The sequence below is a fragment of the Ylistrum balloti genome, unplaced genomic scaffold, assembly GCF_031769215.1.
Source record: "Ylistrum balloti isolate Yb309-2 unplaced genomic scaffold, AGI_CSIRO_Ybal_v1 Utg370822, whole genome shotgun sequence".
Classification (NCBI taxonomy): domain Eukaryota; kingdom Metazoa; phylum Mollusca; class Bivalvia; order Pectinida; family Pectinidae; genus Ylistrum; species Ylistrum balloti.
In genome coordinates this window covers 96,025-213,020 of record NW_026782475.1, presented here as the reverse complement: position 1 = coordinate 213,020, position 116,996 = coordinate 96,025, and the positions used below count along the sequence as shown (strand labels likewise).

The 116,996-nt window shown below is 34.6% G+C and overlaps 2 protein-coding genes across 2 annotated transcripts; one reads left to right on the top strand and one right to left on the bottom strand.

The window, feature by feature from the left end:
• Nucleotides 1-3,406: 3,406 nt before the first annotated feature.
• On the top strand, nucleotides 3,407-18,790 carry LOC132558754 (uncharacterized). Its single transcript, XM_060223352.1, has 4 exons — nucleotides 3,407-3,674; nucleotides 17,503-18,186; nucleotides 18,383-18,499; nucleotides 18,783-18,790. Exons 1-4 carry the CDS (start codon nucleotides 3,407-3,409, stop codon nucleotides 18,788-18,790), a joined length of 1,077 nt encoding a protein of 358 aa, XP_060079335.1.
• A 9,710-nt stretch (nucleotides 18,791-28,500) lies between these two features.
• On the bottom strand, nucleotides 28,501-70,652 carry LOC132558764 (trichohyalin-like). Its single transcript, XM_060223363.1, has 22 exons — nucleotides 70,588-70,652; nucleotides 59,824-59,910; nucleotides 56,822-56,899; nucleotides 54,696-54,768; nucleotides 53,500-53,547; nucleotides 51,125-51,316; nucleotides 50,361-50,666; nucleotides 49,884-49,976; nucleotides 49,434-49,514; nucleotides 48,723-48,800; nucleotides 48,058-48,489; nucleotides 47,508-47,576; nucleotides 46,131-46,181; nucleotides 43,608-43,739; nucleotides 37,884-38,004; nucleotides 36,547-36,647; nucleotides 36,249-36,292; nucleotides 35,668-35,709; nucleotides 35,143-35,233; nucleotides 33,152-34,706; nucleotides 30,903-30,947; nucleotides 28,501-30,282 (listed from the first exon to the last, which is right to left on the bottom strand). The coding sequence occupies exons 1-20, from the start codon at nucleotides 70,650-70,652 to the stop codon at nucleotides 34,662-34,664; spliced, it is 2,229 nt and encodes a 742-aa protein (XP_060079346.1). The 3' UTR covers nucleotides 28,501-30,282; nucleotides 30,903-30,947; nucleotides 33,152-34,661.
• Nucleotides 70,653-116,996: the final 46,344 nt, after the last annotated feature.

The following is a 116,996-nucleotide window of genomic DNA, read 5'->3' as shown; positions in this document are numbered from 1 at the left end:
GTGTCTTAAGTAATGTTATGACCAGCATTTTCTCAAACATGTTTTAGGGAATAAAATAACGTTCATGTCCGTAGTCATTTCGTTATTGTTTCCGTAATGGCAAATATGCCAATTACACAATTCATTTGGGAGGTACTCCAGATCTCCGTTCTCTTTTTACCGAACCAGTATATTTTACATACTCTGATCTTTTTCCTCGGCTCTTATTAGCTTAACTCTTTTGTTAATTGGCAGCATTACATACAGTAATGCCATGAAAATGGTCGGGCTGTTAGTGTTAACTTACTCGCTTTTTACATAGGTATGACATGACCTTCTAGACAACCTGGCATTCCCCGAGTAATCCCGTTTCCCTTACAGTAAAAACACATCGAACACTTCCATCCAGACCAACGAAAGTATATATATTTTGAAAGCTTAATTCGCGGATTTGAAATCAATAACGATTAAAATTAAGATCATGAACGAAGAGATGCATCATCATTTGGACCACTTTTCGTATCAATGTAATTTTATTTCATTGTCTTTTTTTTTTTTTTTTTCACGAAGAGTCGTGTACAATATTCCTTCTTACGTGTTACTGTACCGAACTATCGAGCACGATTGCTGTTCATATATAAAATAAATGCCATGCCATGGCCATTATTGAAAATTCGTGATATGTCACTATCTCAAAACCCTTTTTCCTGTAGCAGGATATCAAAGGACAATAGTACTTATCAAGTACGGTTCATAGGAGAAAACGTTTGTGTTGGTTTATTCTTACATGCTGTGACATCCATGAGCTCTATCTGAAAGTTGATATTTTCTCCTCAAATCCTCCCGTCCTTCTCCCTTTAATGTTCACATCATTGAATGACACAGAACAGATCACATTATATGTGGTGAAACAAATCTAATTTGATTTTGTGTTGTTCCAGACAAATATACAAAATTCTACTGGAAAATACAATTTAAAATAAAACCTAGTCTGTAAGGTAATAGTCATTACTGTCTGGTGGCGTTAGGATTTCACCTGACTGTAAATATTTTTCACTTTTGAATGTTATTAAGTTAGAAATACTACCTCTGTCCTTTAACGTCATATATTACGATTCTGCGACAATATGAGTTGGAAAAATATCACTTTTCAGTTACGATCCGATTGGCTGTTTTGTAATGTTGCGATGTGATACTCTAATGTGATACTGATATGTAGATATATTTATATATATAGACTATTTCAGACGGTGAATGAAGCTGAGAGTCACTTTGTGTTTACGGACTGCCGATTCGCCAACAGGTATGTACAGTGTGTTCTGACAATCTCTTACTACAATATTCCAAAGCAAAGCTTATTTTCATTTCTATCTTCACTTTATATTATGTATGTCTTTTAATCTTTTCTACATTTTGTATGTTTTGTTTTGTAGTTATAAATACTGCTATATTTGAGCCCATCATTTCGTGTCATTTACGTTTACTTTGCACGCTTTCTTTAAAAATAAGTAGTCTATTAGAAATTTGCTGCAAATTTTCAATCGAGTTTATATCGAATTGCCAAGCATTTCCATTCAGCAAAAAATCTCAAGATAATGGTTATTATAAGGCCTTGTTATTTTCAATATATCCTGTATGTTATAAAATGTTATAATGTTTGAGGAATATCATTGTATATTAGTCTTTACGTTATATTTCGTTATGGATGTTGAACAATAGATTTCATTGATATTTTAAGATATTACTCTAACGAGATCCTAATGCATTGCAAGAAGATCAATATTATCGCAATTACCGAAGATAACTCCGACTGGACCGTTTATTCTTATTTTATTTATTTATTTAGTTTATTATCATCATTTCATTTTGGTTTTTGTTTATATTTCAAATGAAAATTTATCAGAATATGACATGTTAGTCTTCCGGTATTTCAAGTTGACATAAGTCATTGTTTTTTATTTCTTGGTGCACTGATATTTATTTATTGTCAGAAGCAGCATATACGAACTTCTAGTATAGCACAGCACTCGAAAAGCATTGGAATGAATTACGATCGATTATGATACAAATTTCTTTAAATCCAAAATATCAACATTCAATGACCGATACATATTTCATTTACGAAAGCATCCTTTTACAAACTGAAACACAAAATATAAAACACTAAAACGGAGACCAATATCCAAAGATAGCCCTAGTATAATATAGCAATAGTAGCGTAGGTCAAACTCAACGAATTAAGTTTTTTTTTTTAAATAACGTTTTATCGTAAAGATGAACAATAAAAGGGAGAATTTGCCATCTAATTTATTAGTGTTTCTGATCAGAAATATTGGTACTGGTTGTGCTATGGTACCAGCAGTACAGAGCAGGTTTTGTTGTAACAGCCATTATAAAACAGCTTTGCGCTCGTCTAGGACTTTCCCGTACATAAAATCAACACTTTGCTGCCTGATTACCTTTTCACCAGGGACAGAAAATATTTTCTCCTTTTGTTAAAATACTACATTTTGCCATTTTCCCAACTATCTTTTTTATTTCTGTATTTTGAGTTATTATTTCACAACTTAAACATCAATAAAAATGAGTATACCTATATGTATATATTGCTTACAATTTGCCAGAAAACTGGTCGTGCATTTATATATTAACATCTAGAACATCTGTTTGATGAACCTTATTTCATATACATTTGTATCAGCCTTTTAAAGTCCAAGCTGTCTTTAACCTTTATGAAGAATGTCTCTTCTTTCATTAGAAATATTCCGAAGTGATTAGTATACATGGTAAACAATAGCAACGACAACAAGGAAAATGCCAGGTGATGGTTCCGTTAGTATGCTAATGTCCTCATTACAGATCTTAACATCACATACCTGGATTCACCGATATTTATGTCTCTTTATTTTGCCCCATGTTCATCGAATTTGAGATTAATTATGACAATATCGGTAATTTCATTGTCGTCACTATCATTGTTTTTATCAGGGAGTCGGTGATATGAAATATTTTGTCAATGGGCTGTAAGAAAATATCAACAAACTCAAACTCAATAAAACTAACACAAAATAGAACAAAAGAAAGGTTTACATTGAGACTCCTGAAAATATAAGGATTTTATATCCAGGTGTTCCAATTTGATACGGCGAAAAGAAAATATGGATACTAAGTAAATCATAAAATGAATTCTTAAAATGATCAAGGACTTTTTGTAGAAGTGATATTGGTACACAATAATCATTTCTGTTGTATTCTGAAATATTCCTATGCTACAATTCAACAACCCTGAATAACTTACATACTTAACAATAATTTGGACGATGCAGTGCATGTAGTTCAATCATCCTTCTAGTTTGTTATGCTTGTTACTAAATTCTCGGACGAGAACTATGATCATTTTTGTTTCTATTTATAGGATTTCATCGCCATGACGATCGTCAATATCCTTATCACCCTGACGGTTTTACATTTGACAAGTGCGTTTTTCTACACTAACAGTAAGGAAAATGATTTACCACGTATAGGAAAACGCCACCATATATACTGGTTTGATGCTTTGGGACGGTTTCGCAAACCCTTAAGAAGTGGAAAAGAAGCAAACAGTCCACTAGAGAATAAGGAGCTGCCACAAAGTCGGAAGCGGATCAACGAACGAGATATCTTATTATTTTTGTCGGGATATCACAATTTAACAGGTAAGAACACACTCTATCTATTTAAATTAGCCGATATAACACTAATCTGAAATACCTAGTATCTCGCTGTTCAGATTTTCTGCAAATCACTTTTTTTTTCACTTGCTGTTACATCTTGTGGTTCATATTTATTGTCATCGGTGTTTCTGTGTAAATAAAGATGAAATTTTAGGATAATCAATGTTAAACTGAAATAAGATATTTCAAATCAGCGCCGTACTTGTTTGTGCATATCAAATTACGCACAATTTCTGCCAAATATACCCAACTTGTCATTTTTACCTATGTCTGCTGGGAAATCAAAAATGGTGGACCTTGCATGTATGTCAATGTAAGATGGAATTCATCTTTGGAATTTATTCGATATGTCATTAGTATTTAGGCGACTGACGTTTAAAATCATTTATTCGGCACGAATGTAATATTCTGTTTATCATATAACTCATATTTATAAAGGATAAATGATAAATTGATTTTCTAAGAAGACAGATTTTTTCGACTTAGAGTACACATTTTTGCACTACCAAATTATGTGATCTCATGAAGAGGTGGTTAAATCTTTATGTCACCAGAGTACACATTTTTGCACTACCAAATTATGTGATCTCATGAAGAGGAGGTTAAATCTTTATGTCACCATAATTTCTGACATGGCTGTAAGACATGGCCCAACAGGCTATTGATGTGATAAACTTTATTTTTGCATTGCAGAGAACCGAGCGCGTTGAGGATGGTGATGGCAACCCTTGTTAACAGCAATGTCCCTTATAAACTGAAGACCATATGTACTTCGTAAATACCTCAAAGAAAAATCTTGTAAAACAATACTGAAATCAGAATAAAAAAGAATCATGATTTTTTATTTTTTAATTTATTGTCAAAAGGTATACAAAGGATTAGGCATAAGTTATCGTAACTTATCAACGCCTTCTCCCAATATGCATTTTAAATGACATTACAATACTGACAATACACATATATAGTTAGTGTTACTATTTTTACATCAAAGTCAGAACGAAACATGAAGGAAGTAACACTTTCATGGTTTGGATCGTGTAGTGACTCTAACTATAATTGACAGAAACAATGAAAATTTATCAAAGAAAATACATTAACATGTATGCAGGTATCAATAGATCATTTATAATTCATACTTGAAATAAGATCACTGGTAAGATTGGTTAAAATTAACATTGAATGTCGATATAAGTAGACAGTATGGCCAATGTCTGGACAAAACGCAAAACCCACGAAAAGCATTGGTTTTGCGTCTTATCCTGGTGACGCGTGTCGACAAATAATATTTCATGAATACACATAATTCGTGTTAGTTGTGAATAATGGGGTGGGGGAGATAAAAGTGAGATGGGGAAGTAGGACAAGCCAATAATAAAACAAGAGTATCGAGATGGCCAAACCTGGAAAAGCAAAGTTTACAACGGACGGACGGATGGACGGACGGACGGAACGACGATAATACCATACCATAATACGGCCGGTAAACAACGGGTGTATAAAAAGAAGAAATGATTTTGTTTTAAAACAATAGTGCCAGACTTTAACTAAGGTAGTATCCCCCACCCATAGTGCACAGGTAGCAATACTATACAGGCACTCATATTCCTTCAATGTTACATTAGAGACAGACATATGTATCATAATACACCTGCGATATGGTATTAAGAAATCAAATCTAATTGTTGACAATAAATCATAAAAAAATACACACGTGAAAAACTAATGAACAGTACGTGCTGATTTAATACTAACGATTTGGTTCACTGAAGGTCATTACAATATCTTGGAGGCCCGTTACTTGTTTTCAGAAATGACCTGTTCATAAGTAAAGTATATATATATATATTCCTTTCATGAATTGCACTATGGCATGCCCTCCTTCAAAAGGTGATATTTTAAAAATCAACATGTAAACATCACGATATCCTTCTACTCAGAACAAACTGACAAAGCGTGTCGATACTTTATTGGTAATTCGCGCTACGTAACATAAAATACACACAGAAACGTGTATTCACACATCAATTAACATGAATCAGTTTCGAATATCATCTCACATTACATGTGATTAGTGCTGGATAGTCCAGTGAACGCATAACTAAAGGCTGATATCGAGAGATTAAAACAAACCAAACAGAACAGTCATCCTCACTGATAGTCTTTCGGCACTTCAGTCTATAGACACCGGAAATAACTCGTGATCAGTAACGCTAAATTCGATTCTATGTTCTCTATAAGAGTATCGCGGTAGAACTAGTATATATCCTGTCCTACATTGATATTCTCGTCAACGAAAGAGCTGACAAACAAACTAAGAAAGCAATAAATTATAACTAAATTAACATCGATGTCAAAATTACAAAAAAAAAACTTTTATCACTAAAAAGATAATGCAAAAATCGAAAAGAATTTGAAGTGACCAGAGAAATTCATACAACTTGAGACAAATTATAGAAAAATCTATTGTAAAGACAAATATACGGTTATAGTAAATCGGATGACAAAACCATCACACGATAAAGTTTAGGCACAACAAAATTTAATTCGAATGAAACACATATAATAAAATTGTGAGTGCTGTGATAATGTGAAAAAACATCGATCATAATCAATAATTTACCATTAAAACACAGAGTCAACAGAATCGAAAACTATCCGTAATATAGAAATGCTGGACTTAGTTACGTTTGCATATATGTCTTATCGCCCCTTATCAAACACAATAAAATCTGCTATTTATGGATTGAATTGGCAAAACAAAGTAAAAAATATCTAATAAAGAAATGTTCTCGTTAAAACTGAACATTATAGTGAGTGAAAGAAAAGTAAAGTAAAAAAAAATCCATAAAAATCTCAAAAAAAAAAAAATACCGAGATGTCAACACAACCACAATCCAAATTCAAATTCAATAAAACTTGGGCAAAATAAAGCAAAAGAAAGATTTACACCGCGACAACTGAAAAAGAACAAGGATTATAAGACCAGATGTTCTGGAAGAATGATTGTCTTTTGCTTCAGCGACGATACCCACCATGTAAACTTCGGTGAATCCAAGTAAGTAATTTCATGATCTCTAATGAGAACAAGGTTTACAACAACAGAACTAACAGGCAAACTAAGGAGCATCAAACACGTCCAGCTTCATATCGCAAAAAGAAATATATTTTTATCAATGGGATCGCTATAACGGCCATTTAGGACGAACCTGCTTTTGAGATTACCTGTGTTAAGTATTACGGTTTTCATTGTGTGTGCGTGCTTCTCAGTAGTGTTCTTCCTGTCACGTCCTAACAGCCGGGTATCGGCACGCGATATTTGCCATCACGTGACGTCACAATTAAAATATCAAATTAATTTCTCCTTCTAACCACAGAGGAACGTATTGAAATCGAATCGGACGATTTGGAGAAAAATTTATAATATTTTGGCAATGTGCCAGTAAAACAATAAAAAAATAAAAGAAGTTTCGACAACTGCTAACTAAGCAAACACTTACATAGGGTTGTTCTATCCCTGTCCACAGAACCGGCCCATATTTGATTACTTTTCTCGAGGGCCTAAAAATCAATAATAAAATGTAATTTTGTTCTGAAACTTATTCATCAACATCACATTGAATGTGCGTCGGAGTTGATGACGTTATCAATATTTGACATTGTTGAGCTACATAAAATGATGACGTTACACTATCGTGCGTAGCGTCATAGCGCGTGCGTGCTACCTTAACCCACCTTTTGCGAGATAAGTTTTCTAATCACATTAGCCATAAATACTGGATTTCGTTGTACCTCTGACTCGGGCTGACATTAGGGCAACATTTTATTTTCCCCTCGAACGATATTCTGTTACAGATTACCAGTTCTCGACAAATATATATCGATTTTGTACACGTACATGTAAGAGATTCCAGTATCATCAGTTTTTCAAGCCCTCCTTACTTTCGTTTTATATTGTAAAATTATAATTATTTTTGTGATTTTTTCCAGTTATGCGAAACAACAAATAAAACAAACCACTGCGAAATAAGAAAAGACTATCGACGGTTTTGATGTTAACCCTAATAGTGATTGGTATCAGTGCTTGTAGATTTTAGACCTTGTAAATTATTTTATCGAAACATGTCAAATGTTACACACTGACGATAAGCAATATGTAACCTGTCTACTTGATCGAGTTTGTTAGGAAACAGACAAGATATACATGTAATTCACCAAAACTATGTACTCACAAATTTCTACTAACTCCTAAAAATAAACAAAAAATTGTTTTTAACTTTTTTTATCGCAAACAATGTTTTTTTTTCTATGATAACGATAGCTGTAAATTCTACATGTTTTTACCTCATGTTTAGATGTTTTGATATACCACGTGAATGAGTGTTTTGATAACGTATTACTTAGGGGAATCTCTCTATGTTATCATTCCCAAGCGGGAACCGGGAACCGAAAACCGGAGAAGTTTTGCGTTCATCTGTCTGTCCTTCTGTCTTTTCTTTAGTCCTTCTGCCCCTCTCTATCTATTCCGGGCTCTACCTTCAACATTACAAAATGTAATAATGGAAACCTAATACTTGGGATATGAATTAACCCTGGTGAAACGGTGTATCACATATCAACAGTAGGTCACTCTGACCTACATTTTGACCTTCAACTTACATACGAAAAGAAGTTTGTCCAGTCCCTATTTTTTACACTGATAACGACGAGAACTTTATACTTGGGATAAGGGTACAGTAAGAAAATAGGTCACATATCTACAGTAGGTCACTATGACCTATATTTTGGCATTTGACCTATATCAAGAAAACGTTTGGCCCTATCATCATGGGAACTTGTTACTCAGAATATGGGTTCATCTTGGTGAGACAGGTGTGTAACGTATGAAACATGAGTCACTTTCACATAAATTTTGACTTTAAACCAACATCAAATAAACAGTTTGTTCTACATTAGTAATCACGTGACTTTGGTACTCAGTAAACAGGTTTCCTTTGTTAAGCCGCTGTGGTAGTTTGTTTACTATCTAACACTGTGGTAGTTTGTTTACTATCTAACACTGTGGTAGTTTGTTTACTGTCTAACACTGTGGTAGTTTGTGGTAGTTTGTTTACTGTCTAACACTGTGGTAGTTTGTTTACTATCTAACACTGTGGTAGTTTGTTTACTATCTAACACTGTGGTAGTTTGTTTACTATCTAACACTGTGGTAGTTTGTTTACTATCTAACACTGTGGTAGTTTGTTTACTGTCTAACACTGTGGTAGTTTGTTTACTATCTAACACTGTGGTAGTTTGTTTACTATCTAACACTGTGGTAGTTTGTTTACTATCTAACACTGTGGTAGTTTGTTTACTATGTAACAATGTGGTAGTTTGTTTACTGCCTAACACTGTGGTAGATTGGTTACTATGTAACAATGTGGTAGTTTGTTTACTGTCTAACACTGTGGTAGTTTGTTTACTATCTAACACTGTGGTAGTTTGTTTACTATCTAACACTGTGGTAGTTTGTTTACTAACACTGTGGTAGTTTGTTTACTATCTAACACTGTGGTAGTTTGTTTACTATCTAACACTGTGGTAGTTTGTTTACTGTCTAACACTGTGGTAGTTTGTTTACTGTCTAACACTGTGGCAACACTGTGGTAGTTTGTTTACTATCTAACACTGTGGTAGTTTGTTTACTATGTAACACTGTGGTAGTTTGTTTACTATCTAACACTGTGGTAGTTTGTTTAACACTGTGGTAGTTTGTTTACTATCTAACACTGTGGTAGTTTGTTTACTAACACTGTGGTAGTTTTTACTGTCTAACTGTACTTTGTTTACTCTAACACTGTGGTAGTTTGTTTACTATCTAACACTGTGGTAGTTTGTTTACTGTGGTAGTTTGTTTACTAACACTGTGGTAGTTTGTTTACTATCTAACACTGTGGTAGTTTGTTTACTATCTAACACTGTGGTAGTTTGTTTACTATCTAACACTGTGGTAGTTTGTTTACTATCTAACACTGTGGTAGTTTGTTTACTATCTAACACTGTGGTAGTTTGTTTACTATCTAACACTGTGGTAGTTTGTTTACTATCTAACACTGTGGTAGTTTGTTTACTATGTAACACTGTGGTAGTTTGTTTACTAACACTGTGGTAGTTTGTTTACTAACACTGTGGTAGTTTGTTTACTATCTAACACTGTGGTAGTTTGTTTACTATCTAACACTGTGGTAGTTTGTTTACTGTCTAACACTGTGGTAGTTTGTTTACTGTCTAACACTGTGGTAGTTTGTTTACTATCTAACACTGTGGTAGTTTGTTTACTGTCTAACACTGTGGTAGTTTGTTTACTATCTAACACTGTGGTAGTTTGTTTACTATCTAACACTGTGGTAGTTTGTTTACTATCTAACACTGTGGTAGTTTGTTTACTATCTAACACTGTGGTAGTTTGTTTACTATCTAACACTGTGGTAGTTTGTTTACTATCTAACACTGTGGTAGTTTGTTTACTATCTAACACTGTGGTAGTTTGTTTACTATCTAACACTGTGGTAGTTTGTTTACTATCTAACACTGTGGTAGTTTGTTTACTATCTAACACTGTGGTAGTTTGTTTACTATCTAACACTGTGGTAGTTTGTTTACTATGTAACACTGTGGTAGTTTGTTTACTATCTAACACTGTGGTAGTTTGTTTACTATCTAACACTGTGGTAGTTTGTTTACTATCTAACACTGTGGTAGTTTGTTTACTATCTAACACTGTGGTAGTTTGTTTACTATCTAACACTGTGGTAGTTTGTTTACTATCTAACACTGTGGTAGTTTGTTTAACTGTGGTAGTTTGTTTACTATCTAACACTGTGGTAGTTTGTTTACTAACACTGTGGTAGTTTGTTTACTATCTAACACTGTGGTAGTTTGTTTACTATCTAACACTGTGGTAGTTTGTTTACTATCTAACACTGTGGTAGTTTGTTTACTATCTAACACTGTGGTAGTTTGTTTACTATCTAACACTGTGGTAGTTTGTTTACTATCTAACACTGTGGTAGTTTGTTTACTATCTAACACTGTGGTAGTTTGTTTACTATCTAACACTGTGGTAGTTTGTTTATTATCTAACACTGTGGTAGTTTATTTACTGTCTAACAATGTGGTAGTTTACTGCCTAACACTGTGGTAGTTTGTTTACTATCTAACACTGTGGTAGTTTGTTTACTATCTAACACTGTGGTAGTTTGTTTACTGTCTAACACTGTGGTAGTTTGTTTACTATCTAACACTGTGGTAGTTTGTTTACTATGTAACACTGTGGTAGTTTGTTTACTGTCTAACACTGTGGTAGTTTGTTTACTATCTAACACTGAGGTAGTTTGTTCACTATCTTTTACAAAAGGTACGGTTTTCGAGAATCTTGATTTGAATTGAGCCATTTACAGAGGTGTTATCGGAGTACCGCAAGGCATTCTGGGATTGAAAAATATTGTCGACAAGATCAGTGACACATGACGTGGACAAATTAACACCTTAACTACAGTGATGTAATATGTACAACAAAATATCATTATCTAACACTTTCACACGCATTATATATTTAAGTTTATGCAATAAATCCTTTCCCACACAAAGGTTGACAAGAGGCCACATAACATGATACATGGCGTGTGATAATAAGTACAACATTAGGTATTTTCTGTAAAACATGATAATTCACTTTTGCATAATCATACGTAGAAAGAACACAACCGGGTAGAGATATTATCTCAATAATTTATCAAGCTTTTCTAAAAATCTTCAATATGTTGTGAAGATGTTTACAATGAATATATAAAAAAACCACTGCATCTTAATTTGACTTGCATATGTGAAATAATATTTTGGTATATATTTCTCTCCTATAAATTGTACTGATTAATTTGGCAATTAGATAAAAAGTGAAATTCGTCTCCAATGTCAGAGCTCTCTTGACGAGGAATATCTAACCATCATCCTGTTTCTACAGTTAAATGCATATTTGAAGAACGAAACTCATACTAAATTTTCCTATATCTAGTATACTGTTTTCCTTGTTCAAATTTTGTCGTAAATATTGAATATTTCTACCCTCTAGAGGAGTTAAGAATATCATCGAACCATTTCTGTAAATATTGATCCTTTAGTCTTATTTTCACCAATATCTTAATTTCATCTATATTTAGAAAAGGAACATGTAGATCGATAGTACCAGACACTTAATTCAGATCGGTTTGGAATAGAATTTCTTTTAACATTTGTGAGCCATTTAAATGGCATGGTTCCATTTTATTATAGATAGCACTTGATAACTCATTAGTGGTAATCAGCTGAGGCCAGAATACTATTAGTCTACATTTACTTTCAATGTCTAGTGGGTATCTTCCCAGTTAATCATAAACAAAGATATCAGCTGTACAGTGCACAACACGAAACAGTGGGGAACCTACATATGAAATTTAATACCGAATCCTTCAAAATTTCTTAAGAAAAAAAAAATTAAACTATGAGAATCAAAATTAATGACAGCTGTTTGTCCGTCATTTTTCATTTTCTGAATTACCCACGTATGAAATTTTAAAATGATTCATCATGTTCTTCCCAAGAAATTACTTTATTAACAAATGTAAATGTTAACGGACGGACGGAAGGACGGAAGGAAGGAATGGCCACGGACGAGGAAGAGCGTTTTAAACAGCCTATCATCTGCATGGCACGGGATGTAAAAGACAGTAGATAAGTTAGAATGTCAATAATAATTATTAGTTTTAAGAATGATGATTGCCACTTGAGTCGGCCCGGTTAAACTACATATTTCATTTCATATTTACTTCCAAGTATTGATATGCAAAACGTTTTAATCAATTATCAGTAAGACAGAAATAATATATAAATGATTTCAAGTGTATTGTTTACGTAGATTAAACAGACTCTCTCTCTCTCTCTCTCTCTCTCTCTCTCTCTCTCTCTCTCTCTCTCTCTCTCTCTCTCTCTCTCTCTCTCTGTGTGTGTGTGTGTGTGTGTGTGTGTGTGTTGCTCTCTCTCTCTCTCTCTCTCTCTCTCTCTCTCTCTCATTGTTATATATTGTTCGGAAAAATACAAGTTTAATAACATGTGTCAAATCGCATTGTATATTCTGGATGAAAATAAATAAACTAATACATTTTAAACTCAAAGATTCCGTGTGGAATACTTTCAATTATTTCTTGGGCGCTCTTAATTCACGAATGTCCATGAGCTTTAAAATAATTACAACTTCACTTCTTGAGCTACGTTTTGCCACGAAATTTAGTAACCACGAAGATGCACGAAAATTCAGTTCCACGAAAATATGCACATTTACAGAAGTACGTATTTTCCTATTGATAGATGTACAAAACTTAAGACTAACAAACGACCGCAACACAGGACCTCAATGGCACAAGTCGTGAAAATGTCGGAAAGTGTTATAACATACAAGGCGTAAAATATAAATCCACTAATTACCTAAAACTAACTTAAAGAATACTCATATGTGTTACCCTGGTAAATACTAGCCGCAATGCAGGTAGGGTAGACAACTCTAGCTCAGTGGAGAAACCTCTAGATAATGGCGTCCCTCAGGGTAGTGTTATCTCCCCTACTTTGTTTAACATCTTCATAACTAAACTTAATCAACATCTTGCCGTAGTTTAACCAAATTATTGGAACGCTGGTGTAGGGGAGACAACTCTTATTTTGTATTTGTATACGATGCAAGAGTAGCGAACCGTCAAAATTTTATCTCATTACTGTGGCGTTTTGTTATTACTTTTATGTTTTTTCTATTTTATTTTTTTAAGTTGTTGAGAAATAGAAAAAATAGATTTAAGTGGAATTTTGATAGCCCCGTGAACTTTATTCTGTATACATGTAGTATACCATTTGCTTGATCACGTGTTTTACCCAGAGTTATGTACGTGTTGCATCAGTAGATAGAGACGAGACTATCCGTGCATGGACCAGAATAGTAAGATTTACAATGTGTATGATGAGATACAGCTGTCGTTTGTGATGACAAACAATAATACTGTTTATAACACAAGAAGATGACATAATAATATGCTTTCAGATAATAGTAGGGCATTGCTAGAACTGTGACCAAAATAATAATGTCCTTTTCCAATTAGATCAGCAGCGCTTTTACAATGAGTCTGACTAACACACGTGCTGATGTTAATATATGTAGTATATTTATTATGTATATCAAACGATCTTGGGTTCAAATCACCTCTCATCACTTTTTCGTTAGCCGTTCTCCGCACCCATTACATAAAAAGTGATTAAATCCTACACATATTACACCAGGAATTTTTAACAGACCTTTAATAACTTTACATAGATATGGCTTCTTAAATCGATTTTATCCTCATTTTTACCTCGGATTCGCTTAGCTGTGTTTTAGCGACATGTCTTAGTATGGGTACTAAAATACGCCTACAGAACTAAAACACAGCGTGTGTCCAGATTTTCCCGAGCAAAAAGTGGCGGGAACTTACATTAATCACTTTTTTCTAATAAACATCCATAAACATCCATCAGAAATCACACTGTCATTTATTTTCACAACACAAATGCATTTCATTGTAATAAGTATCTCAACATATAGGAAAATGAGCATTTAATCAATTTGAGGATGAGTGAGAAAAGAATCTCTACTCTCAGAAGTGATCCTTGACTACCCTATCATCGTGAAAACATATGAAGAAAGGAGTGTTTCTTTTACAGATGTACCAAACACGGACAATGTCCTACTCTTGTTCGTAATCTGTACTGTAAGGGTCAATATTTGTAAGGATTATTTATCAGTGGTGATAAGATAGCGTCACTCATTTTCTCCGAACGGAAGGCTCATGGTAGACAACATGGTAAGTTTGACAACAAAATTGTTTTCATTTACCACAAGTCGTGTTTCAGAAGCACAATGAATGCCCCTTGTTGCTGTTCATGTCTTTTTTTTTTGTATTTGTAATCAAGGTACACAAGTTGACATGATTTTATATATCTGTAACATCACCCTTATTCCCCTTAAGTGATAGTATTAATGTACTTGAAATAATTTTTGATATAAATTCTTTGTGATTTATTGATGGCACAGAATATTCATTGATAGACTGGACAATTTTCCAGCCACCTAACTGGGCGATTTCAGTTCAGCTTCGACCAGACTAGTAGCAAATGTTTCTTTGTGTTGAATTATTCTCTTTGCAACCTTTAAGTGGATCCTTTTCAGTCCTAACGTTCATATCTTACCAAGTGTGTCTTTTCCCACGGGTTGATGGGAGTACCAAACATCTGAATCACTACTAAGATTTGATAGCGGCCTATATGTTAAATCTAGCATCTGATTAATTAAGATATTTTGGCGGATGGTCTTTGTAAATTTTGTACAGCAGTACTGGGCAGGTGTTCCTTTCCTTGTTTTGTATCGATTCGTTTATTTAGTACTTCAGTATATGTACCGGTCGTGAGAAATTTGTCCAGAAACTGTCACCAACATCTGTCGTAATATTGAACAAGAAGCCGTAAAATCCATACAAATACAATATGGAGGAGGTTAATAAATAATAGTACGAAATATCACTCGTATATATATATATGGCTGGTGTGTGTGTCACGTGGTTGTTGTATGTATCGATATGTCCATAATCAGAACACCTCGCCTCTTTCGGTAATTGCTTGATACAGACTCCATATAACTCGCCTTTTTTTCTAACAATGTCAGCTCTCATCTTTCTGTTGCCAATCTTAAACGACTAGTAACATATAACATAGAAGACAATGTCAAACTCCTGGCAACCCGCAGAATCAGACTACTGCTCAATGACTATTAGGTAACAAAACAAAATGGACAACTTTGATTTATTTTATGGAGAAATTCGTATACGATCTAGGATCTCTGTATGTGGAAAGAAGAGAGAAAAATGTTTTCATTTTTGGCACGAGTCTGTAAGTCTGATATGTTTTCATTAAAGATCTCCCTAAGCCATGAGAGAGAAAGTGAGAGTTTAACATTTATGATGTCGCGTGAGGGGGAATAATTATATCGGAAATAAGATGTTTTTGCTTAATATTTCAGTCCGGAGGTATTTATATTGTGCTGATATCATTCTCCTGCTTGTTAGTGGGAGTGCAGGGTCTCTTCCGTAAGTATTGTATAATATATATGATTTCCACATAAGATATATGAGCAAACAGTTTATGAATAATTTATCTACACAGAGTGTGCAATGTCATAAGTACCTAGATTTATCTACCACACTGCAGTCCAAAATTCCGTAAATGAAACGATAAGCTTAATTTTTAAGCAGACACAATTTGCTGTATTTTGCACATTTCAAAACACACCTGAATGGATCAATAGAGAACGGAGTTTTGAACAGATTTTAAAGGCAATTGTATAATAAATAATTTATAAGCAAATTCTATGTTTGGTCTTGATTAAGTTACAATAACTGAATGGCGGGAAATGCAATAAATCGGTTACCTACAAGGAGCTTGGGTGGCAATCACTAACAGACAGGTGTAAAAATAGAAAATTATCCATGTTCTGTGATATTTATCGCAATACTTTTCCGTCAAATTTTAAATCTCTACTACCTCCTGTTTTCTCAAACCTCTCTGACTTTCAAAACCCACATTATGGCCTACAAGTCACAAAGTCATCCTTCATACCGAAGACTTCGCACAGTTGTAACAATCAAAAACTGACGCAAAGACACCAGCATTTTCTCAAACGATTTTATATCCTTCATCATTCACACGACATTATCCATTTGTTGACTGGGTTTGAGATCAATATGAGAGAATGTTATCAATGTCTTTAGCGGTATATTCAGCATATCTGTCCATGATGACAGACCGGGTCATGCAAATATCGGGCCGGAAGTCAGCAATGCTTGCTTATTACGGAAATTGTCGAGTAACGACCGGAAAGTACCGAACAGTAACGAGTTGTTACGTGTTCTGGGACAAACTTGGAATTTTAGATTTAATTCAATAGAAAAGTATAGAGAATAAACAGTAAAGGTATATAACAATATCTATTGTCAATTACGAAACTCGGGAGCTTTTTAATGTATAAACTCTACTTGTGACTGCGAATATCACTCTAACACTCTGAAGTTTTTAGGAATATTTACCCGGGTATTGTGCAAAAATCTCACAATTTTATGCTTCGATCTCTCGACTGGTAACGAAATCAACGTTTCTCCTCTCACCAACAGTCACTGCTTATGCACGTCATTATCAACGTTCATCTTTCTAACGTACACTTCTTTATTCATGTCCCGTTATAAATATCAAATACAAAACACGTGTCTGGTTTTCCTGATTAAGCCTACGAAGTATGTAAGACCAGTATTTTACGATGTACTATGTGTCAAGAAGAATGTGATGTCTATAAGAAGTTACATATATGTGTGTGTATAGGATAGTTGTATACACCCACGTGTAATCTCCAATAAATCAATCGCACACAGATTTAACAGAGGTCATTTATATCAATGCCTCCGTCTGGATTCGAACCCATGACTCCCTGATTACCATCCGATCTAAAGAGAAGTTCTGCAGCCGTCTGTAGCCGAGTGGTGTATTGCGAATAGTATTTACCAGAGTTATACATATTTCATATTTCAACAAAAAATTATTGATTCTGCATGTGTGTAATTGTTATGGAAATGTCGTAAAAAGTTTGTACAAACTTTTGTCTAGTCAATTTGTCTTTTGTTTGCAGTATGTTTGATTTAGTTTACAATGTAAAGTAGCTTTTTTCCTTCAGGTTCGTGTAAGGAAATTTATGCCGACAACCCAAACAGCGTGAACGGTACCTATCAGATAATGAACCGGAAACAGGAACCGTTCACTGTTTATTGTGTTTTTTACCTGGATTACGGATACACCTACATAGCGAGTACAGCTTCAGTACACATAGATATCGCCGATCTGTATACATCTACTGCACATGCGCTAGTACGCCATCTTAATACAGCAGGACAGCAGAAAGAGACGAAATTGGAACAAATTTCGAAATACAGCTCCCAATACCCCCTGTCTTTCCAATATAACGCAAATGTCGGATATGCCACTCCATACAATCACCAGCAAATGGCGCCATACCTTTATTTGGGTTTCTTGCCGGTTACGGTGGCTCAGAATCGTAACCAGCAGGGTTACAGAGCCAACGGCGTGGATTACCTGTTCACAAATTGTGACAGCAATCCAAACAGCTATATGGCTTTTTACTTTAATCCGAATCACAGTGTCCCTCTTAATTATGCTAGTTGTTGTGACACCAAACTAATGCATGATTGGGTTACGCATGCGCGCGATGTCCCGAAAGCTAGTTACTTGCCGGCCGAATTTTACTTTTTCTTTGAGCTTCACATGGGCGGATGTGGAGGATACGCCATTCCACCTACCATCATACATGACGTACGAGGAGCTGCCCTGGGCCTCCGATTCGGTAGGTAGTATCTTAAGTAATGTATGTTTAGAAAGGTATATTTTTTTCTTGTCATTAACTAATGTTTATGGATCAAACAAAACAACGAGATCGAGGGCTAAGTGACCTTATTCTGGTGTAGTCCAAATGTTTCGAAAGATTTTTTTTTAATCTGAGAACGATTTTCCTTTTTGTGTTTTTTATGATCTATCTGCAGATTATGACAGCCCGTGTGCACCTTCACCTTGTCAGAATGGAGGCTCATGCTATCCTGATGGGTCTCGATTTGTCTGTGAATGTTCGGAAGGATACAATGGGGCACAATGTCAAAATAGTAAGTCATCAAGGGGAGGTAATCAGACATATGATATATGTTATGGCATATTCTGCCTAAAAAGGTGATATTCTCGAATTCAAATATTCTATGTAAATGTGATTCGGCTAACATCGGCTGACTCCGGTACCGTTAATTGACGTACAGATGTAGTTACGGAATCAGCCGAGATGTTACGATGGTTATTTAATTATTAATAGCATTTGATATCATTCAGATCTTTGATTTTTTATTTTTCTAATTTATATAACGTTTTAAATTTCTCTTTATTTTTTTCTTGTAGTTGCGTGATTCCAGTGCCCTGGCAGTCAGGCTGAAGTTTTTCTGAATATTCGTCTTTTCCAGTTTTCTCCACTAATCGAATATGCATTGTATTTGATGTCGAGTAAAAATTCGAATGTGAATTTTTTTCGATATTTAGAGAGTTGTTTGTTGTGGAAATGTGATCGTGGTATTTTTGTACGATATTACGCTGTACTTTTAATCTTTTGTCACGTGAACAGTTTTATCATCGAGATCAAAGGTAACAAAATAATCCCAGAGCATACTTATATGTGGATCAGCATTTTATAATTTTATAGAAAAAGGAGATAATACGTTCGGTAGTTGTAAGACTATACGATTCCAAAAAGGGGTTTAATGGTTGTAACAAGTTAGTCCGGGCATGCCAGTCAAAAAGGTGACCAAACCAGCAGGTCCTGTTGTATACCAGCTGTATCTGGAGGACGTGTCTATCACCAGGTTTTGGTGTATGGTAATAACCATAATGCATGTTCTGTAGCAGCGCGTCTGCGACATCGCGCTAACCGCGCGGACAGTTTTCTATGACATCGCCCCAGAATGCATGGGATGTTTTTGTGGCATCGCTCCAGTGTTCACGACATTTTTCTGTGACATCACTCCAGTGTTCACGACATTTTTCTGTGACATCGCTCCAGTGTTCACGATATTTTTCTGTGACATCGTTCCATTGTTCACGATATTTTTCTGTGACATCGTTCCATTGTTCACGACATTATTCTGTGACATCGCTCCAGTGTTCACGACAGTTTTCTGTGACATCGCTTGAGTGTTCAGGACAGTTTTCTGTGACATCGTTCCAGTGTTCACGGCAATTTTCTGTGACATCTCTCCAGTGTTCACGACATTTTTCTTTGACATCGATCCAGTGTTCACAGCATTTTTCTGTGACATCGCTCCAGTGTTCACGACATTTTTCTGTGACATCACTCCAGTGTTCACGACATTTTTCTGTGACATCACTCCAGTGTTCACGACATTTTTCTTTGACATCGATCCAGTGTTCACAGCATTTTTCTGTGACATCGCTCCAGTGTTCACGACATTTTTCTGTGACATCACTCCAGTGTTCACGACATTTTTTCTGTGACATCGCTCCAGTGTTCACGGCAGGTTATGCATAGTTCACGACAGATTTTCGATAACATCGTCACATGCAGTGTGCAGAAGTTTTTCTGACATCACTTGGAGGTGACGTCGTACCGGTCTTTTCCTACAATTGCTTTATGAGTATAGACAATGTGTTGGATATACACATTACGATGATAATAAACAGCCTGAAACTGTTATTTTCTCTACCCACGATATATTATCAGAATACAGTCGCTATTCTCTTTGTATATAGAAGTGTTATAGTATTTATCGCCTTTACTTTGAGAAAAAAAAGACATATCTGGGATGGATTGATATACCTAATGGGTTAAACTACATATTCAACATATTTACAAGACATTAAATTATATGATCTGACCACACGGGGACATTGCAGAAGATTTATCACCCAAAATATACTCCAATCAAATCCCAATCAAATGTAAATAGAGTTATCTCCACTTAACAAACGTGAAATAGACATTATTTTATACAAATTACAATTAGATTATTAATTATGAATTGAATTTGATCAAAATCGATATCAAAAGTACATACTATCTATTATTTTAGATATATATTGACATCATTTCTGTATGTGTGTTGCAAGATGTTTCTATTGTTTTTTCTTCCTCTTCGTCTTATTATTATCATCATCATCATCATCATCATCATCATCATCATCATCATCATCATCATCATCATCACCACCATCATCATCATCATCATCATCGTCGTCGTCTTCATCATCATCATCATCATCATCATCATCATCATCATCATCATCATCATCATCATCATCATCATCATCATCATCATCATCATCATCATCATCATAACGTTTATATCTCAAATAAAGAACCAGACTTGTGACAATTAAACCACCACGTGTGCTAATACACATAAAAGAAAATAGAACATTTCCTTATCCGATGATAATGGCGACCATAGTCTCTTACTACATTTTCTGTTTTAAATTCATCTGTAGGAAACTTTTGGAAATAATATTTTTCAGAAAATCACTATCAACGGAGGTATGTTAGCTCCATAGTTTTTGAGTTTCACTATCAAAAAATGGGAAATGAACATTTTGAGAAAAAAAAATAAGCACGCTTTTAATACAGCGTAGTTAAAAGCTGACTTTTTGGTTGCGTTGTAGGTAAAGACATAGGAAAGGGTAAAATGTTTAGGTATGTAAGCTGGACATAACTTATAGCAAGATCATAAATCTTCCATAAAAGTGAAATTGAAGGACTTGAAAAGCTTATCGATCTATTCCGCCGCGTACGATAACAAAGAAACTCCTCTTCACCCATGGATGCTCCAGGCCCAATTGAGACAGAATTCTGTCTTGTCTAAGAAATGAAGATGGTTTTAAAAGATTCTGCTCTCAATCCCTTATTGTGCCTCGCCCCGCCCACCCCAGGATGTCAAGACCCACCATTTATACTGACCAAATTGGGACGGAATCCATAGAAGAAGGATTGTAAACAATTTACTCTATTTCCTCTACGGAAACTCTCCTCCCATGATATAGAGGATAAAGACGCGCCATTGCTTTAAAATTGAGTGCCTTTCACCTAAAATTTATCTAGACCAAATTTGGACAAAATTATTCCTACAGGAGCAGTAGGATTTTAATAAATATGCTCTATTTCCAATATTGGGCATCGTCCTCTCATCCCATGACCTAGAACCACCATTTATACAAAATTGATTCCTATTCATGCAGTTATGCTTCAGACAAAATTAAGGCAAAGTCGAATCACAGGAGAAGCAGAATTTAAAAAATTCCTCACTGCGCTCCGCCTCTTAAATCCCTTAGGGCGAACACCCAACATTTAATCAACACCGCTTAATCGTTTATGGCTAGGCAGTATAGTAAAAATTGACCTTTGAAAAAAGTACGCGAAAACAGTAAGCCCAAAGGGTATTAGAGTTAGTTCATATAAACAAAACAGATGTATTTCATCAATCAGAAAGTCAATATTTATCTCGAATATTTCATTCTTATATTTCTGGTTTATTACCTAGACATATTATTTCTGAACTCACAGATATATACTTGTTCCATAATTCCCATAACCACCGTACACTAGATTAAACAGCATCACCACAAGTCTTTAACCCACGCAAGAAAGTGAAAACACAAAATCACCAACAACATATTCAGTGACTCATTGGTAGACATCAGAGTAAGTTAAATCCTTGCTGCTGGGTTTGTATCGCTGTTTGTACGAGTGTCTAGGCTTAACCAGAGAATATTTCTATAAGTTTCGGTATTTAAATAACCATCCAACTCCGTTTTTTGTTCTGTAAACATTCATAAAAACGGACAGAAACTTCATGAAAATGTAATTAAAAACGGTACGTAGCCGTATTGTTCACTGTAACCTGATTGAGTGTAGCACTGAATCACGACAAGAAAACATGCATTCATTGTCTGATTGGTTTGATGATGCGAAAGTATAGGTTCCGAGATATCCTCACGATCCTTGGTGATTTCCGTCTGCAGGAAACATAAAAAACGTTTAGCAAGCAAGGATGAAAATATTAGATGCCTTATCTGTAGATATAAATGTAATTTGGTTTTATTTTTAGACTTGCTAAAGCTCGAGTATTTAATGTTCCGTCAGACTTTTACGTATTAAAGATACTTTTTTTCTAAATTTTATTTGTGTGTAAGGGTGTATCGGTGTGTGAGGGTGTATCGGTGTGTGGTGGTGTGTAAGGGTGTATCGGTGTGTGACGGTGTATCGGTGTGTGGTATTGTGTGAGGGTGTATCGGTGTGTGACGGTGTATCGGTGTGTGGTATTGTGTGAGGGTGTATCGGTGTGTGACGGTGTATCGGTGTGTGGTATTGTGTGAGGGTGTATCGGTGAGTGGTATTGTGTGATTGTGTATCGGTGTGTGCGGTGGTGTGTGAGGGTGTATCGGTGTGTGGTATTGTGTAAGGGTGTATCGGTGTGTGCGTTGGTGTGTGAGGGTGTATCGGTGTGTGGTATTGTGTAAGGGTGTATCGGTGAGTGGTATTGTGTGATTGTGTATCGGTGTGTGGTATTGTGTGAGGGTGTATCGGTGTGTGCGTTGGTGTGTGAGGGTGTATCGGTGTGTGGTATTGTGTAAGGGTGTATCGGTGAGTGGTATTGTGTGATTGTGTATCGGTGTGTGTGGTGGTGTGTGAGGGTGTATCGGTGAGTGGTATTGTGTGATTGTGTATCGGTGTGTGTGGTGGTGTGTAAGGGTGTATCGGTGTGTGGTATTGTGTGAGGGTGTATCGGTGTGTGTGGTGGTGTGTAAGGGTGTATCGGTGTGTGGTATTGTGTGAGGGTGTATCGGTGTGTGACGGTGTATCGGTGTGTGGTATTGTGTGAGGGTGTATCGGTGAGTGGTATTGTGTGATTGTGTATCGGTGTGTGCGGTGGTGTGTGAGGGTGTATCGGTGTGTGGTATTGTGTGAGGGTGTATCGGTGTGTGGTATTGTGTGATTGTGTATCGGTGTGTGTGGTGGTGTGTAAGGGTGTATCGGTGTGTGGTATTGTGTGAGGGTGTATCGGTGTGTGACGGTGTATCGGTGTGTGGTATTGTGTGATTGTGTATCGGTGTGTGTGGTGGTGTGTAAGGGTGTATCGGTGTGTGGTATTGTGTGAGGGTGTATCGGTGTGTGTGGTGGTGTGTAAGGGTGTATCGGTGTGTGGTATTGTGTGAGGGTGTATCGGTGTGTGACGGTGTATCGGTGTGTGGTATTGTGTGAGGGTGTATCGGTGAGTGGTATTGTGTGATTGTGTATCGGTGTGTGCGGTGGTGTGTGAGGGTGTATCGGTGTGTGGTATTGTGTGAGGGTGTATCGGTGTGTGGTATTGTGTGATTGTGTATCGGTGTGTGCGGTGGTGTGTGAGGGTGTATCGGTGTGTGGTATTGTGTGAGGGTGTATCGGTGAGTGGTATTGTGTATCGGTGTGTGCGTTGGTGTGTGAGGGTGTATCGGTGTGTGGTATTGTGTGAGGGTGTATCGGTGAGTGGTATTGTGTGATTGTGTATCGGTGTGTGCGGTGGTGTGTGAGGGTGTATCGGTGTGTGGTATTGTGTGAGGGTGTATCGGTGTGTGGTATTGTGTGATTGTGTATCGGTGTGTGCGGTGGTGTGTAAGGGTGTATCGGTGTGTGGTATTGTGTGAGGGTGTATCGGTGTGTGGTATTGTGTGAGGGTGTATCGGTGTGTGTGGTGGTGTGTAAGGGTGTATCGGTGTGTGGTATTGTGTGAGGGTGTATCGGTGTGTGACGGTGTATCGGTGTGTGGTATTGTGTGAGGGTATATCGGTGAGTGGTATTGTGTGATTGTGTATCGGTGTGTGCGGTGGTGTGTGAGGGTGTATCGGTGTGTGGTATTGTGTGAGGGTGTATCGGTGTGTGGTATTGTGTGATTGTGTATCGGTGTGTGCGGTGGTGTGTGAGGGTGTATCGGTGTGTGGTATTGTGTGAGGGTGTATCGGTGAGTGGTATTGTGTATCGGTGTGTGCGTTGGTGTGTGAGGGTGTATCGGTGTGTGGTATTGTGTGAGGGTGTATCGGTGAGTGGTATTGTGTGATTGTGTATCGGTGTGTGCGGTGGTGTGTGAGGGTGTATCGGTGTGTGGTATTGTGTGAGGGTGTATCGGTGTGTGGTATTGTGTGATTGTGTATCGGTGTGTGCGGTGGTGTGTGAGGGTGTATCGGTGTGTGGTATTGTGTGAGGGTGTATCGGTGAGTGGTATTGTGTGATTGTGTATCGGTGTGTGCGGTGGTGTGTGAGGGTGTATCGGTGTGTGGTATTGTGTGAGGGTGTATCGGTGTGTGGTGGTGTGTGTGTGTATCGGTGAGTGTGTGGTGGTGTGTAACGGTGTATCGGTGTGTGTGGTTGTGTGTGACGGTGTATCGGTGTGTGTGGTTGTGTGTGACGACATAAGGGTGTGTGTGGTGGTGTGTGACGGTGTATCGGTGTGTGTGTGGTGTGTGACTGTGTATCGGTGTGTGGTGGTGCGTGAGGGTTTATCGGTGTGTGTGGTGGGGTACGTGTGACGGTGTATCGGTGTGTGTAGTGGAGTGTGACGGTGTATCGGTGTGTGTGGAGGTGTGTGACGGTGGATCAGTGTGTGACGGTGTATCGGTCTGTGTGTGTGGTGTGTGACGGTATATCGGTGTGTGTGATGGTGGGTGACGGTGTATCCGTATATGTGTTTGTGTGTGACGGTGTATGTTGTGGTGTGTGACGGTGTAAGAGTGTGTGGTGGTGGTGGTGTGTGACGGTGTATCGGTGTATATATTTATATCATTGGCCAGCTGATCATCATTTCTATTCACACATTTCACATTTAATTAATCTTAATTCTGTATGCACTTCATGTCTACTTAACATGTTAACAACACCGGAAGTTTGGTAAGGTTATCTATAAATAATTAATTAATTAAGAAGTACGAGCTTTTATAAGATAAAGAAAAAATATTTTGGATTTTATGAGTTGTTTCTAAGTTTTAGTCACAGGAGGCCACATGAAACTCATTGAACATACCTATTATTCAAATATTTCCACTTTAGAAGTACATGTCTCCAACAATGTTAAGGGATTAAATTTAGCAGTTCAAGAACACTTTTGACGATAGTTTTGAAGATTCACTTATGCAATCAAGCGGACTACGACCTAGCTGAACTGCATGGCCCACTGCCATATTCGTACACAAGATTTTGTTTCAGAAAAATTAGTCTTTGAAACTGTTTAGGGGTCAGGACTCAAACACTTTGTTAACGTTTATTTTCTTCAAAAAGAGCCCTAATTAATAACTGTCACATGGTACGCATGAGATATTTACATACCACTTATCCAACTGGAACTTGACAGGTTTTCGCTTTCCTCTAAAGATGTTAAATGTTTATTATGTTTACGTGCTTCAGTAGTCAATATTCTGAGGAAGTCTTACTAAAAAGAATGGAGACATCATCAAAAGGTTGAGAGCGACAAGCGGTAGATTGAAGTTTTATTTTAGACAAAAATTTGGAAAAAGAGGCCCTAAAGACCTTTATAAGAAAGATGCCAAATAGGCCGAAAATGTTCAATTCTCTACCGCGTTTTAAAGAAGACGTGATCGATTAATAAAAAAAACCATGTTCTGCTAATTTGAAATCCAATTCCTTATACATGCTACACACAAAAACCATGACTCCGAATCTATTGCTTGCTGAAAAAGAAATTCTAAGATTTCAACCCATTTGACGCAAGAGACCTTGAAAGTAGGTCAAGATCAATAATTTAAATAAGTTGAGTAGACCTTCATCGCATTTTGTTAAAGAAACAATTCCAACAGACTGGACCTTTTTGTTATTGAGAAGCTGTTTGAAGATTTTAACACATTTGACCCATGTGACCTTGAAAGAGACACAAGGTCAGTCACAGAAACCAAATTGATATTTTTTCCACCTAGCTTGCCACAGGCCCAATATCAGCATCATAGGCACCCTGGTTATTGAGAAGAAGTTATTGAAAGACCTTTATATACTTGACCCCTGTGACCTTGAACAAGAGGGCTATATATCATGCTCATCCGACAATTGACAAATGGACGTACAAACTACAGATGTCGCTAATGGTGGCCTGACAAATCAGATGAATTCAAATTTTCCTCATTCCTTGAAAATATCAGAAACATTTGTGCAATTATGTTCCAAAATGACTTATGTGATTACCAGGTTGAGATTTTGATCAGGCTGAAAAATAACAATATATCTTTGACAACTGTTTTTTCCCCTTAACAAATCAAACTGTAATATTTTTCGCAATGGTGTGAAAGAAAACTTGGGAAGTAGTTCAGACTAATTTTCAAGATGAGTTATGTTGGGTTTTGGTACAGAGCGGAAAAATAAGTTTTCGTCAGGACAAACTTAGAATCACTTCACGTACGTTTGATATCGTTCTGACTCTTTAACTGCCAATCCTTACTAATGTTTCAATCCAAAATTTGGTTAAAATCTACAGAGGCATTAAGAGGAAGAAGCGTTTTGAAGCCAAATATTGTCTAACTGCCCATTTCAGGGCCCCGCCCCAAAGTCCCTAGGGGTCGAATCAAGTTTCTGAATACATGTACAGGAGATGATTCCCCACCCACAATGATGTCTCGGACCAAAGGATCTCTTTCAGGAACAATTGAATTTGCCCACGCACAAAATTAAATAAAAGTGGGTGGTATTTAAAGCACCTTTAGTGACAGCCCATTTTTTTCTTACTAAAATTTTGTCCCAATCGGAAGGCCGATGATAATTAGTCTCTGCCGACCCTTGTGGTTTTTTAAAGACTTTTTAATTAATTGGTGTAAACTGCATCCTGTCGATTAGATCAGTTTTATATTTCTTTTTTTTTTGTTTTTTTGTTAAAAGACTATTTTACCCGAACAAGTTCTTCCTGGATGTATACCGATAATATGTTGAAATGAACACGTAAGATCATAAATGTAAGATGGCGATGTTAGAAATTGAACATGAATAAGTGATGTAACCACTTCTGGGAAAAATATCACTAATTTGAAACGATAGTATCTCACATTCCTAGTTTATATTAATTATTATTTTTATTATTTAATATTAATTGCTTTTGATACATGACACACTCCCTTAAACTGCCTTACCTAGATAACTTATGCCCTCAAGTATAAAGTTCAAGAGACATGTAGTCTAATGGAGTATGGACAAGGTTTAACTTTGATGTAGGTCAATGATCAAAATGTAGGTCATAATGACTTGATTTAAGTACAGGACACGCTGCCTTATCAAGGTCGATCTATGTCCAGCGTGTTAAATTCAGTGTAGATGTTGCATGGACAAACTTTCAATTTGATGTAGGTCAAAGGTCAAAATGGAGGTCCTAGTAAGTTCCATTTAGTACAAGATTTATCGCCCCTCCTAGATGAACACATTCTTCGAGAATAAAGTCATAGTGTCTAAAGATGGACGGACACAACGCAAACTGATCTACCGCAAACCGATCATGAATCTACCAACCGCACCCCATCCTCCAATAATCACCCATATCATAATGTCTCTGGATCAGTCACTAGAAACGTACAAGTCTCCGATTAAAACTGGGTTTTTTTTGTAACAACTTGATTGAAAGTTTCTTCGTTACCTTGAAGCCTGTTGTTATCTTCCCTTTCTCGTACCATGAAAGCCTGTAAATGGTCCATGTAGTTCTGGTTACTGTCCCAACCAATTTCATTAATCTTTGCTTTCGATGTTACATCTATAGCTAGTTTTCATCATTAAATGACCCACTCTCGATTTCCAGTCTGTCGCGATTTTTTCCTGTTTAACCGCCATGAAATGCCCCTCTGCCTCCCTCCGTTTCCAGTCTGTTGCGATTATTTTTCCCTGTTTAACCGCTTGCGTTGTGCGAAATGCGTCCAATATGATATCCTGAAGCAAGATATTTCCCTCCACAATAAATGCGTTCATAGTCGTGCTTTAGATGATCGTTCATCTGTAGTGCTTTCTCATTGTTCACTTGTCCGGTGCATTGATTTCTAGCCCGACACCAGTAACGGTATGGCATGAATGTATTTAATATGAAAAGGATAAGAAAACACACGATGGCAAGGAATGAGTTTTATTGCTTATGACTGTCTGTGGTATGATATTACTACTACAAGCAGAAACTTGCTACCATGTGTCGGCATTATCAGGTTAGACTTACAACGGGAAAACTCAGGTACAGTGACCTATATTTATACTACAGTATATATTATACTTAAATACCATGTTATCTCCCCTTGTTTTTTTTATTAAAAAAAAAGATCTTTCGTGAACTCTGGTGAGCACACCTAACACAAATGTCTACACACGTTCTTTCATCTGACGGTAATACTGCTGTGTAGAGTAGGGTCACATTGGAATTTGAATAAAATAATACACAACAATGATAAAAGGTGGCAATCAAAACAAGTTTTACTTTTTTTTGTAGAATAACTTTCCATTAGAATGCCTTCATAAATAAATTTAATGTCGCCAAGAGGGATATCAATCATAGTTCCAATATAAGATCTGTTTAATATCTATACATAACAAAGGATAATAATAATTATTATATTTAACCAGTATAATAATAAATACCAAAATTAATTCAGACAAAATATACTCAAAAGTAAAGTTGATCTTTGATCGGTTGTGGTACGCTCTCGATCAAACTCCAACAATTCACACTAGCCAGCATAACATGTTCACACTCAAATATATACATGTACTCTCAAATATGACATTTACTATAAACTCTACGGAGAGAAAGTGGATCAGTGCTAAAGAGGGCTAGAACCCCTAGTTCCATACTCTAATTAGTAATAATAACGAGAGGCCAAGACATCAGTAGTATACAGGCTGTATACGGGGTTTGACTAGTGAGAATATCAAGTGATAATATGTTATATATCAAGTACCCCATTACTGGATAAAATATAGACTATATGTAATAATCATACAATGGTTTCCACGGTTACTTCTGTCATGCTGCATTCAATGTATAAGGACGTTTTGATTGGTCAACTTCTGTGATTGCCATTAAGGTTCAGAGGAGGATAATGCAGAACACTGAATAAATTTACTTTTTCAAAGTCTGCAACTAGCTATTGCACTTTGTAACACCCATCTCCAGTGTTATTGTCCAGTCTACACATACAAAAAGTCGAAAGGCACATCGTTATTTAACTGTACAACACACATGCAAACCAGGAATTTAGGGCCATATATACCTGAGCATATGATGGATGTAATAAAGTTATCTCCCTTTTCTTCCATGACAACCGTAACCAAGGAACCAGAGTAGCATTAGTGACTAGCAGGTTTATATTGCTTATGTTGGTAACAAGACTGATATAATGTACATACACATATGCTACTTTGTCAGTTGCTATTGGTTGCTGATATATCAATCCTTATCTATATACAAAAGCACTATACAGTGTCATCACGGATGGCAGTATCAATTTGGTCAAAAAATCCAAACTCATTCTGTTTTATACTCAAATCATATAGAACTACCCCTACTAAAATAAACGATACACAAATGTCTGTTCTGAAGGCCTTTGAAAGTGAATCAGGATTTCGGGGTTTTAAACACAAACGATTCAGAAGTCTTTTGGGGAAAAACCTGTGCCATAATATTTTATTACATGCATTTACATATATCATTAGATAATTTAAAAAAATCTTCTGTAAACCCCATATAAAATGAACTCTTCCATGAAATCACACCGGAAGTTGTAAGGTGGATAGGAGAAGTCAGAGATGAATGGTTCAACTCTCGGCCTCTGCGACAGCAGCGTCAGGATTTTCCTCCATTTCATCATCGTCAGATTTTTTCACATTCTCGTGCTTTTCATCCTGTAAAATAAAAGGCACTTTTTATATCTGGATAATTTTCACTTTTTTAATTTCCTTTGGCCATGTTTTACAACTATCCTCGTCACATTGTGTGTCAGAGCCATATCTTGTTGTTTTTTTACGACATTATAAACGAGTTCGATCAAGTTTTGTCACAAAGAAGCGTCATGAGAAAAAGTCATGCTACTGCATTGTACGCAGTAATCTATTCTTTGAAATAAAGATGATTGAAATAAAACGAGCAGCATTTAACCAATATCTAATCTAATATTTTGACATAAAGGCAAAGATCAAACGCATATATACACACTTCTATAATCTACCTAACAATGCAAAAATCAATTGCACCATCTACATCTTGATCAAAACCATGTAAAATCACACTAATATAATCTATAAACTTTCTTGGTCGTTGAGAATGGAGTAAGGATAACTATGTCGCAAAAAGGCGAGGCAGTATGCGAAACGAAATTATGAACAGATTGAATGAATAATTTAGATATGCGCGACTACGACAACAATAATTCAGTATACACATAAACTGCTGCTTCAGAAACTCTTTAAAATCTGTGCAAATTTTGGAACAGTCATTAAAGTAAACCAGAAAAGTAGAAACATACCTTTAAGGTATAGCTCAACAGAGTCAGCCTCAATAACTATTCGTTCTGAAAAGAAATCTCAAAATCAGCATTCAACAAACTCTAGCACACAACAAGGGCTACGATTACAAAGCTGCTGAACTGAATCTGAAGGAGGGAAAAAGATTTGTGAAAATGAAACAGTCTTTTCCAAGACAAATACCTTTTAAAGATAAAAAAAATATTTAATAGCTCCAAATCTTCATGTGTCACCATATTTATCGATATAAATTCTCGTTCAAAGCTTTTGATTAAAATTGTCCTTTAAAATGTGAAAAATCTAAGAACTTTGTAAAGAAACATAAATTGATCTTTTGGAAAAATATTACACAATTTACTTCTTAAATCTCTTTGGCTAGAAACCGCTATACAACTAGTAGGCACCGATAAAGTGATTTTGTATGTATGATATTGACAGCGGAAACATATTTTGTTATTATTTAATAACCTAATCTAATATGTCTTGATTGCTGTGTTGGGAATTCAAACAAGGTACATTATACATTTCAAGCATCGCACAAACTTTTCACAATTTCCTGACATGAATCTAGTTGGTCTACGGTCAAGAGCTGGTTTACCACCAGGTACTCTGTAAAGCAAACACCAGGTATATCTGGTATGTTGAGGGATCCAACTGAGATATTCTTTTGACATATATGTTTAATGATATTAGTAATTAAAAATACAATTCATTATCATAAAAACATAAGATACTGACTTTGGCAATGTGCCTTAATAATTTCTATCAAACATAATATTGTGCATTTGCGATAACTTTTCTTTAATTCTCAATTTTCTTCATGTTATTTTGTTACATTGATGTTTCCAACGTTTATTTCAAACATAACATGGTATAACTTCTGTAACGTGTCTTAAAGTCTGAAATGTGTCTTACTCGTTAAATTTGTATCATTTTTACATAATAGATATTTTATCTTATTGTTTCTACTCTGACCATGCTCTATCATTCTCAATTCACTTCTTTTCTGTCAACTGATGCTTGTCTACAGTAAAATAAAATAATGTTTGTAGATATATGCAACAAACAACACTCTTTTACTCTAAGTCATTGGGATTGATAATCGGCACAAATCGATAGAAAATAATTCCAAACCATTATTGACTAGATCCTGCATGCAGCTGCTACGAATAAATGAACACAAAAGTTTCCTGATAACGTCTAACAAACCTAAATATACCACAAAAAAATCTCAATTGACAAAAAAGTCACATGACTAAGTTGTTCGTCTCGTTTCATCAACAGAAATATCAATTTTGAGTGGGTACTGGTTTCAAATGGTAGACTTTTCATCCATTTAAGATATACATAAAAATACAGTTATTTTTTTCAAAATCTATAGTAGATCAGAAATCACAATTTCAAATTCCTTTCTTATAAAAGAAAATCAAGACATCTTTGTTTTGACGCAGTAGGAACAGTGTTATAATGGTTCATTTGATAATTGTAAGACAGAGGAATGGGTTGGGATAGGGTCATTTCATCACATAACCACCATACTGAAGGTCACTGGTGATATTCAGGGATGGGGATCAAATCATAAAATCAAAAGAGCTCACCAGTGACATGTCCAGGGATATTTAATGGTTATGTGATGAACAGAACTCTACACAGCATTGACTGGAGTCTTATATGTTAAAATAAGAGAATTTGTCATTTGTCATCGACTTAACGACAAGATTTTTTTATTTTCACATGGACACTTGTGTAGAATCCTTAATATCCTCCAATGGAGGAAATGAAATCATAAACAAGAAATACCGAGGAAAACAAAATCAGAAACAAAATTCATAATAAAAAAAACAAGAAAAGAATCATTCAACAAAAGGATGAAAGCAACGGCGTGAGGACTTTTTCTACGAAAGCAAAGATATCATTTTAAAACCATCTCTGAGAGACAAGAATAAAATAAATCAATATCTTGATTCTATTTATCTAAATCTATAAATTTTCAATGTTATTTCACATAGGAAATAAAATGGATTTGCACTCTTAATAAATGAAACCAAACAAAATGTAATTGAAGACAAAGTTTTATAAACTGCTCAATATTACTAAAACTAGCAAAGCTTATCACTTTGGCCATTCCGTTAATTCTCCTGAATATAAGTCATACGAGTTCTAATGATCATTGTGACAAAACTCCCTGTCCTGATATCATTAAGCACGCATTGTTCTGGTAGCAGGATCATATTCCAACTGTATACCTTACCTTTAACCTAGTATATTTTTTATTCTGCGCTCACTTCCGCTGTTTCCTAAATAGATGGAGGATGTCAATGTACAGTGTATTTAAATAAACTGATGAATCTGTAGCTCTAGGAATATGAGATGTGGTGTAACGATGTTTAGGTTAACTTTTAGTTGATCCCAGAAACCTACCAGCTAAATATCATGCTTCTAGGTCTGTTGGTTAATGAGACCTAACTTACAGTGCTTCAGATGAATTTATTTCAATACAAAATTTACAAAAATTCTTATAAATGTTATGTAAAGGTACGTGTGTATGAATTTTACACACATATCTGATGTCAAAAAGTTTAGCATATTTGTTATATATATAAAGGCAAGGTTGGTCTTCGTATAAATGATCTTGATGATTTCTAGATATATTTCATATGTTGGGCTTAGTATTTACAAAATAAATATGCAGGATAAACTACTGTTTCCGATTATAAGTAAATTTCAATCAAATACTTACTTCAACGTCCTCCTAAAGAGATTATTACTTTTTCTGCACTGTCTATCATTTAAGTCATTCTCTTATCAAAAGTACTAAATGCATGCGTATTTATGTTTCATTCCTTCGGAAAATAGTGGCTGACATTAAAATCATTTTTAGATGAACAACTTGTTTAAAGGCTTACCTATGCCTTTAGTGTTGTGAAACACTTGATATTTGAAAGCTCACTATTGCAACATGTATTTTTTGTTTTAATTCGACAAAGGATTACATTTAGCTGTTTTCAACATTTTTTTCTCTCATGGATAACAATCAATAGTTGGACGAATATTAAACATAGATGATACTCACTTCAGCTTCAGCCTAAATAGAGGAGTGTACCATGTATTTTAGAAGTTCAAATATAATAATAATACTGATATAAACCTATATATGAATGTGCATTTGAGTACGTTTCCATGGTCTCTAATGCCACTTTTAAAACAGGAATTCGAAGTCATCATTTTCATATTGAAACAAGTCGTACATAAACATCCGTGAAGTTAGTCCAACCTATTTGATGTCATCGTGTAAACACATTCTCAGGAGACTTTTATGAACCTTGTTGAGCAAATTGGTGAAATACTAATTAATTTGAACATCTATGAAAACTTTACAAATTACAGGACAACTTCTATAGTGCTGCTAACATTAACAACAAGTTACAACATTTGCAGAACCGACCACATAACAACCATTGAACCAACTAAATATACAAATAAATGTAGATAGATACATTGGTGACACTAGTATATGTTAGCAGACATTCGCACCCATGGAATCTATAAATGTTTGTATAATCGATATGAAGTTTTAATGTTTAAAATGGTCTTGGATGACATTTCAGTAAAAAATAATTAATAATAACAAAAGCAGATACAGATATTTAATCTTAATATAAATAAAAAGAAGTAATATAATGGATTTTGAAGGTTTTGGGTAGTTAATTATTTGAATTCACTTTAAATTGATTGGTAGTAAACTGAAAACTGAACCAGACTTAAAACAATTGAAGTGGATAATGTATACTTACTTCACCTTCTCCCTGTTAATAAAGAGAGAGAAAATAATTAATGTTCATGTTTTCAAAATCTTTCACAAAAAATAGTCCTTTTTTATTATCAATATCGATATCAGAATGCAGTTTTTTTAATGATATTTTTCACATTGAGGCAATAGAATAGAGTAGCATTGCCTAACAAATACATTAAAATAGCAATAAACCTTTGGCTGGTTACTCGTACAATTTACACAGCTCATGCTAACATTGTCATACAGAAATGCAGAATCTGTACAGTGTATTTCAAAATGTGACCACTTTAGTAATGCTTCAGTAACCAAATTTGTTGAAGTTGTCTGAAGAAGATTTCATGAAACACCTCATAGGAAAGTTTTTAAAAATTCCAAAAGCATGCTCAGCGATCAATTCTAACATGTCCTGAACATATCCTGACCGGGGTCATGTGATATGTCAAACTCACCCCTTCTTCGTCTACTGCATGTTTGCTTGAAGACTTCAGGTTATCACGGAAATCTGATTTTTTGGCTTCTTTTCTTTGAATTTTATCCAGTCTATGAATCAAAAGATAATCATATAATCAAAACACAATGTTGATGATTACTTTGCCTTGTTTAGAATTTTGTGACATTTCTATGATTGCTGGCTTACATAGAAGTGTATTGGATACTTATCTGGTAGATTTGCATAACATTTGGTAATATAAAGACAAATATTATTCTTTTAACTTTATTGTTAATTAATGTAAAATCATACATTTTCGGGGATCTCGTTTTTCAAAAATGTATTGTTTCATGGATGATTGATTTCGTGGCTAAATATAGCTCTTTAAATGTACTTACACGGATTCTAATTGCTTGCGGATATATGAATTCATTGATTAAAAGTATCAACAAAAATAAGAGTACCAACGAAATCAACGACGATAAATTTCCCACAAAAATTAAGGTTTTTGCAGTATAAGGATGGCTTGAAACAAATTACTTACTTGCTTTCTGTTTTGTTAACTTTTCGCAATACAGGTTTAACGCTGCAAACAAAATACATATCATTTAACAGCGTTTCGTTCCTCTCAATGAATACTAAAAAGATGTGGTTTTGGTGATTTAGATCATAGTTCCTTTAGAAATACAAAAAAAAATATTAAGGATTTAAATTATGACCTCAAAGCACACGTTTCTCAGTGAGACAATGCCTTGTGACAGGAAGAGTAGCAGAGATTGAAAATGTAACAACTTATTACTTCATTAGAAATCAACAAATAACCGATATTTAATAAAGACATCAATTTATTCAAGCAAAGATAATCACAATTAACTCAAAGATTCATAGCAACACGACTCAAAAATTGACTCAAAGATTAAGAGCAACAAGCCTCACAAATGATAATTCAAAAGATCCATAGCTACCAGACTCGCAGAAAAAGAAAATTTACTCTAGTAGAGAGCTATCACTGAAGAAGGATAATGTATACACCCGGAAGTAAGGATATGAGGAAATAAGCCATTCATTATTCTGTTTCATGTTTCCCCTAATATATGAAATCTGAATAGATAGTAATATACTTACAATTTACCCTTTGTATCATTCACTTTAAGTGTCAACTCATTAATCTGTAAACAAAGAAGACAACAATAAACTTAATTTTTAACAAATAACAAGTCATTCTACTCTCTGCTTCCATCAAATCCATAGCAACATCTGTTACATTGTTCAGCGACTGAATATTTAAGAAATATAATAGCCTGGTGATTTTTGGACATCTGCCAAATATATGCACTTCCATTTCCTCTTCATGGAAAGAAATACCTTAGAAAGCAATGACAAATATTTTCAATATCAATTTTGGGTACCGAGCATCTCTTACCTCGAAATCTTGTTTGCGAATCTTAGCCTCCCAGTCGTAAACATCTTCTTCGAGTTGTGAAAGCCTCTTGTGAAAATCTTTACAAAGAGCTTGGAGAGCAGCTACAATATAGAGGTGAGTAAAAAGTGTATATTACTATTTTCAAATCACCATGATGTAAATATATTAAAAAAGGTAAAAAGATGATATTGCAATGCATAAATTGATTAAAAATCCTTTCTATAAAATGCTGCATGTAACATACCAACCAGAATATTGTATTCAGTTCACAGCTATGTATTGACCTTGCAGATAACATGATGTATCCCAGTACTTATTTTATATTGCAGTGATAATCAGCAATCAACCAGGAGCACAGATAGTAATACCTTATTTTGACAAATAGATTAATCATTGAAAAACTGAAACATTTGTGCTTCTGCATGCTTAATTGATTAAATCAAATGAAAATTAAGAAACAAAGAACAAAAATTAAGGAAAGTATGTATGAAGCATGCAAGGGATTTATCAATGTGTTTCAGTTAATATCAACAATCTTCCTAATTGTTTCAAGTCATCTAATATCAGAGGCTTAGAAAACTTCTATAAAGTTAAGATGGATTGGACTACAATATCAAAACAAAGGTCCAATGGGCCTGCATTGCTCACAATTTTTTTTTCTTGAAATTTTGTTGGGCTTTGACCAATAAAAACCTTTCCACCAAATATCATGCTTCTCGGACTTTTGGTTTACCAGAACAAATCTTTTACAGGTTTCAAAAAAATTGATTCATTTGACCTTCAATATGGGTCAAGGTTGCAACCTTGAACATGCATTAAGGTCATTTCTTTTTGCAAACACTGTCAAGCTTCATCATAGGGACATACCCGCTCGCAGTTTCCAGTATATCATACGTATGAACACTGACAGCTTCTGGGATACATATTTTTTTTTTTTCAAAAAAGGAACATGTAATGGTATGCACCTGTTGCATATTATAGGTTAAGTAGTAAGTATGATTGTAACATTTCAATATTATGATTATACATCCATGGAAATAAGGATTAAGGAAACTTGGAACCAGCAAAAGCTAAAAGAGAGACAACCATGTGACATTATATTCTGTTATGGAATTATACATATTGTGTATATGTAAATACTTACCATGTAATATATACTCATACATGCATAGTATATGGGTGTACCATATATGGGCAGAATGGTAAAGTGTGAAAATACATGGAGTCATTCAAAAGAAACATGGATCAAAATAAAACTTAAAAGGACAAACAACCAAATGTAACTCTAGTTTAAATAATTGTCTGTTGCTGTGGCAACCAAGATCATGCTGCCCTACCTACATCCTTTCCATCAGTGCTAAATTTGGGTACGAGGTCATTGATATATTTCTCCTTAGCCTCTGCCTTGGCTTTGGCCTCGTTTTTCAAGTCCTCCGCTGCTTTTTGCATGATGAGTTTCTAAAAACAAATCCTTTACAATGATTTCTGGCATTCCCAGAAACAAAAACACAGAAAATCAATGTCAACAAAGGTGGGGAGAAAAACACTTCTCTTTCAAGAATTTTTGTTAAAACAGAAATTATGTTTCCTTGGTAACTGCCAATGTATATCTACATCAAGAAAACCATGCGTTGGTTCACCAATCACATGCTACCACTCCTAAGTCTTCGTCATTTGTATTTTTGTGGGTTTTTTTTCCACATGCTTCAGTCTCTACCAATCACATGCGCAGATTGCTGATACTATAGTAGGTTTTCTTTTGTATAATTGGAAACTAAGAAAGTCATGCCAATTTGCAGGACAAGCAGGAATGTATATTAGACAGCACTTGTAATGGAATAGGCCCAAATATAAAAACACAACAGAGTAACCAACCATCACTGTACACAATATACAGGGTGTGACAAAGATAAAATCCATTGATTCCAAATTGATATGAATCTCCTGTTTCAATGTAAGCCAACAAGTTCAGCAGTATGTAACGTTAAAAGGGATGGGGTCAGAAATACCAAACCACTTGTTTCGGGGAAAGGACTGAAATCCTGAATACCTGTGCTGGCAATGATATTTTTTCTCAATATGAACCTCCATTTTCAACCCATTGTTACCATGTTGGGCATCAGCTATTGACAAGCATTAGTATACACACTTAGTGCTGTACAGATATACATGGTAAAATCATAAATTTTTGTGGAATGGAATTTTAGTGGTTTTTCAAATATATAGTCTAATTTCATGGGCACTCTATTTTGTTAATGAAAGGCTGTCTCCATTCTACTGACACTAAATATTCACAACAAAACTTTTCACAAATTTCTGTTTTGTTGATTTTGTTAGATTCAGAGTACCCATGAAATCAAGGAAAATGAAAAACCTACCAACATTAATGATTACACAGTATGTAGTTATATTTTCAAGTTAAAGGCACATATGGTAATGTGTATATCACATAAATATTTTCATCAACAATGCAATTTAACCTCTTTTAATCTTAATTTCAATAAGTGTTTCATATTTAACCAATGTCAAAATGGTTGGTCTCTACTTTCTTAACTCTTTTTAATTTCTTTTTTTATCTCTATCAATTTTTGTGAATACCCATTTTCTGCCAATATACATGTATATGCCTTTAACGTTAAGGAGTTTATGAGGTGAGCTAATAAATGATAATTTTGTTTATGATGTTATTTTTCACACAACAAACCTTTACTCATGCAGGTGAGATCAGGAAGAGGTTGTATTCGTTCACTTAAAACTCTCTTCTTCTCTGCTTCATAGTCTACGTCGTCAATGTCGTCATCATCAGAGGTGTCGTACTATTTCACACACATGCAACAAAAGTAGGACGCATGCAATAATTGGCTCAAATCATAGACTGTATTCAATATACTACACCAAGGTCAGAAACATTGTCTGAGACTGGAAATTTCAGCGAAAACCAGATAAATGTCAACCAGAACATGTCTTTTTACTTCTAAAGAAGAAATCCACATTCCTAAGCAAACAAGAATCTGATGATAATCTAGAGTTAATATGAACCAAATTTTTTGGGAGGTTATTTGGCTCGAATCAGTATATCTTTCAGGTATACATATAAAGGATGATCATGCAATGTCATAGCTATCCTCTTATACAGTCAGAACACCACAGGATGAACCTTCGTGTCCATTGAAAGCTACTACAAGCATATCTGATGAAACAATAGAAAAACTAACTTCCTCACGATTTTTTTTAATTGGTCGCTATTTACATCCCAAAACAAATATTATATGACACCAGTCTTTAATTCAGTATCCATATCTTATCAAAAACATACAAAAGTGTTGATAATTATCTTCTATTAAAACAAAAAATCAAAGCCTTTACATGGCATGTTTATATCCCGAGCAACAGGGTTACAATTTCCACGTCAATGCTGTAAAACTAAAAAACGAAGGATACAGTAAAGAGTTTGCATGCGGGATAAAGCGAGTCTTATCTTAATGTTTCCATGTTTAATATATTGACATTCAAATATTCCATTTACAAACCCCTATTAAAAGTATGAGATGTTAACTGCTATTTGTATACTGTAAACAGAGACATTTTAGCGATTGTCTCATTTTGGCACTTTTCACACTTGATTTAGAGCTAAAATATCGATTGTGAATGTGTAAAGTCAGCATTGCTCTTTATTTTTCAAAATTTATATTGCATTTCCATCGAATTGCACCAAAAATGTATGGTTTACAGTACCATATCACAGGGTATTCTAGGTATACACAAAAAAATTGTTAAATTTATAATATATATGTCATCTCCATAATTCTGTAAAAATAAAGGGTAAAAATCATGCTATATTCTGAAAATCAACATAGAAAACAAAACAGGGCTTTAAACACTGTCAACATACAAAGGCAGATTACCTTGAAATCACATTTAGATTTAAATACAAACTGACTGATATGCTCGTCAGTTTGATGCTTGAACTGTTTGCAGATCATACCATTCAACAGGAAATGAGTGTTTTATTTCATTCTACAGTAAGAATTTTATTTTCAATCTTCTTTGCCGTATGTGGTGGAATCGGATGAAAAATCAATTTAATGTAAATGAAACGAAAAAGTATTCAACTATGAAAACATAAACATGAACAAATAATATACAGTAAATCAGAATTATGGTATAAAGGTATGATATGATATAATTATTGCTTAAAATATGATAACTTTTACCATGTCTACTTTCAAACTTTAAGTTAATACATTACCTTCACTGAGAAACAGCTGAGAGCAGCATAAATAGATAATAAATGATAATAAATCGAAATGAACTGAAATACACAATTATTGTATGACATTGTTATTAGTATAGTATACTATTATATTAGCTACAACATACATGTTCTATTACAATACATTTATGCTACTAGTTTTAGTACTAGTATACATCTAGTTACTGACATACAGAAGCAAGAAAAAAGATCTACAGCGACCTACTTTCAACATCTTCTTCTTCTCTGGGGATAGACCACCCAGACCCTTCTTTTTTTTCTTCTTTTGTTCCTCCGCCATTCTTCTGGCTTCCTAGTAGCAAACAAAATTTGTTGCCTAGAAACCACTTTTTTATTATAGAAACAATAGGAAGACAAAAACTTTCCGTTTCTTGCCTTACAGCACGTATCACATTATCCTGTATTCATTCGTAATTTGCAATGAGTCAATCAATTATTCAAGAATCTAAGGAGTTACCAACTGTTTGGAAAGTGTTAGGATAAAAACATAACATCAACTAAGCTCCCATAAACACACAACAAATATCACATTTGAAAGCAAATTTTCTTATTGTGAACACCTACCCTTATTTCCAGTAAAATCAATATCTACCTTTCCATGTAATATTTGTTACCAAGCATACCACAAGGACCAACAATAAATCACAGATGACCTTGAACTTTGACCTATGTTAGAAAGATATCCAGGACAAACTATCAGCACAAGGAACTAGGAAAACAGAGTAACAACTAACACCAAATGAACAGCGACTAAAACCTTGGGTGAATTTTGTCTGATATGCTGTTAGTTAAGGGTTCTTTCAAGCTTTTTCTTGTTTTTTTTTTTTTTTTTTGTCAATTCGAATGTTAGAACATATACATATACTGATAATTATTAATCCTAAGAAGCCACATTTATCTCAAACATAAAAGGCAAAAATACTGACCTTTATATGTAGAATTACGCTCCTTGTTTGCATGTCCAAACTGCTTTCTTTATTGAAAACTAAATGTACACCTTACACTTTCCAAACATTATAGCATTCCTAATTTGTAGAACTGTTACTCAGTGTCACAAACATTAAAACAACATATCTATTTACAGGATAATGCTGCAGTGCTACAAAAAAAACAAATCTGAAAAATTAGACAAAAAAAATTTGGAATGATTATTTCACATTTTTGTGCCAGCTGCCAGGATTTGAAAAGAATGGTGATTGGTTGTTGTTTTTAAAAGTGGCAATGCTTATATTCTACTGGTTGTTGTGTTACCCAGTCTAGCCAATCAAAATCATGCACATTCATGTGCTCACACATTATTGGATAGTTATGATGTTCTGCATTCATGCAATGCACTAGGCTATAGATTTTATGATAGTTTGCTTCCATTCTGAGATCAGTCATATCAGTTTCATATATAAATTCTTCTGTTGGAAAAAATACTTATGAAACATATTCATATTGTAACAAAATTTAAAAATATTAAGGATCCCTCTTTTTACTATCTCAAGAAATATTTGAAGATGACATTCTAATTTTCAATTAACATTGTGCTTACTAATGGTGATATTAAATTTCTTTTTCAACAAAGAAAGTACTGTTGTAAATAGTATTCTCTTATCAACTTAACATGGACAAATTTTTCACCTGACTGAGTTTTATCATTCCAATAAAAATGTATTTATATATTCATACTTTAGATGAATATTTATTTCAAAAATGATATAGAAAAGACTATTTGATATTAAATGACATGCAATCACACAACTACATGTATCTGAGCTCAGTCTGGCAGCAACCCAGTGGGATGACTGTTCTACGGAACTCTAAGGAAGGTGAAGAAGCAAGTACAAGCACAAAATAGATTTTCCATCAAAAGTAAATTTCCGTTCTAATATCTAAAGCTATAATTTCCTAATTTCTACAGTTTTGATGCTACAGTTATATAACAAATAGAACCTAATTTGAAAAGCATTGCCACTTTTGAGAGAAAGAGAGAGAGAGAGAGCTTTTAGAGTTATACCCTTGGAGTGAAATTTCCTTTCACTAAGGTACAGAAAGTGCTCTCTTTGGGAGGATGGGTCTGGTTGGAATGCTCGTCTTTACACAAGAAGTTTCAGCATGCAAACAAGATACAAACATGGAGTGATGGTTCTCAATATGGTCACGTCAGAGATGTGATATTGTAGTGGACACAAAAACAAAGTCTACACACATGTAGAGATCATGATGGATGTTAGGTTGATAGCGTGAGACTGTTGGGGAAGAGCTCAGAGGATACCTTTTTGTATGTCTGTGAAGACAGTGGGAGATCAACAACATTGAATGCATTCACCAGGGTTTGTTTTTCAAAATTTACTTTCCATAATTTTACGGATAGCATGATTGTGTATTTTGTCTGATCAATAAAGCTTGTACCTTTTAAATGATATGCTTACACATACATGTAAAATAGTCATTCCAAAAACAAATACAGGCAAAAAAAAATGATGTCAAGAGTTAAGAAATGAAAAAAAAAAAAAAAAAAAAATTGAATAAATAGAAAAACCGTAAAATGACCTAAGGTTTGGGTCTGAATTTCATTGCACACTCAGGACAAAATTTGCACAATGTATTTTACACAGTGCATCTGGTCCCTGGTCTGTTCCTAAGGTAATAAGGAGCCTATTGGTTGGTGAGATGAAAGTTACAATGACGATGAAGATGATTAACTACAGCAATAATACCAGACATACGTGTACGAACATGACTCTAATGCTACAATATGGCAATCAATCTCTACGGTGTTGCCATGGAAGCCGATACAAACCGTCTCTATGAGCTTTTGGCGCTCTTCCTCCTCACGATCTCTCTCAGCTTGCTCAAGCTTCTCCCTTTTAATCCGTTCTGCATCAAGCTTTTCTTGCTCGATTCTGGCTTCTTCATCAATCATTCTTTGGGCCTTAGACACAGAAATAACTTATGAAGGACCTCTACCATGGTCTGATGAAGGGCCTCTACCAAGTTACCCTTGATGTACTGATGGAGGGCCTCTACCAAGTTATCTTTGATGTACTGATGGAGGGCCTCTACCAAGTTACCCTTGATGTACTGATGGAGGGCCTCTACCAAGTTACCCTTGATGTACTGATGGAGGGCCTCTACCAAGTTACCCTTGATGTACTGATGGAGGGCCTCTACCAAGTTACCCTTGATGTACTGATGAAAAAATTACCAAGCTACCCTTGAAGAATTGATGTAGGGCCTCTACCAATCTACCCTTAATGGACTGATGAAGGGCCTCTAATATGTTACCCTTGATGTACTGATGAAGGGCCTCTACCAATCTACCCTTAATGTACTGATGGAGGGCCTCTAATATGTTACCCTTGATGTACTGATGAAGGGCCTCTACCAATCTACCCTTGATGAACTGATGAAGGGCCTCTACCAATCTACCCTTGATTAACTGATGAAGGGCCTCTAGTAGGTTAACCTTGATTAACTGATAAAGGGCCTCTAATATGTTACCCTTGATGAACTGATGAAGGGCCTCTGATATGTTACCCTTGATAAACTGATGAATGGCCTCTAATATGTTACCCTTGATGTACTGATGAAGGGCCTCTAATAAGTTACCCTTGATGAACTGATGAAGGGCCTCCACCAATCTACCCTTGATGTACTGATGAAGGGCCTCTTAGGTTAATCTTGATTAACTGATGAAGGGCCTCTAATATGTTACCCTTGATGAACTGATGAAGGGCCTCTGATATGTTACCCTTGATAAACTGATGAATGGCCTCTAATATGTTACCCTTGATGTACTGATGAAGGGCCTCTAATAAGTTACCCTTGATGAACTGATGAAGGGCCTCTACCAATCTACCCTTGATGTACTGATGAAGGGCCTCTAGTATGTTAACATTGATGTACTGATGAAGGGCCTCTACCAATCTACCCTTAATGTACTGATGGAGGGCCTCTAATATGTTACCCTTGATGTACTGATGAAGGGCCTCTACCAATCTACCCTTGATGAACTGATGAAGGGCCTCTAATTTGTTACACTTGATTAACTGATGAAGGGCCTCTAATATGTAACCCTTGATGTACTGATGAAGGGCCTCTAATATGTTACCCTTGATTAACTGATGAAGGGCCTCTAATAAGTTACCCTTGATGAACTGATGAAGGGCCTCCACCAATCTACCCTTGATGTACTGATGAAGGGCCTCTAGTAGGTTAACCTTGATTAACTGATGAAGGGCCTCTAATATGTTACCCTTGATGAACTGATGAAGGGCCTCTGATATGTTACCCTTGATAAACTGATGAATGGCCTCTAATATGTTACCCTTGATGTACTGATGAAGGGCCTCTAATAAGTTACCCTTGATGAACTGATGAAGGGCCTCTACCAATCTACCCTTGATGTACTGATGAAGGGCCTCTAGTATGTTAACATTGATGAACTGATGAAGGGCCTCTACCAAGTACTAATGAATAATATCTACTTACTACTAAGAAATGATCTCTACCTTATATTGATGAGGGATCTCTACTATCTACTGATGAAGGGTCTTGATAATTTAATGTTGTACACTTGACCTTTGTGGGCTGTAGTAATCATACACTTTAGAATTCCTTTGATTTGACAAAGGATTCAAAATAGTAAGGTGAAATCAAAGGTTCTCCTCCTCAGTCTATTAATTTGAATCTACCAATTTAAATTAAAAAAAAAAAATCAAACGAAAGAGTAATGCTCAATTTTCTTCTAAAAATTTTCATATATATTATCAATATGCTTACTGAGAAATCAGATCAAATCAGACGATAGATAATTATTTCACATACATCTTATGGTTCCATAAATGAGTTTTTATTCTTAACATTAAACAATTAAAACACATTCAAATTAAATCTATATAAAGGGCATTATTTGTTTTTCAAAAGCATTGCATTTTCTTGGAAAACTTGTATATAAATGTTTCTTCAGAGAAATTAAAATCAAAACAAGTATCTTACTTCTCATTTAAAGATGAATTAATTGATCATATGAACATGTTTACACTGATAAGGCGCTGGATGCTTCGCTTTGCTTGAGGAACGCACGTGCACGCTGCTGCGAACGCTGAGCTTCCAAATGTCACACTGACATAATTTCGCTCAACTTTACACAACACACAATACACAATATCCAAGGCATTCAGTATATTGTAGCACACATTATATCAGTCGTACAATATCATACAAGTATCCAAGAATGACCTGCGTTTGAAAAGAACAGTAGCCTGAGGATAGAGAACCAATGATAACACGAAATGATTGTATACACAGACAGATAACTAACCTCTTCTCTCTCTTGTTCTTCGCGTTCAAGTCTCAATCGCTCTTCTTCTTCCTGTTAAAGAAAATAAGAAAAAGGAAATATTAGAGAAAAACATAAACACAAGTCAAAATACCAGTATTTATAAACCAGTGATTATCATTGTTATGTAAAAAGTATATTTTAAAACTACGTTACATAATATACAAGAAGGACTTTATTAACTTTTGGTCGTTTTTCACCTTTCAGAATATTGTATTTTTGAGCTGTTGTTCCTAGTAATTCATACAAAGTGCTTTATGATTTTTGGACTGTATCATCAAATAAAAATTGCATTTGGTATATAATATCCAAGAATAATTTTTAAAATGTTTTTGATAAATTCTCAAATAAGAACTTAATATGTTCAAAATGTTGAGGAATCAGAGATTCTGTAGAAACTTGGTATCCACAAGCTGAAATACTAATTGCTATTATGATGTTGAATGCCTTAAAATCAAAAACATTTCCCTGAAACTGAATCCTTTTACAATTTGTTATCTAAGAATTGACATTTAACCTGCAGTCAAAAAACAATGTTTCGTGAAGTTGTACAAAAAAGATGTTGTAAAGACTCTTACCTTCTACCCTTAGTTGACAGAACACCAAAGAACTAAAACTCTTCACCATCAAGACACACAATATAAAGTTTGTAGATTTCACCACTGACCTTGACCTTGCAACAAGCAATGCATGGTGCTAATTCTTTTTCTAATGCTGAAGTTTGACAGCACAATATTGATCAAGATATCAATGTAAACTTGTGACCTTGTGATGAATCCAAGTAAGTTTTCTTACGTAAAGATCACTCCCGTAGAGGTACGGAAGTTGCAATCTTGGCCTTGAACATTTAGCATAAGCAAAAGTGATAACACACCAATAAATAACTATAAACCAATTTAACAAAACAAGAAATTAATAAGCAAGACTAATATAGTCAGATAATATATCATCATATTACATCTACTCCAGTGTCACTTTCCTTTCCTAACTGAGTATATAACATCTACTCCAGTGCCATTTTCATTTGCAAACCGAGTATGTTACCATCTACTCCAGTGCCACTTTCCTTTGCCAGTCTAAACAGCTGAACACATAAGAAACTAACCTTTTCTTTGCAAATAGCTGTAAAATCAGATACCTAATAATGCCAAGAATTCAAACCACTGACCTCAGCTAATACTTAGAACTCCTTATTGACCTGTAGGGAGTGAGCCAGAGAGACTTGCCAAAGCTATGGAGTTTGTACAATATCTCCGTGAGTGAAGCTTATTGACCTGTAGGGAGTGAGCCAGAGAGACTCGCCATAGCTTTTGAGTTTGTATACTATCTCTGTGAGTGAAGCTTAATGACCCGACTTACCAGCCGACCTGTATAACTTCTGTCCAAGTTAAAACTGTTTGACCTTCGGATAGTAGGTAGTCTATTTTCCTGGAACGGGCAAAGCATGCTCATGCTCAACAAAGTCACACAATTAAGAAAACATTTTCATCCCAAAATAAAAAGGAGGGTTTAATTTCAATTGCAGTCTTAACATTTGAACACTCTGAAAACTTGTTATTTTTCAATGCAATAATACAACACTAACATGCTGATTAACTTATTGTAACACATGCCACTCATTCTTATGTGTCCAGTGCTGAATATAAAATCACTTTCATCGGCAGAATTCTAAAGTAAGGTCTTCTAATTACAGACCCATGTGTAGATAATCTTAATATCAATTGTACCTATGTAACTTTCAATGAATTTAATAGATGCGTTTCATCAATCAACTTGTCAGATTTTAACATCAATGAATTCGAATAAAAAAAAGTTTGAGAAAACTTTTGTTTTTATCTATCCCCAACATTTTCTACATGTTTAAATCATAAACTTCTTGTACATCATCATACAGTTTGCAGTAGCTTACTTTGTTCAGTTCGGGAGATAGAGAAGACAAAGGTCGTGACCTTGAGAAGCTAGAGTTGAGAGAGTCAGTTTGATCATGCTGCCATCTATCTGTAACTTTAGAAAGAGAATTCCTGGCCCGCCATCTAGCGACAACATTATCTGTTGTATCAGAAGAGGTGTCTGAGGACAGAGACCATTTACGTCGCAGTGATGACCCCTCTCTTGGTGACAAAGGAGAAGTTATCTCCCCTTTAGAACTATCAACACTGTTAAATCGAGCAGTCAACAGTGAAATTTTCTCACTTTTTCTTCTCTTTTGTTCACTGGAATCATTATCCGTATTTAATGAAATAGTTGAAGTGGAACGGTAAGTTCTTTTTGTCAGGTCAATTGGTTCATGGTTCCAACGACCCACCACTGACGGACTATCTCGCCAGGAATCCGTTTTTTCCTGTTGGAATCATAGAGGTATACTTGTCTGAATCTGTGTATTGCTTATATACTGTATATTTTTTCAAGTAAATATTCTAAAAGAATGCAGCCTCTTTGAAATCTCAGAAGAGCAGATCTAGTTTAGAAAAAGAAAAGATTCAATATGTCTGCACAGCATATCTAAAGTGATTTTAATCTTATAATTTCTGTTATGACAGGAAGGAATCATCTGTGTTATGTATTCTTGCTTACATTGATGTGTTGTTCACTGGAACTGAATTTTCCCAGTCTTGGTGAGTTGCCATTTACCATTGTTTTCTGGCCTTGAAACTGTGGGAATGCAACACATAAAGAATTGGACGAATGTGTTCTTTTGTACTAATTGCCTCCAGTTAAAAAAGTAAAAACATACCTTGATACATAATACTTGACTTTTACTTCAGACACATCTTCATAACCTTTAGCTAGTTGTTCAGGATTTTACCATACACAAATACATGGCTCATATATTTTCTTCCAAATAATCAGTGTAAATTTAAAAGGTGTCATTGAAACTTATGTATCGAAGAAAAGTAAAATCAATTCTTGTGTACCTCAGAAAGGCATCATCAATTCTTGTGTACCTTTGAGAGGTGTTGTGAACTTTAGGATGTTGTCATTGAATCTTGTGCATCCAAGAAAGGTAAATCAATTATTGTTTACCTTAGAAAGGTATAATTGATTCTTGTGTGCCTTCCAAAGGTGATATAATTTCTTGAAAGATATTTGAAAAGAGCCATACAGTTTTAAAATACCATTAATTCTTGCTTAATTGTCAAAATTTATCAAGTTCCAGTAATCATTTGCAAGACATTTCTACAAGGTTTGAACCACTTCATGGTCGTCACACTAAGATAATTTTAGGTTTAACAGGATCAAAATGAAACAATAAGAGCCTACACTGCATTTTAAGTATGTTCTTACTTTTTTCTGTATATCCTTCAATCTGTCTGTTCCTTGTGCTATTATTTTTATTTCAATTTCTCTGTGTTTCTTTGGGTCACTCTGTAAATGATTTCATAACATTAAGATAAATCGTACAACTACGTGAGACAACAGATCTATATGGTGACCCTTGCCGATGTTTTTACATGGCAAAGCTCTGATACTGCAATTTTAACCCAACTTACAACCATCAAAAATTTCATTATGATTTGTATGGTTAAAAATTGTTTGAAAAATTGTTCATCAATACATATACATTAAATATTGTTAGACACAACCAAAGAATATATACATCAGTTATAGAGTACACTGAATTGTTCCCCCTAAATTTATTTTCTTAAATTAAGAAAATATCTAGTCTAATATGTGAAAAAATATTGGTATATCTTTAAATTCTTGTAAAAAATAATATCTGCCAATATTGCATACCCTTGGTGTCTGATGAAGGTGCATACTAGTTTCAAACTTGACCAATTGTTCCTGTACGAGGTTCAACGGATTATCCTCCATATTATCTATAGGCTGTAATTCAGACATCAATATTTCACCAGTATTGTAGAGTCCTTACATTTTAGCAAGGATTTTATCTAATTATAAGACTGCAGCAATTTTATCAAGAGGAAATTAAAATCTTTAAGACTTTAGTAAAGATGTTGTACAAAGTCTAACCTCAGAGGATAATTTAGAAATTACATGATGACCAGGTAAAATTACGAAGTTTTCAATTAAATTATTCAAACTATAACTTTTATTAAAGCATTGCTGTGTGAAGACTATATCCTATTATAGTATCAAATAATTCAATTAAATTTTGAATTTTTAATGTTATCATCCACTTATCATCAATACATCTGAGATAAAGTAATAAGAAAAATTTAAGTACAGTGATGTTAATATTAATCTTACTGGGCTTTTTATTGAATTTTGACGTTTAACTGGCTGTAATGCATGGCCATTTGTTTTAGGTGATTTGTCTTCTTTAGGTTCAAAGAAGGATTTGAGTTTGCCTGCCTTGCCCTCCTCTGATATTCGTCGTACTTCAAAACTAGTGCTAAATGACTTCTTTGACCATTTCTCGTTTTCCTCCGCTTTCTGACCTTTGTCCTTTGTATCACCATTTGTAACAGATGTGGGACGCGTTTCATGCTTTTTTCGTTCTTGTAGTGCCTTTTGATAACGTTGAGGTTCCTGGTCTTCGATTCTTTCTTTATTCTGATGTTGTCAACATGCATTATAAGAAAACCACACACACATGCATGAAATACAGGTAATCAAAATCTTCTTTTTTATCAAAAACTGTACTGATCCTCACAGGAATACACAAATCCGCAAAAGAAAAGAAATTATACTACTTTTAAAATTCTTGCAAAACAATCTTAAAAAAAGAAAGACAAGCAAACTATGAAACACCTAGTGATCCTAACTAAACCAAAAAAAATCTCTTCATGCAAATTTAAGTTGAGAATTAATCTGTTGTATTTCTAGGTTTGATTAATTTAATGAACAAACAAACAATCATACAACATGACTCCATCATGTTCAAGTTCATGAGAATTTTTCATCTATACTTTTCACACCTTAAACATGCTCCTTAAGAACATTCATGCGATGAAAACACGATCATATTCCAGTGTATTATAATGACCTAGACCCTCAGAAGTCGTACTTACCCGTTGTCTCCTTTCCTCTTCTTCTCGCCTCTGTCTTTCTTCCTCTTGGCGCTGACGACGTAATTCTTCCTGCTGTCTTTCGTATTCCTCTTGAGCAGCTCTGGCAGCTGCCTCCTCCTCTTCCTGTTGTTGACGACGGCGATTTTCTGCCTCTTCGTCGTAGGCTGGCTCAGCTGGAGCACTGTAGCTGTCCTGTAGAAAGAACATATCTAATGTGTCAACACTTGACCTTTTCAATACTTCACAGAAAATCTCTCTATAAATAACATTTGAAAATTTCATTTTTAAAAAAATGTATGCAATATGTTCTTATCAACCTAGATTTACAATAATCACTGATACTATGAAAGTACTTCATAATTAATTTTCTTAATGGCTGAAAGGAAAATGCACCTGTGACAATATTGGTCACAATTTCTAATTTTAAATTGTTGATCTGAAAATAATCCAAACGATGCATATTGCAACACAGTAAAGCTTTAATTTTCAACATGTCTAAATTATCAAATGGATAATTGATGCGGCAAAAATTGCTGTTGTGATTTTTAATGGTGCTCAAACTTCAATACAATGTGTATCTTTCCACTGTTCCTATAAACTACTATATACACATGATAGAAATTTGATCCCAGTGTCCAATCCTGAGGTTAGAATACAGAACAGCTGTTTAGGACATTTATACTGAAAACATGCATCTAAATCTACATTTGATTATATTTCTAAGATCTACACCATACATAAAGCTAATTAATACACATTATCATCATTTAAACCTAAAATGATATTTTCTGCAAGCAAAAATATTTCACAAAATATTCTTTTATTGTACTTGTAAGACATAAAGGAAAGGATACTAGAAAACTGAGAGCTCATGTTAAACAGGTCTTACTGTAGACTGAAGAATCAGCATTATTCTTAACCGCTGATTAAAATATATTATCATTTCTAGATAAGATTTTGGTAATTTAACAGATACGAAGCCCAGTCGGGGAGATTAACAATTATTCTGAAGAACAATGAAAGAGCCACCAGTAATGGCTTAGAATATTTGATAGGCAATGGTTTTGATAAAATGACCATACATTCTCTGGTCACATCCATGTCTTTAGGAATTTCTGGTTACATATTACAGAAAATTATAACATAAAGTATGCAGATAAATATGTAAATATGCAAATGTACAATACAAATATATAATTACAATGTGTACAATATGAAGCAGAATACATAAAGCACTAGATTACAGTATCTGTGACAAATGGACTCTCAGATCCTGTAAAGAAAGATCTACTTCATATAACTATCACTAATAAGGCACTGATCCAGCAGGATTACAATACACATATACTTCCTGTAAACAAATAGATATAAGCATATATATTGTAATGGTGCTACAACTTAACATGAAATGTTGATAAAAGTAGTAAGTTATGATGCAAGTATGATTATTTATTATGCAAAGAAATAAGAACGAATACTTCAACTAAATAGAAGATGGGTTCTAAATTTATGTTGGAGAATTGAAGATATATTATTTTACTCTTGTCTTAATTTCCTCCCTGATTGCTCTAGCCTCCCCATCCTTAAAACAAAATTAGTTAAAATCTTAGAATGTTATAAAAAAAGTAATCTGATCTGATATTTCGTCCTAACTTCCATTGTACATGTAGCTCGCCATCTAAAGAGAAATTCAAAATACAAATATTCACATTTATTCAAGAACACCCAGGAATGATAGAATTAATTTAGAGGTAAAAGGTACTGATGTAAGAAATACTGATTTGAGGAGAAAGGAAATTCTATGATGGAAGGGAGACAACTCATCACCCGGGAAGAAAAAACTCACTATCACCCAAGAAGGAATCTAAAGTGAAATACAAACTTGGTCACCTCAAAGTTTCTGATGACATGGTTTAATATATCCCACAGTCACATCGACTTTGACACGAACAAATTCACTGGCTATGAAATTCTCTTTCAAGTCAAGATGGGAAAGGGAATGACAAATTACTGGTGTTGTAATCTGTCTAGTATTGAAAAAGGAAATGTTGACGGTATTCAGGAAAAGAATAGAAAAAGTTGCTGGTGTCCTCTAATTTCATCTAATTATTTTAATCTGACCAAAAGGTTTTTACATTTATAATGCAATGAGATTTTACAGAGGATAAAACGCATTATCAGCACAAGAATTTCACAAAACAGTTGCTGTACAATGTATCAAATTAGAGGGAATTTTAGAGGACATAGCTATATGATAATATGGTAACTACAAGATATAGAAATGTATATGAATGAGAAGGTTAGTTTGGTACAGTTTATATGTGCAATAGTCTCCAAGGTTGCGGTGCAGTTTCCAAGGACAACACTGACGTTACCTCATCATCTCCACCCCTTCGCCTCCGTGAGCGATAGCTGGATGTGTCCTGAAAGCAATTATGTACCCAAACGTGTGAGGGTTAATACAGAGGAATAATTCCCCTGTACAACATGGTGAGAGATATAGTATTATACTCAGTAACTTCCCTTATACAAAATAGCCCAGAAGTGAACTCATTTACATCCCTTTCACCACACTGCCACTGTTTTTACTAAGTTACTTCCCTTGTCACCACATAGCCAGAGCTTTACTCAGTTACTTCCCTTGTCTAAGATAAGGGTTAAGTTTTAGAAAAACAGAAAAATATACAATTCATGCATGAAGCTTGATGCAGAGTCCTTCTTTTCTTAAACCTGATTCAGCACACTGCTAGAGTGTAAATTGTTGAGGAGCAACTATGTAAAAATTAAGAATATTGAGACAGTGACATCACACAGTATCTAAGAATTACCTAAACCAGACATCACACAGTATCTAAGAATTACCTAGTCCAGACATCACACAGTATCTATGAAATACCTAGTCCAGACATCACACAGTATCTATGAAATACCTAGTCCAGTCATCACACAGTATCTAAGAATTACCCATTCCAGACATTACACAGTATCTATGACTACAAAATGAGGTGATATTAAAATACGAAAGTCATTTGTAAGTTATACATATGCTGGGTCTCCATCCACCACCATCTTTGTAAAAATATTGATTAGAGAAACAGAAAATCACAAATACCACACCATAACTAATGTTTGAAGGTACAGATGACAATATGGATCAAAACACAGTTGTTCAAACTAATGATGAAGTCACTTTTAGAGACATATAAAGGTAAGGACACACAGATCGACAATAAACAATAAACAGATAAACAATAAACAAAAAACACTTAAATTACTGACAGTATAGACAAACGAAAGGATCAAAATATGATATGAGCATATGTTCCTTCCATAACGTTATGAAAGAGTAAAATTATGCTTAATTTTCCCATGTTAATATTAATTTTTTTATTTATAAACAAGTAATTAGGTCAATCTTAAGATGTGTTTATCTTTTTTAATAAGCATTTAATAGGAGTGAGAATGTAGAATAGTTAAAGTCTGAAGATCAAACTGTTAATGTGATATTACTAGAGGTATAAAATTTGAAAAGCAAAATCTGTTTCAATGTAGCAGTGTAAGTTCAACTGACCTCTTCCTCCTCTGCTTGTTGCCGACGACGACTGCGACGAGATGTGGTTTCCTCCTGTTCTTCCCCAGCACCTCTGCAAATTAATTAAAGTGAAAATTTAACAAAAATCAGGAACTGGTGTTGCTTCCTTGACATTTCCTCTACCATCCATAGGTTTAGTCTGAACTAATGATTTTTTCAATGTTTTATTGGTATTAAGTAAGATGATGTTAACTGTTCAAATTAGTCACAATCTAGAATGATGATGAATAAGAATAATGATCCTCAATTAGTAAATGAACATAGCTCCAAAATAAAAAATTGAGACAACTTTCCTTCTATATCTAAAGTCAATTATCTAAAAATTACTACAATATCAACTTTTTAAAAAAAAATCCAAATTTCTAACTGCTAATGTCTGTGTTTCAATATCAAATAAAACAGCTATTTTCTATTTAAATTCTTTACAAACAACAAGGGGAGAAATATATTACAGGAACAAACTTGGATCACACTCATGCAAAATTATCCATAATTACAAGGTGTTACCTCCCCTAGACCAGTCCCAACATTCTGTCACATGTTGGACACACATGTACAAAGTTCTTTGAAAGTCAAAAAATAATCTATATGAACTTATCTATTTGCAATATTTTTTTTTATAAATTATATCTTTTAATGGAAGGATCCATAAAATTACATGCATGGGGAGATTTTTATAAACTAGCCTCTCTCTATGCCAAAATTCTCTTGCATTCTCCACCTAGAACAAAATTCTGCAATCCAGAATTTGTTCCAAAGCAAAATGAAAATTCTTGTATCCACTGCGGGTCTGTTCAATAGAGATTCCACGGTATAAAGATAAAACATACGATAAAAATTTTTAATGCAATTTCACTTTCACTCTATTTATATGAGGAAAAAAAACGTGAACAATTTCTGACTTTTAACATTTTTCTTCCTTAAATCTAATGATTGGGCATGAACAGGTCGCTATAATTCATTTCTTCCTTTTATAATAAATGAACTTAAAATAAATAATAAATTTGATGAATTTAACATACGTAAAATGTGTGGTCACTTTAAATATTGAATTGACAAGGGACAGCTCTATCATAAATATTGAATTGACAAGGGACAGTTCTATCATGAAACAGTGAAATTATCCAGCATTCTTCTAAGTAATTATTTATATCTCTAATTTATTTTTATTTTTCATTTACTTACAGTATAAAACTGACAAGAAGAGAACTAGAGGAATGAGCTGAGTCTCTAATGAAAGTAACTTCCAGCTTTATGCCATGTATACATAGAAAATATTTTTTTACAAACTGTTTCATAAGCTGGTGCCCCTTACTTTTCCTAATTTCAGACTTTGGTTTTTTGTTATTTCTTTCAGTATTTTTGTGGTTTTCTACCATACAACATTAAGTAATTTTCTCCATTAGGAGGATGCTTGGAGATGAGTGGGAAGAGTGGAGAAGGCCAGTGTGTGGGCGTATCTGCTGTCACTGTCCCTGCAGCATGCCATATGGAGTGATGGGTTACCTGATATTGATAGGGCCTAACAAAACACATCTGGGACTGTTGTATCACCCCATGGGAGCTGGTCACCATGAGGTTGTATATCAGGTAGCTCATCACTCCATGGGAGTGGACACCACCAGAAAGTGTATCACTGCATGGGAGCCAGTAACAATTAGGTAGTGCATCACTCCAGGAAAGCTGGTCACTACTAGTCCTATGCTACTCCAGGGGAGCTGGTCTCCACCATGTAGTGCATCACTCCAGGGGAGCTGATCATCACCATGTAGTGCATCACTCCAGGGGAGCTGGTCACCACCATGTAGTGCATCACCCCAGGGGAGCTGGTCACCACCATGAAGTGCATCACTCCAGAGATTTTTGTTTTGTTTCAATGTTTATTTCAGCAAATTTGTTTGGTGTTTTTGTGACACAAGATAGAGGCCTTCCTTTATTTTATCAACTTTAACACAGAATGAACATTTTTTGCCAAAATTGTAAACCAGATATATAATTTATATTCTTTTCTAAGAATATGTTCAAACTTTCATTTAAGTCACAAACTCAAAGCACTTTGTACATGTGTGATATAACAGATATATAATCCTTTATGTCACTCTTGCCTCAGCCTCTGTTCTCGGCGCTCCCGTCTTCGTCGTTCAAATTCATCCTCCCCGTTTATTGTGCTAACCCCCGCAGCTCTGAATTAGTGAGGAGGGAAAAAAGGCACACTCTGTTAAAACAAGCTAGCACAAACCTCAAAACAAAACCAACTGTAGGGAAAGAGAAGAAACATGGTCAAACAAGTCAAAGAGGATCACAATCAAGCAAGTAATTCACCCAAAATTGTATGATCAGACAATAAGCCCATGTCTGGTAATAAGCCCACCCATATCTTTATATTTCCAGCAGAATAACAATCAAGGTAGTATGTCCTGTGACATTCTCCCTACCTCAGATTTATCTGTCGGTGCTGGGCTTACTGCAGGATAAATGTCATTAATCTTTGGAGATCTTTTAAGGTTTTAACATATCATACAATAATTATAATACCATGATATTGTGATGTTATTACAAGAGTTGTTTTTCTTTAAACATGTGGAAGAGAAGGATTCTCCAACAGACTAAGCAGATCATTGCTTGCTTGATAGTGAAACAATACAGAAGGAATTACCTCCCTTTGATAACCCAACTAAAAATTTCATAACGTTAATCAAACTAATCATTCAGATGATTGATCCAGCATTCAAACATTGAAACAATACAGAAGGAATTACCTCCCTTTGATAACCCAACTAAAAATTTCATAACATTAATCAAACTAATCATTCAGATGATTGATCCAGCATTCAAACATTGAAACAATACAGATGGAATTACCTCCCTTTGATAACCCAACTAAAAATTTCATAACATTAATCAAACTAATCATTCAGATGATTGATCCAGCATTCAAACATTGAAACAATACAGAAGGAATTACCTCCCTTTGATAACCCAACTAAAAATTTCATAACATTAATCAAACTAATCATTCAGATGATTGATCCAGCATTCAAACATTGAAACAATACAGAAGGAATTACCTCCCTTTGATAACCCAACTAAAAATTTCATAACATTAATCAAACTAATCATTCAGATGATTGATCCAGCATTCAAACATTGAAACAATACAGAAGGAATTACCTCCCTTTGATAACCCAACTGAAAATTTCATAACGTTAATCAAGCTAATCATTCAGATGATTGATCCAGCATTCAAACATTGAAACAATACAGAAGGAATTACCTCCCTTTGATAACCCAACTAAAAATTTCATAACGTTAATCAAGCTAATCATTCAGATGATTGATCCAGCATTCGTACATGTTTGGTTGTTGAAAGAAGAGTGTTTTAAGAGTTGTTTTTTCTTTAAATTTTTAATGAAATGTTAATGCTGAGGAAAAAAGATACTATTTCAAATTATCAGGCCATGCAATATCACACAAACAGGATCTAATTACATGTGTCTGATACTATCAGTAATAACATATGATAATTAACCTGAAAAATATAATCCTGCCGTAGTATACAGTGTTTTTACAGGGATTATTATATATATTTTTATTGACAAAATACCAGAGAGACACGAAAAAGTCATCTTCTCTGTAGATACATGTAAATGTTATGCTCGTGTAAAAATGTAATTATTTGTGATTTCAGAAAAAGCCTTCTCCAGAACTTGTGTTAACATTTAAAACACCTGTGCAGAAAATCTCTCTCATTAACTATCAATACACAAACAAACTTTGTTTATTTAGTTGCTGATAAGATTTCTTCTTGCTTTACTTATGGTAAAATAACTTGGTTCCAGGACTACAATATTATCGTAATTAAACATCCAATTACTTGTACGTATCAGCTGTATCTTATGGTAGTAAACTTTCACATGTGTGCTGTTCAGATATAGCTTTAATATAATGTTGAATTGATTCCATTTTTTCCAGTGAATATCTGCACATCAGTATCTGGCAGGCAGCCAGATCTCCTCGACCTTGCTGGTATAGGTTATTTCCAGTTTTCCAACTCACAGAGCTGTGCAGGCAGATGAGGTTATATTTGTAGTACATTCCTCCTGGCTGGGATGTTGGTTCCATTAGGCCAGGTATCAGACCAGTATCTCTGGTAAAAACTGGCCAGAATTCCACTACAGATCTGGTGGCACTAGGCACATAATAATACTCCATTACACTTGGCACACTACACAATCCAGTACAGACAATATTATCCAGAACACTGCAGGAGTCTGTACCTGGTGAGGCACCCCAGGAACTTTTATCTCCAAAAATAGCATCCAAACATAGTAAATCTGCTGTTCTTCACCTCAAATTCAAATGTCTGAATTGTTATATAAATCCAAAGCTTCAGATGAATGGTGATTTATTCCTCAAAAGGCTAAAAGTGAACTCCACAAGTACATTCCATGATAGATTTTCAATATAATTCACCTGAAAATGTTCCAGTATCAACACGAGTTTTCTTTACATACCAAACAATAAAGCAAGAAGATTTGTTTTTTTGTTTTCCTTATCTGAAACTCTGTCTCTATTTTCTACACCTTGTTTGAATTTTGAGAATTAACTTGAAATTTTAAATGAAATTACGATGCAGTTTACATCATCAGATCAGTTTTATAAGCAGATTACCAGCTTTTTCATAACACTCACGGAAAATTCACATTGGTAATATAAATCTACTATTAAAGGTATGAGGGAGTTACTCCCCCTTGGAAAAAAGAATGAAAATGTGTTAGGTTTCATTTGTTAGTATATGTAAAACAATAATAAGACATATCTGATATCTCTACAGAAAATCCTTTATCGTAAGCTGAAGAATAGTGGGCACATACAGTCACTGTTTCTCCCATATATGGAGTATATTCAATACACTCCATATATGGGAGAATAAATGAACTATAATTTTTGTAGTTATTGATAATCAATTACATTCATACATAATGACATTTATCACAATTTGATTAAAACTATATTCATGAATTTCATATAAAACAAATGATATTGTGCTACTAACCAATAACAAGAATATATAAACAGACTACATGGGTACTGATTGAACACATACATGAGTTTGAGTCGTTCTTCACGTTCTCGGCGACGCTGAGCAAGTCTTTCCTCAAGATCAGCAGACAAAACACTTGTTTTCATATCACTATTCATGCACAGCAACATGCAAACAAATAAAAGATGCAAAAATGAAAAAAAAAATACGAACATAATAAACCTAGATCAATTATCCTAAAAACTGAAAAGAAAAATTTTTTGAAATAATTGTGAAAAAAACATGCAAACAAAAATGTCACACAAGATGAGACATGCTGTGGAAGTTACTTTAATTATGCTTGATATGTGGATCAGACAAGACAGATTGACTTTCTCTCCGTAATAAAAAAGATTTCTAATAGATCTGCCATATCACCAATTATACCTTCATGAATGTTATTTTCATTTTTTCTTTCTTAATGAAACTGACAAATATTTTCTTGGTAATTTGATGTATTGGAACTTCTTTCAATGAAATTATGATAAAAAAAAGTTTGATGTTCCATAAAACATTCCTCAATTCATTTTTAAACCAATCAGCTTAGGCTTGGTGATAAAATACATCCAGTTGATAAAGCATGTAATGTAATCAACATCTGTGTGGGAGTTTCACCTATCAGTATTCCAACTGGCTCATGTTACATCACTGCAGCTATACAGAAGGAATTAACATCCCTAGGGAGCTAGCCAAACTGCCAATACCTTATAGGGTGGTTGAGGACAAGGGTCTCTTCACACTGATATGTACCCCACACAGAGTGCTAGCCAAAATTACTAGGAGTCTTGTACGTAATAACCTGATACAATTAAAATGATTTTAATAGCCGAGGAATCTTCTCCACAAAATCTTTTATTTCTATTGTAACGGTGGTAGACATGCACATGTGGCAGCAAAATCCAATGTGAAGTTTACAATGGGTTATAGTTTACTGTCATAATTTTTTCCCCTAACGTTTAAGTCCTAACATTGTCTATTGAAATTCAAAACATTAATATTTTAAACATCCTGTAAAGATATGACAAATCGCATGGGATGCAGATTAAGAGGTTAATTAAGAGTGCATGTGACAGCCAGAAGACTCAAACAGCATTTAAACAATTTCTGCAATAAATGCTGCACTTTCATTGAAGCCTCTTTCATGACAATATCAAAAACTTTTAATCAACATCGCTGAAATTTTATCTTTAATTCAATTGATAAATTCTGGTAATCTTTATTCCATGTTAATGTCCATTCTGGGCAACTGTGGTGAGTGAATGTTACTACTGAAGACCACGGCAGAATAGAGACAGGACAAGGTAAAATATATATATATATAAGGTACATAATTATCTACAACGCGTTAGGCACATAATGTATGTAATACCTATGAGAACTTCATTATAGCTCCTTCTTTTTGTAAATAGAAATAAAAATGCTGGAATTCAAAAATTTTTAAACAATCTAGGACTATTCTTACATAATTGGTGATATGCAATATGTTGGACCGATTTGTAGTTTGTTTCTGAAAACGACCATAAATTCTGCATGATGAGTCACACAAACATGAATCTAGACAGTCGTTGAGTCAATCACCGACTCCAATAAACACCACTGAAGAAATATATACACTGCACAGTAATAAACAACAAAAATTTCTGAAGCAATTAACTTTGAAAACTTGCAATTCAAAATTACATGTATGCTGTCCATTACAACATGAACTCAACTCAAGTTGGAACACATTTGTTTTGCCTACATACATATTTAGATCTATTTATCTACATGCACTTCCTTTACGCCATAGTTTATGACTGCCCATCCCTACTAGGTAATGTCTCTTTCCCATAAAGTCATATAAGTGTGCAGAATTCATTCAAGTGACCTATTTTATTTTTACAACATTACGGGTAAATCAACAGTTGTAGAACATTCCTGTAATTTTTGAAAGTGTTAAAATTCCACCTTTATACACAACACATAAATTAGTGTAGGAGGGCAAGATTATCAGTGCTGGTCATTTAGTTAATTTGGTTTTGTAATTATAATTACTTTGGCAAGATGGACACAATGTTTTATGAAGGATCTTAGTATATCCTCCACATCACTATGTTTCTGACAAAACAATTTTATAGGTTACCTCACAGTGTATTGGGCAGTGAATATAATTCAACCATGTTTAAGTACAGCTAGGTATCATTTACAGCCATTGGGCAGGTGTGATACTAGCAAGAGGTTAAATGGTACACATACTGTTATACTGAAAGATGGCAAGACAGATACCAACTGCTTTGAGAAACTGACATATTTAAACAAAAGCTGTACAGTTAATAACCCCTTTATCAGCTATAACTGAGGAGGGAGATTTCTACAGATACAATGAACACAAAATATTCTAAAGTAGATCTGGTTCAGTTGATTGACCCAAGTGTTCTAAGTGTTTCGCTTTAGTACAGTGCCACCATGAGTTAAAGACATCTTTATTCACAAAGTACAACAACCCTTTCTGATTCACTTGCTTGAAGGATTACTTTTGAAGATTACAAAATTGAAACACAGTTTCTGAACTAGATAATATTGGGAGGTATTTCAATATAAAGTGTATGTAAATTTTACTTGCACTAATACCCAATAAAGTTCACTTTGTTATGAAGTCAGAGCTTAACATTTGTAGTAACACTGATGTGAGCTTGAATGTACCTTAATGACCCCTTCTAAAAACTGAGTCTGGCAAGAAACTGCACATAACATTTACTGGTATATCTTGTGTTCACATGTGTTGCCAGTACTGTTTACAATTCTAAGCTACGTAATAATAAATGAATACACAACCATTTAAACATGAAAATATGTTCTCATCAAATCTCTTCATCAAAACATGCTGTTCTACAGACAATGTGCTTCTTCTTCAACCTTATGTATGGTTTTGTGGAGTGTGTATTGTAACAACTGGTCTGCCTTCACTCTCTATCATCCCTTCTCGCCATGACAACTGCAGGTTGCCAAGAGATCCTCTATCACATTGCCAAATTAGTATGCAAGCAGTAGCTTGGCAGAGAGAGGCTGAACAGAAGCCGCATGCTAGATGGATTGGGGTTTTTGTGGTGGTGTGCTACCGTAATGTTGCCAGCTGCAGCAGTTACCTACCCCTGAATCCTGTATAGTACACCAAGTTCATGTGGTAGTAATTCTGTTTATACTGGGTAATTAGGACCCGAACATATAAACACGGCAGAATTTCTGTAAATCAACACTGATTTTGATTATAAAATATGGTGAATTGTATGTGTTACTGGTGTTGGTGAGGGATGTTTAATTAACAACATACAATAAATTATTAACTTACAATACTGTCAAGTGATTTCAAAGACAAAACCAGAAGAGTACATGCACACCTGGAGATAAACATGTACAAATTATAGCACTGTATGATATGTAATGAAATCATTTTCTCCCAAATCTTCAGAATGTAGAATGGTAGGTTGGAAGAAAGTGAGAATATTTGTCAGAAAACATTACTACAGAGGCAGAGAACAAAATATCCTTGTAGATTCTGCATGTTCTATATACAGGGTTGAAAAGTGGCCTTGTGCAGAAGTTATTCTGGTAGGTGATGTTTTTACAGATACACAGCCATGGAACATGGAGACATTGCGGACATTGATATAATGATTTAATTGCTTTGCGACGTGTAATACACAAAGTACATTGTGCATAATGTTTCAGGTTTCTATAATTGTCAGCAATATGCAAAAAAAAGGACAAATATGCTACCCCAGCTAGGTTCAATTTAGCAAATAACTGTACAGATATTGGTGCTGTATCTGGTTAGTTGTCATATCAACTGTAACCTAGGAAATCCTGTACCAACATGTGGCAGCCATATTGAGTGTTCAGTGAGAAGTGATGAAGGTTTTACATATGTAATTTCTGTAAATGATCATAGATCAAACAGCTGGCTTTTCACTCACAAGTTTTACACTGTAAAAAATTTTTTAGATATGTTCAGAGAGATTAACAGAAAATTTCACTCGTAATATCTGTACATTGAGGAATTTCTAATACAATGTAGTTAACATTATGATACTACAAATGCTTTCTCTATTTTTCTGAATCTCGAACATTAAAATTTATCACTTAACACACCATAAATGGTTTTCATTCTGATATAGAATGTCATCAGTGTGTAACTTGTTTTAGTGATTATCAATACCACAATGATTTAAAGATACCCAGTTTAACACCATCCTCGCTTATGTCATCAATCATTTTAATGCTTTTCTCCCTAAATATGTGAGGTTTTTTTTATCAAGTTATCACATTCAAAGCTAACGAAAGCAAAGACACTATCACTCAAATGATTTAACGAAGAATTTAACTCAAAGCAAGGATTTCAAAGATAAACTAGAATTTATTTTTAAAAGAAGACCTAGAGTACAACTGTTCATGAACTTACTTTTCTGATTTTTATCTTCTATTTCCCTCTACAACCACATGTTGATGTATTTTGCCAAATTCAACATTTTGTAAGGAAAGAAATACTAAGACTTTAATAGTAAGTTAACAATAAGTACACATAGGTGATCTCACTGACATATAGATCTAGCTTCCTCTCTCTTCTACACCAGACATTGTGATGGTCAGATACCTTTCACAATGTCTAATGTCTGGTATAGGGGCCAGAGGAAACATGGATTAAGACAAATCAGATACATAAGACAAGACTGAATGCTGCAATACAACTGAGAGAAATTACATTGTTATCTAACCAGAAAATGACAAAGTAATCAGCATGAGAGGAAAGACAGCCTAACTTGAACATTGACATTTCCAGAAGCACAACAGATTTAAGAGATAAAAGTAGAAAAGTTTCTAGCAACATGCATGATGTAAATGTTTTTCAACAAATGCTCATGTTGATGAGAAATACTGTTTGCATCTGCTCTGAAAGGCATGATGTAAATTGAAATAATGGGATATGGTCGTTTCTGAAGTTTGGCTGTAAGCCATCAAATCAACTTCAATCTTTATAAAGTGATGAAAGCAACAATTAAATTGTAACTTAAGTGCAATTTTCATTTAGCTTTTGAGGGATCTTACTTACAGTGTAACACAACATGTCAAAGCTGATCAGAGTCAAAACCACTAGATGGAAACCAACCAACAGGAAGCAGAGAATGAGCTGGAAAAGGCTTCAATCATAAACCATTCTAAGATAATGAACAAAGCCCCTGTATAATTCTGTAAGTAGGAACTTTGAATGTTTACAGGGAAGATGTTTGTGCTAATAGTACTGCCAGTTGATCATACTGATGTTAAAACAAAGAATGGTTGAAAGAAGAAACTTTGAGAAAAATTGAAATTCCATAGTCAAACTTGTATCATAATTCCACACCTCTTTTTATTTTCCCACTTTGTATCATAGCTGAAAGATATTGCAGCAATTTTTAATTTGTTGATACTAATCTTTCTGTGGATATACTGTATGGTTTACAGAATTACTAAAAACAGCAAACCATCATGTTGTATTAAAGTCAAATACTCGTTTTCTAAATTAATAAAATAATGGACGAAAATGATGATTATAGGCAAAATTAGCAAACGCTAAAACTGCTCCCAACTTTACAAAAATTCCAGACATTAAAAAGTTCAGAATTTCCTTACAGAATGTTCGTGAGACTGTGTGTATGAAATTATTAATGAATCTGATGTACTCAATGATAATGCAATTTATGGAAAGAAATCAGTTTCAAACGAATTGCATGATTTTGATGAAGGTGAACATTTTGTTATCTTAGCACAGAACAAAAGCATATCTAAGCAGGCCAACTCCCAAGTTTTAGGAATCTTCCTAAAGCATTTCCTGAAATCCAACAATACACCAATCAGGAAAATTCCTTCAGGAATATTCATGAAACTGGGGACAGCAGCTGATTTCAAAATTCAGCTGCCTGTGGAAGCATCAAGCTTGAAGCTATAGCAAACAAAAAGGCTGGGTTGTAAATACCTTTGAAGAAATCACCTCCAGCCAGGCAGGGGGATGTTTGAGACTGCGGGAGGGAGATAGTGGCCAACTTACAAGGGGACAGCTAGGCCTGTTTATTGTTTTCCTAGGAAAGTTGCAGGTAGCATGAGGAAGCACATGACAAAACTCATTTGTTTAGTATCAGTTTTTCTTGGGGCCTCCATGAGGGAGATTTTCAGATACCTATTTTCATATTTAAAAGCCATTTTTCATTAATCAATACTTAAAACAAACAAAACAATATCTTAACAAAACTGTCATAAAAATTAATTACTTCACACTAGAATTTAATATAATATAGAAACAGAGAATCAACATCAGTGTCTCCCCTCTGGGGACCCATAGGAAACACTATATGAGAAGATATGTACTTCCTATATTCAGGTATCCAAGCCTTGGCTTCTGTCCTTCACCACTACAGACCATCTGATTGGTTACCAAGTAATGGTTGACAAGCCTACACTTTTCAGTGCTCTCTGATCTAATCCTTATCCAATTAGTGTAATGTATTTAACCAACATGCATTCCTGATGGCCTTTCTTCGAGAAACATTCCTTATCTCAGCTAACATGCACATTTTGCCTGAACACATCTGGTTTTCATGATATAAAATGAATACTGACCAGACGATGAGTTCTGCATTGTTCTGATAAGCAGTCAAGAAAATCTACAGGAGAATCTAGTGGTGGTATTTAGGAATCGGAGCTTCATTGCACTGATAAAGCAACAAGGTATTTTGGATTCCCAGTTTTCTATCAATGAACTTTAAAAAGTGTTGTGAGCTCATCTACCTGCTGCAGCATTGGATGTCATCCAAGAGGAAAATATTTAGACTTGTTGGTTTTTGTCATCAAAGGATAATTAATACCTATCTGAGATATATATGCTATTTTTGTCCTTACTAGCTGGACTTAGGAGATATATATCTTGTAGATCCAGTAATGATGTTTTAGGACTTGTGTAAGTCTACTGATGAACAGATGGTAAACTACTCTGCTCTTTTTGTAAAGCATTGAAGAACTTCTTACAATTACGTAATTATCCTTCAATAATCCCATGCCTGGTAATTAGCCCACCCACGTATATCGTAGTTCTTGTAGAAATGTCAACAGAAACAATATCAATCTTGTCCCTGTAATAAACCCACCTTCTGACCTTGAGTGATAGGAAATGTGCTGATCTCATGCAATCCTAAGCCCCATTCTTGGAGTAATTAACAAACCCATAATATTACGGGTTTGTAGAAATAATCATGAAAGATGTATAATCGTTCTGTATTAAGCTCAAGGTCATCTCCCTATCTTGAGTTAATGTGTTGGCCTCCTGGTCTTTACAATACAATGATTAAGACTGTATCTGTACATACTATTGTGAAGTACTTCCATCCTTACTTTATACAATCAACAATCTTAATATATCATCGACAGCCAACATACTGTCAGACACATTGTATAATGATAGGCGAGAGCTTTAAGGGAACTTCATTGCAAATTTCATCTAAGTCAGCAAAGAAATATTCTAACGATGACAAAAGGTTATATCTACCACTAGTCTATCATGTATTTCCGTGTTTATTCTTAAGAAATATAATCAGGGGAGTGATAATGAAAATTTTACAAATAGTTTGAATATCTGAAATTTGATACTCCGGGCTATAGACTTCAGTAATAAATATGGTAATATGTAAATGGAGTTATCAGGATGGTGGAGATCTGATCTTAACGTTTCAAATTCTTTTATGAAAAAAAGATAACTTCAACATCATTATATCTTCCCCCATTCATAACAATTTATACAGATTCTGTCAAATGTATACTTTGAAAAGGTTTCAGATGTTTGATGTTTAAATGTATGTAATGCCAACAAATAATAGCTTTTATTTAAATTGTACAACAAAATTGTGAGTTATGTCTTGAAATATGAGACATTTTACTCCCTCTACTGTTTATATTTTTACAAAAACTGATAGTATCATTTGGTTAAAAATCTTAAACTCTACAAGTTTCACAATTTTTAAACTTTCACTTACAATATTCTCTTTGTACATAGTCCTAAGGCCAAACAATTTACATGACGAGACAGAATTTGTAAGGTAATTTGATATTCCTGCATGACAAAATTACTTTTTAAGTCAGAAAAAAAGAATAAATGATTAACAGAGTAAAAAATAGACTAATTCAATAAATAAAGTTTTAATAAAGAATCTTCTAACAATGATAAGTCAAACAGTTATTATTTTTACTAAAATGACTAATTATGTATTCCCTAAGGTTCATAAACAGGTATCTTGGTTGATTAAAATTAAACTTGTAACTACCTGATGCTGTAACATCATATTTACATCCAGTTTATTTTTAGATCCTAATATTCTTCCCATCTACTACCAAGTTCTTGCTTCAGTTGCAACTAAAACAATATTTGTGCCTGTATATACAACTAGGACAATTTAAAATTATCTTTTTTTCCCTGTGTTATCGAACTTGACATCAAGTTGGAAAATCAGAAGTCTAATTTTAGCAAAACTGTTGAAATCAGCATTCATTTTTACTTACTAGAAATATCCCAGACTATTTTTTTTGCGTTCTGGTTGGTTTATTTAAATCATCACTTTTGGCTTCGCTTTCAATCAAGTCAGCTGAACTGTTTAAGCTTAATCAAGATTGATGTAGCATTTCTAACTATCCTGTTTCACATGACTGGCGTCACATTTGTACACTCTTGAGCCAACATGGAGAGATGTTTGAAAAAATTATCAAGTCAGTCTGATTTACCCAGAGTAGTGGTGGGTACCTGTACAGACCCAAAAGCCGCTAATGTACCTGAATTAATGGAATGTACCTTTAAAGACCATTGTCTCTGATGTACTACTCTGAGTAGAAGGTACCTGTATAGACCCTTGGTCATGTGTACCTTGATAAGTGGTGGGTACCAGTAAAGACCCTCGATCATGTGTACCATAAGTGGTGGATATTACTGAAGTCCCTCCATCATGTGTACCTTGACTAGTGGTGGATACCAGTAAAAACCCTCCATTGTGTGTACCTGGATTAATGGTGGGTACCAGTAAAGACCCTCAGTTGTATGTACCTTGATTGGTGGTGGGTACCAGTAAAGACCCTCAGTCATATGTACCTTGATTAGCATTGGGTACCAGTAAAGACCCTCAGTCATATGTATCTTGATTAGCGTCGGGTACCAGTAAAGACCCTCAGTCATATGTATCTTGATTAGCGTCGGGTACCAGTAAAGACCCTCAGTCATATGTACCTTGATTAGTGATGAAGGGTGTACTGACAATTGTATCTGCATCAGGCTGTAACACATAATATGTCTCTCCCACAAATTCTCACACACACACCAACTCTGCTGCAATAATGATGATAATATCTACATTTCTATACAAATTGTTAGATAATAAAACAACACTTAGGGTCTGCAGTGATTTTGTCACTTTAAAGCTACTTCATTCATTGACTCACATCGTTTTAAAAAGCTTGAACATATGAAAATATACCAACAACCTTTACACCAGACATAACTCTCCTGTGTTATTGCTACAAACACATAAAATTCACTTGCTTTTTCTACTCCTTGTTCTCATAAAATTCAGAAATAAATTCTAGCTATCTAGGAACAATGCACATCTTATAGGCAAGGCTGCAAATATATGTTGTTAGTATGATAGCATAGCTGTTTCTGCAAAATAAAGGTGAAAACAAGATCACTGATGAATGAGGGTGGGTCATTATCTAATATCAACTTTGTTCCCATCATGATTTATTGATAGAAATATGGAAATATTTAAAGAGTTCTTAACGGAGAGAAAGTCAATCTGATATTAGCCAGTAAAAAGCCAATTTCAATTCTTGTTGTTAAAGCCTTGGTCAACTATTGACCAATCAGCATGCCTGTAGTCATAAAAAAAAACTCATTTTCTACAGCACACAACAGTGGAAATAATCTTTTATGGGAATTAAACTCGCAACTGTTGACCATACAAGTTTCCTATCTTTTGCTTTCCTGTTCTTAAATCATCTCATCCATTCATTATAATTTACTTTCCAGCAAAATAAAGTACATACATATATATGTATTTATGAACATATTTAACTATATACATAATGTTACAGGAAAAATACTTCTTTTATTTCAGTTTTGTCTCTCTCCAAAAGCCTAGAAATAGCTCTTTTCATATTTCTTCTTTTTCATTTATCTATTTTTTTACTAATATATATTAATGTATATAACAGAGACTAAAAAGAACTGATTTTCTATGAGATATTCTATCTGTCTTTCAGTTTTTACGCTCACTGGATTATTCAACTGCGGCACATATAGATAAAAGAGAGCTTTCATTCTTGATTTTTTAAAAACGTTTTAATTGTGGCTGAAACGTCACAAAATTCATATTATGTGAATATGTAGAGGTTAGTTAATGAGATAAAATGAGATTACCTATCCGTTTGAGAGGAATACTGCATACCAAAGAGGTACGTCATGGCAAAGTGTTATAGGAGTGACAATAAAATAAAATATGTAAAAATCAACATTTTTTTACGTAAGAATTTGCATTTACTTTCATGACAATCTCATGAGGATACCGTGTTTGAGTGCTGAAATAAGATTATTTGTTAAACAACCCAAAAAAAAAAAAAAAAAAGTTTCAACAAATCCAGAAAACACATCTTCAAAGATTCATTAACAATCACTTTGCACAAACTTGATTACATGCATCTAGAATTTGAAACGACAATAAGATAGTTGATTGGACGAGTACTCACTCATTTTCCTCCTGCTTGCGCCTACGGGCTGCACGAGCTGCACGTCTTTCTTCTAAAGAACTCATGGTGATATGTGAATGTTAGAAGTAGTCCCTAAATCGAAAAAGAAAGCCCTGAAATGTAGAAAAGAGAAATTTATGTAGAACTATCATTACTTTTAAATACAATATAGCAACATAGTTTCATTTTCACTGAAATTTATATACCACTTGTGTACAATAAATTCTCGATTTCTTAACTATAGAAAGTCAAGATTAAGATATTTGGTTTATTTATTAATCAATTTATTTATTTCATTTTTTATGCAAGTGCGATGGAAAATGAAAATACTTGAGTGTACATGACATCCTACCAGAAGAAAATATTGTTTCCAATGGAACAAGGTCTGCTACCTATAGTCAATATTTCCTTCTAAATAAGATAACTAATTGACATTTTTCATGCGAGGATAAACAGCGTCCTTGACTTTAAACCTTAAGTGAAACACAAACTCATCTCAAGTCCTCTTGTTCTAACTTGACCTTCATAAAGATGATCGTATAGAGACATGAAAATCTTTTTTTTTTTTGCAAGCTATGAAAGGTTATTTTGATATTTGCGACTTACAGAACAATTAGAAACTGAATGTTTTATTCAGGATGGCAGACAATTATAAGTACTAATTTTAGAAGCAGATCATTAGTGGATAAGGTTTCATTTATACAACGACTTGAAGTAAAATTTGAAACAACAAGATTTGACTGTACAAACACCATTGGGTCACATCATACAATATTACACGTTCAAAAACAATATAACAAACATGGGCTTTGTACTTTGGATAACAGCAGCACCAGATGATGGCACAATGAACCTCTATGATACAGCTACTGTTACACACAGAGGCAAGTTTGTCTGCCTGTTTTTATTTCCACTTTTCATGCTCATTAATACATAGGCACAACTGCTTCAATAATACCGCCAATGTGCATAAGACTTGTAGTCATAGCAACTAAACTTGTATGTTATGTGGTATGATGAGCCTTATCCTGTTTTGGCGGTGAGAGACTTGCTGTTTTTCCCAACTTGGTTATTAAACCATCAGAGGTAACCTTTAAACCGGTAGACTTTTTTCAACAGCAATATATGCATCATAAAGCATGTTTACCATTAAGGTGTTCTATTTCTTTGGACTTTCAAATATCTGCCAAATTTTTCTTATTTCTGTCAAGTGCGATAATTTAGTCAAACACATGTCTTACCAGAGCCGCAGTGCATATATACCATAAACTTACAATTACTTGTACGGTACCAGTAACTGACCTTGGAGGGGAGATATGACAGGGAATTGTTTACACTGGTTATGGACAATTAATGTAGGGCCCTGTGGCTGGGAGTGTGCCTCCATCATCAGCACACAGGGAGCAGTCCTCCCCCTGCTGGGTAGCAGATTGACTCAATTATTCCTAGAGTAAATAATACCTCCTATGCTCCATGCATATAAAGATTCTGCATGATTAGGAACACCAATCTGTGTCACAAGAACACTTCATTTCTGTTCACTATTTATGACTGCAAAAAAAGCTTCATACTCCATTTTTTGCATTGCACCCCTTAAAACAGGTCAACATTTTGCAAAATTTGTCCATGAAATCACAGACTTGAAGACTGAATTTTTCTATGCTAAGACCTGATTCACTAAAATCTCCAGATATTTCCCGTCCCCTCCCCCAATATGGATGTCAGTTTATGGATATACACCAAAAACCATATACCATACTTATTTTTTTGTAACTTAGGGTGTCAACTTATAATTTTTTTTACTTAAAGTGATTAATAGTGTAGGGTAAGTTTTAGGATAATAAAACAATAATTAATTTGTATAGAAAAGTAAGACTTGAATGGAATTATTGCTAAGCAATGGCCTATTGATGAATTAAGGCAGTAAATGAAACACATGAATATTTTTTCTGTATTAGAGGAGTCATCACCCTATAAAATCCAGTACAATGAAGGAATGATATGTGAAGTGTAGAGGAAACAGATCTCTACAACCTATATCTGTCATTCACCATATCTCATACAGACATAACAGCCGCGGTATGTCGTAATATGACACACTGTATCCAATATGAAATATGCCTGCACTATAGTCCCTATGATGCTGTTGAAAGACTTGGTAGTTTTATAGATAAAAAACAATTTCAAGAGATCTTCACTAGGGCTGAACACCAACACTTTAACATTTTTGATATTTATTGTTAGTGGATAAGGCTTTGAATAAAGTTTTATTTCAGGATGCCAAAATTTTAGACAGCTTTATAATGATCTACAGGTATTTTACTAATTATAGGGCAAGGAAGGTAGATCATCTTCATCTCAACATTAACATCTAAGAGCACACTCAAATATGTAAAATCTGAAATGTTTCAGTCTTTAATTCTTAAAAAAAAAAGAAAGAGGGAGCTTACAGCCACTGCACTATAGTATACCTCATTATATGGTAAAGAGGGAGCTCACAAACAATGCCTCATTATAAGGTATAGAGGAAGCTCACAAACACTACCTCATAATATGGTATAGAGGAAGCTCACAAACAATGCCTCATTATATGGTATAGAGGGAGCTCACAAGCACTACCTCATTATATGGTAAAGAGGGAGCTCACAAACAATGCCTCATTATAAGGTATAGAGGAAGCTCACAAACACTACCTCATAATATGGTATAGAGGAAGCTCACAAACAATGCCTCATTATATGGTATAGAGGGAGCTCACAAGCACTACCTCATTATATGGTAAAGAGGGAGCTCACAAACAATGCCTCATTATAAGGTATAGAGGAAGCTCACAAACACTACCTCATAATATGGTATAGAGGAAGCTCACAAACAATGCCTCATTATATGGTATAGAGGGAGCTCACAAGCACTACCTCATAATATGGTATAGAGGGAGCTCACAAACAATGCCTCATAATATGGTAAAGAGGGAGCTCACAAACACTACCTCATTATATGGTAAAGAGGGAGCTCACAAACAATGCCTCATTATAAGGTATAGAGGAAGCTCACAAACACTACCTCATAATATGGTATAGAGGAAGCTCACAAACAATGCCTCATTATATGGTATAGAGGGAGCTCACAAGCACTACCTCATTATATGGTAAAGAGGGAGCTCACAAACAATGCCTCATTATAAGGTATAGAGGAAGCTCACAAACACTACCTCATAATATGGTATAGAGGAAGCTCACAAACAATGCCTCATTATATGGTATAGAGGGAGCTCACAAGCACTACCTCATTATATGGTAAAGAGGGAGCTCACAAACAATGCCTCATTATAAGGTATAGAGGAAGCTCACAAACACTACCTCATAATATGGTATAGAGGAAGCTCACAAACAATGCCTCATTATATGGTATAGAGGGAGCTCACAAGCACTACCTCATAATATGGTATAGAGGGAGCTCACAAACAATGCCTCATAATATGGTAAAGAGGGAGCTCACAAACACTACCTCATTATATGGTAAAGAGGGAGCTCACAAACAATGCCTCATTATAAGGTATAGAGGAAGCTCACAAACACTACCTCATAATATGGTATAGAGGAAGCTCACAAACAATGCCTCATTATATGGTATAGAGGGAGCTCACAAGCACTACCTCATTATATGGTAAAGAGGGAGCTCACAAACAATGCCTCATTATAAGGTATAGAGGAAGCTCACAAACACTACCTCATAATATGGTATAGAGGAAGCTCACAAACAATGCCTCATTATATGGTATAGAGGGAGCTCACAAGCACTACCTCATAATATGGTATAGAGGGAGCTCACAAACAATGCCTCATAATATGGTAAAGAGGGAGCTCACAAACACTACCTCATTATATGGTATAGGGGGAGCTCACAAACAATGCCTCATAATATGGTTTAGAGGGAGCTCACAAACAATACCTCATAATATGGTATAGAGGAAGCTCACAAACACTACCTCATTATATGGCATAGAGGGAGCTCACAAACACTACCTCATAATATGGTACAGAGGGAGCTCACAAACACTACCTCATAATATGGTATAGAGGGAGCTCACAAACAATGCTTAATTATATGGTATAGGGGAAGCTCACAAACATTGCCCTATATCATGGTGTTGTCTGTGGTGTGGTGCTTTGCTGGTGGAGTGTGATGTATAGAGTTGGATGGAACATTATAATCATGATGCTAGTCTGGCATATGTACATTTTTCTCTGTGCAGACCTACAGACAGTCCTGAAGATAGTGCCAACCTGTGATATAACAGCTGTACAGGATAATTACCAACACACAGAAGATTCTTCATTACACAAACTGTGTCAACTTAGAGACAGATACAGAGTTGTCTCCCTGTATCTGATAAGTTGCCTGAGTGATAAGCTACCGAAAAACATCTGTTGACATGATAACTACAGTAGGAGCCTAATGATGAAGACCAATGCGAGGTACTTGTATTTATAACATCACTGCTGATGCATCAAACAAATCATAAAGTAGTGTAGGTAGTGATGACCTTTGACCCTGTGGAGCTGGTGCCAGCTTTGTAATGTACAGATACATAGTTGTCATAGTAGTAGTGTTTTGTAGACTGGTGATAATTGACCAAGCTCATTCCCAGAGCATTAGGGTAGTCATATAGCAACTTTCTACTGGAAAAATGGTTAGCCCTTACAGGTCAGGAAAAACGATGGAGGAATGACATGTTTATCAGTCATAATGTTGCTAAAGAAGTGATGATTTACACACCCAAGTTTTTACATCATCTATTCTCAATAAGTCCTTACAATTTCCAAAACGGGTAAATACGTATGAAAACTTGACTACAAAGCTTATGAAATGATATCCTGATGAATCTATTGTCAATGATGATAGATCATATTATAGACTTGGATGACGAATCAGGAAGGTTGTGCATGCAAACCTAATGAAATGTGAATCCTTTCTATATGAAAAAATAGGCTAATTATCATAAAAATATAAAAACCCGGGAATAATTTGTATCCTTATGGCATCATATTTTAAATTTCCACAAGTTTTATCTCAAATTATGAACAGAATCATATATATATCATATTTAAATACTTCCTACACAAACCAACTCCATGTCAATGGATGAGCAACATTTTGGTGCATCGATATACTCAAGTATTTCTTTTCTATAAAAGACAGAATTAAGATAAAATAGTCTATTGAAATCTGCACTTCCTTTTTCCATATTTTATAGTAAAAATTAAAGAAAAATCTGTTGTTTGCAGACCAGCTTGAGGTTTATTGGACACATAGCCTCCTGTACAGACCTTATTACACCATGGGAGGTATTTACAATAGGCCTTCAGAAATTATATGGAGCCAGTAACATGACAGCATACCATATCTGATAGATACTAACAGTGATGGCTTTCCTTACAGTCAGTTACAGTCCATTGTTAGGCATGTTCACATGTTCTATTTAGCATAAATAGTGTGTTTTAATAATATCAAAATAAAAATTTTACAGGAGACACATGTTCATCATTATTTCTTATAATTTATATATTTTAACTTCATCTGTAGCTTTTTTAGGGGAAAATATCATGTTTTCGTCTAACACTATAGAAGATATTTAGTGTATCAGCGTGTAAGCAATAATTCAGAGTTAGAGCTGAAAGTCGGTGCAGAATTACCATATTTCCTGTAATAAGCTCTGGGAAAATATTTCACTTCTTGTCCAAAATCAGGGGCTTTAGTGCAGACATTTGATGAACAGTAATATGTATGAGCTTATTACCAAGCACCTGCTTATCACCAGATAAATATGGTATTTCTACATTATAAGAATATGTTGTAACATGAAGCTCATTATCATCTGTTATAAAATTCTTAATTATATGAACAATACCTCATATGAATGTCAGACAAAGTATGGACAAACAAAATGTTGGATGCACAAAATGTCAAGTGGTTGGGCATACTGAAATATCACATACAAAAAAATGGATATACAGAAAGACTGACAGAGAGAAAATCAGACAGAATGTCTTACATCTTGAATCTTGAATATCTAGAATACCTATACAGGAATCCTAATTCACAAGTCTACAAATATAGGTATACAGGAATCCTAATTCACCAGTCTACAAATATAGGTATACAGGAATCCTAATTCACCAGTCTACAAATATAGGTATACAGGAATCCTAATTCACCAGTCTACAAATATAGGTATACAGGAATCCAAATTCACCAGTCTACAAATATAGGTATACAGGAATCCTAATTCACCAGTCTACAAATATAGGTATACAGGAATCCTAATTCACCAGTCTACAAATATAGGTTTACAGGAATCCAAATTCACCAGTCTACAAATATAGGTATACAGGAATCCAAATTCACCAGTCTACAAATATAGGTATACAGGAATCCTAATTCACCAGTCTACAAATATAGGTTTACAGGAATCCAAATTCACCAGTCTACAAATGTAGGTTTACAGGAATCCTAATTATACAGGAATCCTAATTCACCAGTCTACAAATGTAGATATACAGGAATCCTAATTCACCAGTCTACAAATATAGGTTTACAGGAATCCTAATTCACCAGTCTACAAATATAGGTTTACAGGAATCCTAATTCACCAGTCTACAAATATAGGTATACAGGAATCCTAATTCACCAGTCTACAAATATAGGTTTACAGGAATCCTAATTCACCAGTCTACAAATATAGGTTTACAGGAATCCTAATTCACCAGTCTACAAATATAGGTTTACAGGAATCCTAATTCACCAGTCTACAAATATAGGTTTACAGGAATCCTAATTCACCAGTCTACAAATATAGGTTTACAGGAATCCTAATTATACTGGAATCCTAATTCACCAGTCTACAAATATAGGTATACAGAAATCCTAATTCACCAGTCTACAAATATAGGTTTACAGGAATCCTAATTCACCAGTCTACAAATATAGGTTTACAGGAATCCTAATTCACCAGTCTACAAATACAGGCACGTATAAAAATTTACATACCACACTACATTATAATTATATATATGTATAATATATATTAGATGATCTTAGGGAAACTAACGACTCTTTTATACATCAATCTGAAGTCTGAAATCACTTCAAGTAAATCTTTTTCAACATTTAGGCCAACACCATTCCATTTTTAAAAGACTCCACTTAAACCTGACAAGTAAAAAGGTACTATTAACAGCTAATCAAGCTGAAGCCTACCTGCTTTAAACTCTCAGCTGGATGCTGACTCGGCTGCTGCAGATGAGAGATAACCAGGCAGGCAAAACAGAAGGCCACAAGGTCCCAAAAACCAAACTCTACACACCACTCAACCTACTACATCAAAGTTTGGTCAAGGGTGCTAAAGTAGTAGCACAGGAGTGACCTCTGTCAGATGTAAAATTCCTGCTAGGGGGCGCTGGGAGCAAACCCTGTGTGGACGGTCTGTCAGATGGAGTAAGAAATGTGCCCCTCCCAATATTCCTATAGTATTAGCATTCCTTATGTATCTGTCCCATCTGTGGTTAGTAAGTACCTGAGACTGGATGTGATACAGGGGTGACGTACTGTGATACTAACAAACGTTACACCAGACAAAGATGGGCCAAACATCTTCTCAAATTAGCTAACATGTACCATATGTGAGCTTTCTCCATCCTACACCGGCACAGAGACTTGCCCCATAATGTTATGTGTTGTAGACTTCTAACTACATATGACTCATACAAAATATATTCAACAAAATCAAGCAATTTCAAACACACAAGCTTCATGTCCAATATCAGCTTTTTACCTGTGTCCTAAACTTAAATTAACATAGAAATTACAACCAACTCAATACATACCTTTCTAGAAAGACAGAGGGCGAAGTGGTGTGAGGATGATGAGCAAGAGATTTGGCAGATATTGACCTTTTGTATGAACCTGGTTCTCAGCCAATCAGAACACTTTGAAGAAATCTTCACTGTTTCTGCCTTTACTGGCACGAAGAGGTTCGATTGGGGTGCACACACACACTGTCAGGTCCAATATCACTAAAACCTCTCCACACTTCTATACCAACTGACTGACACAGTTCAAACTGATGCAACATAGAGTAATGGGTTGGTAGACTACAAATCCGTTACAGACCCTTAGGAGGATGAACAACCAGCATGGGTGCTGAAACTAGATAGCAGGCTACAGATTTCTACTTTGAAATTTGATCCTTCAGTTCACATCAATCCAAGCATCTGATTTCCCATACTACCAGTATGTAGTGGCCATAAGGAATGGCTGAAATCTCCATCCCTCCTCCCTTTCCCATCCACCCCCCTCCCTATTAAGCCTGGGTAATCCCCTCCCGAGGGTCATCATTTCAGTGTATACCCCCTCCCACTCCTGTAGAGAAACAGATACTACTGTCAGATATACACATGACCTCTAGGGCACATTTATGAATGGAAACTGTAACATTTACTGGGTGTTGTAGTCACTATATATCTTATGATGTAACAGTATCATAAGCATTGTTAACTTCATCTTTAGATATATCAATATCTCAGTAAAGCTTTCTCAAAATCTTTGCAATTCTCATCTATTTCCAGATAACAAATTTGAATATTGGTCTTTTTTATATTTTTTTTTTCAATTTCTCAATTATTATAGAGGAAGAAATTCTAATTAACCAACTGGCAGTTAATTAGATGTTCAGGTAAATGCAGATGTAGCACACCTGACAGTATATTATAGGTAGTATTTTGTCTCTAGGTTGATTTATGATAAGAATATGAAATTTACACCAGTTTTAGAGCTGTACTACAGAATATGACAATAGTGAAATTACAGTGCTGGTTCATCCTCCATATCATAAATCTGGCACTAGTTCCACCTTAACTATTTATAAGCCATTATCACACAGGTACACCTAGTAATTAGGATGACAAACAATTAACATACTCAGGTAGATGTGCAGATGTGCTATTCTGTTCAGAGAACAAAATAGCAGAATTTTTCAGCACATTCAAATTTCGCAAATTATTGCGAGGTGTATTTTACAACCAAATTACCAGAGGTACACATAGATCATTATATAAATAAGTCATATGACCAGGGGAACACATAGATCATTATATGAATAAGTCATATGACCAGAGGAACACATAGATCATTATATAAATAACTCACATGACCAGGGGAACACATAGATCATTATATAAATAACTCACATGACCAGGGAAACACATAGATCATTATATAAATAACTCACATGACCAGGGGAACACATAGATCATTATATGAATAAGTCATATGACCAGGGGAACACATAGATCATTATATGAATAAGTCATATGACCAGGGGAACACATAGATCATTATATAAATAACTCACATGACCAGGGGAACACATAGATCATTATATGAATAAGTCATATGACCAGGGGAACACATAGATCATTATATAAATAACTCACATGACCAGGGGAACACATAGATCATTATATAAATAACCCATATGACCAGGGAAACACATAGATCATTATATATATAACTCATATGACCAGGGGAACACATAGATCATTATATAAATAACTCACATGACAAGGGGAACACATAGATCATTATATAAATAACTCACATGACCAGGGAAACACATAGATCATTATATAAATAACTCACATGACCAGGGGAACACATAGATCATTATATAAATAACTCACATGACCAGGGGAACACATAGATCATTATATATATATTATACTACCACAGAACACATACATTATTATATGAATAACTCATATAGTAATTCAGTGTATGTTTTTGTTCTGTAGTTAAAATCCCCTTAAACAAATCTCTGGATAATAAAATCTAAAAATATATCTATAACTTTCCACCTTTGATGTTTTAGCATTACACCTATTTTGATAATGACAAGCAAAGGCCAAACATGGGCTGGATAATCACCATCGCCTCCCTCCAACAATCCTGGAATAGTGGGGAGGGCAAATGACAGACTTCTTAATTATAGTCAGGGATGGACTTATCTCAGGATAATCAACTTTAAGTACTTTTCCTTGACCTGTAAAAGGCGGGCTTATTACGAAGCATGTAGGCTTAAAAATAAGTTTCACTACAAATAAGGAATTGAACTGAAACTGATTGAGCATGTCCAGTCAAGCAGAAAATTGTATGTACATATCATTTATTATACTGCTAGTTCAAGTTGGTGTTCAAAGCTGCTAGTTCAGGTTGGTGTTCTAAGCTGCTAGTTCAAATTAGTGTTAAAAGCTGCTAGTTCAAGTTATTTTCAAAGCTGCTAATTCAAGTTGCTCAAAGCTGCTTGTTCAGGTTTGTGTTCAAAGCTGATCATTCAAAATAGTGTTCAAAGCTGCTAGTTCAAATTAGTGTTAAATGCTGCTAGTTCAAGTTATTCAAAGCTACCTGTTAAGGTTTGTGTTCAAAGCTGATATTTCAAATTAGTGTTCAAAGCTGCTAGTTCAGTTTTGTGTTCAAAGCTGCTAGTTCAAGTAAGTCATTATTTTGTTTTTATTATTTCTCCACTCCACAAAGATCTAAAATATATTTTTTCTAGCAAACCTGTAGATTGTTGGTAGAATTTTTTTTACTTCACTTATGGAGACAAACCCAGTAATTTTATGACATTTTAACTGTGGAGGTATAACATGTTACCAATTAGTCAATCCAACACATTTGGTATGGTGTTTCCAACTCCATCTTTATCTCGAGCTCTCAGAGCTGCTGTTCTGATGTGTGAAGTAACAGTTTTATGGTTTGGATATAGACCATGTTCTCAAAGAGTGCTGAAAGTCTGACAGTGAGGTATCACCATTCTGGTTATCCAAAAGCTCTTCTCCTTACTCAGCCATCTATCTTTTTGTTATCAGCTTCTAAATATACTACAGATTATTTCACATTTTCACTGATTAAATGTACCATATATTGGCCAGATAAAACATGGGCCCCTGCAAGATATATAAGTAAAATGTTTATAAAAAAACATTTTATATGTGTTACCCAGAAACTTTAAACCTCAATCTATACCTTTACACAGCCAGCATCAAACAGAATTTGGAAATTTATCAATTGTTACATTTTACTTTTTAAAGGATTGAAATTTTTGCAGCTTTAGGAATGATGTGAAATGCTGAATGAATCAGCACTTGTATTATTGATATCCAGAAAATATTCATCCAGTGTTTTTTTCTAAACAAGATAGGCCAAAAGTCCATCATCAATATCAGACATGCCACCAAATTCAACGGTTTCTTTAAAAAATTCTACTTAGCCTTGAGTTGAACTGAAATATTTTTGTGTCAAAAATTAATCCAATCCAAGTTTATATCATCTAATTAAGTCCCATTAAAATAATGTTGTAAGGGAAATAACTCTATTTATATCAATATTGACATATGGTCATTGTCCTTTTGTCATCATAACACAACCCTTACTATTCAATATTATCTTTTCTTCCTCTAAACTTAGGAATATAACCTAAACAATATGCCAAAATTCCATTATCTTCATGCAGTCTCTACAAATTTATGTATAAAGTTTCTTTTTAATGAGATAATGATTTTTTTATTAGATGACTCAAGCAGACATTACTTAAGACAAAGATATACATTTAGGTTAATTCATATACATAAAAAAAGGAAATGAGAAAAACCATTTAACAAAGCTGCAAGCTAAGGATAATCCAGAGAGCAAAAATGTATCAACATAACCTATCACAAATTCATGTTTTAGGGTTATTTACATACAAAATTAGGACAGACTATAATTTGCACTTTGGAAAACAGTGTAATGCTGACACTTTGTCAGAGGAATGGAATGTTGTATACCTAACTCACGTATATCATAAACACTTAACTCTATCACTCCGCTATTCCAAACAATGGCCAACATTCAATTATAACAAATATGTTAAGCTCTTATCAGATATTACAAAACATCTCTTGTAACTCCAACACAATAGGCAAATCTATTTCTCATATCACAGATATTCAAGTTTTGTATGTATTTATTTTCAAAACATGATAGGGTAAAGCATTCACAGACTTATGAAGTTAAAGTCAGTCAGCCACCTGAATTTTTCAGTAGAAGACTAAGGGTCTGCCAAAGTTTAGAAATATTTCATACATATGTATATTAACTGTATATTTTATTACTGGAAATTGTAGTCATGAACAATTTCATAATGTATCACAGCCGACAACATACAGTTATCTCCCCTGGTTTAGAAAACAAAAATTATCATTTTTTATGAATTCAAGATTCTAGAAGCAGGATATGATTGTTTCCGGCGTTCACTGACCCATGAACAGCTGGGGTCATTTTGAGGCAGCATCATCATGTAGTAGCTGGTGGCTATCTCACTGAACAACATATGGAAGGCACACCAACTGCCATCCTGAGCAATAATGGTAAAGTGTCACAAGGACACAACCATATCTGCACAGAACATCTGTTTCTCGGTTCCACCAGGAATAACAAATTACCATGGGTAAGGAACATCTAATCATACACTTGGATCTCTACTTAAAGTTGTATATGCCAATTCTCTACCAACTAAGCTATGGTGGTCCCCTCAAGACACAGGGGCCTATCTATACCACCAGTTAAATTTCTTTTGATGTTTAATGTGAACCGGAGGTCTTCAAATTAACTGTAAAGTTAATAAAAAATAATATTTGGTGTAAAAACTACTTCTCTTGAATCAGACAAACAAATGTAACCTAGATACAGCACCAATCAAACTCACTTTGAGCATAGTATACATCTTATTGTTGAACCATACTCCTTGGGTTGGATAGTTAACGAGAACTGATTTCTCAATTTAATCACTGATGAATGGTACTAGCATGGAATCTACCAGAACATTACTAGAAACTAATAGCCTTAACTTAATGTTAAAAATATTCAATTTTTTGACACTATCACAATCCTTTTCTTTATAAATACAGTCATACCTGTCAGAATAGCCACTTGCATATAAAGGCCACTTTTTTAGTTTCCTATGTGATCCAATTCATTGAAAGTGACCCTCTATATCAAAAGCCACCTGTGTATAAAGGCCATATTCCTGTGTTTAATTGAGTGGCGTTTATAGATATACTTGTCTGTATTCCAAGAATGAATCATGGTCGTTTTAACTATTTGCATATCATGTAGTTTCTGTTTGACTTTTGTACTGGTAAAAAATTTATGTAAGTATTGCCAAGAAGTTGACAGATAACTACTGAAATGTTTCTTTAATTTCACAGCCATAAAAATTTAAATTTTGATCCCTAAGTCACAAACTGTGTATAAATATGAAACCATTTATTACAGAAACAAGGGAGATAATTCATCTGTTGACAGCTTATTTGGTATCCCATTGTTATATTGCTTGTTTGATCTAACAGCTGAAAGTAATAAAGTATAGAATTCAGTATCATATTTTGATAGTGTATACTTTTATACTGTTCTAGGATTATCTTATTATACCACAGTACAATGTGAGAATCTGTGACACACAGCACAACAAAAACATTTACAGTGTTACTTGTATTACAAATGATAAATGTCAGGCCCCCTCCTCCTACCTATCTGTAATATCTGCTGATTCCTGAAGATTAATGCATTACTTGCATCCATAGAATTACAAGGTCATGAAGTTATCTGGTGGATCATACATAGCGTCATCTTTCAGCAATACTCTTCAGAATAAAAGAAAGACCATCAAAATGACAACATTCTACAGGAAAGACTTAATGCTGACACTTGACACTTTTATTTTCTGGAGAACTTCAAAGTTCATAGACCATACCAATGAACTGGATTCACTAAAGAGAATTAAAAATATAAGTAAAGAGCTCAGGTAATGCCAGATAAACAGACTTCATGTGGTCAAGAAACCAATCCACTGATGTGAAACTAAGAAACTCAAATCTAATATGTAAATAATCAATTCAAGACACTACTGGGCCAAGAGAAGGAACTAGGCCACCAGGTCAAGAAAGAACCAAGACCAAAAGTGCAGACATGACCCTGACAACCATAAGTGGCCACAACAGACAGGCAATACTACCTTATGATGGAGCAGATTTTGCAGCTACCACTCAAAATAAATATTCCCATATTCATAACTAAGAAATGTCCCTAGTTAATATTCATAACTAAGAAATGCCACCATAAGCATGTGGTCACTGTCCACATCAGCTGTGGAACTTCTTGGCTGAATTGTTAACAAACGTCTTGTGTCAACAAGTTTGACAATACCTAACCTCAGGTATATTATCATTCTAAGGTCACTCTACCCATCACCAACTATCCTTATAGACATTAATGCCCTACAGAATGACTTGACACCAGCTTCAAGTGAAACTGAGATCTACCAGTATTATCAAATATTCATTAAGAATTTATGAGAATAGTCTTTCCAACATTTGGAATACAATTGAAGTTTTCTCGATGTTTGGCTGAAAACCCTCAGGTGACATAGCAAGAAAATTCAATCTAGTACAAAGTATTTTGCTTTCACTGATTTCTTCATTTTTGTCAACACACATGAGGTACCTATGATAAGTTGGAGGAACACAACAAGACAGGCACTGTAATACATTTTATATATAATAAATTTTAGAAAATTTGCAGTTGGCATTAATCTGCAAAAAATATCAAATGTGTGAAAATAACCTCTGCATCTTAACTGATTTGGCAAAAATTCTATGCTTAAAAATAAAACCAAAAGCATAAATAAAAAGGATAAATTTGATGAAATACACACACACACAAACCTTCCTGCTTTAAATATTTAAGCAATTTTGCAGTACATAAATTCCTGGATGTACATTTCCTCTACTCTCATACGTTTCTTTTGGAGTTTAATAGCCTGTCCCGTTCACTGGACCATGTCATCATTTGAACATTTAATTATCCTTATAATGACCTGCTGTGTTAATGTGCTGCTAAACCATAAACAAACAATTTTGGATGTCTGTATCCTACACCCAAAACAAATCTGTAAATACTTTGCTGTGAAACTATTTCTCAGTAGATATAGCTCACATTATCTTTGTACTGTATCATCAACTTGGTCGGTAGTCAGATCTGAGGTGGGACTCTGAGGTCATCACAATACTGTCTTGAGCTATGTGCTTTTGTGATTCTGTCCTTACACATTACCCCAATTGCTTTTATTTGGATGTGGTGGACCTTCCTTATGATGTTCATGGAGGTAGCCACCAGCTGCTGTTGATGGATACTAGAGCCATGCAGAAAACAAATATATGAATCCTCAAAACATCATTGCTCAACCCCTTAAACAGACATACCACATTTTTTTTTCCATTTTCATATGGTCTTACCAAATATTCAGAAAAAACAACACATTTTTCACAAAAATTTTAAGTTTTTTCTGTTTAATTTCATAGTCAAGGTATCTATTTTTGTCAGATTTCATTCCATCCTCAAAAACACAGTCACTTGCATTTTCCCTGTATAGACTCCAAAACAACTTTTACTCTGCTTTGTTTTACTCTAAAAGCTCTAATCCCTAACATGATCTTGTTTTTGTTTCTCCTTCCACCTGTGAACCATATGAAGAACTACTGACATTCAAAGTTATCACTCCTGTATGAAAACCTCTCAACCACTTGACCTCTTGACATTTTCATTTTTAAAGACACAAATTCTGTCACTCATTCGGATTCCTAGTAATATACTTCCATGTTTTTTCTGATCAAACCATGGTTTAGATTTTCATATTTTGACAGGTATGATAAACAGAATCTAAAATTTGTTTTTTTTTGACAACATAACAAATTCAGAGGAAACATCTGAAAGGATGTTTCTATATTGCAATTCTGTTATCAAAAAACCATCCAAAGTTTATTTCTGAATTTTTTTCCAGATCATCAATGTACAATACCTACACATATTTTGTAAACACTCAGAGTGGTACAGAGATCAGTAACAAGAAGAAAGCGCAAAACATTTTCATGGATCGTTGCCTCACAACCACATCTTGCAATATAATCAGGCAGCCTGACAGTAGATCTGTATAGCTGTAGGTACACCCACACCTGATAGTTACCTAATTACACAGGGAACTTCAGGACTGATGGCAATTTGTAATTGCTCTAGATGTGCTGTCAGTTAAACATGTTTACCATAAATTGTCTGATAACACACTGTATCAAAATTTTTGAGAAAAAAAATGTTTGTTTTGTTCACCATTGCCAACATTTCCTTGACTTGCACATTTGGTCCTCATTTCATCCATTGTCTGCAATACATAGCAATCATTGTACTTGTTAAAAAAATGTACAGCTGTAAACTTTACCATTTAAACTGCTAAGCCTTGCAGTATTTGCAGCAATCTCAATGTAGTCATATTTTATGTCATTACTGTCCTTAACAAGTTCTTTGACTTTGAATCACAAGGAATAATAAGGTAGTCCAAAAAACACAGCTGAACAAGACTTTGAATTACTTGGAATAATACGGTAGTCCATATTTCTATTGTTACTGTCCTAGAACAGTTATATAAATGTTAGGATTACAAGGAATAATACGGTAGTCCATATTTCTATCGTTACTGTCCTAGAACAGTTATATAAGTCTTAGGATCACAAGGAATAATACGGTAGTCCATATTTCTATCGTTACTGTCCTAGAACAGTTATATAAGTCTTAGGATCATAAGGAATAATACGGTAGTCCATATTTCTATCGTTACTGTCCTAGAACAGTTATATAAGTCTTAGGATCACAAGGAATAATATGGTAGGCCAATGTATATATACCATCTGGTATCTATTAACACAGATAAGAAGGATGGTTACCAAGAATTCTTCACACAATACCCTTCACTAATAGAACAAATCTGTTTCCCCAGCTATATATAGAACACTGCAATATTCTTCATCTTATATGAAGATCAAGGTTTTAACATTATACAGTATACCAGGGATAATCACAACTCTATCCACTCTTAAACCATTGAAAAGTTTGTGAAAATTAAGTGCTAATTGATCTCAAAGTGCATTAATTATGTTTTCTATGTAACATTTACCCCATCATCATGTGTAGTGATGCTTAAAACATGATAAAGCTTCAAACCTCATGTTTTTCAAATGTTCTGACTTTAAATAAACATTGAAATGTTATCAGATTTCAGAGAATTTTATTTTTGTGAACTGATCCGATTTGTTACCCTTAAAGATCCTGGAACAAACTGAGAGGGCCAACATAGCGCCTTATTTACTACAAGTTCTGGGGAGCTACTAAGGACTAACACAGTGCCTTATTTACTCAAAGTCCTGGGGAGCTACTAAGGACTAACACAGTGCCTTATTTACTCCAAGTCCTGGGGAGCTACTAAGGACTAACACAGTGCCTTATATACTACAAGTCCTGGGGAGCTATTAAGGACTAACACAATGCCTTATTTACTCCAAGTCCTGGGGAGCTACTAAGGACTAACACAGTGCCTTATTTACTCAAATTCCCTGGGGGACTACTACTCCAAGTCCAGGAGAGCTACTCAGGACTAACACAGTGCCTTATTTACTACAAGTCCAGGGGGACTACTACTCCAAGTCCAGGGGAGCTACTAAGGACTAACACAATGCCTTATTTACTCCAAGTCCTGGGGAGCTACTACGGACTAACACAGTGCCTTATATACTACAAGTCCTGGGGAGCTATTAAGGACTAACACAGTGCCTTATTTACTACAAGTCCAGGGGAGCTACTAAGGACTAACACAGTGCCTTATTTACTACAAGTCCAGGGGGACTACTACTCCAAGTCCAGGGGAGCTATTAAGGACTAACACAGTGCCTTATTTACTTCTAGTCCAGGGGGGCTACTACTCCAAGTCCAGGGGAGCTGCCAACAGCACTAGACAGATGTGGGCTTATTCCCAGACATGGGCTTATTATAGAAGAATATTAGAGATATCAAGATGGGGTGAAGCCATAGTGATTCACTCAAGAAGGATGGCAACATGTATCCACATAACCACTAATATGAAATGTTCAGTTTTATTTTCTATTCTAAACAAACAATCTCAGAGGGATCTTGAACTCATAGTATAATCCTTATCTGTTCTAGGACTGGGTTTTTTCTCCCCTTCATTCCACTTCATGCTCTATACATCAATTTTAGTTAAAAAGAGAATTAGTTAATGGGTTGTATTATCCTTAAACAAAGGAAACATACGAAATTTAATATTTGCTCATTTTCCCTAGAACCAGTTTCTTAAACTTAAACACAAGGAGTGGCAGAGGGGAACCTGCATGTGCACGTCTTGAATAACTTTCTAAATTTAATGAGAACAACGATCTCCAATATAGTTTTGAGGCTTGGTAAACAGATATAGTGTTAACAAACAAATTCAAATGACAAGATTCAAAATAGCTGCTGGTGTCCATCTTTAATGTCCCATTAATATTAAAAATTGGCAAGCAAAACACAGATATTATGTATGAATTGAAATCCCTACTGTAGCATTGGACAAATTGAGTTGCCGTGACAATACTGTATTTATTAGATCAAATAGGGTAGACATTCTATTGTTCAGTAATTAGATGAAAGACATTTATTATTAAAGTATTACTGGGATATAATTGAGATGTTTCCAATAACTAAAGCATGGATGTGTTTGATGGATGGAGGCATGGCTTCGTACCAGTGATGTTATGTGCATTATCTTTGTAACAATTCCAAAATGAGAATGTGTGGTGAGAAGCATAATAAATGTGTAACATTGGTAATTAACCCAAAATGTGCAACTGTGTCAGTCCTCCTAAAGCTGGCTATTGTAAATGGTGTCAGAGTAAGTAGGCTAGAATAATTCTGGGACAGGTACACAGGCAAACAATTCAAACATATAATGATATATATATATATATTTTTTGTGCAAGACAAACACTGTTGCGAGATTTCATTGATCAGATTCATGCAGTGATAAAAGAATTTTAATGCTGTTTATTTCTGTTAAATCTTTGACCAAATCTGTCTTCATAATAGTGTTTTCAACAAGTGTGCTTCAAAGTGTTTACATACCTTCAAGCACCAAGGGAAAGTAATCCTGTTTTCCTCACTTACACAAAACAGTGGTCTGTAACAATAAAATAACGACTACTAAACAGTAGGTAAACAAATACAACATATCTGAAAATACAAAGAAAATAACAAAATCTATACACAACAGAGGCTGTCAGTTGAATCTTTCAATCTTTTTTAATTTCACAAAATCTGAAAAAGAAAGTGCCAGTTCAAAAGTTACTTTCAAAACCCTTTTCTAAGGGAAATTGTTTTCTAAAAATAGTTGAAAGTAGGAGCATAACAGACAAGAGTACGTTTATGAGAAGTTTTATTTATAAAATGCATACATGTATGTGCACACAAACTCAGGAGAATGAGGAGGCTGATGGCGCTGGCACCACCAGGTGTTGCCAAAAACATGCCATCCATATTCTCCACTGCTTGTCGGAATTACGTCACAATACGCTGGGTATAGATCAATCAAAGACACTAGCTGATATCTCACCAGCCATACAAACAACTGGCGTGTAAAAACCACAGGAATGCCACTTATTGTTGTGTGTATCCATGAAGAGAGAGCAACAGATAGATTGCCGAGTACATAGATCTGTATCTGTATGTGGAGAAATGTATGACATTATATAACTTGGGAGGTCTTAAAAACCAACTTACACCTGCTCGACACAGGTTCATCACAACCTCACCTGTCACAACTAATTGTCTCAGAAAAACAATTAAACTTGTCATCAGATTATCAATTTTCCCCTTTAATTCACTTCCTGGTATAATGTTATAATGAAAGTATGCAAGTTTAGTTTTATAAACCAAACTGAACAAATATAAGACGACAGGTCAGGCCACCCTGTAGCTCTGTCTAGCAAAAGTGATCTTAGGTCAACAAATCTAGCATCAGAGCTTTTTTCTTTTAGAGACTTCTTCTACTGAACCAAAAGGCCAAGGTTAATGTCAGATGTCCTTTGCCTTGGTATGATAATTTATGCAAAAAAATTTGATCAATGCGTGTGCATCATGATGTGCATTTCAGTCAGATCTCTGTCAGTCCTCGCAGCCCTATTTTGAACAGTAAGCATAAGCTAAGTCCACAAGCCACTCATCTGGTCTTAGAAATCTGCTCAATATTGAACATTAAGCCTATTAAAAAAATTGAAATTAATTCTTATGTGGGATAAATATTTAGGGAAAAATTTGTTACCATATTTATATTGAAATAGGCCAAGGGATCTAATACCCTAAAATCTTCTGTAGTCAAATTTTGGGCTCAGCTTACTTCAGAGTACACAGTAATAGCATCTTTTACAAGCCAACTTAAAAGCAATCAACACAACACGTTACTAGGCATTGGTTATTGCTTGGTATAATGGTTTCCTTTTGGTGAAATCCATAAATGTTTTAATCAAGGCTCATATTTAATCAATCTGTATAAACGATACAGAATTGGAAATATGCTATCAATTATATAAGATTGCTTTCTCTAGAAAAGTCAAAGTTGTATAAAACTTATGAATAATTCATGTGCAATCAATTTATAAGTGCTGAGCAAGGAAGAATTAGGAAAATGTCAAACTAACACAGAAATAGATTTTATCAGACACAACATACGCAATCTTAAAATATTCATTCACAAGATCAGGTGGTCCTACAACAGTAAATAAACACATGTATGAAATTCATCAGTAGGTACACAAGAAGTGAAAGACAGTTATAGACAAAGTCAAGAAGGAAAAGATAAAATGAAATTGTATATAGAGTCAAATGACTGACAGATTAGGATTAAATTGAACAATCAAAGAAAGGAGTTAAGAGAATCAATCAATCAATCCATCAATCAATGAAACGGACAACAAGGGAAGATGATAGCCCATCTTTTCATTGTGTACAATAACTATAAGATTATAACATCCTCTTGTGCTATCATACACATATCTTCCTCAATTTTCAGTTCATTGCCAACTAAAAGGTTAGCATATGTCATTAATGTCTGAAAATAGGACTGATATGCAAAAAATAACCAACAACAATCTGCTGTGTTCTTCAAAGGAATCCATCTTGACAGGACAAAAATTAGGTTTTACTGATGTAGAATTACATTGAGGGGTTTTACAGGGTAACTACCACATCCCAACACAAAGTTACAGCTCTTTTATCAGACCTGTATGTTAACGAGCCAGAATTAGAAAGTTGTTCTATTTATAAACATTAAACGATGATCACTCTGACTGCCAGGGATGGAAAAGACATTGACAGCTTCTGAGATAAGGCAGACTCAGCAGTCGTGTTTGGTCTGAGCAAATATCTATTAAATGTAGGAGTATTCATCATGCCATACAATAGTCAGGTCGAGTTGGCTACAGCAATAATGTTGTACTGAGAATTGACATAGTAATTATTAATACAATCAAGTTCATAAAAATGTTTCGTTTTTTCTCTGATCAAAAGGAATGAAAACGAGGTTGAAAATTAAACAATTAATTACCAACTTTTTACATTATAATAAGTACAGGAAACATATGATGATTCAATTTCCTATGATGAATATTATACATAAAGAAATCTTAAGATCTGAAGAAAAATAATGAGGCCTAATTAGGGTGCTTAAAAAAAACTAAGTTATCTCCCCTGATATTGAACTTGAGCGATATTATAGATATGACCAATCTATGCACTTCCAACATGAAACAGAAACATTTTTACATAAACCAGGTGCTTTCCCAGACTTCCTTAATACCGTTTTCCTCCCTCAGTAATCAGATATATATTTTGATTGAATGGCTAGACATTTTGAGGTCCAAGTTATTTTCTACAGTTTCGTTAAAAAAATTCCAGTCTTGTTTATTTCTCTTTATTTACGACGCTAGAACAACGACATTCATTTGTGAGATGATTCCTGTACACGGAGAAGTCGCAGAGATGAAAAACCTTTCAACAAATCACCAACCATTTCTATTTATATCAGTACATTACAACTTCTTAATGCTTTACCTCTTGGTGAATGACCTAGAATCTTCACCATTTGTGAAGGAAAAAAGTTAATTTACGGAATTAAATAAAACCTCTTTGCTCTTCATTACCTAAAGCTTACCAAGACACAAAAAGTAATATAACATAATGTGTCTTGGTTTGGTGACACTGGTATCGATTGACTAAATGTAATTCAGAGTTGGGATTTCACCAAACACAACAATTTAACATTTAAACAACTGAAAGCCAAACAGGTTTTATAAAATGAGTATATTGATGGAAACCCGCGATTTCAAGCTACAATACCAAAATATATTCACATCTGAATAAAGAATTAGGGAATTCTGCATCTTCTTCACAATTAAACTTACCATTTATTTTGATTTATATTGAAGTATTAGGGGTGTAATGGGAAGAAATCAAAATATTAATAAAACATAAATATCTGAGATCCTTTACCATTTAGGCATCTTTTCACAAAGTTTTAGGAGTCTCTTTCCGCAGGATGAAACAAGAATATCAATGCATACAGCATTATAAATTTTAAGAAATCTTTTTTTAACTAACAAATTTTGTTTCAATTCTGGATTGGTCAGGGTCAGAAACATCGTAAACATGAGGGTTTAGACTGCAAGTTATCAATTACACCCTAATACCTTAAACCATTCAAAGCTTCAGTGTTAATCAATCAGTAAAACCATGCAATTTTGGTACCAACAATTTTACAAAGTAAAGTCTTATTGAAAATGAAATAAATACCCAGAAGTTCTGCCATTGACTATTATCGCTGTTAACATCCAGAGTTTTACTCCTACTTCAAATTCAGATTCTTAATTGGCCTGACAACTTATGGTGATTGAAATATTTATCTCTATACAGATATGTCCTTTTATGCTACAGATTACAGAGCTACTCCAGAGATTTACAATAACACTCTGTTTCCAGTAAATTTTATGCACTGACTACGTATACATTTGTATTTTTGCAACTGTCCATCAGGATCTTGAAAAAGTTCGAGACCAGGACACTTGTAAAAAAAAAAATTTTTCATGAAAGAAAAAGAAAATGTGATATAGTTTTTTACTTAGAACATACTTTTGATACACAAGAATGAATTTTTTCCATTCATTGTAATATGATATCAAAATACACTTTATCACAGGCCACCGTATGTAAGGTTGGATATTACCATTTTCTTTGTTACATTTACATATGTGCTATTTTACATATTCAATTACATTTTAGCATGGCAAAATTGCTGTATCAATCATCCAGAAAAAAACGTGTGATATACAGTGCAATAAATGACATTCAAAACAAGACAAATTATTGCAAGCAAAGAAACAGCATATATTTGTCATCACAAAGGCTGTTGCTCCTGACCAATATAACACATCCAGTGATGTTGATAGTACAGCCACAGCATTAGTTCATATCAACTTATTATTGACATGAGACAGCAACACACTGTTGGCAATGTAAATATATGAGCTAAATTACCTTAGTCAATTATTATGGCATTTATGATCATCTAAAATCTGATGCTCTATCATTTATAATGACCTTAAGTGCCATAACTGTTATTCAATGCTTAAATACAATTTGTCTAAGGACCTAATACAATTTATTCCATAGTTTATCAAGTCCTGCAGGTGTGTGTAGATTGAGAGGTAGGGGAAGACACAAAAATTCTGGCTCAACATTTGTTAGTAATATACTATTGAAGAAAAACAGGCATACCACAGTAAGTGGACCTATTACACAAGATATGGGTTTGATGTTTGACAAATATTATAACCCAGAGTATCTCTTTGCCAGGGAGGTATTTCAGGAAAATTATTGGTTACTATGGTGATGTTTCCTTCTGTAAGGTACCACTGGCTAAATAGATAGTTTACTACACAGTGCTAAAGGTCATATAACTATGGGTATTTGAAATACATATTAGATGAAGTGGATTAAGTGTTTAAACCCTGGGTACTGAAGTGTGGACAACAGCCTTAGAACCTACAATTAGAGGATGACCCTACTGTGTTTTGATATTCCTGATAATAAAATCACAATGTCTACTACCAGAAACTTGTAGACAATAAGTTAAATACAGATTTTCCATCTCCACGACTCCTTCCCTTTCTGACTATCGTCGCCAGGTATCGTCTCACCGACGAACATTCTGGTGATGTTTAAGACAGTACATAAGTTGTTGTTATAAACTCCTGCAAGTGGTTTACTAACTGACCAATCAAATGACCACATTCATCCGAAACACTGGTACACTAGCAATATACAACTTTCTTACAACTGATCTTAATGACCAAATGTCACTTCAAAATGCAGCCAAGAAATAGGACCTTAGGGGGTGATCATTAAGGGGTACAATAGCTCAGTCAGAGCATTAACCTATGTATTCTCAGGCATAGATCCCAGGTACAAGGTACATGGCTGGATGTTCCTTACCCATGGCGGTAAATACTTCACAAGAAGCTGAGGAACAGGGAAGTCTGTGCTGTTCTGGTGGTGTCCTTGTGTTAGACTTTACCCCAGAAGTTCTAGGTGACATGAGACAGGCTTTCTGATATATATGTTCAGTTAAGCAGCCACCAACTACAACAAGGAGATTCCACATCAAAATTATCCTGGCTGTTAACAGGGGAATAAACTCATCAAATATGGTGCAAAAAACACAGAAGTAAACGGCACCTTTAATAGAAGTTTACGGTTACATACAGTACAGCCAAAAATGAATTAAACTGCATCAAACAGCTTTTTCCTTGTTCTAGGACTTGTAATGACACTAAAAACCTCAAACTTTAAGTCTAGTAGGCAACAGAGGAACAAACATTATTATGTAGAGGAAGAACGTTTGAATGCCCTTTCAGTTAGTTTAAAAACTGAACAGTTATTTTGAAGTGATAAACTGAATCAGCAGGGATACATACATTATATATTTAGGTTGTGTGATACCTCAATATACCAGGTAGTAACATCTTATTATACAGTAACCTGAACTACCAATCTGATTGAACAGGATACCAACCATTCTGCTGTCAAATCTTCTAATCTGTTTACAAATCAGGTGGAGAGTTTCTCACTCAAAGTGAAAAGGCTGTTTGATTTACACATGACAACCTATTATATATGAGATGACTATCTATTAAAAAGAAAAGCACCTTTTTTTTGAGTAAACGCAACATATAAAACATGTATATAAAACTACTATGAATCATATATTGCAAAGCTGCTCTTCTGAAACAAGCCGGAGAAGCATCATCACTTACCAGAACCACAGAGTGATTAAAAAATAGTATGATTATGAAATTTATTTTTAGTAACATTGACCTTGACCTCTGACACAATGTTGCCAAAGTAAAACATACATGAAGTAAATGAGAAGCTACATCAAAAGATGTCAAACAAAACCAGATGATGGCAAAATGTTATGATAAGATCAGACAAGATTCTCTAATAATGACCTTGACCTTTGACCTATCACCCTGACATTTAAATTTGCACAAAGTACATACCCAAGGGATGCAACATGAAAACTTTCATCAGAATCTCTGGAAGACAAAATTGCTGTGGTGATGGCAAAGGTGTCTCACACAAGGAAGGTATATGACGTAACATCCTTTATCTTTGAGAAGGCAGAACAAATGGCATAATGATCACTTTATAAAAAACTATTTTTAATTGCATTTGAAGATTACCATTAATTGCTACAGGTTCAGACAGGAAGCCATTTTTGTTTACAGGAGAAAGTGTTTTGTGCATTTGCATTATTATAGATGATGCAAAAATTTACATACCCAAACTGTAAGGATTTCCTTTTCATAATTATCAATTAACTTAAAGTGCATATTTCAGTAAACATCAACTGTCATTGTTCATAAGGTAATTCCTTTGATATATATATATAGTTAATTATGAAAAAAACTAACAAAAAAATTGTTTTACCGTGATGTCATTATAAAAGAAAGTATTATTCAAAAATGTAAAATGGACTGCAAAAGTCTAAGAATGACAAAATACTAGTGAATATAACCCGAGTGCTTAAGTCTCCAGTATCACTACCATCACAAACTATACTGTAAGGACTCTTCACATCTCATAAATCCTGTAATGAAAAATCCCCAGCCTGCTGAGAAAATCCCCTACTTACATTCACTGAAAGGAACTGATGGGTAACAAAAGCTATATCCACCTACCTATTTTAGGGTCAACCTACCTGTCATAAACACTGACAGATAATCTGTGTGTGAAGATACCATAACAAATCTCCAAACATTTAACACAACAATAATATTATGATAAGGTAGTCCTTCACACCTGAAAATTACATTTACCTGTCTCAGTATACACCTGTTGAAATAATTATTGAATTTTTAAGTAGGTCAAATATATATATTGACAACTCCATCTGAGGTGTGTTCAATTTACAGTACATAACACATTCACAAAGAAGTTACAAGTACAGCTGTAAAAATCTAAACTCGTCTTTGAAATATTGAATTTTCCAAGTTTTTCATTATTATTTAAGTGAAAACGACACAAAATTTTAAAGTTTAGTCATAAACTTCAGTTTTATTTCTTCAATAACTCTTTGCTCCAAACAAAATGTTTCGAAAATACAGCACAAATCAACTAGATTACATATGACTCATCCACATCTTCATTACTGTCAACACAACTTCACATATTTTCCTTCCTGGATAATACAACCACCCTGACTTGGCTAACTCATCCCTCAAAATAAAAACTCCCTGGACTCAACTAACTCACTTATTACAGGAACACAGATGACTTACTCCCTTATCAAAACTGGCTCACTCTGCTAGCACAACTAACTAATTCTCTCATCACAACTGATTCAATCGCTAGCCACAACTGACTCAATCCAGAGACTCTATTGACTCACTTCCTACACATACACGCCAAGCTTTCCCCCTATACAACTGACTCATTCCCTGAACACAGCTGACTTATTTTGTCGTCACAACTGACTCATTCTCCCTTTACAACTGACTTAATCTCTAGACATATCTGACTAAATCATTGAACAAAAAATATTCACCGATAACTTCCACAAAACAACTGGATTACTTACCCTCCATAAAATAGACTCACTCTCAAAGACACAACCAACTCTCTCCCTCAAGATAATTTACTTACTGAACAAAACTGACTCACTCCCTGGATAGAACTGACTCACTCCCTCAACATAACTCACTCCCTAAATAAACAGGCAGATTCTTCCTGCATAACTTACTCATTGTACTTAAGGAACAACCTGACAACTTAAGCTGATCCCTCAACACAACTCACTTACTCCCTGAATGGACTCACAATCTGGTGTACAAGTGACTTGTACACAGGATACAATTTATTCATTTACTGGACTCCCTGGTCACAACTTTACACACACTCTGGTATCAATTAAGCAGCATGCAGAAGGGATATAGCTGACAGCCTCCAAGTGATCCACCATTGTAGATATCAACACAATCAGCACCTTCTGGTCCCCAGACTGGAGATATTGATGTAGACTTGTATCATACTACCCTAATCAGAACCAGACAGTATAGAATACCACTGACTGGCATCTCCTATTTGTGTCTGTACACATCATGTGGAACCATCTCCATCAGAGGAATGGTATTCTATACCTATTTTAATCACAGCACATTTCATGTAGTCCTCCTTCTTAAAACTTTCCTGCTCAAATTCGCTGCAAGAACTCTCTTAATACTGACGTGAGGAAGTTATGGAATGTCTAATTATGAAAACTTTCTATATATATCACAGTAAAATGATGTCACATAAACAGAACAACTTTCATAAAGTATTTAATTCAAAGATTCAATTCAAACTTGGACACTTGAATCATTTTCTCATTTTTCTCTTTTAAATGTGGCTAAAACTTTAACATTTAAATTTTATATGCTTTTTGGAAAGCATTTGATGCAAACCCATATCACATTTGTTTAATACTTATATAATTCAAGAAATAAAGAAAAAAAAACAAGTTTCAAGTTTTTTTCTAAATCTTTATCTAAAGTACAATGACAAAACTGTTGATAACTTTGGAATCCAGAGTCAGAATGACAGGAGATATTCAGTGCTGGTAAATTTATTTATATGAAAATTCAACACTAGAATATTTGTCACATAACTTGCATACATTAATCGAGTTAAGGAGGCTGTACAATAGAAAAACCACCATTACAGATCATAGTGATACCCCAAGAATTCTATATTTCACATTTTGCAGTTATGTTGTCATAATTCCACTTAGATGTTCAGATTAAAATACATTTCAAAACACCAAGAGGTCATCTGATAAAATATTAACAAAAAATTTGATGTCTATTTCTACTTTATATAATTCCAACCCAGATATCCCTGTAATGTATTAGACCTAATAAGCACCCCATCCTCATAAACTCTCCCATCTCACATGTCAGGCCTGTAAAGTAATCTTGACCCATTGAATTGGTACAGCATGTATCTCTGTAATGTATTAGACCTAATAAGCACCCCACCCACATGTCAGGCCTCTAAAGTAGCCTTGACCTATTTAATTGGTAGCAATGTTGGCCTGCAAAGCTTTGTCTTTTGTAGTGACCAACCATGCTGGAACAAGATAGTTCAATATGACAATCTGATTACCTAAGAAAACTTTTTGATTAGTTTCTAAATTCCTCTTTTCTTCAATTGTTATTAAACTTCCCATGGTTCTTAATTATCAGGGATGTAACACTTCTTACGAATGTCATATTTGCACTCCAATTCAATTTTCAATATCTTTCCTATTTCAATACAATATGATGCACAATTAAATGTAATCACTTGTAGATAGCACACAGATCCTCTGCTGATTGCTTTAAAGGACTTTTTCATATTTTCCTTTTTTCTACAAGAAGCAAGAAAGGCTTTTAACACATGCTTTCCACCCTTTAATAACTTATTGGTTGTTAGTAATCATCTTGTTTTGATACATTTATTGCATTGTACTTAACTTTGGTCTTTGTTTTAGAGTCAGATTTATTTCACATTACTAACAACAAGTGTATTGTATTAAAAGTAATCAAATCAAAAGAGACCATCCTGGATACACATCATATCCGACCTATACATTCTCACTCTTATTGGATCAAATACTGTAGACATTATGTAAACTTTGATAATTTCGACAAATTTCTTGGTAGACGTCTATGTTATCTCCGCTGTAAAATGTTATAATGGAGAAAACAGGTGCTTGATAGAAAAGTCTCCTAATGGATATTTAAAAGTGATAATCTTATCAAAGACGAAACACTCTCTACTGCAACTTCAAGATTCTAGTAAACTATTAAGGTTTTTATCAAGAATGACCATCAAAGTGTGATGACCACTTGTCTCCATGATAAGGAGAATCAAGCTGACTGATAGAATCATTGCTGAAGACATTTAAACATCACATTCACTTTCTCTCCTTTATCAGACAGCAACATCTGACATAAAAACCTAAAAATTACTTTCTAACAAATTTAAATAAACCTCAAGAATAACTTATTGTGCTATAAAATATCTTAAGATATTTAAAAAGAACAGAGCCAAGAAGAGCAAGATGGAATCATTTCACAAAATGAAAATCATCATTAAATTGCAGAAACAAAACTTGTGTTATTAAAATACAACCACTTTAATGTTGGTATTTAAAACTATAAAAAAAAAACAACAAATATATGCTTTGGATGGTATATGACAATACACATTCACTTTGAATGGTGTATGACAACAACATTCACTATAGGTAGTGTATGAAAACACATATTCAATATAGTTTTAGAACAAATTCTTCAGGTTGGTAATGTCATTAAAAGAGAAGTTCTTATAACACAACCAGCAGATGATTAGAGTGTGATGCAGACAAGGGGAAAACCAGTCATTATCAACACTGATGAATGGGAAAACAAAATCATGGCTACGCTCAAAGACAACACAACATATGAAAAACTCAAGAACAATCTACCCAAAATTTCACAAAAGCACCTGGTAACAATTTTATCAAAATTAAAACAAGAAAATAAGACCACCAAATTACAATAAAGACACCTGTATCCCAGAGAACAGACCTAGAATGTACTGCAAACCCAAGATCCACCAGGAAGGGAGCCCGTTACAGCCTATATTGGACTATACTGGTTTCATTGGTTACAATGTCTCCAGGTCACTAGCAGACATTCTAGGACCCATGGTGGGAAAATCAGAACATTGGGTCAAAGATTTGAAACACCTTGTAGAAAGAATGTCCATGGTACTTATCCAAAATGATCAGGAATTCACTTCACTAGATGTAGTTTCTCTTTTCCACAACACACTCACTGACAAAGGACTTGGTATCATTTGCAGCCCCCTAGTGAAAGACAAGTTATGGCAAAAGAACACCATATCCAATACGAGGAACACTTGGAGAAAGAAGCTATAGCCATGGTCCCAATAGAATGCAAGCCCAGTCTGTGGAAGCCGTATGTTGATGACATATTGGAAATAGTAAAAAAAAAGGGGGGGGTCACAGAAAGATTTGACAGAGCATATCAATACGGTAGATACCACCAATAACATCAAATTCATCTGTGATGAAGAAATCAATGCCATTCCTTGACACTCTCATAGTAAAGAATGATGACAGTACTATCAAAGTATTGGTCTATAGGAAAAAAACACATACAGACCAATGACTCAACTTCCAACTGCATCATCCCTTACACCAGCAGTTGGGCATGAAACGATCGTCACAGAAGAACAAGACAAGAATCAAGAACAAAATCACATCCATAGTGCTCTGGAGCAATGTGGATACCCAGATTGGAAAATCCAGAAAGTTAACAACTAATTTGATGTAAGCAAAAAGACTAAGAGATGAAACACCAAGGAAAAGAACAAAACAAAAGGACAAGTTGTTATCCCTTACATCAAAGGTCTGTCAGAAACCATTCAGGATTTACCGTGGTCATGGCATTGCAGTGGCCATGAAACCTTACTAGACGCTCTGAAATATCCTAGTCCAAACTAAGGATAAAACACTCAGAGAAAATGTCACAGAATGTGTATACAAATTTGGATGCAAGAACTGCGATGCACCATATATTGGAGAAACAGGCAGGAGAATTGGGGTCCGACTCAATGAACATCAGAAAGATGCAGAATCCCAGGAAGGCAAGAAATTCACTAGATCAGAGTGAAATGATTCTCAGACCCCGATCAATAAATCTGTGGTTACATATCATTCCACGCAACAAAATCATATCATTGCCTGAGAAAATACGTTAACAGGGAAAACAACCTTTTCAGGCAGTTGGTTAAGGAAGTCATTTGGATACCAAACAGCAGGCCAGTACTTATTATGGATAATGGGGCCCATAGACTCTAGCACATCTATGACCAAGTATTAAACAAAGTATAGCTGAATTAACTACAGTACATTGTTACTATCTGGTGCATTTTTTGTCTATAATTTGCTTACCATCACATCACACTATTTTTGACCTTAGTGTACATAAGATTATAGTACATATTCACTAAAGGTGGTGTATGACAACACATATTTACTACAGGTGGTGCATGATGACATATTCACTAAAGGTGGTGTATGATGACACATATTCACTAAAGGTGGTGTAGGACGACACATTTCACTAAAGGTGGTGTATGACGACACGTATTCACTAAAGGTGGTGTATGACAACATATATTCACTAAAGGTGGTGTATGATGACACATATTCACTAAAGGTGGTGTAGGACAACACATTTCACTAAAGGTGGTGTATGACGACACATATTCACTAAAGGTGGTGTATGACAACATATATTCACTCAAGGGGTGTAGGACAACATATATTCACTCAAGGGGTGTAGGACAACACATATTCACTAAAGGGGTTAGGACAACATATATTCACTGAAGGGGTGTAGGAAAACACATTGACAACAGGTGCTGAAAAACAACACTCATTCACTTTTAATAGTGTATGACAACACATATTCACTATAGAAGGTGTATGGCAACATGTATTCACTATAAAAAATATATGACAGCAAACATTTACTATAGATGGTATACAATTTTATACATTCATTACATATGGTGTATGAAAACATGCGTTCACTGTAGGTGGTGTATGACAACACACATTCTAGTTGCTATATCTCAGATAGTTTGTTCCTATACAATAACACTGAGGCCCCACACATTTAGACCATGAATTAAATAGATGACATCCATCATATCATTCATATATATCCAGTACTTAACCTGTGGTAACCTTTGACACACCGAGATCAGAAGTTATCATCTTCATTCAGATTTCAGGAGATAATATTCCACTATCATCTTTCCTCTTCATGTATTACCACATATGTAAATAAACAATTTTCACCACCATGTCTATAGGTAAGATTTAGTCCACATGTTGACACAGGTGTACTCAATGTCCATCATGATACCTGAAAACTTACACCTGTGAGTCAAATTAGCATCCCAGAAAAGATATCTGTCATTCACATCTACAACACTGTGTGAGGGAGATTTTTGCTCAGATTTCCTTACTTTATAAGAAACTTGTAAATGATAGTTCTCTGTGCAAAACGGTGTGTAAACACAGTAGATAATACCAATATCTTTGATGTCTATCTATTTACTATACTCTCTCTCTAAATTGAAGTCTATAGTACACAAGTTTTGTTTAAGAAAATCAAGGAATGGTTCCACAGTGATTTTATTTAAGAAGTAGACTTTTTTACAATCACAAACTCTCTGTAAACTGGCCAGATTTACAGTCTTTTACCCTCATGGAAGTGAGATAGAGGATCACAACTTGTGGAAAAGATTATTAAACAGAAAACACAAGTCTTGCGGAGTGTTACAACTTAATGATCTTTCTCAGATGGGGAAGATTTACAAGAGATGAATAACTTTTGTTCTCTTGACTCACTGACCGTGTCAGTGTTTGCTATTGTTGATGGGATGTCTTTGTTATAATAGTGGGATCACATTGTTTCAACTCTGAGGTGAGACAGGGAAAGCACAGATTTTTTTACTTGTCCTTCGTAAGAGAAAAAGGTTAAAGAAAATACACTGACCATATAATTTGCATTTTCATGGTATCCTTTTATGATATGGAAATAAGATACATGTACATGTTATAAGAATATGACACCAATTGGTCGGTTAGGGCATCACAACAGCTAAGCCATTAGAACAATGGTAGACCCTCAGCAAACAAACCATGCATTGGCATAACACCAAAACATGTTGAACTTCTAGTGAGAGTAATTTTGTTGTTCAAGGTTTTCACAAAAAAAAAAGGTATTTTGAACAAATGGAATAACTAAACATGTAACATACCTATGTGATGTTTCACATTCTGTTTCTAATTGGTGAGTAGGAATCTTTTAATCTCTTTAGGTATTAAAGTTTTGTTGACTCAGATGTTAAACATTAATGGTTAGAAAACAAATTCTGCATATTCAAGATAGCTTAGACTTATGATCACAGGGATCATTATTGGATACGGAGCTGTTGACTGTTAAACAATGTGAAACAGTTAGGTTTGTCAAATAAATTCTGGATACTTAAGATAGTTTTGACTACCAATCACAGAGATCATTATTGGGTATGGAGCTGCTGTTGACTCGGATGTTCAACACTTAGGGTTAGAAAACAAATTCTGGATATTTAAGATAGCATTGATTTGAAATTCATTTCCTTTATCAACATATGTTTTTCCTGGAATATTTTAGAATCTATATCTATAGCCTTGTAACATAATAAATTATGATACAGAAAAGCATAATAAAAGGAAATTTATTTTCAGTTTTCCCCAAAGCTAACAAAGCTATAGGTAAGCTGACTACCACTACAATCTCCCAGATCCTACCTGTAACGAGCCCCAGACTCACACCTGTGCCTGCACTGGTCATGTTCACAGAATGCCCCATGATTTCCTTGATAGGCCACCTCTGACCCACCAGTTTAGGACCTCAAAATTCAACTTAACTATTCACTCAGCGCACTTTTTCAGCCCATTGTCAAATCAATTTAATTATGCTTAACAGGCAAATAATAGTGGAGTATCCTTTTTGAAATTCCATCCCTGTCCATAGCAAGTAGGTGCGTGAAGATAAAATTTCTAATCCATTCAGTTGGTGAACAACTTACCTTACACTTTAATGATGAGGTTGGAACCATTGTATAACACCACTCAAGTATCCATGCTTTCATCCCGTGATGAAATTTAACAATATGGTTGTCAGTGGAATGTATTGCTGATCAGTACACTTATAATCCCACAAAATGTAGACGTGCCTAAGATTGAGTGGCCCTTTAACAATGAAACTAAAATCCTTCATTAATTTTAATCTGGCATTTCAAATCAGGAGATCACACAGAGTATATACACTGGACTATGAAGTAAATGTACTGATGTGTTTTTTACCTGAAGGTTAGACTAATAGCGCTGATACCATTTATAACAACACTTATTTGAATACTTCCAAGTATTTTAAAATTTACTATAATTTTATTACCTTTTCAGTATTGAAATGTTTCACTTTCAGTTTATAAAATGATTATTTAAGTTTGATTGATAATGCAATTTTATTTAAAGTAGACATGTCCACAAATGATGGGGTTACTTGAGGAAACTTTTAAACTGAAACGTCATAAACTGCTAGGACACGTCAGCATGACACCCATCCCATGACATAATAATGGGCAGATCTTACCACTCATTTAAAGGGAAGATCACACAGAAAACAGTAAGTACCAGTTTTAATTTAACATTTGACAGATTTGTCTCAGTCAAGTTACAAAACCTGGAAAAAAGCTCAAAACAAAGTCAATAGAGAGGTTTTACCTGGTGAGGTGATAAGTCATTTGTGAAGAAGAAAAGAAAAGAAAAAAAAACAGTTAAGGAAGAAGAGATGATACAAAGATACAAAGTTAAGTTCCCTCTTACAATCAGGTAATAAAGATAGCTAACACCCAACATCTATGGATCCAACACGATACATGACTTCATAAGGAAAACCTAATGATACTTGCTCAAGTCATACCAGTGAAGCTGTGGACAAGCTGTCATATAAATTTATCTGTAGAAACCAATTAATAAAAAAAGACATGTGAACACAAAGAACTCATTGTAATACAAAGTTAATCTTGCAAGTGTGCTTACCTGGTGGAAATTATACAACCGTGAATGGCCAAGAAAAGAACACTATCGTCACCTTGACCTGAATTTGTTGGAGGAGCTCATTAAAATCAATAAATTAGCATAACAATATAACTTTTTCCTTTCAGAGGTAGTTTGGTTTTGATACATATGAATATAGATTTAACCTATAACCTTTGAAGGGAAAAACTCTTTCTTACAAGCCTTTTGTTTCAATCAAAAAGTATGCAAGTAAATATGTCAACGTGACACATTCAAAGATTAACTTTTATAGATATGTATAACTTACAGTGCTAGTTGTAAATTTTCTTCAAAAGAATAATACCGACTAACTTTCTGAAAAAATTTTATCATAAAAATTTTATGATTACAAATATTTGAAATTTTCAACTGAATTTTCCAAATATTTCTGACGTACTTAAAAGGAAACAGAAATATTTGAAAAGTTTACCATATCTGGTCTAAATCTCTCAAGTTATCATGTGATCTTAACTGGAAAATTGTGTAATACTTGAAATACCTGTAAAATTAGTGAGTATTAACTTGTAATCTGCTTTTAACCTCTGTATACACCAGTAAGTCTCCTGTAGATAGACAGATGAAGCTATATACATTTCTTAACAACCTTCATATAATTCATACAATAGCACAAGATTGTTTATTTGAAAGTGAATCAGCTGTTATCAATCCTAACATTGTCAGGTCATCACAGTATTTCTGATATACATGAAACTTTACCTTTATCGAGAACTTGAATGTAGAAACAGATTGCTAAAATCCAAATATGGCGGGTATATATCTTTAGGGAGTTATGACTATCATTGCTTTAAAAATTAAACATTTTCAAGAATTTGACATTTTGATAATTAATTACAATATATTTGAATACTTTTAACAAATTTCCTTTTGTTCTCATACATTACAACCAATCTTGGTTAAGTAACAAGGTGTTATAAAGTGAAGATACAGACTATGTGATTATGTGGTACATTTAACTGATACACTATCACCAGGAATGTCAAACAAGCTGCCAAAAGGAAATTCTAGGTAGATATTAAAAACATCAGAAGCCACAAAATGTGCAAAGAAATTTTTAAGGCGACCATCTGACAATAATGACACTCCCCTATCTAGATCTATGGGATGTTTTGGAGACAGTTTTTAACGTCGTTATTTCCGTCAATACAAGAGTATCAACACTAAATCAAATACCTGACAACTCTCATAAACACTCTATTTCAGGAAAACTAAGATTTTTTTTCTCACATGACACATGCAAAACATCTTGTACAAGTTGTATATATATATTACATAACAGAAATGTTTTAAATTCACATCAACTACATGTTCTACCTGAAATTCTAAGAAAAAATATTAACTAAAACTTGCATAATAGAGGACCATTAAATTTCGTTCCTAGATGCAACATTCATACCAATTTCATGATATTTTGATTATTACACTAGAAAACAATGCAAAACATCCCTACCTGATTATGTGGAAGTAATTTTCCCCAAGATATATGAACAGGTATTGTATATAAGCTAGAAGGTACAGTACATTTGTCTCCACAGGAGTTCTGATGGGACAGAATTTATAGCCGGTGACAGACACAAACAAATTTCCCTATCATTAGGTTACAGGTGTATTATTTGTCTGGGTAAAAAAAACCAGTGTCCACTTAGGAACACCTTGACTGACCACATAAATCAATGTAACTAGGTAGTGTATTTAAATCATACAGTCCATAATACTCTCCTGACTATGTCTATTAAATATGTCTTCTGTCATACGCATAAAACCTAGCGTACAGAAATGTGTCTCTTATCATAATGAAAACATCCGACATTACTTTAAACATAGACAAGACCAGGATTCCAACAGAATCTCTGACAACGAGATCATGAGAGTTTAATGTCAGATGAAAACGTTTTATTTCCAATTCCATATATCAAAGGAGCTAAATAATGTAGATACCAAGGAACAACCAAACAGATTATATCATTTCATGAAAAAATGATTTTATCACACCTTACAGCCCGTTCCATTTTAGCAAGTCTCTCATTTTCACTCTAAATCATTAAATCTAGATTCTGCATTATTCTTGAAATTTGCAGTCAGATTTAACTGATATCAAGTTTAAGACGTTGCACAAAACAGCTCAAATAAATAGCATTGATTTAATGTGTGCATCATTTTGCAATATACATTCTCCATTTTAAAATTAGTAAAGTTAATGGTAACAGAGGATCACTATGGAAATCAACCAACTGCTTAAATAACTTGTATACAATAGACATAGACTGAGGTGATGAGCTTTAGGATTAAATATAGAGATACAAGTATTATGATAGTGTTTACGGTAATATGTCGTGTGTGGCTCACCTCCCAAGTAAAGACATCAGTGATACTCTATCCAGGTAGCCAACATTTCATCCTGTTACCTCGTAAAACAAGGCACCATATGAATGTATCTGTTCATGTGAAGCAATAAAATGTGCTTATATCATGTGTGAGCTTTTTTTTATTGTCCTTGATCTGTGTGATTGGAGTTATATCAGTCACACTTAAGGCTATATACCAACTTCTGTTTAATTTAAATGCTACATTAATTAGATACAGACTCATATACAAGCTGTTGAATTCCACTGTGAGTAATGAACAGGTGTGGCACTTCTTATGTCATTTTAATCAGGACACTGTTTACTCTGAACAGGTGTTATCAAACTCCAAGACAAGTATTTATTTACCAATTTATCACTGATGTCCATTTCGGTAAAGTCTCATTCCGTTTCATTTTCATATTTGTTATCTACGGGCAACATTAAACAAAATATTTTCTGAATGTAAATATGCTCTACATTTATGTAAATGACCACACAACAAGTCATAAGAAGACTTGCCAGAAAGGCCTGCATCTTGCAATTGGTAAAATTAAGAGTATTGCAAGGTAAAACAATATATGCCTGCCTTATGTGAAAGGAAAAGCCATTTATTGCGTAAAAAAGTACAACTATGAGAATGGCAATTATGAGTCAAAATGTCAAGATGGAAAAGAAGTTTCAACGAAATTCATCAAAAAATGAAGAAAGCGAAATCTGGACCAGAAAAGGTTAAAAAAAAAACAAAATGGGCAATAACTCTTCCCAAATTGTAAAATCACAATGGCATTTTATAAAACATTTTTCTATGCAATGGTTATAAACCTGTCAGTTTCAGTTAAAATTATGAAAAAATTCAAATGTTAGCTAAAAATCGTGGCATCTCTTTCAAGAAAAGGTGAATCTATCTGCTATGCAGAAGACCATAATTTCATGTCATAGCTGTAAATTCTACAAAGTTTGAAAGAAATCAGTTGGAAACAGGCAGCAATCTATAGACATGATCAACTTACTGAAAACAACAAGGGCAGTAACTCTTCTAAATACAGTCAAAATGAAATTGCCATTAAGGAAAACTCTATACAATGGTGATTTATCCTAGCAAGTTTGGAAGACACCAGTTCAAACTGACAGAGATTTCCTCACAAGACTGATATTATTAAAACATCAAGAAGCATCTCATCCAAACACAGCTGAATCAATGTGCTTTTCAGGAAAACAACTTAATTGCATGGTGATTAAGTCTACCAAGTTTTAAAAAGAGATAGTTAAAAATTGTGGGATGAGATCTGTTGACAAACGAAAGTTTTAGACAACAGAGGGCAGACAATGCCATATAATAATACCATCAATAATTTTTGACAGGTGTATAAAAAAAATGTTGTCTATACTCATAAAATACTCATTTATATTTACATGACCAAAAACATCATAAGCAATATTAAGCAGGTATCCAGTTATAATGAGCAAAAAACCCCATCTTATGCATTGGAGTAAATCCCAGTAATGGGAACTTCCGAAACATGAAATGACTTGCAAAAGCAAAGCGACGTCACAATACAACAAGACCATTTAGTTTCAATTATAGTCTCGTCATTACAACTATTATAATGGGACAACAGTTGGGTTTACAGAGTTCACAATCCAGTCAAAATCAGATCTCACATTTCTGAATTAAAAAATTTTCCTGCTTTTTTCCCCCAGAATGTCTACTAGATCATTCTGCTCAGAACTCGTGATACCTGAGTAAAAGTAAAATAAAATTTCACAGCCTTTCTGGGTCACATGCTATTGTTTCTGACATCCTTTTCAGAGCTTACGTCAAGATCAGACATGGTCATTATCATCTACAACCACCATCCATGGTGCATATGCAAATGAAATTTTTCTATTTTCAGGATAGAATAAAATTACAATATATAAATGGAAATAAAATATGAAAATAAAAAATCATTAAAGTGTTATTATACAGTTAAAAAGTTACCTTTATTGACCAATCAAATGTCATTTTATATCTCAATGAATTAAAGCAATTGATCAAGAGACAGCGTTTCCTTATCATGTTCATTAAACTGCTGACAGTCAGGCAGCTCACTATGTGATAAGATGTTAACCGCTTAAAGGTACATGTGTACAATGCAAAATCCATATGACAGGATGCTGTGGGCGCGACTGGTTGATGTCTTATCTTAAATCATACATTTTTCACAGCTCATCTATTTTGTGTACAAAAAAATGTTCAGCAATTTGTAAATGTGATGTTACAAGCCTTGTTGACTCCATACATCATAAAAATAATCCAAGAATAATTATCTTCAGACGGTTGATGAACTCAACTGAAAATTAATGCATTAAACTGACTAGTTATTGCATTACAGCCTAAAAAAGTACTAAGCTTTGCAGGTAAAAATATCATATAGCTAAGGTGGTTTGTTGTCCGATACAGAGGGTTGTGCATGATAGTCAAATGTCTACTCTCAATATACAGAGGTTCGGTGTTCAATACTGTCACATGTCACCTGTCAATATACAGAGGGTTGGTGTCTGATACAGTCACCTGTCAATATACCGAGGGTTGGTGTCTGATAGAGTCACCTGTCAATATACAGAGGGTTGGTGTCTGATACAGTCAGCTGTCAATATACAGAGGGTTGGTGTCTGATAGGGTCACCTGTCAATATACAGAGGGTTGGTGTCTGATACAATCACCTGTCAATATACAGAGGGTTGGTGTCTGATAGGGTCACCTGTCAATATACCAAGGGTTGGTGTCTGATAGGGTCACCTGTCAATATACAGAGGGTTGGTGTCTGATAGGGTCACCTGTCAATATACAGAGGGTTGGTGTCTGATACAATCACCTGTCAATATACAGAAGGTTGGTGTCTGATACAGTCACCTGTCAATATACTGAAGGTTGGTGTCTGGTACGGTCACCTGTCAATAAACCGAGGTTAGTCTATGATTATATGTGGTTTGTCAGGATTGATTGCGTCACTCGTCCAATAAAGTTTACGGTCATCAGGTCCCGACCCATAATGTCAAAACAAAATACGCATGCAAAAATTTCCTGTCCTCGTGCCAGTTTTTAATCAACGTCTCAATTAAAAATGTGAGAATTCTTTGGACTAATAACATGCAAATAACCAGATGCTAACACTTGTGTTACATTCCTGCCTGATAACTCGCCGTAATGTATTCAGGAGGGGGGCTAAATAGTTAGCAGGGTAAAACGAACTGAACTTTAAAATACGTCGGCTGCTATCGTGACAAGGTCGTGATGGACTCACCTGCAGGTTTCTTTGGAATAAATGTCAACTTAAGGCTGTCATCATCGTAAATATTATTGACTTGTATCTAATTTGATGCAGTGTTAATTAATCAGGTGAGAGGATTGTACTTACCGTGAAGTGCTGATGAGACCGCCGGCTACAGTGACTGCATCAGGTGTGTACAATCCCGAGATCAGGTGAGGCGGGGCGAACACAGCACGTGACCTCCCCTCGGCTAACTTTAATTGGACGTGTCACGTGAACCGTTTAATGATAAACGTACGAGATTCCTATCATTCTTACGAAACTTCATTCACAAAACAAATAACCGACATTTCTTTAACAAAATTCACCAAGTATATGTTGTCTTATTTTTGACATGTAATGTACAACATTAATGTTTTCATCCATAAAATTAGATCTATAAAATACTTCGTGCCCGACAAAACTTTTATGTCGCGACTGGGAATTCCAAATGCTTGTGGAAAAAAACATGTATTTTACAAAATAAGAGACTATTCACATAAAGGCGATTTATACACGGAGCGCTAGAAGCAAATTAAATCATCGTTGTCATAAATCAAAATTTACTGACTTTTAGATTTAAATATACACAAGGACTACACAATTTTAATTTAACATTAGAATTACTCATTTATGGTGACCCAAACTTGTCTCAAGATGATAATATCATTATATTTGAAAAGGTGCAAAGGTACATCCTAGAGTCGGGTAGATTCTAGGTGCCAGATGGAGTTTCTTTGTGCTCTCTTTACCTCTTCCTTTCTCCTATCTTACCAAATTATGTTATCTCCTTATGGTTTACATATTAGCGGACAGTGTTCATCAGTGAATGTTAAGTTAAAAAAAAAATCTCTTTCAATGTGTTTAATGTAAATTGTACTATTGTAACTTTTTTATATTGGAGATGGCTTAATATAAGATTTATAATCTTGTTGCCAGATCCATTTTCAATTTTTTAATTTGTGTATGTGTATGTTGTAAATGAAAATCTGAAAATAAAATATTGTTTAAACCAAGGACTACACATAACAAGAATATTTTTAACGCAGTCTTATTCATTACCTATTAGGTTATTTTCTTTATATTTTGTAACATTTTCTTCATGTTGGTAATGTCAATAGATTAGAAAATCTTATAACACAACCAGTACAAGATTATAGTGCGACTATTTCCGACCTTAGTATACATAGGATTATAGTGCAGCCGAAAAAGTTTTTCGATTCCGTACCATATCGTACGCTACGCTCCACACTGACCACTTGTCCTGTGAAGGTGATTGAGAAGTCACCAAAACGTCACACTCTAATCTTCTACCGGTTGTGTTATAAGAACTTCTATTCTGTTTTCTTTATAGATTCTATGAAAATAACAACCAGTTGATTTGTGTATATTGATTGTGGCTGCATATACATTGCAGTATAATGTAGATAACCATATAATTATTATTTTTCCCCATTTAGTGATTCCACTCGTTAAAATGTTAGTCATATTTATGAAGGCTATGATTTTGTAACGACCATTGGGTATAAGTCAAATTTACAAAAAAAAAAAAAAAAAACAAAATAAAACAAAACAAACAACACGAGATGTATGCAGCAAGTTTTACTGTGTTGTAACCAACATAGTAAGTCTCGTGTTGAAAATCAACCAAAAGTCACATGTACCGGTAACTGTGTGTGAAACTTGGTTTAGTTGGACCATAAATGACAACGGAAAACATTGTGGAGTGAAAAAATCAGAATACGATATTTAAATAAGTACGTTTATCTGTTCCAAATAAATCACTGTTGTTTCACACTAGGAAGATCAAATGTAGTTAAAGGGCGTGGGTTACTTTCTGTCCGAATGTGGTATAACACTATCACAAAACATCCCTATTGTACGGCAGTCATTGAAGGCTGGGATCTTACAAACATGTTGGAGTTTGACGGAATGCAAAACAAGTGAAACTGTGTGGAAATAGTTGTTTGCAAATTTATCCTTGGTGACTGTTCTCAACTTTCAGGAGAATGTTTTTAACCGAGTTTTGTACAAAACGTACCACGTGGAATTAGGTGATATCAGTTAACCCTCGAGGTAGAAGAGGAGGTAACAGGTAAAACATGGCAATTCAAACTCAAGAACGGTGAAACCAGGACAAAATACAAACACAAGGGCTGTCAGAGAGGTTATGCTCCCCGATTAGACAAAATTTAAGTATAAAAGAAAACAAAGGGAAATAACTCCTAAATTATGCAAAAACGAGCGATGATTCTTGTGTACTGCACTTCTCCTTGGTGAGATATATCTACCTATTAAGTTTTATGTTGATACCATATGTATTTTTTTCATGCTCCGGACAAAATTATTACGGACGGACGGACAAAACGGCGACTAGATGCTCTCCATTCGGGCGGGGAGCATAAAAAGAAAATGGTATACGGAAACCATTTCAGATTTAAAAGTGTTGGGACTACACTAAAATTGAACTATTCCAATACCCGGAGATCAGAAGACAGCACCCCTGTTGATCGACTGCAGTTCCATTTACGGGCGGGAACCCACTGACGTATCTTGACTTTTGAGAAACTGTATGGAAATATTTGTTAAAGTTTATATGAAGTGCTACATTATGTAACCATCACACTCACATATCTATCAATTTTCTCGAAGAACAAGGATTCACACCAACCGAATCTAATTGCCGATTTCTTAATTTCATTCTTTTCATTAAAACAATATTTCATTCAATTATATAAATACATGTATATTTAATGTCACAGGGATGATTTAGAAAAAAATACGAATGTACTTAAATTAATTCGCTTACTCATACTCTCATACACAGAACCGTCGGCATTAATTGTGTGTTGCTGCTTCTAAACACTAGATTTTTTTTAAAAATAATATATTCATATCGTTTCAATGAATTCAAGCATAGGAGAAAGCCAGAGTTTACTCATTTCCGCTAAAATGTAGCTTAATTATTCCAATACAGTGCTATCACATGACAGCATCCCTAACGCATGACACACATATTGAAGGGCGAAGCCTACTAACGTATACTGAAATTTGACGGGATGCAAAAACCAGTTGGTTAACTTTTAAATTGTTTAATGCAAAGAGGCATTCTAAAAGCTGTCGCACCTCTTGTTTCCTGAAAGACTGTTCTCCAATCACAAGGAGAAAACAGGCATATTTTAAAATTCGATTTTATTGAAGAAAAAATAACGACATATCAACAAAATCGTAAGCATAGTAATGAGGACAAAATATGAACAAAGGAACATTTACAGGTGGATCCTTTTTAGTTCACAGAAAATGAATCAAATGGAGCATAAATACATGACACAGTCTTTGGGGGGCACGAGCCCGTTGACATGGTCGTTTTCACAGGATGCAGAACTTGCGAAACTGAACGGAAATGGCTCGTCGTAAAGTGTATCAGTATAGCGTGACATTACTCAAGTCTCACACCGATAGTTTCTTAAGGAAACAGATTTATTTCTAAAGTGTTATATCTATCTTCAATGGCTTCAAGCACACCGGAAATATTTTGAATGTGATAAAAACCACAGACTATTCCAATACAGCAGTGCCATCACTAGCCGACATCCCTGTTGTACTGCACATTCACTGAAGGACACGAGCCCATTGGCAAATGCTGATATTTGACGGGACACAAAACTCGGGGAACTTTTGGAATACATGTTTGTTGAATATAAAACAATAACAATTAAAACCCATCGTTTTTTATGTTTCAACATCAACTTCTCAATCAATTTCATGATGGGGAATCCAGCTTACGGAAGAGTTGGGCAATTTCTTTCTTTACGACCAAATTGGTTTTTAAAAAAAGCTAATTAAACCATCACAAAGCAGCATCCAATACAACTATTGAAGGCGGGAGCTCACGAACAGGTGTTGGACTTTAGAGGGATACAAGACTGTGCAACTGCGCGAAAATGATTGTGTTACCGTTAAATAAAGTAATGTAGTCTTATCTAATCGAATACGTTCGTATGGCGTTCTTGTTTTTTCCATCGATTGTATTTCCTTTTCTTTTTCGTGTTTTTTGTTTTGTTTTTTGTTTTTTGTTTTTTTGTTTTGTTTTTTTACCTCTGTTTCCACCTCTTTTCCTCCAAACTGCCCTCTTTCTTCTTTTAAATTTCAGATGTCAGAAACTTTGCAAAATGGCTACCATCTGCGTCTCGTTTTGGACAAAAGACACGGGTAAAATGAATGTTGACGCATGCTCAATGGTGATGTCATCATATTGGTGGGAAATCGATTGAAATTGATGCGTTATGTCGTTCTTGATTGTACGAGGAGGTACATTTCAGAGCGTGATCTCATTTTTGGAAAAAATATTGATCACTTCTAGCGCGGCCAAACTCAACACAACTTTGATATAAAACATAGCGTAATATTAGAAAATACTTCGGTAAAGCTATTACATCTACATGTCAAATAAAATGATAAATACTTAAACATCTTTTTATGAATATTGGGATGAGATAAACTAGTTACAGCTCTGAAATCATTAATGATACCTATATCAGGTAAGTTGAGAGTCTCGTATCAAAAGAGGGGAGGGACGTGTGGCAGTGATGATGACTTATTGACACGCCGAGTAACAACTTGATATGCAACGCTGTACGATCTCAATTTTCTTTATTGAATAGACAGAAAATTTCGTTACAATTTTCAGAACCAGGCTCTACTGAATTGGAAATCCCAGTTACTTTCTTCTCAAACCCCAAAATTCTCATGGACGACTAGATGTTGTGATATGTACTTGAATCATTAGAATAATTCATTGTTTAGGCATGTTATTTGTGTTGCCCCATTTTTTGTTTTGTGCTTTAGAGCTCAATATGACGTTTGCTTGAATTGACTTTTATTTTCATTTCAGAATATTCTATTGTCTTGACGTTGGTGACAAATGGAATTGGGCAACAGGCAGAGCCTGTGAAAGCCCTCTCCATACAACTTAAACAAGTACACAGACACATCAATCAAAATTTAAGATATTAAATAATAATGATAGCATTCCAGGAAAAGAATTTAGAATATAGATTCAGTTGAATAATTATCTAACAAAAATGTCAGGCAAGCATTACCATCATTTAATATAGTGTTAAAGAGTAGTAAGATAAGATAGGTAATATAATTATATATAACAAGATGGAGTCAAAGTTTGTCAATTGATCACGGCACAGGCTGCAGGTTCAAACAGTCCATATACCCACAATCCTGAGCCGAGTCCTTAAAAATTGACAGGCGGACCAAGCTTAAGATAACAAAAAAAATGTATATACAAGAATACTAAGGCTAAAACAGGCGACCGGTATCAGTTATGAATCTCTGAACCAAATAAAGAATAGATTTATTTATATTTGCATCAAGTGTATGAGATCCTTCAAGAAATGTATCAGTGGTAAGAGGTATAGAATCACTAAGAGTAGAAAGAGAATTAAGGAG

What these genes read in the sequence shown, in the direction of transcription:
- LOC132558754 (XM_060223352.1), top strand. Translation starts at nt 3,407, where the DNA reads ATGACGATCGTCAATATCCTTATCACCCTGACGGTTTTACATTTGACA. An exon ending in GGGATATCACAATTTAACAG is followed by an intron (nt 3,675 to 17,502) that starts GTAAGAACACAC and finishes TTTTTCCTTCAG; the next exon opens with GTTCGTGTAAGGAAATTTAT. An exon ending in TGCCCTGGGCCTCCGATTCG is followed by an intron (nt 18,187 to 18,382) that starts GTAGGTAGTATC and finishes ATCTATCTGCAG; the next exon opens with ATTATGACAGCCCGTGTGCA.
- LOC132558764 (XM_060223363.1), bottom strand. Translation starts at nt 70,652, where the DNA reads ATGAGTTCTTTAGAAGAAAGACGTGCAGCTCGTGCAGCCCGTAGGCGC. An exon ending in AAGAACAAGAGAGAGAAGAG is followed by an intron (nt 43,740 to 46,130) that starts GTTAGTTATCTG and finishes TCTGTGTCTAAG; the next exon opens with GCCCAAAGAATGATTGATGA. An exon ending in AATGATACAAAGGGTAAATT is followed by an intron (nt 35,710 to 36,248) that starts GTAAGTATATTA and finishes TTTTGTTTGCAG; the next exon opens with CGTTAAACCTGTATTGCGAA.